General features: G+C 42.4%; 1 protein-coding gene and 5 long non-coding RNA genes across 6 annotated transcripts; all 6 read right to left on the bottom strand.

Annotated features, from left to right (window-relative positions):
* Nucleotides 1-3,347: 3,347 nt before the first annotated feature.
* LOC129714844 (uncharacterized) lies at nt 3,348-5,064 on the bottom strand. Its single transcript, XR_008726416.1, has 4 exons — nt 5,037-5,064; nt 4,840-4,866; nt 3,541-3,567; nt 3,348-3,374 (listed from the first exon to the last, which is right to left on the bottom strand). It is a non-coding gene; the product is annotated as an uncharacterized LOC129714844 (long non-coding RNA).
* Nucleotides 5,065-15,127: 10,063 nt separating this feature from the next.
* Nucleotides 15,128-19,828, bottom strand: LOC129714845 (uncharacterized). Its single transcript, XR_008726417.1, has 3 exons — nt 19,801-19,828; nt 17,057-17,092; nt 15,128-15,159 (listed from the first exon to the last, which is right to left on the bottom strand). It is a non-coding gene; the product is annotated as an uncharacterized LOC129714845 (long non-coding RNA).
* A 44,166-nt stretch (nt 19,829-63,994) lies between these two features.
* On the bottom strand, nt 63,995-104,939 carry LOC129714822 (tax1-binding protein 1 homolog B-like). The gene is made up of 26 exons (XM_055664664.1): nt 104,936-104,939; nt 104,863-104,889; nt 103,556-103,582; nt 102,579-102,614; nt 102,352-102,378; nt 100,815-100,841; nt 100,064-100,087; nt 95,282-95,308; nt 91,970-91,996; nt 90,442-90,465; nt 86,404-86,430; nt 85,222-85,257; nt 82,738-82,764; nt 81,686-81,712; nt 79,020-79,043; nt 78,003-78,035; nt 77,533-77,559; nt 74,946-74,981; nt 74,372-74,398; nt 72,028-72,054; nt 70,770-70,793; nt 69,953-69,979; nt 67,668-67,694; nt 66,714-66,740; nt 65,259-65,285; nt 63,995-64,728 (listed from the first exon to the last, which is right to left on the bottom strand). The coding sequence occupies exons 1-26, from the start codon at nt 104,937-104,939 to the stop codon at nt 64,625-64,627; spliced, it is 777 nt and encodes a 258-aa protein (XP_055520639.1). The 3' UTR covers nt 63,995-64,624.
* Nucleotides 104,940-105,101: 162 nt separating this feature from the next.
* Nucleotides 105,102-114,001, bottom strand: LOC129714841 (uncharacterized). Its single transcript, XR_008726413.1, has 3 exons — nt 113,974-114,001; nt 111,819-111,854; nt 105,102-105,128 (listed from the first exon to the last, which is right to left on the bottom strand). It is a non-coding gene; the product is annotated as an uncharacterized LOC129714841 (long non-coding RNA).
* A 2,570-nt stretch (nt 114,002-116,571) lies between these two features.
* LOC129714840 (uncharacterized) lies at nt 116,572-121,765 on the bottom strand. The gene is made up of 4 exons (XR_008726412.1): nt 121,727-121,765; nt 120,209-120,235; nt 119,193-119,228; nt 116,572-116,598 (listed from the first exon to the last, which is right to left on the bottom strand). It is a non-coding gene; the product is annotated as an uncharacterized LOC129714840 (long non-coding RNA).
* A 2,018-nt stretch (nt 121,766-123,783) lies between these two features.
* LOC129714839 (uncharacterized) lies at nt 123,784-129,105 on the bottom strand. The gene is made up of 6 exons (XR_008726411.1): nt 128,802-129,105; nt 127,563-127,589; nt 127,419-127,445; nt 125,971-125,997; nt 124,052-124,087; nt 123,784-123,811 (listed from the first exon to the last, which is right to left on the bottom strand). It is a non-coding gene; the product is annotated as an uncharacterized LOC129714839 (long non-coding RNA).
* Between the last annotated feature and the right edge of the window lie 15,074 nt (nt 129,106-144,179).

Genomic DNA, 144,179 nt, shown 5'->3' with positions numbered 1-144,179 from the left:
ATTAATGGGATATGTACGAACTCACACCATTAAGGACACGACTTTCGGTTCGATCTTGAGAACCTGCACCAATTATCCTCGTTACATCTCCCCGGCCCCACGTCCTCTCCAAAACACTGTCTAGACCATTGGTGTTTCACCAATCTTTCCTTCAACATTTTGTTGACCATATCAGACACAATATCTCTCAATCTTGCAATGGCGTTTCCTCACTTGTTTCTTGCAGAGATCTCCGCAATCTGTCCAGTTCTGTAAGGCGAAATAAGAAGTTAAGAAAATCAAAGGAGAAATAATTTCGGACAACTACTTTGGACAAAAACATCACAGTGGCCTCAAATGTGAGTCACAGTTACATGACCCACTTTTCCAAGACGCGGCATCATGGAAACGAGCCTCCAACTGGCTAAGCATTGTAATGCTCCATATTGTGCTGTCTCTAATGGAGAAAGGACAATGTTCTCAGCGTTTCGCATTGGCTGAATTTCAGAGGCGGCTCGTTGTCGATAAACTGCGGAATTTAGGTGCCTGCAAAATAACTTAAAGAACCTAAACTGCTACATCTGCATACTTTCGCAATGGTCTCACTAATCCGCGGAGTCCATATACTTCCTGCTAATGTCGTCGCGATGTTATCAATTATTTCTTAATTAAAAACATATATATATTTGTATTTTTATTAGAAGCGGTGTACAGTAGTATAAACCGCGGCATATGACAAAATACAGTTCGTGTACCTGTACAACTTCTATTTTTAATTTAACAAGGAAGAGGTAGAACAAGAGAGAAAGAGCGAGAAAAAGAAAGAGTGAAGGAAATAATGATGTGTAAACCCCTAGACTACCAGGTGTGCAGTCCAGGGGTGAACACGTGATAGCCTATAGAAAAATAAAGACAAAAACCCAAAACATAAAAAAAAGAGAAAAGAAAAAAAAGGGAAAAGAAAAAAAAGAAAAAAAAGAGAAAAGAAAAAAAAGTAAAAAAGGGGGAAGGAGAATTCACCTCTATTCCGCTGAATTGGGAGATTCCACTTTGCCAATTCAATGAGAAATAAATATCTCATTTTCGATGCGTTTTACATACTATAATCGGAAATAGATATCGGCGTGCGGTAAAACCTGGTCCTGAAATCCCAAGTGCATTTTCGAACACATTTTGAATGTTCGGACGACCTTGAAAATAGCGTTTGGTCCGGCTGCCTTGTTGCAATTTAATTTCCAGCCTGAATCGGTGTTTGCGATAAATTATGGTCGTATCATTGGAGAGCCTCCATGCTCCCAGGAGCAGAATTTACGTCGAAAGAGAAACAGGTTAAACGTATTAAAACACTTTGCCTTTGTCTTTCCTCTCCAGACTCTCCTCTGCAAAAAAAAAAAAAAAAACAGCGGAATCAGAAATAGTAGTTTATCTTTCCACTCCGGAATCCGACCGGTTATTCATCCATAATTCGCCTTATTTCGTTTTCAACCTTCAGGCCTATTTCCTCAATTTTACTACACCAAGCAGTAGGTTGCAGATGTTTACTGAGAGATACATAGAAAATAGGTGCAGGAGGAGGCCATTCGGTCCTTCGAGCCAGCACCGCCATTCATTGTGGTCATGGCTGATCATCCCCTATCAATAACCCGTGCCTGCCTTCTCCCCATATCCCCTGACTCCACTAGCCCCTGGAGCTCTATCCAACTCTCTCTTAAATCCATCCAGTAACGTGGCCTCCACTGCCCTCTGTGGACAAATTCCACAAGTTCCACAAATTCACAGTGAAAAAGTTTTTTCTCACCTCAGTCTTAAATGACCTCCCCTTTGTTCTAAGACTGTGTGGCCCCTGGTTGTGGACTCGCCCAACATTGGGAACATTTTTCCTGCATGTAACTTGTCCAGTCCTTTTATAATTGTATATGTTTCTATAAGATCCCCCGTTGATCTGCATTCAACCAGCACAAATCCTCCCATTCTATTATTTTATTATTTAAAAAGCCGATCGTCTACTTGCACTAATGAATCTGACAACATACCGAATTGTATATTAGGAAGAACTTTTCAATATTTTGCCTTCCACTACTCCTTTACATATCTGGCAATGCATTGACATCATTTTTGTTCGGCCATTACCGGAGGCTTAAAAGGACTGTTCAAAACTTTCCTTTGAGCACGGGATGAACTTCTAACTACATAGCCACAGTTACATCAACCCCAAGTTCCCACCGTATCCACCAACTCCCATCATTATTAGTGCTCAGCATATTATTCACGATGTGTACTTTACAATTTTATGTACATTTGGCTGAAATTCATTTTTCTGCTATATATGTTCTTCTAGACCCATGTTCCGCTCAATATAGTGAAAATCCCATTAAATTAGTTTAGGTTAATTTAGTTTAGAGATACAGAGCGGATACAGGCGCTTCGGCGCACCGAGACCTCACCGACCAGCGATCCCCGCACATTTACACTATGCCACACACACTTGGGACATTTTACACTTATACCAAGCCAATCTACCTACAAACCTGTCCGTTACACCCCAGCGGTATTAACATTGACTTCTCCAACTTCAGATAGCCCATGCTCTCTCTCTCCATCGCCTTCCCCTTCCCCTTTCTCCTTCCCCTTCCCCTTCCCCTTTCTCCTTCTCCTTCTCCTTCCCCTATAAACATATAACCATATAACAATTACAGCACGGAAACAGGCCATCTCGGCCCTACAAGTCCGTGCCGAACAAATTGTTTTTCCCCTTAGTCCCACCTGCCTGCACTCATACCATAACCCTCCATTCCCTTCTGATCCATATGCCTATCCAATTTATTTTTAAATGATACCAATGAACCTGCCTCCACCACTTCCACTGGAAGCTCATTCCACACCGCTACCACACCGCTACCCTATCTCCTTCCCCAGTTCTCCCACTAGTCTTACTGTCTCCGACTACATTCTATCTTTGTCCCGCCCCTTCCCCTGACATTAGTCTGATGAAGGGTCTCGCCTATTCCTTCTCTCCAGAGATGCTGCCTCACCCGCTGAGTTACTCCAGCATTTTCTGTCTATCTTCGATTTAAACCAGCATCTGCAGTCCTTTCTTACACATTAAGTGTGATTTTCTTAGCTGCCTCAACTACTTCCTCCGGCAGCTCGATCCGTACACACATGACCCTTTGTGCGAAAACGTTGCTTCTCAGGTTCCTATTAAATCTTTCCCTTCTCATCTTAAAGTTAATTCGTCGAGATGCCGCATTTAGATTTTCTCGCGTAACTGTACACGGCTTTATTTGGATTTACTAATTTAAAAACCTGTTGCCTTGCGTTAGTCAGGGTAAGGTCATCAACGGAAAAAGCGACATTTAGACACTAACGTGTTCTTAGACGAATCTCTTGAAGATCTGGATAAAACAATCAAATTTTTGTGAGATCTACGTGATCACATTTACAGCAGGGAACGCCTAAACATCCGAAAAGACATCAATGTTTTAACGAATAATACACTGACGGTAATAAAACATACGTATGATGTGAAAAACAAATAACATGTTACTACTAATGGATCACCTGTTTTGAGGGATCTCACCCTTTGATCTGAAAGATAAAATTAAAAAACTGAAGGAACGAGCTTTGGCCTAAGATATTCGAATTGAAATATTGACCTATTCTTTCCACAGCTGCTGTATGCCCGGCTGAGTATTTTCAGTATTTTCTGTTTTCATAAGAGACAGGAGCAGAATTAGGCCATTCGGCACCGTCTAATCCGCGATTCAATCATGGTTGATCTATTTCTCCATCCTAACCCCATTTTACAAACTTCTCCCCATAACCCTTGACACTCGTATTAATCAAAGCCCATCAGGTTTTATTCCATCAGGAAAGAGTCTGTTACATAGAAACATAGAAACATAGAAAATAGTTGCAGGAGTAGGCCATTCGGCCCTTCGAGCCTGCACCGCCATTCAATATGATCATGGCTGATCTTCCAATTCAGTATCCTGTCCCTGCCTTCTCTCCACAGTATCCTGTCCCTGCCTCTGCCTTCTCTGCCTTCGATCCCTTTAGCCACAAGGGCCACATCTAACTCCCTCTTAAATATAGCCAATGAAATGGTCTCAACTACCTTCTGTGGCAGAGAATTCCACAAATTCACCACACTATTGTGTGAAAAATGTTGGCAATTACATTCTTGCTTGATGCAGCACAGCAGAATATGTAAACATAGTAAATAACGGGGGGGGGGGGGGGGGGGGGGGGGGGGGGGGGGGGAGTTCAGTGTGTATCTATATCCCTGCCTCAACAACCCCCCTCTGGCAGCTCGTTCCATACACCCACCACCATTTGCGTGAAAAAGTTACCTCTCAGATTCCTATTAGATCTTTTCCCCTTCACCTCAAACCTCTTGTCAAATATTATATGATAATTTCCTTCTTGGGCCAGCTTATGGTGGCAACCTAGGATATTTCCTCCGTTGTTCAGCCTATTTTGATGATAATCATGCTGACTTTGGAACTGAAATAAAAAGGCGTAATAACTCTCGTGTCAAATATACGGGAATGGCGTTTGAATGGCAGTATGATTTGAAAGATGAAAACGAATATTTTATAAATACTGGTTATCAATGTCAAGAGTAAATATTGATGTCTTGTCACACATACGGAAATGGATAGAGTAAATTCTTTCATGAGTTATCAAACAATAATTAGAATTGGTCTTGGAGATTCACTTGCATTCAGCACACAAATTAAAGTTCGATGTATATAAAACTAGAACAAGGCACGTGCATTTTAAAATAATAACCATTATCTTTCATTTAAAAACAATAAATATATATATTCATGAAGTCAGCCTGTTCATCCAACTCACCATCCGTTTTGCACTGTACGGCCAGCTCTACAATGACAGTAAAGACAGAAACATCGATAACTCCCCTAAAATAAGCAAACCGAACCGAATATGCTTACAGGCCTAACATAATTCATTATGTTTTGCGCGACATTTCTCACATTATTCCATATTGGACACATCCATATACCTGGTTATTCCTACATGCATATGCTCACCTGCATCTTTCAGGTGCAATTTTTTTTCTGCACAAAAATGTTGTTAACAATGTGAGTCCACTAGCTGACTATTTTTGAATGTTAGCATAACTTTTTTAACTGAAATATGAAGACAGTGAATAAAATAGGTTCTACACAGTCGATTATGTTTATAACACTATTATTACTTTCAGAGATGGCAACTTCAGTGGATTGTATAATTTATAATCATGAACGATTACATAGACACTCGACAATATACACTAGGTGCAGTGTAGGCCATTTGGCACTTCGAGCCAGCACCGCCATTCAATGCGATCATGGCTGATCATCCCCAATCAGTACCCCGTTCCTGCCTTCTCCCCATTTCCCCTGACTCCACAATTCTTAAGAGCCCTATCTAGCTCTCTCTTGAAAGCATCTAGAGAACCTACCTCCACCGCCCTCTGAGGCAGAGAATTCCACAGACTCGCCACTCTCTGTGAGAAAAAGTGTTTCCTCGTCTCCGTTCTAAATGGCTCACTCCTTATTCTTAAACAGTGGCCCCTGGTTCCGGACTCCCACAACATCGGGAACATGTTTCCTGCCTCTAGCGTGTCCAAGCCCTTAACAATCTTATATGTTTCAATGAGATGCCCTCTCATCCTTCTAAACTCCAGAGTGTACAAGCCCAGCTGCTCCATTCTCTTAGCATATGATAGTCCCGCCATCCCGGGAATTAACACTGTAAACCTACGCTGCATTCCCTCAATAGCGAGAATGTCCTTCCGCAAATTAGGGGACCAAAACTGCACACAATACTCAAGGTTTGGTCTCACTAGGGCTCTGTACAACTGCAGAATGACTTCTTTGCTCCTATATTCGATTCCTCTTTTGTATAAAGGCCAACATGTCATTCGCTTTCTTCACTGCCTGCTGTACCTGCATGCTTACTTTCATAGACTGATGTACAAGGACCCCCAGATCCTGTTGTACCTCCCCTTTTCCCAACTTGACGCCGTTTAGATAGTAATCTGCCTTCATGTTTTTGCTACCAAAGTGGATAACCTCACATTTATCTGCATTAAACTTCCTCCGCCATGCATCTGCCCACTCCCCCTACCTGTCCAAGCCACCCTGCATTCTCATAGTATCTCAGATGTTAATTGGTATAAATTTATTTAGGGCAATCTCGCACGTTGCGCATTAGATCATCATTGTAGATAACTGAAGCGAATGTGTGGGAGTTTCTATAATCAACAAAAGATGTGTTAAACAGATAACGAAACATTGTGTAAGGGAGCGAGTGTGTGTATGCACGTACGTGAGTGTGTTTTGGTTTGAGAGAGAAAGATACGGAGTGGGTGGGGTGGGAGAGCGGTTATACCTTCATTTTCTATTCCAATCTACCGGGAAGTAGCAAGGCAGGGGAAACTAACCACCCAACGGTATAAACATTGAATTCGTCAATTGTTGGTAACTTCTGCAAACACTTTCCCTCCTTCACTAAATTCCTTTAACTAGCTTCACAGGCAACCTTGTATCTTTCTTTGGCTCACACCTCTGGCCATGAACTTCCTCGCCTGAGGTCAGTTGTCACCGGCCGTGATTTGTTATGCTTCTTTTGACCCCCCCCCCCCCCCCCCCCCCCCCCCCCCCCCCCCCCCCCCCCCCCCCCCCCCCCCCCCCCCCCCCCCCCCCCCCCCCCCCCCCCCCCTGCAATCAGTCTGAAGAAAGAAGGATCCCGACCCAAAACGTCACCTGTTCATATTCTCCAGAGATGCTGAATTACTCCAGCATTTTGTGTTTATCTACGGGAACCGAACAAATCAACACACATTGGTCATATAGACTCGGCTTGTACTCGCTGGAATTTAGAAGATTGAGGGGGGATCTTATAGAAACTTACAACATTCTTAAACGGTTGGACAGGCTAGATGCAGGAAGATTGTTCCCGATGTTGGGGAAGTCCAGAACAAGGGGTCACAGTTTAAGGATAAGGGGGAAGTCTTTTGGGACCGAGACGAGAAAAACATTTTTCACACAGAGTGTGGCGAATCTCTGGAATTCTCTGCCACAGAAGGTAGTTGAGGTCAGTTCATTGGCTATATTTAAGAGGGAGTTAGATGTGACCCTTGTGGCTAAGGGGATTAGGGGGCATGGAGAGAAGGCAGGTACGGGATACTGAGTTGGATCCAATCCAATACAATCCAACTTTATTTGTTAAGCATTTTAAAACAGCCAATGTTGACCAAAGTGCTGTACAGAAGAATATACAGACACCATAACAGCTCACACGAGGCGCAAAAATTACATATGAAATACAACAATAAATTAAAAGACATAAAACATGAGTAAAAATAATAGCCACGGAATAAAAGCAATCAAAAAATAAGAAATTACATCTAGTAAATAAATAAAGTCGACATCTTACTGGGTATCAAAGGCCACGGAGAAGAGATGGGTTTTAAGAAGTGATTTAAAACAGACAGAGAAGAGGCCTGTTTAATGTGGAGAGGCAGATCGTTCCATAATTTGGGTGCCGACACAGCAAAGGCACGGTCCCCTCTGAGTTTCAGCTTAGTTTTAGGCGCACTCAGGAGCAGCTGATTATCTGATCAGCCATGATCATATTGAATGGCGGTGCAGGCGCGAATGGCCTGCACCTATTTTCCATGTTTCTATGTTTCTATATCAGTTTTAGTAAATAGGTAGGTATTTTCAAAATCAATTACGCGCCTCTGAATGCCAATGAGAAATTCACATTGTTACAAGTAGTTCCTTGATGGTCGAAACTAGCGGTAGCCTGTTACTATACATTACCGATTGTTAAAAATAAATAAAATGCTGGAACGAAGTGAGAATTGTCTGACATACCCATCGATAATGCACAACATAGACAGTGTTATTTCATGTCGTCTATGATTAACATCTCAAATATATTATCGTGCGTATTTTCGATTTTTTTCCATCACCAGGAATTTATCACTTATGTTGTGCAGTGTCCGCGTGCCTAGCATTGTTTTCAAATTGTTGAAATATCCCAATTGTTGCATTTATTTATTAAAAAATATTTTTTCTCACCCATCTGCTCTAACGCCGAACTCAGTGCTTGGTTTTCTGCAATTAAAAATGAAAAATTATTGAATAATAACTTAAAACAATTTATTAATGTATACATTTCGTTAAACCTTTTCTATCTTACAGATTTAAGGTGTATTGAAGCAACTGACATTATTAAGAAAGAGCAGTTTATCTTTAGTCACGTCAGTAAAACCTTTAAAAGTCTTAGGTAGATTTCACGACTGGTTGATCAGAAACTAAGTCCAGAGCTTTGGATTCACCGAGATGTAAGTTCATAATGACTATACAAGGGGTTGATATCAACAACAAAGCAGGCGCCAGTTTTGCACACTTGATGTCTGATCGACAAGTGATGGAATGGTTACTTCCGATCTCGCAAACGATTGGTGGCGTGGTGCATTTCAAATAAAGCATTCAGATATAATACAGCAATATCCAAAAATGTGTTTTTTTCCTTTTACGACCACGATTCCCCTTTTAATACGGGAACATCCTCTGAATTTATAGACACGTCCTGAATGAACTTTTAAGACCTTAACTATATCGGTTTCAATAGTATTTAACAAATCCGTTACATGCCCGTCCTGGGCTGCCAATTCTATCATCACTATCACCCTTCAATATTTATTAATATGGTAAAAATGGCTAATTTTCACGATGCGTAAAATCGCCCTGCGTTAACCAGATATCCGAGCACTTATTGTCCATTACGAAGTGGTCATTCATCAGTCTGAGGTCAAAAATAAATATAGAAACATAGAGACATAGAAACATAGAAAATAGGTGCAGGAGTAGGCCATACGGCCCTTCGAGCCTAAACCGCCATTCAATATGATCATGGATGGGACTAAGGGGAAAAAAAGTTGTTCGGCACGGACTTGTAGGGCCGAGATGGCCTGTTTCCGTGCTGTAATTGTTATATGGTTATATGGTTATATGGTTATATGGTTATATGATCATCCAACTCAGTACCCCGTACCTGCCTTCTCTTCATACCCCCTGATCTCCTTAGCCACAAGGACCACATCTAACTCCCTCTTAAAAATAGCCAATGAGCTGGCCTCAACTACCCTCTGTGGCAAACAATTCCAGAGATTCACCACTCTCTCTGTGAAAAATGTTTTTCTCATCTCGGTCCTAAAAAACTTCCCCTTATCCTTAAACTGTGACCCCTTGTTCTGGACTTCCCCAAAATCGGGAACAATCTTCCTGCATCTAGCCTGTCCAACCCCTTAAGAATTTTGTGAGTTTCTATAAGACCCCCCCTCAATCTTCTAAATTCTAGCGAGTCCAAGCCGAGTCTAGCCAGTCTTTCGTCATACGAAAGTCCTGACATCCCAGGAATATGCAAGGTTCCAGGCACTGATAATTATAGTTGAGCCAGGTACATGGTTTTTTTTACAGCAAGTCAAAGGCTCGGCCTGTGCTTACCGAGATGGGCATTGTTTATTTAAAATTATAGTTTTACATGTATATGATGGGATTCAAAATCATATGTCTGCTCTCGGCTCTGATAGTTGACGTCAGCTACTTTACACGAATCTACGTAGTCGACTATGGATCGAAACACGTCATCTAATGATAGATAATCGATAATCACATTAATGTTCCTATTAATGTAAATGTGAAACAAAACGACCTTCTCATTAAATATGTCATGATCAATTTCGTGCAATCGGAGTGGGATGTCTACTTGGGTTAATAGTTTTACGTTGGAATGAAATGACCAGGCGCTCAAAACTGGGGCATTTATTCGGTGAAGACATTATTACTGAAACTTTCCCCCAAGAATTGCGGCTAAAATCAGAACATTTCCATACCCTTGAATTTATCTTCAGCAATTAGCTCTAGAATCAGAGAAAATTCAAAATGTTATGGAAAAACGATAAAGGGATAGGAAACATTTTGAATCTCAAGTGCATCAGAAGGGATCCAACAGTGGAACATTCATACTCGACTTCGAGTGAACACCGAAGCGGAACAGTTCAAATTGTGAAGCATTAAGATGCACCCCGTGTCGGAAGAAAAACATTGGTAGTTGCTTACCAAATTTTCGCGTAATCTTTTGCGTTTCTAGAATGAAATATATTGATGATCACATTACGGCTCTCTCCTTTTGTTTGAGAACGAAAGTAAGTACTTGGATTATTTCATTAGTAATGCAACTTCAAGATTGTTTCATCTCGAATGCATCGAGGGCACGAACATATGTTATCATATCCACTTAAACATAATCACAAAAGTGGCGAATAAACCAGCTTTCTAGCACATGGAAGAGTCGAAGCAATATTAAGAAATGTATTTTGCGCCGGGCCACAAACATCAAGCAGGACACGTCCCACCCTGCCAATCACCTTTTCACTCTGCTACCCTCAGGGAGGCGCACCGGTAGACATTTTTGGAATGAAAAGCCAAACCGTGCTTTAAAATAGAAACATAGAAACATGGAAAACAGATGCAGGTTACAATATGAGCTTTCAAGCTACCAAGAAGAAATGTCTCCAGATATGTGCATTTAAAATATTCTCAGATATTTTTAATATTCAACAAGCTAATGTGGGCGATGAAATTGTGGGGTGGCAATCTGATCTAAACATACAAAACATACAAAGTGTTCATTCAACCTATCAGGCAACATCTATTGGAAAAGAAGTGTTCACATTTCAGGCTGATGAATCTCCATCGGAACTGGGAAGGAGGATCATCCACAAAAATATCCGCCAGCTCCAATAAGGTTCAACACAAGACACGCTTCCCACTTATCTCACCTTGCAGCAGCGTTTGCACTCTCTGCGCCGGATGAGAAGAGCTCACCTCCCCCATCCCGTCCTAACCACTTTCTGCAGGGGCACCATAGAGGGCATTCTAACCAGCTGCATCTCTGTCTGGTTTGGGGACTGTAAAGCCACCGTGCAGAGAGTGGTGAGGACGGCTGAAAAAATAATCGGGACTTCTCTCCCCTCAATCGGGTACATTGCGAGCAAAGGTTGCTTGTCTAAGGCCAGCAGTATTATAAAGGACCCCACACATCCCCATCATGGACTGTTCACTCTGCTGCCCTCGGGCAAAAGATATCGTAGCATAAGGAGCACAACGTCAAGGTTTTGCAACAGCTTCTTCCCACGAGTCATCAGACTCTTGAATGCCATGTAATAGGCCGCAACCATTATCTATTTTATCTTTTTATCCATTTTGTCTTTTTATCCATTTTATCCTTCCGTTTAATTTTGTGTTGCACGGGGAGCCAAATGCAACGGAATTTCGTTTAGAATTGCATATATCGATGTATTTCTAAATGCCAATAAAGTGTTGATTTGATTTTGATATGATGTTTTTTGGCTTTCAACATTTCGAAGGGAATGTTTCTTCTGTGTCCATCTGGTCTGCACTCCCTTCTTTACAAACCACTCCTTATTATCGGGCACTTTGCTGTCCCGTGCGACCGCTACAGATGCAAAATAATTCACTTCTTCTCTTCCCACCAACCAGCGACCCAAATAGTCTCATCATACGATGCTCTTCTGTTTTGGTACTTCCTCCAATGTGGAGTACTGCATTCAGAGCTCGCAATTTTCGCTTTGCAGTGGAGAAACCAAACGAAAAATCAGGCACCACCTTAAGTTCTACAGGGGAGTCGTTTGGGTTGATGTTGCTGCCAATTTAATTTTCCATCGCACTCTCATGCTGACATGTCGGCCTGTAATGTGATGAATCCAAACGTACGGTTAAGCGAAAGGCACGCGATCGTCCATCTGGGAATGCCGTAGCTTTTAAGCCGCGCTCTCGAATTTTTTAACTTCACGAAACTCAATTTAAATGTTCTACATCTACCAATCTTATTTCAAGTGATTTAGTATTTGAGCGGAAGGTACACAAAAAAGCTGGAGAAACTCAGCGGGTGCAGCAGCATCTATGGAGCGAAGGAAATAGGCAACGTTTCGGGCCGAAACCCGTCTTCAGACTGATCGGGGGCGGGGGTGGGCGGGGACAAGAAAGGAAAAAGGAGGAGGAGCCCGAAGGCTGGGGGATGGGAGGAGACAGCAGGGGGACTGAGGAAGGGGAGGAGACAGCAAGGACTAACACAATTGGGAGAATTCGATGTTCATGCCCCCAGGATGCAGACTCCCCAAACGGAATATGAGGTGCTGTTCCTCCAATTTCCGGTGCTGCTCGCTGTGTCCACGGAGGAGACCCAGGACAGAGAGATCTGAGACGGAGTGGGAGGGGGAGTTGAAGTGCTGAGCCACCGGGAGGTCAGCTTGGTTATTGCGGACCGAGCGGAGGTGTTCGGCGAAACGATCGCCCAACCTCCGCTTGGTCTCACCGATATAGATCTGCTGACATCTAGAGCAGCGGGCGCAATAGATGAGGTTGGAAGAGATGCAGGTAAACCTCTGTCGCACCTGGAACGATTGCTTGGGTCCTTGAACGGAGTCGAGGGGGGAGGTAAAGGGACAAGTGTTGCATCTCTTGCGGTTGCAAGGGAAAGTGCCCGGGGAGGGGGTGGTGCGAGAGGGAAGGGAAGAATTGACAAGGGAGTTATGGATGGATGGAGCGGTCTTTGCGGAAGGCAGATATGGGGGGAGATGGGAAGATGTGGCGAGTGGTGGGGTCACGTTGGAGGTGGCGAAACTGACGGAGGATTACTTTTTTATGCGACGGCTGGTGGGGTGAAAGGTGAGGACTAGGGGGACTCGGCCCTTGATATTTGATAGTATTTGAGCGGGTTCTTTTTGCGAAAAGTAATTCATCTGCTTATTCATTTTAACTTTCTACGACATGGCCTGTCGAACACATTCCACATGCTTACCAATTGCAACGCACGCCGCCTCGTTTTTGTATTATCGCCTCGTAACTGATATCACTATCGCTTTGTCTGCAAGACAACTACAACAGGCTGGTGAGGCTGGCCTCATTCTCTCACGGACATTGCCATTGGCCCATCCATCCCTTCCCCAACGTTCTCTGCAACCAAACATAAAGTCCCTGTCCCACTTCGGAAACCTGAACGGAAACCTCTGGAGACTTTGCGCCCCACCCAAGGTTTCCGTGCGGTTCCCGGAGGTTCCCGGAGGTTTTCGTCAGTCTCCCTACCTGCTTCCACTACCTGCAACCTCCGGCAACCACCTGCAACCTCCGGGAACCGCACGGAAACCTTGGGTGGGGCGCAAAGTCTCCAGAGGTTTCCGGTCAGGTTTCCTAAGTGGGACAGGGGTCGTTTCTCCAAAGGGGTCTCGATCTGAAAAAGAAAATCCGGTTCTCTTTCCCCCTTTTATTGATTAGCTTTCTTAATATTTCCAATATGCTTTGTTTTTTTTTAAACATTTTAAATGAGCACAATTCCTTTAACTAAGCATCACCCCGTTTTCCCGATGCCATTTGGTGAAAATAGTTTTTCTTCGATTGCACAAGTCTTACATATTGGAACGGTATGCTATAATATTTTCTTTCGCAATTATTATAGATCTGCAGCATGAACACATCCTCCTAAGTGGACGTTGCTTACCTTTAAGTTGGAATATTAATTTCACTAGATAAAGAAGTGGGGACAATTGGTGAAAACTAAGAATCCCATATTTTGACTATCAAAGTATTGAAGCGAAACGATTCTGTAGAAATGATACAATGCTTTTTATAGTTCACTCTTCTCTGAATTTACGCTTCAATCAACATAAACATAATAATAATAATAATACATTTTATTTATGGGCGCCTTTCATGAGTCTCAAGGACACCTTACACAATTTAGCAAATAGAGTAAAAACATGTAAGCGGAATGAAATAAATAGTAAAGACATCACCAGTACACAAATTAAAGACAGAATTCAATCTAAAGACAAAAATCAAAAACACAATATGAAGAGAGAGCAGCGGCAGCTTCCGACATATACGATGATTTGTTCCCAGTTAATGGAATGGCCAATTTGAAGCGATGTGTAATTCCATCAGATGATGGGTATGTTGCGTTGTGGCCACGTCGAATAAGAATTCTGTACACACTCGTTTGATTGACTTAATTGATTGATAGGCATCGCAGGGCAACAGGCTTTTCCCCACACACTGAATCCACGCCGACTATCGACCACTAGCTCAATGTTATCCCACATCTGCATCCACCCATTGCTCACTCGAGGACATTTAGAGAACCGTAAGTTGCTCGTCTTTGGTGAGTGGGGGGGAAACCGGTGTAGAAACATAGAAACATAGAAAATAGGTGCAGGATTAGGCCATTCGGCCTTTCGAGCCTGCAGCGACATTCATTATGATCATGGCTGATCATCCAACTCAGTATCATGTACCTACCTTCTCTCCATGCCCCCTGTTCTCTTTAGCCACAAAGGCCACATCTAACTATAGCCAATGCACTGGCCTCAACTACCCTCAGTGGCAGAGAATTCCAGAGATTCACCACTCTCTGTGTGAAAAATGTTTTTCTCATCTCGGTCCTAAAAGATTTCCCCCTTATCCTTAAACTGTCACCCCTTGTTCTGGACTTCCCCAACATCGGGAACAATATTACTGCATCTAGCCTGTCCAACGCCCTTAAGATCCTGAGGTAACCCACGCGGTGACATGGAGAAAGTGCAAACACAAATAGCAGGCGAGGTCAGGATCAAGCGCTGGTATTTGGCGCTGTGAGGCAGCAGCTCTTCCAGCTGCGCCATTGAGCCCCATAAACATATTTTCTCTTTAGATTGTTTTCAGATCTGACGGAAGATGATCAATGGGAAATGATAACATGGCTGCTGCTTGCGTTATAGAATTGTCCGTTTCTATTTCTGATTTCTAGCCTCTGTAGTAATTTGGTGTTGAACTCTTCTCAGGCCAACCTCTGAGCAGGTTGCGTTTGCATGTCTGAGGTTAAGTGCACTTTGCAATTGTCTTTCTTTTATTATGTCCTCGTTAGAACCTTTTCCCTTTTCTCACCAGGCGTTTGAATATTACAATCTGTTTTTAGATTTCTCATTAATCTATTAATTGGCTTCACTACTAAATTGCGCAACTTGCTCAAATCTTCTTTGGAACTATTTGGAAGACTGAAAAAATACTTTACTCAGCGTGATCCGTAGGTTTTCATCATCTGAACAAGAACGTGGCAAGAACATATGCATATTTTAAAGGCAGTGTGAAATTCAATCAGCGCGCAAAATTCAACAGACTTCCTTTGTAAAATACTGGAGCAGTTGATCACTTTTATAACCATATAACAATATAACAATTACAGCACGGAAACAGGCCATCTCGGCCCTACAAGTCCGTGCCGAACAAATCTTTCCCCCTTAGTCCCACCTGCCTGCACTCATACCATAACCCTCCATTCCCTTCTCATCCATATGCCCATCCAATTTATTTTTAAATGATACCAATGAACCTGCCTCCACCACTTCCACTGGAAGCTCATTCCACACCGCTACCACTCTCTGAGTAAAGAAGTTCCCCCTCATATTACCCCTAAACTTCTGTCCGTTAATTCTGAAGTCATGTCCTCTTGTTTGAATCTTCCCTATTCTCAAATGGAAAAGCTTGTCCACATCAACTCTGTGATATTAACAAAAGCTGATGGAAACATAGAAAATAGGTCTAGGAGTAGGCCTTTCGGTCCCTCGAGCCTGCGCCGTCATTCAATATGATCATTCAACTCAGTATCCTGTACCTGCCTTCTCTCCATACCCCCTGATCCCTTTAGCCACAAGGGGCACATCTAACTCAATTTTAAATATAGCCAATGAACTGGCCTCGACTACCTTCTGTGGAAGAGAATTCCACAGAGAATTCACCTCTCTCTGTGTGAAAAATGTTTTTCTCATCTCGGTCCAAAAAGATTTCCCCCTTATCCTTAAACTGTGACCCCTTGTTCTGGATCTCCCCAACATCGGGACCAATCTTCCTGCATCTAGCATGTCCAACCCCTTAAGCATTTTGTAAGTTTCTATAAGATCCCCCCTCAATCTTCTAAATTCTAGCGAGTACAAGCCGAGTCTTTCCAGTCTTTCTTCATATGAAAGTCCTGACATCACATGAATCAGTCTGGTGAACCTTCTCTGTACTCCCTCTATGGCAAGAATGTCTTACCTCAGATTGGGAGACCAAAACTGTACGCAATACTCCAGGTGTGCTCTCACCAAGACCCTGTACAACTGCAGTAGAACCTCCCTGCTCCTATACTCAAATCATTTTGCTATGAATGAATGAATGCTATGAAATGTTTTATATTTCAATTGTACAGTGGAACGTCGATTACACAATGGTAATCACAACTATTGTAAGAACAGTTAACCCCACGACTGCCCAAACTAGTCTGTACCTCCGGTCCACAAGATCTAACAATAGATTCAAATTGCTACAAATGAATATCACATGAAGTGAACTGGATGGATATTGGGTGAAACCAATTTGGAGAGCCAATAAGATTGATGTTATTTATTGAATATTGTGAGCGGGATTGGGCCGTTTATCTGAGGGAGGATGTGCTGGCGTTGGCGAGCGCCCAGAGAATGATTCTGGGAATGATTGGGTTAAAGTGTGAGGAGCATTTGGTGGCTCTGAGTCTGTACCCGTTGACGTTTAGAACGACTTATTGGAATTTACTGAACAAAGAAAGAGCTGAATGAGTGGTTGTTAAGAGGATGTTTCCGCTAGTGGGGGAGTCCAGGGCTAGTTTAGAAATTTCTAGGGTCTTTCTGAAGGTACGATTTTTATTCTGAGGGCACAGCTGGAGAATAAAAGGACGTGCCTGTCAGGTTCTTGATTAGTATTGGCGTTAGTAATGGTTACGGGGAGATGGTAGGAAAATTGCTTGATGGAAAAAAATAGATCAGTCATGATCGAATGACGGGGCAGACTCGACGTGCCAAATGGCCTAATTCTGCTCCTATGCCATATGATCATATGATTAATTAACATAAACGTGGTTAATATGTGGCAGCTCGAGGAAATACAAAAACAAATTAGAATGCATAACATTGTCCCATCGTTACCTTTGACTCCCAGGTTATCTAAATCTTCGTCAATATCTAGCAAGGAAAATATAATCGTAGGTATTTCGATGCATTGAAAATGAAAAAAATGTCACATTTTCATTAATAGATACATTTCGTCTTCTGGCGGGGGAAAACGGAAACTTCAAAGTAGTTTTCATTGCACATGGTAAATTCCAACATGTCTGTCAGAAGGCGTCTAGCTTTAATTTGCCATGCACCAGCTCTGACGAAGATGAATACTGCATATAAATGGATCGCAATATGCAGCTCTAAATTGGGATAAAGTTGAGCAAGCAGTTTTTATTGTTCTTGTTTCATCTCCAAAGTGCCCCCAAAACCAAAATGAGCTTGCCTCAGAGCATGTGCACAATGACGGTTCGCCTTTCCAAAAATTATGACGTTAGCAACATGAGCCATTTCCAACATGCGACAGCCGAGTTACCGGGGCAGACATTTACCTTGGGTGGCAGATATAATTTGAAGAGCAACGCTCAATTTTTCGAAGTTCGCCTTTGTTATGATTGATATCAAACACAAATTATTATTGATAAATTTCATTGACACTTTGTTGATTGATTCTTTATTATCACATGTGGCATGTCACAGTGAAATTCCTCGTTTTGCAAACCATGCAAAGAAAATACAAAGGATTGCCACGTAAAGGGCGTCGATAAAGTTACAAAATGCTCAACGGTCCCCTTTTGTTCTCGTCCCCCGCCCAAGCCTGTGCTCTCGTTTTTCATGTTAGACAACTGACAATAGACAATAGGTGCAGGAGTAGGCCATTCGGCCCTTCCAGCCAGCACCGCCATTAAATGTTATCATGGCTGATCATCCCCAATCAGTACCCGGTTCCTGTCTTCTCCCCATATCCCCTGGTTGCGCTATCTTTAAGAGCCCTATCTAGCTCTCTCTTGAAAGCATTCAGAGAACCTGCCTCCATCGCCCTCTGAGGCAGAGAATTCCACAGACTCACAACTCTCTTTAAGAAAAAGTGTTTCCTCGTCTCCGTTCTAATTGGCTTTCCCCTTATTCTTAAACTGTGGACCCTGTTTCTGGACTCCCCCAACATCGGGTACATGTTTCCTGCCTCTAGCGTGTCCAAATCCTTAACAATCTTATATAAACCATATAAACCATATAACAATTACAGCACGGAAACAGGCCATCTCGACCCTTCTAGTCCGTGCCGAACACATAACCTCCCCTAGTCCCATATACCTGCGCTCAGACCATAACCCTCCATTCCTTTCCCATCCATATAACTATCCAATTTATTTTTAAATGATAAAAACGAACCTGCCTCCACCACCTTCACTGGAAGCTCATTCCACACAGCTACCACTCTCTGAGTAAAGATATGTTTCAATAGGATCCCTCTCATCCTTCTAAACTCCCGAGTGTACAAACCCAGCCGCTCAATTCGCTCAGTATATGACAGCCACGCCATCCCGGGAATTAACCTTGTAAAGCTACGCTGCACTCCCTCAATAGCAAGAATGTCCTTCCTCAATTTAGAGGACCAAAACTGCACACATTACTCCAGGTGTGGTCTCACTAGGGCCCTATACAACTGCAGAAGGACCTCTTTGCTCCTATACTCGACTCCTCCTGTTATAAAGGCCAACATGCCATTCGCTTTCTTCACTGCCTGCTGTAACTGCATGCTTTCTTTACTGATGAACAAGAACCCCGAGATCCCGGTGTACTTCCTCTTTTCCCAATTTGACGCCATTTAGATAGTAATCTGCCTTCCTGTTTTTTTTATACCAAAGTGGATAACCTCACATTTATCCGCATTAAACTCCATCTGCCATGCATTTGCTCACTCCCCCAACCTGTCCAAGTCACCGTGCATTCTCATAGCATCCTCCTCACAGTTCACACTGTCACCCAGATTTGTGTAATCTGCAAATTTGCTAATGTTACTTTGAATCGCTTCATCCACATCATTGATGTATATTGTAAATAGCTGCGGTCCCAGCCCCGAGGCTTGCGGCACCCCATTAGTCACTGCCTGCCATTCTGAAATGGACTCTTTGTTTCCTCTCTGCCAACCACTTCTCTATCCATGTCAGCGCCCTCCCCCCAATACCATGCGCCATAATTTTTCCCACTAATCTCCTATGTGGGACCATATCAAATGCTTTCCAAAAGTATGCAGACTTCGAAAACGCAGACTTCGATGTAGGCAGACTCCAATAACGAAAATTGCGAAAGGGCAGCAAACTTTCGATTAAATATTTGGTGGTTCCAGTTTTAATTGTTCAGGAAGTGCATGAATATTAAACCATAACAGAGACGAAGGTAGACACACAATGCTGGAGTAACTCAGCGGGGCAAGCAACATCTCTGGAGAGAAGGAATGGATTACGTTTCGGGTCGAGACCCTTCTTCGAAGGTCACCCATTCCTTCTCTCCAGAGATGCTGAATGTCCCGCTGAGTTACTCCACATGTTATGTCTACCTTCGATTTAAACCAGCATTTGCCGTTAGATCCTACACAGAGACGAAGGTCGCTGGTTGTGCAGTAATATGGAGACCCTAACCCTGGCCCTTATCAAACTGTCCTGGGGAAATTCAACCCAACCTATCGCATTATCATCCCATCAGTCAGCAATGCAACAAAACGCATCCCGAACACACCTGTGGGACTGCATTTGTATAACGACATGCCACCAATGACGCCCGCATTCGTGGTTGCAAAATAAAGAGAGATGCCTCAAATAATTCCCGCTTACTGAAAATGTCATTCCTTTTCTTCATTTCTGAAAACAAAGTTTTTAACCAAACAACAGATTGTTTTAAAAGATGTCTTCCAAATTACGTTTTTCTTATTTATATGTAAGATTTCAATGTAGGTAGGCTAAATTTGAACACACAGACAACCCTGACAAATGCATTTAGTTGTCACATTTGTTGAACATTTATTTGGTTCTTATTCGTTGAACGTTTGCAATGGCAGCAATGTCAACCAGCGAGTCTGGGGAAGAACAGTGGGGATTGGACGGCGCTGGTTATGATCACCTTTGTCCGTAGCTTAATTTTCTATCAACCTGCGGACAATAGTGTTGATCTGTGGGTGGGGGCGCCGTCGAGTATGGCTGCCCATTCTGCAGCTGTCCGTCCTTTCACCCTTTTTTTATTTTAAAAGGTTTTGTTTTGGAGGTCTAGTCTTTTTGTGTGTATGTGTGTGTGTGTGTGTGTGTGTGTGTGTGGGGGGGGGGGGGGGGGTGGAAACTGTTTTTTTTTGTGTGTGTGTCGGTCCCTACCTGTTCGGAGGTGCGGCTTTCCACCGAGACGCACCTTCGCCCCTTCCTCGCGGCCTGCCACCGGGACTAGAGCGGCGTTTCCTGCCGTGACCGGCCAGTACTTCAGCTTCGGCGGCGGCGCAGCGCTGAAATACCAGCGCGGAGCGGGCGATGACTTGCCGAGGGTCGCCGTGTGGTAAGCTCCGGACGTGCTGTGATCGCAGGCTCCGACATCGCGGAGCTGTCGTTGCGGGCGTCCATCCGCGGGTTTGAACACCGCGGAGCCTGGGATCTCTCGCCGAGATCGCAGTTAATCTGGTAGCAAGCGGCCGTTCCAGACACTCCAAGCCGCGGAAGAGAGTTCTCCCGACGCCGGAACTCCATCCTCGGGCGAGAGGGCCTGATGTATCGGGTCGCGCTTGCGGCGATTGCAGGGGCCTCAGATAGGCCCCGAGCAACGGGGTGAACAGGAGGAAGAGGACTGGACTTTGCTGCCTTCCCTTACAGTGGGAACCATTATAGGGCGATGTTTTATGTTTAATGTTAAATTCTTCTTTAATGTTGTGTCTTAAATTGATTCAATTAAAAAACCCAATGTTGTTTCATTTATTATGATATATCTGTGGAATTCTCTGCCACAGAAGGTAGTTGAGACTAGTTCATTGGCTATATTAGAGGGAGTTAGATGTGGCCCTTGTGGCTAAAGGGATGGAGAGTAGGCAGGTACAGGATACTGAGTTGGTTGATCAGCCATGATCATATTGAATGGCGGTGCAGGCTCGAAGGGCCGAATAGCCTACTCCGGCACCTATTTTCTATGTTTCTATATTGAGCAATTGAACCATATAACCATATAACCATATAACAATTACAGCACGGAAACAGGCCATCTCGGCCCTACAAGTCCGTGCCGAACAATTTTTTTCCCCTTAGTCCCACCAGCCTGCACTCATACCATAACCCTCCATTCCCTTCTCATCCATATGCCTATCCAATTTATTTTTAAATGATACCAATGAACCTGCCTCCACCACTTCCACTGGAAGCTCATTCCACACCGCTACCACTCTCTGAGTAAAGAAGTTCCCCCTCATATTACCCCTAAACTTCTGTCCCTTAATTCTGAAGTCATGTCCTCTTGTTTGAATCTTCCGTATTCTCAAAGGGAAAAGCTTGTCCACATCAACTCTGTCTATCCCTCTCATCATTTTAAAGACCTCTATCAGGTCCCCGAATTAGCCACTATATATTTCGATAGAAGAAATATTAGTGCAAAGTTTTGTACATTCTGCATGTGACTTGGTGGTCAAACTCGCACAGCAGTATGAACTGGGATACGAATTTCAAGTCGGACGGGTTTGTGGCATTTGGCACCATGGAAAGTTCTAAAGCCAAATTTCTGAAAATATTTCTGAAGAAGATAGTTTTCGGGGGATATCGGCGATAGCGGTGACTTAAGTTAGGAATGAATAGGAGATCGGTAGAAACTAAACGCTTTGATTGCGGGACAGCTTGGTAATGTATTCAACTAAGTATAAATGTACTAACAAAATTAATTAACTTCTTCGATTTTCACGACAGAGAGAAAACTACGTCAGAGAGAATCTGGTATTTCATAAAAATATTTCACTGCTTTGTATCACTTCATTTGAATGTAATAGTTTCAAATGTATATCATTTAGTAATGTTATTTTCCACATTGCATCAGTGCTTCTTTCCTAAATTCGACTGTTTCAGAACTAGAAGGAGAAGGTCAAAACAGCGGTCAGTGGTTGCACATTTTCCCGTAAATTGTGTTACAATTATGTTGATACCGGTAAACATGGACTTGGATTTGCGTGAGTGTAGCCGTGAAACACAAATAGCGGTGTAACTTCGGGACTTTAAGAAGTAATTATCAACATGTTCCTAAATTCCTGTCACTGGACAGATTAATCTGCTTGCTATCATTATCAATTGAAATTAACTGACTGCATGATTATTTTAACCGTATAACCATATAACCATATAACAATTACAGCACGGAAACAGGCCATCTCGGCCCTACAAGTCCGTGCCGAACAAATATTTTCCCCTTAGTCCCACCTGCCTGCACTCATACCATAACCCTCCATTCCCTTCTCATCCATATGCCTATCCAATTTATTTTTAAATGATACCAATGAACCTGCCTCCACCACTTCCACTGGGAGCTCATTCCACACCGCTACCACTCTCTGCGTAAAGAAGTCCCCCCTCATATTACCCCTAAACTTCTGTCCCTTAATTCTGAAGTCATGTCCTCTTGTTTGAATCTTCCCTATTCTCAAAGGGAAAAGCTTGTCCACATCAGCTCTGTCTACCCCTCTCATCATTTTAAAGACCTCTATCAAGTCCCCCCTTAACCTTCTGCGCTCCAGAGAATAAAGACCTAACTTATTCAACCTATCTCTGTAACTTAGTTGTTGAAACCCAGGCAACATTCTAGTAAATCTCCTCTGTACTCTCTCTATTTTGTTGACATCCTTCCTATAATTAGGCGACCAAAACTGTACACCATACTCCAGAATTGGCCTCACCAATGCCTTGTACAATTTTAACATTACATCCCAACTTCTATACTCAATGCTCTCATTTATAAAGGCCAGCACACCAAACGCTTTCTTTACCACCCTATCTACATGAGATTCCACTTTCAGGGAACTGTGCACAGTTATTCCCAGATCCCTCTGTTCACCTACATTCTTCAATTCCCTACCATTTACCATGTACGTCCTATTTTGATTTGTCCTGCCAAGATGTAGCACCTCACACTTATCAGCATTAAACTCCATCTGCCATCTTTCAGCCCACTCTTCCAACTGGCATAAATCTCTCTGTAGACTTTGAAACTCTACTTCAATACCCGCAACCCCACCTATCTTAGTATCATCTGCATACTTACTAATCCAAGTTACCACACCATCATCAAGATTTTCGGTGGGCGGCGCGACTCTGGTCTGCAGTCTGTCCGCGTTTTATTATTTTCTGTCTGTGTTTTTATGTAGTTTTTTTTTTTGTTGTGGGTTGTGTGTGTGTGTGGGGGGGGGGGGGGGGGGGGGGGGGCGGGGGGGGGGGGGTGGGGGGTGGGAGGGGGGGGGGGGGGGGAAACTTTTTAAATCTCTCCCTGCACGGGAGACCCGACCTTTTCTCGTCGGGTTTCCGTTGTCGTTGGGGCCGCAACGAGGAGCGGCCTCCAACAGGAAGAGACCGGGGACTCTGGTGCTACGACTCACCGTCGCCGGCGCGGGGCTGGCCGAGTCCGGAGCGGGTGGAGCGGTGGAGGAGCGCTGCTGCTGCTGCTGCTGCTGCTGCGGCCGACCGGAGAGTCGGAGGCTCCAACGGCAGGTCTGTGGACGGCGGCACCGGGAGCCCGCGGCTCCCTGGAGGGAGACCGCTTTTCAGGGCTCTCGCAACGGCGACTTCCCCCGCCCGAGTTGCGGGGTTGAAGAGCTCCTGGAGCGGGGCCTGACATCACTGCCCCGCGCGGCTTGGAATGGCCGCGGGACTCTGCGAGCGCACGCCGGGGGCTCCAACACCAAGACCCGGTGTGCGACCTCGCACCACCCGACGTGGCTTTAATGGCCGCGGGACAATCGCCATCGCCAGCCGGGGGCTTTGACTTTGACTCTGACATGGGGGGGGGGAGTGCAGTGGAGAGATAAGTTTATTTGGCCTTCCATCACAGCGATGTGATGGATGTTTATGTAAATTATGTTGTGTCTTGGGTCTATGTGTTTGTAATGTATGGCTGCAGAAACGGCATTTCGTTTGGACCTCAAGGGGTCCAAATGACAATTAAATGTATCTTGTATCTTGTATCTTGTATCATTGATGTACATGACAAACAACAGTGGACCCAACACAGATCCCTGTGGCAACCCACTCGTCACTGGCCTCCAACCTGACAAACAACCATCCACCATTACTCTCTGGCATCTCCCATTCAGCCACTGTTGAATCCATCTTGCTACTCCACCATTAATACCCAACCATTGAACCTTCTTAACCAACCTTCCATGAGGAACCTTGTCAAAGGCCTTACTGAAGTCCATATACACAACATCCACTGCGTTACCCTCATCAATTTCCCGTGTAACATCTTCAAAAAATTCAAGAAGATTAGTTAAACAAGACCTTCCAGGCACAAATCCATGTTGACTGTTCCTAATCAGACCCTGTTTATCCAGATGCTTATATATATTATCTCTAAGTATTCTTTCCATTAATTTGCCCACCACTGACGTCAAACTAACAGGTCTATAATTGCTAGGTTTACTCTTAGACCCCTTTTTAAACAATGGAACAACATGCGCAGTACGCCAATCCTCCGGCACTATTCCCGTTTCTAATGACATTTGAAATATTTCTGCCATAGCCCCTGCTATTTCTACACTAACTTCCCTCAATGTCCTAGGGAATATCCTGTCCGGACCTGGAGACTTATCCACTTTTATATTTCTCAAAAGTGTCAGTACTTCCTCTTCTTTGATCCTCATAGTTTCCATAGCTACTCTACTTGTTTCCCTTACCTCACATAATTCAATATCCTTCTCCTTGGTGAATACCGAAGAAAAGAAACTGTTCAATATCTCCCCCATCTCTTTTGGCTCTGCAGATAGTTGTCCACTCTGACTCTCTAATGGACCAATTTTATCCCTCGTTATCCTTTTGCGATTAATATAGCGGTAGAAACCCTTCGGATTTACTTTTACCTTACTTGCCAAAGCAACCTCATATCTTCTTTTAGCTTTTCTAATTTATTTCTTAAGATTCTTTTTACATTCTTTATACTCCTCAAGCACCTCATTTACTCCATGCTGCCTATAATTATTGTAGATCTCCCTCTTTTTCCGAACCAAGTGTCCAATTTCCCTTGAAAACCATGGCTCTTTACAATTTTTACGATTTCCTTTCAACCGAACAGGGACATAAAGATTCTGTACTCTTAAAATTTCACCTTTAAATGTACTCCATTTCTCTTCCACATCTTTCCCATAAAACAAACTGTCCCAATTTACTCATTTTAAATCCTTTCGCATCTCCTCAAAGTTAGCCTTTCTCCAATCAAAAATCTCAACCCTAGGTCCAGTTTTGTCCCTCTCCATAATTATATTGAAACTAATGGTATTGTGATCACTGGACCCGAATTGTTCCCCTACGCATACCTCTGCCACCTGACCCATCTCATTTCCTAACAGGAGGTCCAGTACCGCCCCTTCTCTAGTAGGTACTTCTATGTATTGTTGCAAAAAACTATCCTGCACACATTTTACAAACTCCAAACCATCCAGCCCATTTACAGAATGTGTTTCCCAGTCTATGGAAAGATGTCCAATTTCCCTTGAAAACTAGGGCTCTTTCCAATTTTTACTGTTTCCTTTCAACCGAACAGGAACATAAAGATTCTGTACTCTTAAAATTTCCCCTTTAAATGTCCTCCATTTCTCTTCTACATCTTTCCCATAAAACAAAATGTCCCAGTTCACTCCTTTTAAATAATCTCGCATCGCATCAAAGTTAGCCTTTCTCCAATCAAAAATCTCAACCCTAGGTCCAGTTCTGACCCTCTCCATAATTATATTGAAGTAGGGTGTCGGTGGATTGCTATTATAACGCTATTTAAAATTCTACTTCATTATCAGCGAATCATTTAGGGATAAAGGTACTGAACGATGGTTTAGATTTTGGAATGCGCGGATTTATGTCCTTCTTTGAAGATTAAACATTGACTCAAAGACACAGTTTACCCAGTCGTTGCCGCAGTAATTCATACTCTGAAACAGGTTGGTTGAACAAGAGAAAATACGTGAAAATCAAATTATTCAAATATACCAGGCTTTATTTATTTTCAGAGGTCAATTTTAGTTTACATTTATTAGGCTGAAGAAAGCGGCACTGCTCAATATGTCCTTGAAATAAAGATAGTCTTCATTACATCCGAGGATAATTTCAAATTAATTCAGAGCGATATATAATAAAATTAAGAACATCGCAACACGTACTTTGTAATATTTTAATCTTACCCTCTTGAGTTGCGAAACCTGATGGCATATGAAGGGGAAGATGTTATGCCATCATTGACAACATCCATTGATCATCAATAGTCTGCATACATCCCTCCCATTCACTGAGATTGCAGCCATCATTTACTACAGCGATGTTCCAAATAAGTATTATCGTGAAATTTTGCATTACATTTCGAACTTCGCAATTTGATTTTAGTTCGCATATGAGAGCGTCCCAGGGAGGGAGGGCCAGCATTTTTACGAGTGAAGTCTCTGCGGTGCAGGTACAATTATTTCGCTTCAACATAATTAAACTCCGATATTTAGGCGCAAGGACAATGAAGACACTGCGATATCTTTTGAAGTCAAAATTGCGTTTTTCGTGGAGAGAAACGCAAATGTGACGTTATTCTTATACAGTTATTGTCTACGTCAAAGTCTCGCGTTGAGAAGTTACATAGAAACATAGTAACATAGAAAATAGGTGCAGGAGGAGGCCATTCGGCTACTTGCAACCACCTGCAACCTCTGGCAACCACATTCAACTAGCATCGCAACCGGCTTCGATTAAGAAATTACCGATTTTTAAAACGGCAACCTATTTTTAGTCGCGGCTGGTTTTGAATTTTTTTAAATGATCGCCGGAACATAGAAGAAGCGGAAACCACTTTCGACCATTAGGGAGACTGACAAAAACCTCCGGGAACCGCACGGAAACCTTGGTTGGGGCGCAAAGTCTCCAGAGGCTTCCGTTCAGGTTTCCTAAGTGGGACAGGGGCATCAATGCATGAAGAGACGAAGATTGTAACAAGCACCCAGGCGACAGCTACATGGTCTGCTATTACGGCATACAGGATTTCGATTACTTTGGGAAACAACCAGATATCAAAATTGTAGGTTGAAACTGTAATTCAGCATCAGTGTCATTTTCGGTTTTAGTCCTGCAGATTTGGGTTGCAACTTTCATTACATAATTTTCCACGTATTGAATTGATTAATTGGATCAGGTATAATATGCAAACCTAATAGAGTCACAGCGTGAAAACAGCCTTAACCATATAACCATATATCAATTCAGCACGGAAACAGGCCATCTCGGCCCTACAAGTCCATGCCGAACAAATTTTTTCCCCTTAGTCCCACCTGCCTGCACTCATACCATAACCCTCCATTCCCTTCTCATCCATATGCCTATCCAATTTATTTTTAAATGATACCAATGAACCTGCCTCCACCACTTCCACTGGGAGCTCATTCTACACCGCTACCACTCTCTGCGTAAAGAAGTTCCCCCTCATATTACCCCTAAACTTCTGTCCCTTAATTCTGAAGTCATGTCCTCTTGTTTGAATCTTCCTTATTCTCAAAGGGAAAAGCTTGTCCACATCAACTCTGTCTATCCCTCTCATCATTCTAAAGACCTCTATCAGGTCCCCCCTTAACCTTCTGCGCTCCAGAGAATAAAGACCTAACTTATTCAACCTATCTCTGTAACTTAGTTGTTGAAACGCAGGCAACATTCTAGTAAATCTCCTCTGTACTCTCTCTATTTTGTTGACATCCTTCCTATAATTGGGCGACCAAAATTGTACACCATACTCCAGATTTGGTCTCACCAATGCCTTGTACAATTTTAACATTACATCCCAGCTTCTATACTCAATGCTCTGATTTATAAAGGCTAGCATACCAAAAGCTTTCTTTACCACCCTATCTATATGAGATTCCACCTTCAAGGAACTATGCACGGTTATACCCAGATCCCTCTGTTCAACTGTATTCTTCAATTCCCTACCATTTACCATGTACATCCTATTTTGATTTGTCCTGCCAAGGTGTAGCACCTCACATTTATCAGCATTAAATTCCATCTGCCATCTTTCAGCCCATTTTTCCTTCTCCCAACTTGCCCATCGCAACCAACATGTCCCAGCTACACCAGTCGCAACTACTTGCGCTTTGGTCCATATCTATCCAAGAATGTCCTATCCACGTCCCTGTCTAACTATGTCTTTAATGCACAGGGCGTTTATCGAGCGGAGGCAATTTCTTAACAGAAGTATTTCTGAAGTCACCAGACGAAACACACAGTTACTTACTGAACTTACTTATTGCAACATGAACGCAATCCTTACCGATGTTTGGTGCTTGTCTCTTCACTTTTACGCCTTTGAAAGTAGAAACAAATTCTTTAGTCGTGGCACTTGCGAATCAGAGCATGCTGAAAACATTTGTTTGAGGAGTATGTAAAGCTTTCCATTAAGGCAAGCAGACAGAAAAATAGTGTGGGATGTTTTGTAGGTCTCTGCGCTAACTATCTAAATATATGGCACATGGCATATGTGGTCGATGGATGTACATAGCCCGAACATTTACAGTATAGCAGTGGGATGTATTTTAATGAATGAAGAGTACGCATATGAATGATGGGGCAAGTCATAGGGCAAAATGCCCTGTCTCTGCTCCTATTTCTCATGTGGAAGTTCACTTAAATAATAGAACAATGGTTTTGTGTTCTCAACCATAATTTACAACCGCTAGCAAGACAAATTACATATTTCTCCAATTAACGACAATGACTTTGACATGCATTTTTCTTCACCTGCTTGTTCAGATTTTGCCAGTTCTGCAAATAGAAACGAAATCCTACATGTATTACTCATTTATTTATATTTGCCTTCCGCCTGTAACCTCTAGAAGAATCTTGAATAGTTTGTAATATATCTCGTTATGATCACGTCATTTATTTGTTCATACGATTTCACATGTAACGATCAGACATATATCTCAACGTTTTGAAGAGCTAAGCTGGTTTAGAAACATAGAAAACATAGACAATAGGTGCAGGAGTAGGCCAACCGTACGTTGAACTTTGGGCGATACAGAAAGCGGGTTCCCATTCAAAGGAAAGGACGTTCGAGAATGGGCATAATAAAGGGTCGAATACAGCCATTTAAGGGGCACAACACAAAATTACCTGGAGTGTGATGGTCCTTTTACAATTTCAGCAAAATATGGATGGCGTGTAAAAGTCAGGCAGAAACTCTACCCCGGCTGAGAAGGATTTAATTTCATTTGTTGCTATATTTAGTTCAAATGACGAAAAGCAGACATCTGACGGATGCTGGGCCGTGTCATTATTGAATCATGTATGCAGAGCTATCGTTCACGAGATTGAAATGCATTTACCCATAGTTTCTTTCGTTGAGAACTCTGTCTGATAATAAGTAATACATAGTTTACCACGTGCTTTTAATTCTATTTTCACGATTGTATTTTAGCACAAAGGATGATCCACAATGATAGTAGAAGGATATTTGACTATGAACAGTTTGCGCCAATTAGCGAGCTCGGCTGGCTGAGCTGCTATCGTGAAGGATGTCGATTTCATTGCCAAACGATATCGTGCTATGTTGGCCATTGGAGGCCTGGCGTCTGCACTGTTGAACAGTATTCTGCTTGGTGGACAGGTAAAGGAGAGGGCAATGATGAAAGAGCAGACCATAGAACAAGCATAGCATAGCACAGGAACAAACCCGTCGTCTCCCAATGTCTGAGCAGAATATGATACAAATTTATCTCATCTGCATCACTCATTCCTCTCCCAACCTCGCAGCTAGTTAAACCAACATATGCAACTTCTTCCAGTTCTTAACATCGGTTTGATCTATCTGCTTCCTTTTCCGCAGATACTGTCTGATCTGATGAGCATTTCAACATGTTTTCTTTTATTTCCGATTTCCAACAGAGCTTCCGTTTTCACCTTTCACTCGATAACTGAAAAAATCGCAAGAAGCGCAAGACCAGGGAAGCATTATAGAAACATAGAAAATAGGTGCAGGAGTAGGCCATTCGGCCCTTCGAGCCTGCACCGTCATTCAATATGAACATGGTTGGTCATCCAACTCAGTATCCCATACCTGCCTTCTCTCCATACCCCCTGATCCCTTTAGCCACAAGGGCCACATCTAACTCCCTCTTAAATATAGCCATTGAACTAGCCTCAACTACATTCCGTGGCAGAGAATTCCAGAGATTCACCACTCTCTGTGTGAAAATGTTTTTCTCATCTCAGTCCTAAAAGATTTTCCCTTTATCCTTAAACCGTGACCCCTTGTTCTGGACTTCCCCATCATCGGGAACAATCTTCCTGCATCTAGCCTGTCCAACCCCTTAAGAATTTTGTAAGTTTCTATAAGATCCCCCATCATTCTTCTGAATTCCAGTGTGTACAAGCCGAGTCTATCCAGTCTTTCTTCATATGAAAGTCCTGCCATCCCAGGAATCAGTCTGGTGAACCTTCTCTGTACTCTCTCTATGGCAAGAATGTATTTCCGCAGATTAGGAGACCAAAACTGTACGCAATACTCCAGGTGTGGTCTCACCAAGGCCCTGTACAACTGCAGTAGAACCTCCCTGCTCCTATACTCAAATTCCATGAATGCTAACATACCATTCGCTTTCTTCACTGCCTGCTGACCTGCATGCCTACATTTGACTGGTGTACCATGACACCCTGGTCTCGTTGCATCTCCCCTTTTCCCAATCGGCCGCCATTCAGATAATATGTGTTTGTATGCCTGTGGTGGTGGTGGTGGTGTTGGAATTCACAATCACGCAGTGATGTTTGACGTGTAACCTTATCTACATTATCAGCATCGTCTTTCGCCACGATGCATTGATAGGATTAGTCCTATGGCGAGAATCAATTTGTACACGCTAGTTTAAAGGAATGTGGGATAATCGCGCAAATGTTAAGACTCTTGACATAGTATATGTAGAATTGTTACCTGCCTCGGCGAGAACGAGATATTACAGCTTAAAAATAAGGAATCAACCAGTCCGGACAGAAATGTGAGAAAAAAACGTAATCTCAAGGCAGTCTGTGGAACACATTACCCAAGAGCAATGTGGCGTCGACGTAGCTGAGGATATCCAAAGCCAGATTTGTCACGTTTTTCGACATTAAGGAAGCCAAGAGGCACGGTGTTAATAAAGAGAATCGGCACTCAGGGATGATAGTAAATGGATGTGTGGGTGGCGCGAGGGTCCATCATATTGGCATTTCAAAGTGCCCTTTTTTTTCTGATGAGTTCTGAAAAGGCTAGTCCGTTTTTTTACGAATTAGTAACGAAAGTCAGAAACCTCTATAATGGAGATAGAATGCAACGAACGCTGCCCATTTCCGAAGTAGACACCTTTCTCTTGGAGGCTGGAGAGTTGTTCTGTTGATAAACAAACACAAATACCGAATAATTTTGAAAATGGATATATCGCTTTCTGAACTCACAAGAAATATATTAAACGCCGAGTGCAATGAATTAAAACGGTTAAAGACTGCTCAATCAGTACAATTACATTTGAACAATTGAAATTGTAATGGAAAACGGCATTTCGTGCTAAATCTTAACTCACTCGTAGAACAACGGAACATTGTTAATTCAAAAATGTTCGGCATGAAGATTTACACGATATTTCATCACGGTTAAATTAAAAAAAATATCTGTGTTGATCACCTTTCTTAGTTACGGGTTCCATGGTGTTTTCAAATTCTATATGCAACATTAAGAATTCAAGCATTTATTTCTGTGGCGAATTTATTTCGTTTCCATATTGGCAATTGCAAGTACCATATAATAACCATATAACCATATAACAATTACAGCACGGAAACAGGCCATCTCGACCCTTCTAGTCCGTGCCGAACACATAATCTCCCCTAGTCCCATATACCTGCGCTCAGACCATAACCCTCCATTCCCTTCCCATCCATATAACTATCCAATTTATTTTTAAATGATAAAAACGAACCTGCCTCCACCACCTTCACTGGAAGCTCATTCCACACAGCTACCACTCTCTGAGTAAAGAAGTTCCCCCTCATGTTACCCCTAAACTTCAGTTCCTTAATTCTCAAGTCATGTCCCCTTGTTTGAATCTTCCCTACTCTCAGTGGGAAAAGCTTTTCACGTCAACACTGTCGCATCCCTCTCATCAAGTACAGATCAGGTGCATGTTTTTCAGTCACGATTTTTTTTTTAAATATTGGATGACAAGGGACATGGGGTAACTTATTACTACTGGACTCTTCTATTTAACAAGTGCAAACTGTGAGCATAACGTCATGGACTATCTGATGTTGCCCGGATAGCACAACTGAAGCAGGCCAATAGAAGGCCATTGATTTTCGTTGATTGAAACATCAATGTATTTGGGAATTTCCGTGTTGCTTTAGCCATGTTAAGGGCCTATCCCACGAGCATGCGACCTGCAATGTGGCTGATTCGGGATCTCATTTCACAAAGGGTGGAATTCATTGTTGCCTAATTACCACTATTCTGAAAATGACTCCGTGCATGAGAAAACTCACGAGCTCAAAGGGAGAACGCACGGACTCAGTACAGAAAGCACCCGTAGTCAAGATCAAAAAGCTCTGGCGCTGTAAGTCAGCTCTAGCGCTGCGCCACTGTGCCGCCCATAACAATGGAGTTAAGATAGGCATCAGGGCGTGAATGGTTTCGAGCAAAGCGCAAGGTTGTGGAGTAACCCTCTCGATCAGGCAGCATCTGTAGAGGGAATGGACAACCGATGTTTGGGGGCGGGTCCCTCTTCAGAATGCCTTAGATATGGACTTTGCTCCATATCTCACCAACGCTCCGGAGTTCATTGCTTCAAGACCATATCAGAAATAAACAACACTTCGCATTCCATTGATATCAAACTTCATCTTTTCCTGGATATTTATTGCAGAATGGAGTTATAGTATGTGTAGGAATCAACTGCAGGTGCATGTTAAACCGAAGATAGATACAAAAAGCTGGAGTAACTCAGCGGGTCAGACTCTCAGTCTGAAGCAAGGCCCTGATCCTAAACATCACCAATTCCTTTTCTCTAGACACTGTCTGACGCGCTGAATTACTCCAGCTTTTTGTGTCTACCTTGAGATTATTAGTATGATAACACATTGCTGATTTTAACGCCGGTGCAAGATGAAAGGTTAAAAATGCTCATTTATTTTCTACACCACATTCCCATTATTATCAGCTTGTTTTCAGTAAATAATTACCTCTTGTAGAAACGGATTGAGACATTGTTTTAGGCTTGCAAGTGGAAACTTGACTTGAAATGTTGATAGCAATCGGTAATCCGCCTGTGTCGATGCATTCATCAACGCGTGCTTCCATTTCAAATTCATAACCTGCGGGAAAGAAAAGTGAGTTATTATTTCTTGTTAATGTTTTATAACAGTGGATGTGTGTCTACATGTGCCAAAGGACATTATATCCGACATTTTTCACAAGGCAAAAAAACGAGCACCTGATTGGAATGAGTGGAGAAATCACGTTTGATTTTTTTTAAAGTAGTAAGACCAAGGAGCTCATTGTAGACTTCAGAAGGTCTAGGGGCGGCACGCACACCCCCATCCATATTCACGGGACGGTGGAACGTGTCTCCAGCTTCAGGTTTCTGGGGGTCAACATCTCCGATGACCCACAATACCTCAACAGTGGTCAAGAAGGCTCACCAGCGTCTCTTCTTCCCGAGGAGACTAAAGAAGGTCCACCTGTCTCCTCAGATTCTGGTGAACTTCTACCGCTGCACCATCGAGAGCATCCTTACCAACTGTGTCACAGTATGGTATGGCAACTGCTCTGTCTCCGACCGGAAAGCACTGCAGAGGGTGGTGAAAACTGCCCAACGCATCACCGGTTCCTCACTCCCTTCCATTGGGTCTGTCCAACGCAAGCGATGTCTGCGAAGGGCGCTCAGCATCGTCTGCTCTCACCCCAGCCAAAGTCTGTTTACCCTCCTCCCATCCGGGAGGCGCTACAGGTCTCTCCGTTGCCGGACCAGCAGGTCCAGGAACAGCTTCTTCCCTGCAGCTGTTACATTACTTAACTCTGCACCTCGATGATTGAATCTGAATCTGAATCTGAATCTAAACGCACAATCTAGTATTTTTCCACCGACACCGTCCCTTTAATACTCGGCGATTTCAATCTTCAGCCAGTTCTTGGTTTGCAATGTGCACAATTATACAAGATAGTGATTATTAGATCTGCCATCCTCTGCAATTTGTATTTCCCATGGTCAACAGCAATGAACATCAAGACACAACTGAACTTGAAGCCAATTCACGATTACCGGTTCACGTTCTGCAACAAATGATAGCGGAGCACATACACCAAGCCTCTTCTATTATTCCCATTGTCCCAATTTCAGTGCAATTAAAGTTTAGCTCAATGCATTTACATCACCCAGCCATGTATCCAAGGATTCAAAATACTTGCTATGAAAAGAACACTTTAGGATTTTACTTGTGAATATCCTGTTTAGAATTTCCTTAAACACATTGAAACCTGGCTTTATGTCAACGCAACTCCGATGTCAGTAGTCGATTACTTTAATCTTGTGCTCTCCGTATTACGATCCACAGTTAGACTGAAGGACATACATGTCGATATGGGAAAGTCTCGGGCTCTAAAAAACGTATATATTTGCAGATGTTTGTGATAATAACGTTATCAAAGTGAATATAATTATTGTCATTGAAGGCGTAAACCACCATTTAGTACATGAGGATCATTTGAGATATTCATATTTGAGCGGCAAGTAAGCATACCTCCTCCGCTCCCCCCCTTCCCAGTTCTCCCACAGCCCACTGTCTCCGCCTCTTCCTTTCTTCTTCCCGCACCCCCACCCCCACATCAGTCTGAAGAAGGGTCTCGACCCGAAACGTCACCCATTCCTTCACTCCCTAGATACTGCCTCACCCGCTGAGTTTCTCCAGCATTTTTGTCTACCTTCGATTTTTCCAGCATCTGCAGTTCTTTCTTAAACATACCTTCTAGTGCAACCTGAATACAAAAGAGGGGAGTAATCCGTATTCTCACGATTTTTACTCTGAACTATTGTAAGGAGAAAAAAACACACACACGCGCATTCCAGTGGAATGAATCGTGAGATAAGGAATTTGTGGCGCATTAACATTTTCCAAATATATAACAATGGACAGTAACAATCAAGAGCATTCTGCTGACTGTATCATTTTGTGGTTGCTAACCACCGTCATTTCGATTGTGTTGCAATTGGAATTGCCACATAAATGCTGACACGTTAGTCTCTCCCCGGTTCACTTCTAAATATTCATTCCTTGCGTTATCGATGCCGGATTATTTCCTTAAAAGTGTTCCACACTTCTTTCCAAATGATTTACCTTTAATAGCAAGCGCAGTTTACTTGTGAAATTACTTTTGATGTGAACACCATTTTAAGATCAAAGTCTAATGGAGATACAGCTTAAACGACACAAATAATTGCTTTCATACCTATTGTCGATGTTTGCTTTTTCTATCATTGATATCGCTGGTATTTCTCTCGTGACCAAAGTCCATTCACACAAATATTCCCAATTGTTTCAGCGCGGCAAGGTTATAGTAAAGCATTGTTAAAGGTAGTTTTCAGATAAAACTAAAAGCGTTGTCAAGGGCATTCTGATGTCAAAATATTTTCCGTAACGGACAAATTGTTAAACTGTTGCATTTACTAACAATTAGCCATTTTTTCCATATCCACCGGACAAACATCGAGATAATACTTCTAACAATTTAACCCTTCTTTGGAGAAGCATTTTGTCCTCAGTTTACCAGAGATATTTCGTCCCGAACAAAGCTTCAACTGGGCGGTGTCCCTTAGATACATAGAATACATAGAAAATAGGTGCAGGGGGAGGCCATTCGGCCCTTCGAGCCAGCACCGCCATTCATTGTGATCATGGCTGATCGTCCCTATCAATAACCAGTGCCTGCCTTCTCCCCATATCCATTGACTCCATTAGCCCCTATCTAACTCTCTCTTAAATCCATCCAGTGATTTGGCCTCCTTTATCTTGCACGTGAGACTGACTGTAAATAGACCTTTTGAAAATGGACGGCAGCCACCAGCTATGTTAGTATACAACCAAATGGCAGTATGCAGCTAACCTGATGAGTCGTTTGGTGTAATAACATCGTCGCTATATTGGCAGACATTTCGACGATCTTGACTCTTTATTCATAATACGATTCAAAATGTTTCAGTTGCATAAGTTATAAACAGCAAAGTTTTATATTTGTTTTTAGTGGTATGCACATGTCCTTTATACACATATTCTGGTTATATTTGTGACTGCTGAAATGTATCAGACGTGGTCATTTGCAGCTTTCGATATATTTATTTTTTCTGTGAAACATGAGAGGTAGGCTTATTTTACGCGAAAGCCAGCGCAAACCTATTTCTGTTCAAAACGACCACTTACAGTAGAGAGTTGAAACATGCAGTAAATATTTACTCGTAGTTATGCTAGTCTTCAGTACATCCCGTCTTAATACGAATAAAGTACATGACAGGAAGGATGCATCGAAGGTAAATCAAATCGAATCTATCTGGTATGCTCAGCCTATGGGTCCCCATCTGACTTTAGCGTCGAAAGCTACAACAGATTCACACTCTGGTATCGGTAACTTCATTGAATTCGGTAATTTCATTGAAACTTCATTTTCAAAAGGTCTATTTACAGTCAGTCTCACGTTCAAGATAATGGACACCACCCAGTTGAAACGCGGGCGTGATTTCGGATTCCTTGCTCTCATCCCATTTATAAAGTCCACCACCATTCCTAAAACGCCTAGTTTATTTTGAAGCTCCCGAGATTACGACAACCGTAATGCCACCCAACGTGTCCAGGAACAAACAACTGACATGGAAGTGGTCGTGATTGATCAATCTGTGCATTTATTTTGCTTGCACATGGTAACCCAATCTGTTCTTACCTTTAGAAGGAGGTGAGGATACGAAGCATCGATTAGGTCCTCCTCATAGGTCATTGTATTTCTGACAGCCGTGTTTATGCATTGCAATGTGATCCGTCATGGACTCGTTCGAGGTCAGAAAATGGCGTGTCTGACGTCCACTCGGTCGCTGGGTTGTTCAGGGGCGGGGTTCAGTATTTGGTGACGGTATTTGCACGCGGTATGCACCTGGCCTATCAGCTTTCTGCCAGTCCGGCGTAAGATTTGTGACCTCGTTCATAGCGTTATATGCATGTAAATGAAACATTGTCTTTGCTTTATGTTAACGAGTAATAATATTCTGGTGAATGTATGTCAAATAAATGTTTTCATAAATGTATTAATTTTATTCAGATTTTTTGGTGATTATCCCTCTTGTGTTGTTTGAGACATTATTTCCAATTTAAGACTATTTAAAACAGGGCCCGCCTGTGGGCCGCATGAGGTCTAACCCAGCCTGTGTACCATCTGAAGGCAGATACAAATGCTGGGGCAACTCAGCGGGTCAGGCAGCATCCATGGAGAAAATGAATTGTTGACATAGAAGCATAGAAACATAGAAAATAGGTGCAGGGGTAGACCATTCGGCCCTTCGAGCCTGCACCGCCATTCAATATGATCATGGCTGATTATCCAACTCAGTATCCTGTACCTGCCTTCTATCCATCGATCCCTTTAGCCACAAGGGCCACATCTAACTCCATCTTAAATATAGCCAATGAACTGGCCTCAACTACATTCTGTGGCAGAGAATTCCACAGATTCACCACTCTCCGTGTAACATTTCGTTTCTCATTTCTCATCTCAGTCCTAAAAGATTTTCCCCTTTATCCTTAAACTGTGACCCCCTTGTTCTGGATTTCCACAACATCGGGAACAATCTTTTCGCATCTAGCCTGTCCAACCGCTTAAGAATTTTGTAAGTTTCTATAAGGTCCCCCCTCAATCTTCTAAATTCTAGCGAGTACAAGCCGAGTCTTTCTTCATATGAAAGTCCTGGCATCCCAGGAATCAGTCTGGCGAACCTTCTCTGTACTCCCTCTACGGCAAGGATGTCCTTCCTCAGATTAGAAGACCAATACTGTGCGCAATACTCCAGACGTTTCGGGACGAGACATTTCTTCAGACAGCGTCAAGGGATAGGGAAACGAGAGATATAGACGGTGATATGAAGAGATATAGAACACACAAATGAAAGACATATAAAAACAAATTAACGATGATAAAAGGATGATAACGCTGTGGCCCAAGTGCAGCGAGTTAAAACAAATGAGCCTGAAACAGACGGGGTTGAAGCCAACGGCTTGGGTGGGGAGGGACAAAGAAAGAGGGGATGCATGGATGGTTTTACGGCATGTCTCTCAGCCGTCAATGTCGACTCCATTCGCCAGGCCACAGACACGTTTTGTCCCGACCGTAATCACGCGGGTGCAGAAGGTTTGTTTATATTTCAACTTAATAAAAAACATTATCGCTTTCATTGTGGTTCTCTAGCAGACACATTTATGCTTCTGGTTCATGGTTAGTTCAGATTGTGAGCAATATTGAATTATGCGCTGTGATGTTAGATAACGCGACTTGCTAGGTTGATTTTTCACTGGTTAACTGCTGAGCTTAGCTCGAAGAAATGTCGCCATTATCGTTTGAACTATACACGGGGCACAGGGTCACTGCTAAGGCCAAATTGATCGCAAATCATTCATACCACTGAGAAGATGACACTGAGTTTTTTTTTAATGCAATGTTTAGATTCTTAGAGTGGTGAATCACGGGCATACTCGCAGCGTTTTATTGGGTGGATTTTTAGACCAAGAGAACATATGCGAATGTCGCTATATTTACAAGAATGATTTGATTAATGGCTAAGAATATCAGGGGGTAGAGAGAAGAACCTACGAATATACTATGTGGATGATCAGCCATGATATATGGCACATGGTACGCAGGCTCAAAGGGCCGATATGGCCTATGCTACACCTACCTTTCTATTGTTTCTATGGTCATGTTTCACACGAGCAAATACTCGCAGCAGTTTTATTGGAACATTTTTAGACCAATTTTATGAAAGATATGCACTGCCGCACTCGAATGGTTTGGCCTTAATGTAACAATATTCCAAGGTAGTCGAACCTTGGAATATGCTATGTGGCATATATGCTATATGGCACATGCTACGCGTACTTTTATTGAGGTGGTCATCTAGAGCAAATATTCTGAAGCAGTATTTTCGAACATTGCAGACAATTTTATGAAAGTTACACACTGCACACTCGAGGTGGCCTTGATAGCCAGATGTTGATGGGGAGAATATTACGTTCCTTGGATGAAATGGAAAGCTTTCTGTGCTTGTGGAGCTGTGGACATGATTTCCAGGTCTAAATACGTTGGCCATTCTGGAAGGCTTCGTAGCTACATTGGATGAGGTTTGATTGTGATATCTAATGTTATCTTCGTCGAGCTTGCAGTGTTAACGATATCTCTGAGGTTGCCCTGGGAGGTTCCCGTTTCCCTCACATCCTAACACCGTGCTGTTACGAAGTATAAAATGGTCCACCTGTAAACCGACGTGATTTGGAAGATTTACGAAGGTGGGTGTTACCTTAATGAGTGAAAGAATACGTTTCACAGAATAAGCGGAGGAACCCGACTGACGAGGTTAAGTTGAGAGGTGCCATCGGCTCGAAAAGACAATTCTCCTCTTTTATCTCACTAGTCACTGCCTACCATTCTGTGTGGGACCCGTTAATCCCTCCTCTTTGTTTCCTGTCTGCCGACCAATTTTCTATCCATGTCAGCACATTACCTCCAACACCATGTGCTCCAATTCTGCCCATTAATCTGCCAATTTCCAACTGAGCCTCGAGCTTGTCCACTTTATTTCTAATACTTCACGGATTATAAACAGCACTTTTGACCGGCATTCACCTCCCCTCTCACACCGGTCACTATTGGCCACGACCTTACTCTCTTATCCCTCCTCGAACGTTCCTTCCCATTAATTAGGGAGTCTTTTGTAACTTTTCTTGCACTCCCTTCCACTTTAACTCCATCTTTATACTCCCAATTTGTCAACCCCCCCCCCCCAATTGTTAGTTTAAACCCACACGTGTAGCACGAGCAAACCTGCCTACCAGAACGTTGACCCCCCTCGAGTTAAGGTTTGTACAAGTCCTTTGTACAAGTCACCCCTACCCCAGAAGAGACCTTAACAGTGGCCTGTAAAGCTAAATCCTTGTTCCCTGCACCAACCCGCCAGCCACACATTCAGGTCCCCTATCCCCCTATTCCTGCACTCACTAGCGCGAGGTACTGGAAGCAATGCACATAAACCACCCTAGAAGTCCTGCTTTTAAGTTTTCTTTCTAACTATCTAAACTCGGGATGCAGAACCTCCCTCCTCTTCTTCCCGGCGTCGTTTGTGCCCACGTGCACAACTACTGCTCGAGGTGTTCTGAAGTCGGTTACTGACATCGTGAACCCCGGCACCAGGGAGGCAACAGACCATCCTCGCATCTCGTCTGCCGCGACAGAATCTCCCGTCCGCACCTCGGACAATGGAGTCACCCACCACTATAGCTCTGCCCGACGTCGGTCTCACCAATCGAGTCTCAACGCTGGGATTGCAGCCACCGACCTGTCCTTCGCTCGGACTGGAAGCGTTGTCGGCCCCGACAGCTCCCATAAGGGTGGACCTGTTATAATTTGGCACAGACATTGGGGTCTCCTTCACTCCACGGTTACTCCCCTTTCTCCCACTCACCCACCTTCGCTCTTCCGGTTTCCTTGGCGAGACAACCTCAGTTCAGGTCCTGTCCAGGAAGCTCACGTTTTCCCGGATGATCCTGAGGTCATCAAGTTGCTTATTCAGTGCCCCAACACGGTCTCTCGGGAGCTGAGCCTAGACGCACTTACCACAGGTGTAGCAGCCAGAGGCACCATCAGTGTCCCTGACCTCCCGCATCCCACCTCCTCCAAGAATCACACTGAATCATCTCACCCATCATGTCTTCACGGCTTTAGCGTGTCAACGCAGATGATTAAGTGAGGGTGACAAGGACTCATTGGGAATTGGGAATGCACCTGGAAATATTTCAATTATCTGAATTATAAGTAGTAGAAATGTATGGACGGAAATTGAATGTGTTGGTATAGCAACGCCCCGGGGAAATGTGTTTTATTTTTAATGCGTTTCTTCAGAAGCAATGGACGTCAATGCAAATGACAATATGTACTCACTGCCTCCCATTAACCTGGATCACTAACAATTTTACTATGAGAAATGTAACATTCAAATGTTTTCTCGTTTGTCCAATGGAATTTAATGACCCCCCCTCATCGTGTATTTAGATCGCCTTCTGATTTAGGTCTCTGAGCAATGGATTAAAAACAATTCTCTGCATTCCCATTGCGCGGATTCGAGAACGCAATTCCTTGCTTAGTTTTTCTGTCACCTGACCGGATTCTATAAATACAGAAGGAATCTTTTTTATTCAAATTGAATCGAGCACAACTGCTTTCACAATGCTTTTACGTGAATGCTCCTCTATACATTAACCCCCTGCTCAAAAAAAATGGCCCGTTATTATTTGAACAAGGCAATGAATTCTGCAGTGACGTAATTCATTAATTTACGTATTATGAACAAATTAATCGAATTAATTAAATAACTTCATAATTTCTTGCTTTGTTCATAATTGATTCTTCAATTATACTGACATTGATTGATAGTATAGCAATATTTATAGACCATCTAATGGAAATTGATAGCTTACAAGTTTCACTGACTGCAAATGCCAATCCAAACTATTGATTAAATTAATCGTTTTTAACCATATAACCATATAACAATTACAGCACAGAAACAGGCCATCTCGGCCCTACAAGTCCATGCCGAACAATTTTTTTCCCCTTAGTCCCACCTGCCTGCACTCGTACCCTAACCCTCCATTCCCTTCTCATCCATATGCCTATCCAATTTATTTTTAAATGATACCAATGAACCTGCCTCCACCACTTCCACTGGGAGCTCATTCCACACCGCCACCACTCTCTGCGTAAAGAAGTTCCCCCTCATATTACCCCTAAACTTCTGTCCCTTAATTCTGAAGTCATGTCCTCTTGTTTGAATCTTCCCTATTCTCAAAGGGAAAAGCTTGTCCACATCAACTCTGTCTATCCCTCTCATCATTTTAAAGACCTCTATCAGGTCCCCCCTTAACCTTCTGCGCTCCAAAGAATAAAGCCCTAACTTGTTCAACCTTTCTCTGTAACTTAGTTGCTGAAACCCAGGCAACATTCTAGTAAATCTCCTCTGTACTCTCTCTATTTTGTTGACATCCTTCCTATAATTTGGCGACCAAAATTGTACACCATACTCCAGATTTGGCCTCACCGCGACCAATGCCTTGTACAATTTTAACATTACATCCCAGCTTCTATACTCAATGCTCTGATTTATAAAGGCTAGCATACCAAAAGCTTTCTTTACCACCCTATCTATATGAGATTCCACCTTCAAGGAACTATGCACGGTTATACCCAGATCCCTCTGTTCAACTGTATTCTTCAATTCCCTACCATTTACCATGTACGTCCTATTTTGATTTGTCCTGCCAAGGTGTAGCACCTCACATTTATCAGCATTAAACTCCATCTGCCATCTTTCAGCCCATTTTTCCAAATGGCCTAAATCACTCTGTAGACTTTGGAAATCCTCTTCATTATCCACAACACCCCCTATCTTGGTATCATCTGCACTACATCATCATTTTGTGAGTTGATTTCTCATTTTGAACCTAAATTGTAATCTCCTTTTCTGACTAATTACATAATGATACTTAATCTTCCTCGATTGCCATCTGTACAGATTTCAAACGTACATGCAGAACAAATTGCTTGATGTTTACGTTAATGTTTGACTTCACACTGGCCATGCAAATCCCAGAGGGTTAATGTGGCTTATATACAGGATTTCAACGATGAAAAGGTTCCGGTGTGCTGGGAACCCAGACGCAGAAATGAGAGACCCCACCCATACTTTCGTTACTTTCGTGTTAACGTCCAGTGGTTAATGTTCCATACAAAAGCGACGCATTGCTCAGATTAATGAGTATTTTAATTGACACAAGCATAGATAGATTTAAGCAACTTCATATTCTCATTTCATGCATCGTACACGACAGAGCGCACGGCAGATACAGATTTTTGATAAACCACAATGACATTAATCAAATGGGTAAGAAATTAGTAGTTTTGGGCCTTCATGCGCCGCTCAGTTTTGAACAATAAAATCGTTGCACAAGGATTCTGTCGCAAAGAAAGGCCGCTGAGAAATTGACACCGACATGTGTACGTATTTAGGGGAGGACCAAAGGGACAATGCTGAGCAAATAAGAAAAAGTACCCATGTCCTAACCTGTTTACTGTTTACTGACTTTACCGAGAAGGTCCTACATTTGACTCGTAAGAAGTCGTCGCAACAAGTTGTGAGCACGGCATCATTTATGCAAGCGAACGTTAAGTTACGCCCAAGGAATCTGTGAATGAAGTCCGGATTGGAGATGATTCATTTTATTAAATATTTGTTCGGGAGTGAAGGAATCTTTCGTTTTTACCTCTTACAATGTAAGGCGTTATTTTGATCATAAGGGACAGTCTTATGCAGAGGTGCCTCTACCACATTTAAGCCACTGGTGTGAACTATTAAATGTGAAAAACGGGACCATTGAGCGATGTAGTCACTGCATATTTCTGATTACCTAACGTGACTCAAGGCATTTCATAAGCCCGTAACAATCTTATATGTTTCAATTAGATCCCATCTCATCCTTCTAAACTCTAGTGTGTACAATCCCAGCCGCTCCATTCTCTCAGCATATGACAGTCCCGCCATCCCGGGAATTAACCTTGTAAACCAACGCTGCACTCCCTCAATAGCAAGAATGTCCTTCCTCAAATTAGGTATGCCTTCATCAGAAAACAATAAAAACAAGGCAATTGAATGCGCTCTTCAGTGTAAGCATTGCTTCAGTAAGCATGTGCGAATCTGTGGGTCAATAACATATCTGAAAAAACTATTTAGTTCTATTCCGTTTCGAAATTCATATTTTATCGTTTGGAACATGAATGGTCGGACAAATACAAATTTAAGTGTGACATACTTGGAAGTAGTAATAAACGTCGAGGTGCAATGTTTCAACGTATGTCCAATAATCGTGGCGTTTCTAACGGCATATCTGGGTATGTTTAAGACACTTGATGATGACTGGACCCGGGCCAGTCACCAATTCTCTCGATGCTTTAAAGAGAGAGTTAGATCGAGCTCTTACAGATAGCGGGGTCAATGGGTGTGGGGAGAAGGCAGGAACGGGGTACCGATTATGGATGATCAGCCATGATCACAGTGAATGGTGGTGCTGGTTCGAGGACAGAATGGCCTGCTCCTGCAACCATTGTCTATTATCTATTGTCTATTGTCATCTTACCATGTGCATTATATATTGGTTAAAGTGTCGATGGCCACTGTGTCATATAAAATTTGCATAATTCTGATTTCTGCATATTTTACGTGGTTATTGCATGGTCGAACGAATTAATATTTTCCGTCTGATATCCAGTTAGTAATATCAAATACTGCCCTTGTGTAAAGCGAAGCACTGCATTGATTGAGTTGAAATAGTTTTCAATTGAAATTAACTTCACTGAACATTCACATTGAATACTGACTTGCAGATCGTTCATTTGCCGTGATTAGCCAACCTTTCATGAGGATATCGAATGGATTTGGTTGCGTGCATAAATGTCAATTGTAATTATTAATACCAGTGAGTACGAAATCTGTGCCGACATTAGCTGTGAAATCTTAATATTCAAATACATGCCAATAAGTGCAAGAGAATAGCAAGCAGTTCTGGTGTGGATTACCAACATGATCAACCGCGAGAAATGTTCAAACTGCTATTATAGAGACGTTATTGCAAAAATGGTTTAGTTGTGATAATTCATCTATATTTTCCACTGCAATGTTGAACAATCCCCCAGAACACGAATTAGCAGATAACTATGTTAATTGCAGATTTAGCACACAAAAAACCTCCAACTTATTCCAATCAAGCCTAATGCCGTTGGAATAATGGTGGAAAGGTAAATGATTCTGTTCTTTCGACGAACTTTTCAGCTGTGTCTAGTTCCTTGTGTTTTCGTTTAGTTCTGAAACATAAAGATTTGAAGGAAGATGTATTATTTTACAACTAGCTTTTCGCAAATGTATTTTTAACTCGAACGCAATAAAATACAACCACATAACCAAGATACAGCAAAACGTACGATCGGTTAACCACGTGCAACTGCTTTACCTATTGTTTGATGGGAGAGGGGTTTTGTAGTGCAGCTGCATAGTTCCTTGCTGGGGCCGTCACGGGTGTGGTATAGAAGGGTTTCGGTATATTTTCCTTCATCAGATAGGGCATTGACTATAGAAGTCGATATGTTATGTTACAGTTGTACAGTATTGAGATTGATAAATTGATTGTAATCAAAATAAATAACATGTTGGTGTCATCTACAATTGGTATTGTTATGGATAAAGGTTTATTTTTGCCACGCGCACACAGATGCAGTGAAAGGCTTTTATTTGCACGCTATCTAATCAGAGTAGATAATGCATAATGTGGATATATGTGAGGTAATCAAAAAAACGAAGGAGCTGATCGTGGACTTTAGTAGGGCACATCATCCGAGGACGTACACTCCATTAAGGATAAATTGGGATCCTGTGGTTAGGGTGAACTGTTTTAAATATCTGGGAGTCCACATCTCCGAGGATATGACATGGGCATCACACGCCGCAGCACTCGTGAGTAAGGCAAGGCAGCGCCTTTACCACCTCAGGCAATTGCGGAAATTCAGAGTGTCTCCGAGGATCCAGAACAAGGGGTCATAGTTTAAGGATAAGGGGGAAATCTTTTAGGATCGAGATGAAGAAAACATTTTTCACACAGAGAGTGCTGAATCTCTGGAATTCTCTGCCGCAGAAGGTAGTTGAGGCCAGTTCATTGGCTATCTTTAAGAGGGAGTTAGAAGTGGCCCTTGTGGATAAAGGGATCAGGGGGTATAGAGAGAAGGCAGGAACATGATACTGAGCTGGATGATCAGCCATGATCATATTGAATGGCGGTGCAGGCTCGAAGGGCCGAATGGCCTACTCCTGCACCTATTTTCTATGTCTCTATGTTTCTATGATCCTCCAGTGCTTCTACGCAGCGGCGGTGGAAAGCATCTTGTCCGGGAACATTACCATCTGGTTTGGGAATTGCTCTGCCAAGGACAAGAAGGCTCTGCAGAGAGTAGAGCGTTCGGCCGAACGCACTATGGGAACTTCACTCACCCCCCTGCAGGAACTATACATCAGGAGGTGCAACTCCAGAGCTAACAATATCATGAGAGACCCCTTCCACCCCTGCAATGGACTGCTCCAGCTGCTACGGTCAGGCAAACGCCTCCGTTGCCATGCGGTGAGAACGGAGAGGTTGAGAAGGAGTTTCTTCCCAGAGGCCATTCGGACTGTAAACGCCTTTCTCACCAGGGACTAACTCTACTGAACGTTTTTCCTTCCATTATTTATTATGTAAAAGTATATGTGTGTTATGATTGTGTTTATAGTTTGTTTGGTTGTTTGGTTGTTTGTCTTTTTGCACAAAAGTCCGCGAGCATTGCCACTTTCGTTTCACTGCACATCTCGTATGTGTATGTGACAAATAAACTTGACTGGACTTGACTTGACTTGGTTATCCACTTTGGTGGCAAGAACAGGAAGGCAGATTATTATCTGAGTGGTGTCAAATTAGGAAAAGGGGAGGTGCCCCGACACCTGCGTGTGCTTCTACGTCAGTAACTGAAAGTAAGCATGCAAATACAGCAGGCAGTGAAGGAAACTAATGACATGTTGGCTTTCCTGCGAGAGGATTTGAGTTTAGGAGCAAGTAGTTACTGCAGTTGTACAGGGCCCCGGTGAGGCCGCACCTGGAGTATTGTGTGCAATTATGGTCTCCTAATTTGAGGAAGAATGTTATTCCTATTGAGGGAGTGCAGCGTCGCTTAATCGCTGGGATGGCGGGACTGACAGATGATCAAGTTCAAGTTCAAGTTCAAGTGAGTTTATTGTCATGTATCCCTGTATAGGACAATGAAATTCTTGCTTTGCTTCAGCACACAGAATATAGTAGGCATTTACTACAAAACAGATAAGTGTGTCCATATACCATAATATAAATATATACACGCATGAATAAATAAACGGATAAAGTGCAAATAACAGATACTGGGTTATTGATAATCAGAGTTTTGTCCGAGTCTGGTTTAATGGGTGGCTGTGGGGAAGTAGCTATTCCTGAACCTGGTTGTTGCAGTCTTCAGGCTCCTGTACCTTCTACCTTCTAGGAGTGTGTGGCCAGGATGGTGTGGGTCTTTGATGATACTGCCAGCCTTTTTGTATATTTTCTATATTTTTGTATAGTTTCTATATTTTTATGTTGAAAGAATATATTTTTATGATGAAAGAATAGATCGACTCGGCTTGTATTCACTGGTATTTCGAAGGATGAGAGGGGATCTTATAGAAACGTAGAACATTCTTAAAGGATTGGACAGGTTAGATGCAGGAAAAAATGTTCCCGGTGTTGTAGGAGTCCAGAACCAGGAGTCACGGTTTAAGAATAAGGGGTAGGCCATTTCGGACTGAGATGAGGAAATACTTCACCCAGAGAGTTCTGAATCCATGGATTTATCTACAACAGAACGGAATAGAGGCCAATTCACTGGATGTTTTCAAGAGAATTAGATTTAGCTCTTAGGGCTAAAGGAACCCTAATATGGGGGGAAAGAAAACAAGAACTGGGTAGTGATTTTAAATGATCAGCCATCATATTGAATGGCGGTGCTAGCTAGAAGGACAAATGGCCTAATCTTGCACTTATTTTTCTATGTTTCTATATTTTTATGTTTCTATGCATGACTGCAATTAAGCCATACACACGCACAATAGGTAGAGTATAGATTTACTGATAGATTTACGTTGCAAATAGTGAAGTGATCCTATTGGATGATATTAGATGCGCTTCTGGGCCAGACGCGGAAAGAGCCAATAACTCTGCCAGCATATTGACAAAACCATATAAAGGATAGGGTGACATTGAATGGCATGGCAGAACAGAAATACCAACAGCATAATAAATAATTCATAACTTCATAAGTTTATAAGTGATTGGAGCAGAATTAGTCCACTCGGTCCATGAGGTCGAGTCTGCCATTCAATCGCGGCTGATGTCTATTTTCCTCTTAACCCCATTCTCATGCATTCTGCCCACACCCCCTAACACCGGTTCTAATCTAGAATCTATCACTCCCTGCCTTAGTAATATCCATTGACTTGACCTCCACTGCATCCTGTGACAGAGAAGTCCACAGGTTTACCACCCTCCGACTAACTAAATTTCTCCTCGTCTCCTTCCTAAAGGAGGGTCGGGGGAGGTAGGTTCTCTGGATGCTTTCAAGAGAGAGCTAGATAGGGCTCTTAGAAATAGCGGAGTCAGGGGATATGGGGAGAAGGCAGGAACGCGGTACTGATTGGGAATGATCAGCCATGATCACATTAAATGGTGGTGCTGGCACGATGGGTCAAATGGCCTACCCCTGCACCTATTGTCTAGGGTCTATGGTCTATGGAACGTCCTGTAATTCTGAGTATACGACTTCTGGTCTTAGTCCCACTCGTGGACATATATTCTCTCCAGGCCTCTATCCGAGTGAACTTACTATCCGGAAAGCTGATAGGGCCGATGGTCTGAATAACCTCATTGTGTCAAACCATACGTTTCTCGATGATTCCGTAACGCCTTGAAACATTTCGAGTATTATTACTGGAAAGGTACTTTTAAGGATAAGGGGGAAATCTTTTAGGACCGAGATGAGGAAAACATTTTTCACACAGAGAGTGGCGAATCTCTGGAATTCTCTGCCACAGAAGGTAGTTGAGGCCAGTTCATTGGCTATATTTAAGAGATGTGGCCCTTGTGGTTAAAGGGATCAGGGGGTGTGGAAGGCAGGTACAGGATACTGAGTTGGATGATCAGCCATGATCATATTGAATGGCGGTGCAGGGTCAAAGGGCCGAATGGCCTACTCCTGCACCTACTGTCTATGTTTCTATGAAAGTGTTTCATGAATACAGCATTCTAAATACACACCACCATTCAGTCCAAAAGGAAGTAAATCAAATTAACCTGTCAACCAATGGTATACATGGTTTTAAGCACAAACTCCAATGTTATATAATTGAGTACAGGCCAATTAAACTACCCATGCTGCTGTTCCGAGGGTGCAAATTTCAAAATGTTAATTCGCAGAATTTACCATATTTTGAAGTGTAATCTCAACGATGTTCAGAGGACTGGAAGTGTGGGAACAAATAACCGCATTTTAAAAATCTAATTTATTTATTTTTTAACTTGTCTTTGGAGATAGAATATAATTGCAGCTGGAAAACGAACCAGTCTTACTTTTTGTATCCTCACCTTTTCCTGAAAAAGAGGTTATAATCAGTTCGCATTAAGTCAAAGGGATTCAATAGACAATAGAAAATAGACATTAGGTGCAGGACCTTCGAGCGAGCACCGCCATTCAATGTGACCATGGCTGATCATCTCCAATCAGTAATAAAACTAAAAGAAAAGATGTATAACACAGCAAAAAATAGTCGGAAGTCAGAGGATTGGGAAACTTTCATCGGACAACGAGGAAACAAAGCGGGCAATACGGGCCGAAAAGATGAAGTACGAAGGGAAGCTGGCCAGGATTATAAAGAAGGACAGGAAACGCTTAATTAGATATGTTAAGGGAAAACGAGTAGCAAAGTCAAATGTGGGTCCCTTGAAGGCAGACACGGGTGAAATTATTAAGGGTAACAAGGAACTGGCAGAAGAGTTGAACAGGTACTTCGGATCTGTCTTCACTAAGGAAGACACAAACAATCTCCCAGAAGCACTGGAGGACAGAGGATCTTTCTAATCAGATTGATACCTGGGATGGCGGGACTGTCAAATGAGGAAAGATTGAAAAGACTAGGCTTGTATTTACTGGACTTTAGAAGAATGAGCGGGTATCTTATAGAAACATATACAATTATAAAAGGACCGGACAAGCTAGATGCAAGAAAAATGTTCCCAATGTTGGGCGAGCCCAGAACCAGGAGCCACAGTCTTGGAATGAAGGGGAGGTCATTTAAGACTGAGGTGAACAAAACCTTTTTCACCCAGACAATTGTGATTTTGTGGAATTCCCTGCCACAGAGGGCAGTGGAGGCCAAATCACTGGATGGGTTTCAGAGAGAGTGAGATAGAGCTCGAGGGGATAGCGGAATCAAGGGATATGGGGAGAAGGCAGACACGGGTCGTTGATTGGGGACGATCAGCCATGATCGCAATGAATGGCGGTGCTGGCTCGAAGTGCCGAATGGCCTCCTCCTGCATCTGTTTTCTATGTTTCTCTGTTTCTAGTACCCCGTTCCTTCCTTCTCCTCATAGCCCCTGACTCCACTATTTTTAAGAGCCCTATCTAGCTCTCTCTTGAAAGTATCCAGAGAATTCCACAGACTCACAAATCTGTGAGAAAAAATGTTTCCTCATCTCCGTTCTTAATGGCTTACCCCTTATTCTCAAACTGAGGCCCCTGGTTCTGGACTCCACCAACATCGGGAACATGTTTCCTGCCTCTAGCGTGTCCAAACCCTTAATAATCTTTTACGTTTCATTAAGATGCCCTCTCATCCTTCTAAACCCCACAATGTACAAGCACAGCCGCTCCATTCTCTCAGCATATGACAGTTCCGCCATCCCGGGAATAACCTTGTAAACCTACGCTGCACTCCCTCAATTCCGTGCTCGACGCTGTTTTATGGCTGTATATTTATTTATATAAATGTCAGGTTAGAGTCGTGTTTCTATTTTTTCTGTGAATTGCGACGGATGTAAACGCATCCGTCAACTACGTGATATAACGTAATCGGAAGTATGTGATGGAGTAATTAACATAATCTATAGCACTAAAAATGAGTATCGAGTGCATCTATGATCGCCATCTTATTATATTTTACTGGGTCACATCTTGCATACCTCGATCGGGAATTTGATGGAAGTGTTTGATTACATCTGACGGCGGATCAGATGTCTCTCGACTCCATGTTTACGCATTGCAACGCACAAAACTGAGGCACTTGCCAATATTTGTGTCTGCCTTCTCCGCTGCCGAATTCACCGTTATGTCCAATGATGCAGGAGGACGGGCTGAGGACAGTAGTTTGCCTCAGCCTGCATCCCATGCCAATTTCTTTTTTACTGTCTAGATATATCGTAAATTATTCTCAGCATTCACCGGCAGGAAGTTGACGCATGAAAAATGTTAATGGACCTACGGGGGATTTCGAAGTCTCACTTCAAGTGACAATGATATTACATCACAGCGAATGCAGGAAGGGACAGTCTGATTGCGTTTAGTGGTATTCATTACTTCCGGAAGTAAATTAATTGATGTGTGTTATCAATTACGTATTCAATTCCAGGAAAAAAAAAGTTTCTATGCGAAATCTAATAAACGGATCTATCTTACTTTGCATGACTTCATCTTGATCTGAAAAATAGAGTTTTCAGATTAGATAGTTTTGGGGCAGATCTTTAAAAAAATATCATTCCTGAATTTACAATGGCATTGCTACCCTATTTATTGCCATTGTTGCCTTTACCCCTTTGTGCGCATACACCAGAAATTGTAAACGTAGAAGATTTCCCAATTATCACCTATATCAAACATAGAAACATAGAAAATAGGTGCACGAGTAGGCCATTCGGCCCTTCGAGGCTGCACCGCCATTCAATATGATCATGGCTGATCATCCAACTCAGTATCCTGTACCTGCCTTCTCTTCATACCCCTGATCCCTTTAGCCACAAGGGCCACATCTAACTCCCTCTTAAACATAGCCAATGAACTGGACTCAACTACATTCTGTGGCAGAGAATTCCAGAGATTCACCACTCTCTGTGTAAAAAATATTTTTCTCATCTCGGTCCTAAAAGATTTCCCCTTTATCCTTAAACTGTGACCCCGTGTTTTGGACATCACCAACATCGGGAACAATCTTCCTGCATCTAGCCTGTCCAAACCTTTAAGACTTTTGTACGTTTCTATAATACCCCCCCCTCAATCTTCTAAATTCTAGCGAGCACAAGCGGAGTCTATCCAGTCTTTCTTCATATGAAAGTCCTGACATCCCAGGAATCAGTCTGGTGAATCTTCTCTGTACTCCCTCTATGGCAATAATGTCCTTCCTCAGATATCAATGGTGAGATCGAGCAAACATTTTGAGCTCGTAACCTTTGCCAACTGCTATCCCACTTTGTCCCGCTACCCGCAGACTTCCCTTGAAATAGACAGATGCAATACTGAGAGCGCTGCTGTGCCAGTCACCTGTCGAAGATGTGTGCACACGTTCGATCTTCCTGTGCATAAAACCTTCCCATGGATGAGCGCAACGCTGGTATTCGGAAATGTTGGATTTTGGCAGAATGGACCACCTCCGGAGCAGAAGGCTGCACCCTGGCAGGCACGGCGAACGCGTGCGGTTGCTGGCAACTGGCAGCGACCATTCTGAGTGTTTGCAGACCGTCTGATCCACTGTTCAACTCTTGGTCGGTGCGATAAAAATTGGCGCCTGCAAAGCCCAATGCAAATTGTATCTTTGGGAACAAATAAACCCTTGGGGGTCACGTGTCTCAAAGTGGCGATTTGCTGACTATCCCTGACATTTTCTGCTTTTGTTTGCAACCAGTTGGAATAATAATGTTCTCTGTGGAACTGGCTGTATGATTTCCAAATCATATTCACTATACCCACACCCTTCAAACACCCCGTCGCCGCTCTCATCCATACATTCAGTTTCATCGCACCTTTAGGCCATTTTCAGACGTTTCACCCCTCATTTGATAGGATGGCGGGTCACATTACAAAAAGGCTCTCATTATCAGCCAAAGTTAATTTATACTACTCAACTCCTACATCATTAGTTGTGAAGTATGTTGGGACATCTTTATTTGGAGTTATTCTGGCAATTTCTAAATTAGGCTCCGCTGTGATGTATCACTATTGTACTTAAGAGAGATTTCGTTGCGGGCCTTGCACTTCAACTGAAAAGTAAAAAACAAAAGGGCCGAACGTTTTATCTTTCTAATCGTATCGTAGTGTTTTCCTAAAATGAGTACTGACATAGGTGACACGCGAATGCTAACATTGCAACACTGCGTTCTCCAACACGTAAACACGTAATCAGTAAACAAGACTTGATACCTACTGCAAATTTCACGAAGATAATTCAGCTCTAAAGATAAATACGCCGGAGGTGAATGACATCGAGAGATTTTTCATATAATTTGTGACATGTTTTTGTTCTTTGTCCAAGACAGAAGGTAAATCGTTTAATAGTTGATAAGTTTTTATATGCAAGGGGATTGTACAGAACCTTGGAAGGGTCACACCATAATAGGATGCTATTTGGGTTGTCGAATTCGCACTATCTCGACACTAGTAATATACAGATAGTTCCATTCAGTCGCCGTTTTTCCGTTACCCTGAGAACTATGGAGTATTGTGTGCAGTTTTGGTCCCCTAATTTTGGGGAAGGACAGTCTTGCTATTGAGGGAGTGCAGCATAGGTTTAGAAGGTTAATTCCCGGGATGGCGGGACTTTCATATGCTGAGAGAATGGAGCGGCTGGGCTTGTACACTCTGGAGTTTAGAAGGATGAGAGGTGATCTTATTGAACCATATCAAACTGTTAAGGGTTTGGACACGCTAGAGGCAGGACACATGTTCCCGATGTTGGGGGAGTCCAGAACCAGGGGCCACAGTTTAGGAATAAGGGGCAAGCCAATAAGAACGGAGACTAGGAAACACTTTTTCTCACAGAGCGTTGCGAGTGTGTGGAATTCTCTGCCTCAGATGGCGGTGGAGGCCGGTTCTCTGGGGAAGCAAAATGTAATTCCAAGAAATGCAACATTCTTTTAAAATTATTTTTAAACACTTATTTATTATTTTTACTAATAAGTAATTTTTTTTTACTAATAAATAATAATTTTTTAACCGGAGGAGATGCAATGGAATTTCGTTGCACAGTGTTGTGCAATGACAATAAACGTATGCATTCATTCACTTTCAAGAGAGAGCTGGATAGGGCTCTTAAAGATAGCGGAGTCAGGGGACATGGGGAGAAGACAGGAACGGGGTACTGATTGGGGATGATCAGCCATGACCATATTGAATGGCGGTGCTGGCTCGAAGGGCCGAATGGCCTACTCCTGCACCTATTGTCTGTTGTCTGTTGTCTATTGTCCAACCGGGGTTCAATCATTGTCCGGTTTGATATTCATGAATCTATTATGAACTGTATTGGAACCCACACATCCTAGTATCAACGGTTATCTCGTAAATGTGATTGAAATAAATGATACATTATGCTCTCTCTACAACCATTTTCTGCGTCCCCCAGAAAGAATACAGCGCTGCTTAGATTTATAATTGCAAAAAACTTCCACGTAATTCGCAGATCATTGCGTGTGGAAGCCAGCACACAGTTCTTAATCGACAAATAATTTCAGTGCCCTTCTCAATGCAAAAGCTACCATTGGGAATATAATATAACTATGGTGACGTACGTTACCTGACTCCTTTTCACGCAATTTTTCCTCTGATGAAAAATGAAATGTTAATTTTTCAACGTGGTTTTGCAATTTGTACAGGCACAGGAACGAAATATCCAATTGTTTGCAAAATGATCAAAACATTCAATTGAATTTGCTTTTCTAAGAACTTCTTCAATGTGGAAACTAAGACCTGTACGTTTGATTTCCGTACGATAATCTCGTATAGAGGGAGCACATAGAGGGAGTACAGAGAAGGTTCACCAGACTGATTCCTGGGATGTCAGGACTTTCATATGAAGAAAGACTGGATAGACTCGGTTTGTACTCACTAGAATTTAGATGATGGAGGGGGTACCTTTTAGAAACTTACAAAATTCTCAAGGGGTTGGACCGCCTAGATGCAGGAAGATTGTTCCAGATGTTGGGGAAGTCCAGAACAAGGGGTCACCGTTTATGGATAGAGGGGAAATCTTTTAGGACTGAGATGAGAAAAGCATTTTTTATACAGAGAGTGGTGAATCTTTGGAATTCTCTGCCACAGAATGTATGTGAAGCCAGTTCATTGGATATATTTAAGAGGGAGTTAGATATGGCCCTTGTGGCTAAAGGGATCAGGGGGTATGGAGAGAAGGCAGGTACAGGATACTGAGTTGGATGATCAGCCATGATCATATTGAATGGCGGTGCAGGCTCGAAGTGCCGAATAGTCTACTCCTGCACCTATTTTCTATGTTTCTATGAAGGATAATAATTTTGAGAGAAGGATACTGGAAGTGAAATATAGACATTTCTTTCTAACGACTTCAAATTGAGTATGTGAATATTTTATACAAATTAATATCCAATTGTGAATTGTGCTTTGTCAGTGCCTAACTAAATGATGTACGCTGACATTCGCATTGTACACGAGTGTTTGGATAACTCAGTCAATATTAGTTTCGTCATATTTCTTTGAAAACAAAAAAATTTAGAAATTATATTTTAATTTGTGAATTCCTTCACTTGAAACGCAATTTCCCAACTAATGCAAGACCAATATTGACCAACACCATGAGCACGGCCGTTATTTGTGGCATGAAACATAAATATTTGGTGAATTAAATTTAAGAATTAACCTAGTTCTTCGCGGATGTCTTCCATCTCCTTAAGATCTGAAAAAAATTCCACGACCTGAATACGGCTATTTCTGATTCATTAAATTCGATTGCGTTTTCTCAGGGTTAATATTGCAACAAATGCTTTCAGTGCCATATCATAATAACTCTTATATATCATTTGCTTGATGAATATTTTCGGAACGATGATAAAAGCTGACTCGGATAATTAACCAGAGAGCAATAAATAAAGGTTTAGAATATCAGGAAGTCCTTATTTGGTGTTTTTATTCATATTTTTGTTTTGAGGGACAGCGTGACAACAGGGCATTCGCACCCACCGAGTCAGCACCTATCATAGATCGCACGTACACTAGTTCCATGTTATCCCCCCATCGCAAATTACGGAAGCTCATTAACTTCCTAACCTGCACGACTTTGGAATGAGGAACGAAACTGGAGCACCCGGAGAAAATCCACGCGGTCCCGCCGAGAACGAACAAACTCGGTAGAGACAACACCCGTAGTCACATTCGAACCAGGGTCTCTGGCGTTGTGAAAGGCTGCAACTCAACCGCTGCGCTACCCATTTTTGTTGGGAATTTGAAATAGTCTCAAAGCGAGGAAATGCCAAAATATTGACCGGGAGATTTCATGCAATAACGTGCTTACGGGGAAATCAGCCTCGCAATTAACACAACAACGAGAGAAAGAGTAGGCTGATAGTTGAACAACATTGTTTCTATATGACATCGAATCCCACGCCACGTTATATATGATTATGGAAAATCAACGCTGAACATGCAGTTTAAATCTATTGGCAACTATTGTGCTGAATTTGGTCAAATGAGCTGTTTGGAAATCCTCTGCCTATCGACAGACATATGCCAACGCTAGATGGAAGGCTTGGAGGACTTGTTTGAAAAAGAAAAGCCCAATCAAATAATCATGCAGTCAGTTAATTTCAATTGATAATGATAGCAAGCAGATTAATCTGTCCAGTGACAGGAATTTAGGAACAGGTTGATAATTACTTCTTAAAGTCCCGAAGTTACACCGCTATTTGTTTTTCACGGCTGCACTCACGCAAATCCAAGTCCATGTTTACCGGTATCAACATATTTGTAACACAATTTACGGGAAAATGTGCAACCACTGACCGCTGTTTTGACCTTCTCCTTCTAGTTCTGAAACAGTTGAATTTAGGAAAGAAGCGCTGATGCAATGTGGAAAATAACATTACTAAATGATATACATTTGAAACTATTACATTCAAATGAAGTGGTACAAAGCAGTGAAATATTTTTATGAAATACCAGATTCTCTCTGACGTAGTTTTCTCTCTGTCGTGAAAATCGAAGAAGTTAATTAATATTGTTAGTACATTTAAACTTAGTTGAATACATTACCAAGCTGTCCCGCAATCAAAGCGTTTAGCTTCTACCGATCTCCTATTCATTCGTAACTTAAGTCACCGTTATCGCTGATATCCCCCGAAAACTATCTTCTTCAGAAATATTTTCAGAAATTTGGCTTTAGAACTTTCCATGGTGCCAAATGCCAGAAACCCGTCCGACTTGAAATTCGTATCCCATTTCATACTGCTGTGCGAGATTGACCACCAAGTCACATGCAGAATGTACAAAACTTTGCACTAATATTTCTTCTATCGAAATATATAATGGCTAATTCGATCGCGGTAGTATTTATACTGAAGACATGAGAGCAATGCATAGGGTGCAGGCAACATGATTTGAAACGTTAGAGAGTGAAAGGCAACGGAATATATAGTAACAAGCGGCATAGAAACATAGAAAATAGCAGGCCATTCGGCCCTTCGATCCTGCACCGCCATTCAATATGATCATGGCTGATCATCCAAACCTGCCTTCTCTCCATACCCCCTGATCCCTTTAGCCACAAGGGCCACATCTAACTCCCTCTTAAATATAGCCAATGAACTGGCCTCAACTACCTTCTGTGGCAGAGAATTCCAGAGATTCACCACTCCCTCTTTGAAAAATGTTTTTCTCATTTCGGTCCTAAAATACTTCCCCCTTATCCTTAAACTGTGACCCCTTGATCTGGACTTCCCCAACATCGGGAACAATCTTCCTGCATCTAGCCTGTCAAACCCCTTAAGAATTTTGTAAGTTTCTATAAGATCCCCCCTCAATCTTCTAAATTCTAGCGAGTACAAGCCGAGTCTATCCAGTCTTTCTTCATATGAAAGTCCTGACATCCCAGGAATCAGTCTCTGTACTCCCTCTATGGCAAGCATGTCTTTCCTCAGATTAGGAGACCAAATCTGTACGCAATACTCCGTGTGATCTTACCAAGACCCTGTTCAACTGCAGTAGAACCTCCCTACTCCTGCATGAATCGTTTCTTCTGACAATAAACTAAATCACATTCACGTGACGTGGATACGTCATTTTAGAAGTCAATAATGTTATCTAATTCACGAAAACTAAAATTCAACCTAAATTTCTTGTGGTAGCAATTAATGTGTACACTGTTGCAGCACTTCATCCGATATTATCCTACTTGCAATAGTTTGCTGGGACTGCATTGAAACTTTAACTATACAAGTGATGCCATTGAATGCTGCCTTACCCATGTCGCGAACAGCTTTCCTCAGCTTTTCCATTTCTGCAAAAATGAAGTTGTGTTATTGCAATGCATTAGCACGCTACCCATTTCTAACTACAGCCCGTGGGTTTTAACCTTCCTGGGAAATTATGCCAATCGACCCAGCTTCTCCTTGTAATTGAAACCTCCAGACACGGTAGCATTCCCGTAAATCTGCTTTGTATCTTTTCCAGTTTACTGACATCCTTCGCATAAAATGGTGACTAGTACTGTGTGCCTTACGGACGGTTTACACAGTTGTGACGGCGTCTCAGCTGCCTATCTGTGCTGCGACCTTCAGGAACCATTGCATCTACATCCAATCTTTATTGCTCAGAGCAGTGGTTCCCAACCTTTTTCAGTTCATGGCCCCAGGTTGGGAATCACTGGCTTGGAGCACAGGAGGATAAAGGGTAATTATGTAGAGGCCTACACGGCCGTGAGAGGAATAGATGTTTTGAATGCAGTCTTTTACACAGTAAAGAATCGAGCAACGTATGTGTTGAAGTTGAGGGGGGGAAAGATTTAGTAGAAACCCGAGAATCAATCTCTTTACACAGTGAGTGGTAGTTGTATGGAACGAGCTGCAGGAGGAAGTAATTGAGGCCGGTACGTAATTGAGATCGATTAGGAAACATTTAGACAGGTACAATAATATGATAGGTTTAGAGCGATATGTGCCAAACGCAGTCAGTTAGGACTAGGGTAGAGCGGCTTGTTGGTCGGCGTGGGGAATTAGAGCCGAAGGGCCTGTATCCATCTGTTTGTCTGTATGACTCCATGTCTTTATTTGCCGTGTACGTCCTGCAGTAGTTTGTCTTTCCAAAACCCAACACTTCCGATTCATCTGAATTAAATTCCATCTGCCAGTCGTTGGCCCTTTGGCCCAGTTGATGAAAAGCCCGTTGTAATCGTAGTTTAATCCTATTCAGTATCCATCATAGCACCGACGTCCATGCAATATTGAAACTCACTAATCATGATACTGACATTCACTTCCAAAATGTCACGGTCAATACCGAACACCAGTGCACTCAGTACCGATCTTGTGTCCCATCAGTCGTAAAGCGTCGATCGCCAGTTTGTCAAGCAACCGTTTACCACCACACCTTGTCTTCTCCCTTCAAGTCAATTTTGTATTCCGTTAGATTTGCCACCTTGGAGCCCACTTGATCGAACCTTCCAGACTAATCTATCATGTGCTTCCCCTGGTCACTTGTTCAATCCTAATGCTCAGCTCTTCTAAATTGCCAAATCTGATTTCCCACATGCAGACCCTATCCTATCCTTCCCATTCCAAATGCGTGGGAAGTAGACCAACACTCAAATCAAAAACATGTTTAAAAAAAAAAAATCATGCGTTTCTACGGCATAATTTGCTGTGCGCTTACCTGTTTCTTAGTCGCGTTGATTTTCGAGGAAGGACAGAAAGAGCAACCATATTAATTACAGTAATGATGAAGGTCAATCAATGGAATAACATGAATTCATCTATAGTAGGTATGTTGCAAAGCCTACCTGAAGCGTCGCTGAAAATCTGTCCCAGCCGTGTGCGCGATTTTGGCGCCGTTTAGAGGGGGGCGGGTTTAAAACGCGATTTTTCACTAGGCTGTTCAAATCGAGGTTTTTCAGTCTAGTTAATTATTAACGAAAGATCGCTGGAAGATTCCGTAGCTGGAGCTATTTTTAGTTTTAAGGGCTTTCTATACTTGTTATTAGTAGGTTAAAAATTAACCTCTAAGCCCCCGACCGCCGGCAACCGACCGGATCTCATACAGGGAACAACAGAAGGTAGGCTGTTTATTTTTACATTAAAAAGGGCTTCTTAAGATCCCTTTATACAAAGTTTAAAGTTGCGAGTAGCTACTTGTGGGCCCATTATATCCCGCAGTATTTTTCTGAGCATTTGGGGCACAAATCCACCGCAATGTGAACGTTCTAAACCAGTACGTTCACAGGATCCCACTAGAAAGCTGATTTAAATGGACTTTAATTTACAGCAATTGAGCACTAAATTCCTTCCATTTGGCCTATAAATTAATGTAAATGAGACATAAAAATCATGTTTTTTTGTGAATTATTTGTGAATATTATTTGGACACTTAGGCTATTTAAACATGTTAATCATTTATTAAGAAATGGATAGATGTTTAGATCTAGTAATTGAAGTCTGAAATTAACTGCAATTGGGTAACTAACTTGCTTTAATTTCAGGTCATCCAAGTAAGATTATTTTATATTTGTTTCAGAATGCTTCAATCTATGATAACTGAAAATTTCATTCAGTTCTCTTAATTTTTAAGTAAGTTATGGGCTTTTGACTGTCCACGATCACAGCTTTTTTGTTATGTCCATAGAAAATCAATAGGGAACAAGGTGCTAATTTCCGAGTATGAAAATGGCCATAACTTTTCAAATACTTGAGATATGAAAGTGAATTAGGTGTCAAATTAAAGGTGTTTTTATGCTTTATCTGACGGGATAAATTGCATACTTGATTTTTAAAATCTCAAAATTTTGTAACATTGCTATCTATAGTCTTCCGTTATTAATTAGAACAATTGAAATGTATATCAATCTACCCGTTTAGAAGTTGGAAGCGTTTGTACCTTTTGCTCGGAGGAACAATGGGACAAGACGGCTCACGTTCAGAACTTCGCAGCTCTTGCCAATGTCAAGGTAAATTCTGAGCTGAATAATGTGGGTTCAGCAATCTATCTCCTCTCTGAATTTAAACAAAGCAATGGATGCGATTTTGGTTCCAAAGATTGGGAAATGGTATTGGGTTTGTTCCCGTATCGTGTTGACAGGCCCGCATTTCTTTCGGCAGAGGTGGTGCCGACCCGTGGATCGATCATTGTTCGAATATGTTTTTAAATTACGTAGCAACATAGCTATCGAATATTGCTCGCAAAAGCGATGTTGATGTCACCAAAGGTATACTGATTTTAGATTTTGAATCTGTATCACCAAGTAGACTGGAGATCAAGACTATATTCTGCACCATGTTTTCATTTATTCTTCTTGCACTATAGGTTGCGCTCACGTGTAGTTGATTGTAATCATGCATGTCGTGATATTGGTGTTAGTTTATTAGAATACCTCGCCATACGTGATAGAATAACCCAATACCGAAACCAGGAAGAAGATACCCTTCGTAGCCTGTCCCACGAGCATGCGACTCCATGCTTCAAGCGCGACCTAAAGGGCCTGTCCCACGAGCATGCGACTCCATGCGGCAAGCGCGGCCTAACCAGAAGCTGGGGCCGCGGAGGTCGTGTGAGTGACATGAAGTTCGAGCGTATTCCGCGGCGTCGAGGCGGCTGTGGGCCGGCGGGCCGGCAGGCCGTTGCCGCGCCGAAGTCTTCAACAAGGTCAGTTTTTCGGAGCCCCGCGCGATGTCGGGACCAGCTCCACACAACTCCATACGGCCCCGGCGATCAAAGTGGGACCGGCCCCGCGAGCTCAAGCGACCACGTTAGGTCGCGCTTGCCGCATGGAGTCGCTTAGGTCGCGCTTGCCGCATGGAGTCGCATGCTCGTGGGACAGGCCCTTACCTCTGTGGATAGGCATTGCTTGAGGACAATGTGATTGATCAGCCGAATTTTCAGTGTACTTTATTTCGAGTTTTAACTAATAGTCTGTACAGGTGTTGCACTAACTCTATGTAGGATAAGACTCTATTGTGAGGAACTTTCTTTTTCAAATTATTTGTCATTGTAGTTACACTTGAGCCGTTGGACCGGCGACACCGTTCGGTCGAAATGATAATTTGTTGTTATTCATGAATGTCCAGAAATGTAATACTATAATCCTTTCTTAAAACCACACTGGCATGAGGGATATGCTGCAGCAACAATTAATTATGCATGGTAGAAAACTGTTTTCTTACTGAAGGTCCATGGAATCCATGCCGAGATCTGAGCTGTTGGAAATGTTATTAATCTATTCCACTTGGTTCCGTTGGAATGGCAGGGAAGGAAATTGGGTAATCAAACTGAAAATCGAATTTCGACTCCAACCTATCTTGATAGACTCTTTTGTTCGTTGTTTTCTTTTCCACTGTCAATAATGTTGTTATATTCATTTAGTAAGATAATGTGTTAATTGACAGGTTTTGTTATTCATGTCTGAGATCAGAAAGAGTAATGTTTTGGGGTCTGAATTGTTAGCCAAGTTTGACCACTTCAGGCGCCCTCAATATATTTATGCCCCTGTCCCACTTAGGAAACCTGAACGGAAACCTCTGGAGAATTTGCGCCCCACCCAAAGTTTCCGTGCGGGTCCCGGAGGTTGCAGGTGGTTGCCGGTGGTTGCAGATAGTGGAACCAGGTCGGGAGACTGACACAAACCTCCGGGAACCTCGGGGTACCGCACAGAAAACGTGGGTGGGGCGCAAAGTTTCCAGAGGTTTCCGTTCAGGTTTCTTAAGTGGGACAGGGGCATAACCGTACCCTAAAATTGTATTGAAACCTTTGCCACCTCTGTCGTGACATTCGGAAAAGTCAGGTCAACTATAAGCAACAAGAATTACAAGACATTGGCGAATCGTGCTATTCTATGGAATGTCCCGACATTGCTGCGTAAATAAGTTGTGTTATCTCCCAATTCCCAAATGTAATTGAACACAATATTTAGAGAGGATTCTTGATGCTGGTTTATATTCATAGGATAAATTATTCGTCAAAATTACTGCGATATTTGATCGGGGATGGTACATGGAGACGTAAACGCGGCAACGTGAGCCTGGGGCGCTGCACTGGCAGCAGCCTCTCCCTACAGCCTGTCTGTTATTTCTGTCTTTTTTATTATTTTTAGTTAGTCCAAAGTTTTGTGTTGGGGGAAACTTTTACTTTTCTATGTGGGGGAGGGGGGCAGGGTAAGGGGGAAACCGTTTCTCAGTCTCTTCCTGGCGGGGACGCGACTATTTCTCCGAGTCGCGTCCTCGCCCCCCACCTCGCGGCCTACCAGCTGGATCGGAGCGGCCTTTCCTGCCGGGGACCGGGAACCGGACCAGGGCTGCTACAGCGGCGGCGCAGCGCTGGATTCACCGCGGAGCGGGCGATGCCTACCTGGGTCGCCGTTTGGAGCTCCGGAGCGTTGGGCCGTTGCTCCAACATCGTGGAGCTCTGGTGCGGAGAGCTTCCAACGCGGGCGGCACTGACCGCCATCGTGGAGTCTTGGGACACCTTGCAGAAGGCCTACAGCAGCAATCTCCACCCGGCGCGGCCTACGGGCATTGGAAGCCGCAGACTCCGGTAGGAGGGGGCCGACTCTGTGTCCACGCCGCTGAGGACGTCCCGCAGCCCCGACGTCGGACTTACAACACCACGGCGGGGACATCGGGCCGCCCGTAGCGGCAACTGCGGAGGGCACGGGGAGGCCCTGACCACTGGGAACAATGGAAGAAGAAGACTGACGTTGGTGCCTTCTCACACAGTGGGGAACTTTGATTCTGCGGTGTGGGGATGTTTTATGTCAAACCCTATAGTGTGTTGTGTCCTGTTGATTTTTATTGTATGGCTGTATGGAAATTCATTTCACTGTGCCATCAGGCACATATGTCAATTAAATCTATCTTGAATCTTGAATCTTGAATCTGAATTGATTGTTTGCGGAGCTTTTTACATTCATCCAATGAGGCGTATTGGCATTACATGTCTTGATAAAACACATGTAAGATTAGCTAAGAATGAATTAAAAGGTCCGTTACTGCAAGAGTCAATCATATAAGTGTGAAATTGGATAAGGAAATAAACTAGGCGTTCTATGATTGGCAGATTTTCTTTCCCAATAGGCACCGGTGAATGGAGGGATGTTGTCGTTAAATCTGGCAGTTTAGCAACCATGTAGAACAGCCCAGTAGATTTGTTTTTAAATCAAATGCCCTTGCTGAGCCTTTACTTCATGTTGCCTCAGAACTACTATGTGGCTCTGGAATGCAGGTCAATTAGGGTAACCACATCGCCTGAGATGTTTTTTTCCACCATTCATATGTTATGCATTTCTTGCACAAACATATTTGATGGATCTAACAATTGCGCAATAAATCCCTTACCATTTTCTTGCAGAGTGGTTTTCAGCGCTAAAATTTCTGAAAGCAGAAATTAATCGGATTCCAGCGTAAAACGCATTTTTTTAACCACTGGTGTAAAAGTATGTTCATCAGTAGTGAACTTAAATGTGAATACGATGATATATTTTTTATTCAACATGTCGACAAACCCTTGTGTCTTTCCCACTGTTGTCATTACAAAGTACATGAGGATACTGCTCAAGGAACCCCTATGACGTACTCATCCAGGACAAGGGGTCACAGCTTAAGGATAAAGGGGAAATCCTTTAAAACCGAGATGAGAAGAACCTTTTTCACACAGAGAGTGGTGAATCTCTGGAACTCTCTGCCACAGAGGATAGTTGAGGCCAGTTCATTGGCTATATTTAAGAGGGAGTTAGATGTGGCCCTTGTGGCTAAGGGGATCAGGGGGTATGGAGAGAAGGCAGGTACGGGATACTGAGTTGGATGATCAGCCATGATCATATTGAATGGCGGTGCAGGCTCGAAGGGCCGAATGGCCTACTCCTGCACCTAATTTCTATGTTTCTATGTTTCTATGTACTGACCTGCCTCTTTTGCGCGGGCTTGTTTTTCTGGAAGGAAAATAAATACGTTTGCAAAGCATATAGTCAATCGGATATTTTTGTCACCGAGCGAAAGGGAAATGTTCATTGTTTTGGTTATTACCTAATTCCTATGCAGTTGCAGTATGTCGTGGACGCTGCCCAGTCCAGCACGCAAACCAGCCTCAGCTCCGTCAACTCAATTTCCATTTCACACTGCCTCGGGAAAGCAGCCAAAAATACTCAGGAACGAATAAACAAACCGATCATTCTCTCCGCTCCTTTCTCCCGTCGGGTAGAAAATACAAAAGCTTGAAAGCACATACGACCAGATTCAACAACGACATAACCCTGTCCCACTTAGGAAACCTGAACGGAAATTTCTGGAGACTTTGCGCCCCACCAAGGTTTCCGTGCGGTTCCCGGAGGTTCCCGGAGGTTTTTGTCAGTCTCCCTAATGGTCGAAAGTGGGTTTCGCTTCTTCTATGTTGTGGTCTTACCTCCCACTACCTGCAACCTCCGGCAACCACCTGCAACCTCCGGCAACCACCTTCAACTACCATCGCAACCGGCTTCGACTAGTAAATTACCGATTTTTAAAACGGCAACCTAATTTTAGTCGCGGCCGGTTTTGAATATTTTGAAATCATCGCACGAATTCGTAGATCAGCATTGAATTCAATGGCATAGAATATCGAGTGTCGCCAGACTCCACTACAGCCGTCAAGATCAATTTCATTCACATTTTGGTCAATCTCATTTCCACATTCTTACGATAGCGTACAAACACTCTATTCACTGTATCATCGCACCGTTTGACTACATTTCGTTCTTACATGTTTATTTGTAGTGGCGGTTATATCCCCCTTTGTAGTGTAGGCGTGGTGGTGTAATTGCAGGATGTGCAGGTGTTGTGAATATTAGTCTTTTGATTATTTCAGTTAATAGCAAATCGAAAAATGATGCAATGATCCAAATAAATCAATGTACATCTCTCGTAGTTGAGGACAGTAGTTGAGGGCAGTTATTTTAATTTAACTAAAGATGAACGGCTTTAAGTACAACGTCAATAACGATAGCAATGACAATACCAGATTGATAATGTCACCTCTTAATTCAACAGTTTCGAGCAGATCGCAAAGTGGTTGTTTTTTAGATATGCCCTGAAAGTGTTCAGCAAACATTAAACTCAACTGCAATACCTTTACCACAAAGACTCAAATGCATTATTCGTCTCATTATTGTCTTCAGTAGGGCAAGTAGAAACCAAAAACACACTGAGAACTTGTCAGCTACAAAACGTGTATAAGATTGAAAATATGTTCTCTTTCTGGGTGTAGTGTTGTGATTAGAGACGATACATTATTGTTAAGTTACGACAACGCCAGCGGTTCGATTGTCAGATCACATCTACTTTATCACAATTCTGATGCACTTGATGATAATATCATTACTCACTGCAGAGCTCGCGGTAGTCATCAATCTCTGTGAAATACAGAGACGGGGAGGATAAAGATGTTGCGAGTAAACCCTCTAATATTACTGGACATCAAATTATTCGACAAAGGCAAGAAACAAGATCGAAGGATTTTGGTCAGCTTTCCATGACATGTTTTTTGGAGTAGCTGAGACATACATAATTAAAGGAGGCAATGTGGTCAGTGTAAAGCCACTTATGAAACCTGAACTGAAACCTCTGGAGACTTTGTGCCCCACCCAAGGTTTCCGTGCGGTTCCCGGTGGTTTTTGTCTGTCTCCCTACCTGCTTCCACTACCTGCAACCTCCGACAACCACCTGCAACCTCTGGGAACCGCACGGAAACCTTGGGTGGGGCACAAAGTCTCCAGAGGTTTCCGTTCAGGTTTCCTAAGTGGGACAGGAGCATGACTTGGTGGAGGTACCAGCGATTGTGCCCATTGATTCATTTATGTTCGCCGGAGGTTTTCCCTGTTTACAGTACTGTTTGATACAATTAGACCCAGAGCATGAAAACAGGCCATTCGGCCCAATTTGCCCACGCCGCCCAAGATGCCATATCTACAATAGTCTCACTTTTCTTCCGTTGACCCATATCCTTCTAAATCTTTCCTGCCCATGTACCTTTTCAAATGTTTCTTTAATGTTCAGATAGGTCCTACGCCAACTCTTTGGATTCTACTGGATTTTCTGGCAGTGCACTTCACCGAAGCGTTGAGATACTTTTGCACACATTTCCTGATTTCCAGGTGTCACAAATAAAAGTTTACACGTTTGCACAATTTTCATTTACTTATCACGCCACACCAACTGTTTTCATCAGTAGAATTGCCTATAAAAACCGACCGTTCGTTCACCTGGTTTAAAGGTTTACTGGCACATAGCGAGAAAAAAAGGATCTATGTAGTTTTGATTTATAAGTTATTGCCGCTCACCTTTTTCCTTTTCCTTCAGTTTTTCTTCTGAAAGATGAACGGTCAACTACGATTTAATGACAATGGAACGATGTAGCAACTGAGTTCTTCGTTGGCAACTTGAACACATAAAACGTGAGTAAAAATTACGGTCTACAAACGAATGGAGGGCTTGTCTGAGGCAGATCACACCACCATGACAACCACAGTATAGGTCGTCTATCCGCTCATCTGAATATATGAACAGGGAAGGCACTGCCCTCGCGTGGTCGCATTAGAGATGTGTTTCTTCCCCACGAGATGTCAGAACTAAGATATACTTAGCATGTAATTGTGTCTGGTGTCATTGTATTCATAATAATAATAATAAATGTTATTTTGTGGGCGCCTTTCAAGAGTCTCAAGGACACCTTACAAAAATTTAGCAGGTAGAGGAAAAACATGTAAGGGAAATGAAATAAATAGTAGAGACATGACTAGTACATAAAGTAAAGACATAATTCAATACAAAACACAATATGAGGCAATTAATGCACAGATGAAAAGGGAGGGGGACGTGGGGCTAAGGATAGGCAGAGGTGAAGAGATGGGTCTTGAGGCGGGACTGGAAGATGGTAAGGGACACGGAATTGCGGATCAGTTGGGGCAGGGAGTTCCAGAGCCTAGGAGCTGCCCTGGAGAAGGCTCTATCCGCAAAACTGCGGAGGCTGGACTTGTGGATGGAGAGGAGACCGGCTGATGTGGATCTGAGGGACCGTGAGGGTTGGTAGGGGAGAGGAGGTCAGTGAGATATGGGGGGGGGGGGAGCAGATGGGGGAGGGCTTGGAGGGTGAGGATAAGGATTTTATAGGGGATCCGGGGGGGGAGGGGAAGCAGTGAAGTTGTTTGAGGACTGGAGTGATGTGATGCCATGATTTGGTGTGGGGGATGAGTCGGGCGGCTGCGTTCTGGACCAGTTGGAGTCGGTTGATGTAGGTGGAGCTCAGGATTTTGTAGTCCAGTCGGGAGGATCCGGATGAGTGGCAGCGGGAGATGTGAGAGAGGGTCTGAGTTTGGCGATGTTGCGGAGAGGACATGGAGTGATGTGATGCCATGAGACCAACATTTGGTGTGGGTTTGAATTAGTCGGGCGGCTGCGTTCTGGGACCAGTTGGAGTCGGTTGATGTAGGTGGAGCTGATGCCAAGGAGAAGTGAGTTGCAGTAGTCCAGTCGGGAGGAGATGAAGGCACGGATGAGTCTTTCAGCAGCGGGAGGTGTGAGAGAGGGTCTGAGTTTGGCGATGTTGCGGAGATGGCAGAAGGAGGTTTTAATGACATGGCGGATGTGAGGCTCAAGGGAGAGGGTGGAATCAAAGATCACGCCAAGGTTGCGGGCCTGGGGAGATGGGGAGGCGGATAAACAATGTTTTCGCTGCATCTCGGTTCTTGTGAGAATAATTCATCAAGACCAACATATTATCATGTTCATTTAGAGCAGCGTCTTAAACTTCAATTATCAGCATTGCGATTGTGCTATTTATTCTTGATGTCTCAAATAAGGGGAGGCTATACAGGAGGAAACTTAAATGTTTTTAATGATAGCATCTACAATATTTAGTTTACAATATTAATAATAATGTAGGCAACGAGAATATAAAGTGATAGTTGAAGATACTTAATCCTCTGACCCCACATTATAAATAAATCTACCATATCAAACTAGTAGTTAGCAATTCGCTCGTGCAAGTTCCATATCCTTGTGATTGAGGCAGTGCAACGTAGGTTCACGAGATTGATCCCTGGGATGGCGGGACTGTCATATGAGGAAAGATTGAAAAGACTAGGCTTGTATTCACTGGAGTTTTGAAGGATGAGGGGGAATCTTATAGAAACGTATACAATTATAAAATGACTGGACAAGCTAGATGCAGGAAAAATGTTCCCAATGTCGGGCGAATCCAGAACCAGGGGCCACAGTCTTAGAAGAAAGGGGAGGTCATTTTAGACTGAGGTGAGAAAAAACGTTTTCACCCAGAGAGTTGTCAATTTATGAAATTCCCTGCCACAGAGGGCAGTGGAGGCCGAGTCACTGGATGGATTTAAGAGAGTTGGATAGAGCTCTAGGGACTAGTGGAGTCAAGGGATATGGGGAGAAGGCAGGCACGGGTTTATTGGTAGGGGACGATAAGCCATGATCACAATGAATGGCGGTGCTGGCTGGAAGGGCCGAATGGCCTCCTCCTGCACCTATTTTCTATGTTTCTATGTTTCTATGTTTCTATGTTTCTATGTTTCTATGTTTCTATGTTTCTATATGTATTGCTCACCGCATTGCTCCAGAGCTGATCTTGTATCTAGCCAATACATATTGCAACAGTGTTGTTTTAATCATAACTATATCAATCATAAATTATATACTCTTAATGCTTGAATGTAATATGAGGTAATTCAAAAGGGACACGTACAGCACGTTATCGGCGAGAACATTGATCAGTAACAGGGAACCGGCCGCATTTTTAAAACTGTTGCAGCTGGTGGTGTTTTAGTGACACAGATCTCCAGGTAAAAGTGGAACAGCGAACGCATAATGTCAAACCGAGCACACCATGAAAAAAAAATGTTGTCCCAACGCCAATCTCCAACATTTCAAAGTCATATGTGGATATGCGCATTTGTAGTTTTACGTTGCCATGGCATTGCAGTCTTCTTGCACCAGAATGTATTTGGGTAGGCTCATATGTGTTCATGCATCTTATAACCATCAACAATCGCACATTCGAACAAGTTTCCATTTCCCCTACTCTGAATTATATGTGTATCAACCAGAAACTCTTTTTTTTTAACGGCAGCCCCAACAATTGGTGTTCCGTTCCATATTTGGCAAAACTGCAATTGACCGGCAGAGAGATAGATATTCCTGAAAGTATTTCGACGCGACATTAAAATAACACGTGAGTTTGAAAAACATTCCTGCATTGATTCCACTTGTGCATCCTAAACTTTACTTGGAGGGGAAGAGTGAACTCGCCTTGTGTGGTAGAATTAAGACAATCGTTGTGAACAGGAAACATATAAGAACATCGGAATATTGCATATTTTGTGTAATGTAATATATACTTAGTGAAACGTGTGTATGTTTTTCACCTTCATCCAACGTTGCAATGTCTCCTGCGTAAAATAAAAAAAAAATGATCAACAAAATGTTGTATAAAGTTATGCTATACAATGCAGAAATAGGGGGTTTGGAATTAAGAAATAGTCGGACATGTGCCGTCTCCATTCGTCGCCAAGTACAGCTTATCGATCATTGATTGGTTGTCAAGGATGACAGTGTGAATCAAACGGTTCCATTTACTTATTGTTCACGTTTGCTATTTACCAAGAAACCTCTATGGTAATGGAATAACGATTACATCCCACTCTCTGATCCCATATGAAAGGATTCCTGCATTCCAGATATTAGAAATCAACCATGGATATATAAACATAGAAAATAGGTGCAGGAGTAAGCCATTCGGCCCTTCGAGCCTGCACCGCCATTCAATATGATCAAGGCTGATCATCCAACTCAGTATCCTGTACCTGCCTTCTCTCCATACCCCCTGATTCCTTTAGCCACAAGGGCCATATCTAACTCCCTCTTAAATATAGCCAAATAACTGGCCTCAACTACCTTCTGTGGCAGAGAGTTCCACTGATTCACCACTCTCTGTGTGAAAAACGTTTTTCTCATCTCGGTCCTAAAAGACTTCCCCCTTATCCTTAAACTGTGACCCCTTATTCTGGACATCCCAAACGTTGGGAACAATCTTCCTGCATCTGGCCTGTCCAACCCCTTAAGAATTTTGTAAGTTTCTCTAAGATCCCCACTCAAACTTCTAAATTCTAGCGAGTGCAAGCCGAGTCTATCCAGTCTTTCTTCATATGAAAGTCCTGCCATCCCTGGAATCAGTCTGGTGAACCTTCTCTGTACTCCCTCTATGGCAAGAATGTCTTTCCTCAGATTAGGAGACCAAAACTGTACGCAATACTCCAATCCAATATTTTATCAATCCCAGTGGGGGGCTGAGTGAGATAGGAATGGGAGATAAGACGAGTTTAATATTACACTACACTGGAAATAGAAGCACGGTCAACATACAATGGGACCTTATTTATGCGCGTAGATATCGTTCTGAAGCATCTGTTACCTGTCACCACGTAACAGATATATAGTTTGTGTTCCGCCCATTTGTTATTCTCGGGGTAGCAAACTGGAGGCTAATCTAGGGATTGGAAATGGTCATTCTCCCCAATTCATCAGTGGAAGACGAAATGTGTTTCATCCAGATTAATTGCATGCTCCGGTGATGAAATTGTAAGAGCTTGCTTCTTATAGATGGCAGAATAAGGTATTACTTACTACTTTTGTCGCGAGACCTTTTAAGCTCTGGAGGTGTAGAAAGGAATCGAATGAAAACGACAGTTCATCTACTCTCCTTTAACGAAGGAACCAAACAAGAAATTTATCCCTGATTGTTTGTGTTTGAACTCAGTGCATAGAATTTCATCAGCGAAACATTGGTTCTGATCTTATGTACCTGATGCGTGCATCACCAGAAAAAAAGGAATACATCCCAGCTATAATTTGTGGTACAGTCGTTACTGACAATATATTAAATTTATTTGATTCAATATATCCCTTTTTTACGTTGCCATTGACATTAAAAGAGCACCACTTTACGCGATGTGGAATCTTACACGGCGCAACTTGATCGACGGCAACATAAACAAGCTGTGCGCTTGTTCGGAAATTGCCAATTAAAGGGGCTGTCCCACGAGCATGCGACCTGCATGCGGCAAGCGCGACCTAAAGGGCCTGTCCCACGAGCATGCGACCTGCATGCCGCAAGCGCGACCAAACCGGAAGCGGAGGCCGAGTGAGTGACATGAAGTTCGAGCGAAGTCCGCGGGAAGTTCGCGCGTGACGTACGGCGTCGAGGCGGAATTTTTGATCACGGCCAGTTTTTCGGAGCCCCGCGTGATGCCGGGACCAGCTCCGCACAACTCCATACGGCTCCGGCGATCGAAGTGGGACCGGCCCCGCGAGGCCGTACGGCTCAAGCGACCACGTTAGGCCGTTCTTCCCGCATGGAGTTGCATGCTCGTGGGACAGGCCCTTTAGGTCGCGCTTGCCGCGTGGTGTCGCATGCTCGTGAGGCCAGGCCCTTTAGTATTGTCTCTTGAGCTGAAGAGACTTCCCGTGTCCACTTGTAGGTGGCCATGGAGTAGCTAGGAATTAAACATTTACCCCCAAACCCTGCACCTTATCTTGGACTGATTCTAAACGGATTCAAAATTGCAAACAGCCTTGAATCCTTCTGAACGACGCACATAATTATAGAAAGAACCCGACAACTAATCATCGTTGAAAACGTGAACTTCATTGAAAATTAAGATATTCAAAAAGTTAATGCCAACAACAACGATTACAATGCTCTATCATTTAAAGAGAAAATATTTTTTTTCATAGGTTATTTTAGAACCTCGCGATTGTTCCTCTCTAATATATTATCCTTATTTAAAATTAATCAAGGCAGAAGTTGTGCAAATAATTTCCATTGATTATTGTTCGAGAACCCATCAGTTGCGTCATTCATAAGTATCATTAAGCATGTGAGTATTGGATTATGTCCTGAAAAAGGACCAGTTCAATGTGCTCAACAACTGCGAGGTTTTTCGCTTGCCATAAACAATCCCACAAATAGCCCGAGAATGTGAAATACTAATAAATTAAGCTACTTCGACGGCAGTTTGAGAGAAACGGCATTATGTTGAGTGGGGATGTCGGCTGCTTCGGATTGCTGAGGTAGGTTGGCGGCTACTTCGATGGCTAGTTTGAGAGTACTCTACATATTCCTCTCGCTCTACTTTTTCTACTGAAAAGTAACTTGTACTTCTCTCTACCCCATTTAACATATCAAAAGGATTTGTGTATAGGAGCAGGGAGGTTCTACTGCAGTTGTACAGGGTCTTGGTGAGACCACCCCTGGAGTATTGAGTACAGTTTTGGTCTCCTAATCTGAGGAAAGACATTCTTGCCGTAGAGGGAGTGCAGAGAAGGTTCACCAAACTGATTCCTGGGATGTTAGGACTTTCATGTGAAGAAAGACTGGATAGACTCGGATTGTACTCGCTAGAATTTAGAAGATTGAGGAGGGATCTTATAGAAACTTACAAAATTCTTAAGGGGTTGGACAGACTAGATGCACGAAGATTGTTCCCGATGTTGGGGATGTCGAGAATAAGGGGTCAGCGTTTATGGATAAGGGGGAAGTCTTTTAGGACCGAGATGAGAAAAACATTTTTTCACACAGAGAATGGTGAATCTCTGGAATTCTCTGGTACAGAAGGTAGTTGAGGCCAGTTCATTGGCTATATTTTAGAGGGAGTCAGATGTAGCCCTTGTGGCTAAAGGGATCAGGGGTTATGGAGAGAAGGCAGGTAGAGGATACTGAGTTGGATAATCAGCCATGATCATATTGAATGGCGGTGCAGGCTCGAAGGGCCGAAAGGCCTACTCCTGCACCTATTTTCTATGTTTCTATGTTTCCACGTTAACGAATGGTATCAGGCAGAAAGTTTGATTGCTTTTCTTTCTGCAGATGCTTCAGCACATGGTGAGTTTATTCAGCACTTTTCGTTTTATCCGGATTTCAGGCATTTGCAAATGTTTGCAACTTAGCTGATCTTATATCAGTGCTCACCGAATTGTGCACGAGTTGCTCTCGTTTCTAAACAACAATAAAATAACGACACATGTTAGTTAATGTTATAGATATACAATATCAGAGCAGAATTTTGATTAAATAACGAAAAACAACCCAATAGAGAATGGTCTATTTGCCACAATTCAGCTTGTAGTGATATGAATCATAATTTAATTTATGTTCAATTCTATTATACAATGTATATCGCAGCCAGCTGTGGGATATATGAGAACATCTTTCGGAAGTCGGCATATGTCAAGGCACCGTCATCTCGTTTTCGTAAACCATGACAAATAGAGGTTCTGACTCTTCTCGAATGTTCCTTTCACGGCATATTCATGGAAAGAAAACATGCACAACTGCGGGCTTTACGTGTGACAAAATTAATATGTCAATCGGGTGCTCCATCTGTGATTGTACCAATGATCTGGACATGTTCAGATGTTCTTTCCTCAATGCCCGACGAGCTGGGCAGATAACTGATTAAAAATAATACTCATGTAAGAACACTACCAAGAGCTGTTTATTAAAATTATTAGCGAATCAAATAATGTTGGATTGTTTTTCTGACCTCCATCAATTAGAAGTTTCTCCAATCGTTTAATTTCTGGAATTGTTTAAAAAGAGACGTTAATTGAGCAGAGAACGACAGAAAGCGCAAATAGAGAGAGGGCGATGGATAGTTAGGCAGTGATAGATGATAGATAGATAGATAGATAGATAGATAGATAGATAGATAGATAGATAGATAGATAGATAGATAGATAGATAGATAGATAGAGCGATAGATAGATAGATAGATAGATAGATAGATAGACAGACAGACAGATAGATAGATAGATAGATAGATAGATAGATAGATAGATAGATAGATAGATAGATAGATAGACAGATAGATAGATAGATAGATAGATAGATAGATAGATAGATAGATAGATAGATAGATAGATAGATAGATAGATAGATAGATAGATAGATAGATAGATAGATAGATAGATAGATAGATAGGTAGACAGACAGACAGATAGATAGATAGATAGATAGATAGATAGATAGATAGATAGATAGATAGATAGATAGATAGATAGATAGATAGATAGATAGATAGATAGATAGATAGATAGATATAGATAGATAGATAGATAGATAGATAGATAGATATATAGAGAGAGAGATAGATAGATAGATAGATAGATAGATAGATAGATAGATAGATAGATAGATAGATAGATAGATAGATAGATAGATAGATAGATAGATAGATAGATAGATAGATAGATAGATAGATAGAGAGAGAGAGAGAGGGAGGAAGGGATGAAATCTGCTAAATGCATGTAGCATATATCTCTTTAAATATTTATGTTTAGTTCATTTTTCTTTCATACGCGCTGCTTTTAATTTCACATCCCGAAAGAGCACTTTCATCGCTATTACATTCCACATAAAAGCCTGTGCAATCAATGTCGTATTGGTACATTCCCAGGTGCTTTCTTCAATACTTTTAACGTCAGGTGGATGCTGCAACGGAGAGATTGCAGTGTGTTGTGGCGCCGTCTGGTGGCTAGGCCTGTTATAGTTCGAAACCTCGTTAGTAGAACTGGAACGGGCGCGTGACTGCTTTTGGCGTGAATATGACGTCATGCGTACGCGGCTGTGCCGAACTGCAACTGCAAGGACCCAGTTAGTGCTCACTCCCAGCCCGCGAGTGCCTGACGCTGTATCTGCCAACAAAACCCACTTCATTCTCAACGTGTGTCTCGCCATATTGGTGACCCCGACTTTCACGATGGTCACAGCCACCAACCTACCTCGGCAATCCGAAGCAGCCGGCATCCCGGCCCACCAGAATGCCGTTTCTCTCAAACTGCCCGCGTGTCGGACATCGCAGCCCCATCGCAGGTGTGGTTCCAGCAGGCTGAGGCCCAGTTCCATATTCGACACATTGCGCGTAAGAGTTACCGGGTTTTTGATGCATTGTCGCGGTCCGCCGTCAATGCCGTTCATAGAATAGGGAACGAGAGAGAGAGAGAGGGGGGGGGGGGGGGGCAGAGAGAGAAAGTGCGGGGGGGGAGAGACGGGGCAGAGAGAGAGAGAGAGCGAGGGAGAGAGCGAGGGAGAGGGAGACGGAGAGAGAGAGAGAGAGAGAGAGAGAGAGAGAGGGGCAGAGAGAGGGAGAGAGAGAGAGATAGAGAGGGCTGAGAGAGACAATAGACAATAGCTGCGGCAGTAGGCCATTCGGCGGCGTGGGCAGCGGGAGCCGCCCTCGCCCCTGTTGGTGCGGTTACGGGAGAAGGTGGGCACTCTCCCTCCTGTTCCAACGTCTCGTCATGGGATGGTGCCTTCGCACGTCGCATTTGGATCTCAAGGACTTCCTGCGTCGGGATGCTCACCGGACGTCGCCGCAACGACCTTACGAGGCCCCTTTTCAGGTGCTGCAGCGTGGAATTTCGACTTTTGTGCTGGACATGTGGGGCCGGCGAGAGACTGTGTCGGTGGATCGCCTTAAGCCGGCCCATTTGGACATTCCTCAGCTCGTACAGGTGGCCCTGCCTCGTCGGCGGGGACGTCCGCCGTCCCGGCCGCTCCTGTCTTCGCTTTTGACGGTTGTGTCTCCACCCTCGGACAACGTGTGTACGAGGTCCGGTCGCTTCGTTCGTCTGCCTGTTCGTTTTCGTTTCTCCGTTTCTGAGGGGGAGGGGGGAGGGGGGGCATGTGGCGCCATCTGGTGGTTAGGCCTGTTATAGGTCGAACCCTCGTTGGTACAACTGGAACGGGCACGTAATTGCGCTTGGCGGCAAGATGACGACATGTGTCACGAGTCTCGCCATAATATTCTCATAGTTTTAATCTTATACTTCGAAAAATGTAACAAGACAATGACATTAACCCCGCCCCGTGTCGCGATTTCACTTTTGTGTGATTTGTCCGCTGGTATACTTACGTTTTGCTCAAAATACACGTTTGTATTAGTTCTAAAGATCTTCCATGAATCATGCCATTACAAAATGGCTGAACCCTCAGCAGCTTTGATCAAGCAATGTCCGCTGTAAGTGAAGAGAAAATGCCTCTTTGACAGTGCGGGACCTGGGCCAGGACTTGTATTCCTTGTCAGACACCCAAGGACTGCATTTGTGATTGTAAACCGTTTATGTAATTACCTGCTTCTTTGTCTCGCAGTTCTTCTTCTAAAATACACAAGGAACAATTCGATACATTTTAGGCAACTGTATGTATACTTGAACCTTTTCATAATTTCACAATGTTCCATAATGATTGCCGCGCCTTCATTCTTCGATTTTCTTTCAGGTTAAGTTATGCGGAAATTGAGCCGAATTACATTCCACACATCGATAAGGATAAATGTTGTGTACTTGAAAATATGTTGATTGTATTATAAACACTGAAGATTTCTGCTTGAACATGCCATCATGGACTACAAAATATACGTTACTATGTTAAGGAAAAAGTTACGGATCTTATATATCATTGTAATTACAAGTTATTAACTGGAACGGTGATAATTATTTATTTGAAACGTGATATTTACTCATGTTCATTCTCAGTAACTTTCATTAAATAAGTTCCCATTTTTAAATTAACATGTACGTCGAAAGTTAGTTTTGCTCACCATATTGCTCCCTGGATATTCTTCCCTCTATAGCTGAAATAGTTGTTGAGAAAATCATTCACTAACAACCGAGAACATGATCTGTAAATAGCATACGATTGATAGCACATGCAACACATAACAGTACAGCATAGGAATAGGACCCTCAGCCCATGGCATCGGTACCGGACATGATTACAAGACCATGTAATATTATCTGCCGGAACATGCTCCACATCCATCCATACCCTGCATATTCATGTCCTGTGTAAAAGTCTCTTTAAAGCTGATACACAACATCTTACATTTAGTTGCAATATATATATATAGCTTAACATAAGCTTAACATAAACTGAATGAGAGGCACAGTGTAGAGTTCAGGGAAATGGCGAATAGACAGCAGTAACGGAAGTGCATGGAGTTGTTGGAAGGATTCCACGCCATTTGTCGCATATGCAATGCTGTACCCAGGATGGTGTGGTATATTTCGGAGGGGTATTCTATTGTTGGATCGGTATCAGTTATGGATCCAATTTAATATATTAGACTTGCAAATCAGGTCCATATTATATTTACATATTATGAATTGAAGTGAGTTTTGTTTGCCTGCCACGTCCTCAAGTATCAATTTGACACGAGGTACTTGATTATTAATATTTTCACAGTTGTCTGTGGCCTTCGCTCAAAGCAAATTGTCCGACAATCCCCCTGTGGATAAATATGGTGTTCATTTCGCGTTTGCTTCCCTCATTTCGTTCCACATTAATTTGTTCAATGTTAATATTACGGTTAATAAAAATAGTGGCTATCGTTTTTGTGCAGCGAACCCAAGGTGATTTACGGTGGAATATAGTAAAAGTGTACCTAAATGCTGCAATTCGCCCAAATCTGAGGCAATTTCGAGTGGAATTTCGCCGAAATGTGGGGAAATTTGGAAAGTGAAACTTTTTTTTCGGTGTGTATTAAAAAAATAAGAGCGTGGAGAATATGATTTCCTCCTGAAAGCATTTAAAAATCCTACAAAGCTAAACACTTTACCTTCATCTGTCACGCCTGGTTCTTCTATAAATACAAATTTGGGATAGAGAAGAATATTACACTTACATCATCATATCTTTTTTGGATCAGAGATTGTTTAATTTAAATGCCCTTTTCGCGATTTATCTGAATTTAGGTACACTTTTACATTGTAGGACGAATAAAACATAAATAAGGGAAATTGTAAAATAACAACACAGAGACACCAAACATTTCCTTCACTGATATTACGCGTGTCGTATAGAAAACGAATCTCCCTTATTATGGTGTTCAGATGGAACTCATAATTTCATTCATAGAAACATAGAAAATATGTGCAGGAGTAGGCCATTCTGCCCTTCGAGCCTGCACCGCCATTTAATATGGTCATGGCTGATCATCCAACTCAGTATCATATAGCTGCCTTCTCGCCATTCCCCCTGATCCCTTTAGCCACAAAGGCCACATATAACTCCCGCTTAAATATAGCCAATGAACTGGCATCTCAACTAACCTTCTGTGGCAGAGAGTTCCAGAGGTTCACCACTCTCTGTGTGAAAAATATTGTTCTCATCTCGGTCCTAAAGTACTTCCCTCTTATCCTTAAACAATGTCCCCTTGTTCTGGACTTCCCCAACATCGGGAACAATCTTCCTGCATCTAGCCTGTCCAACCCCTTAAGAATCTTGTAAGTTTCTATAAGAGCCCCCCTCAATCTTCTAAATTCTAGCGAGTACAAGCCGAGTCTATCCAGTCTTTCTTCATATGAAAGTCCTGACATCCCAGGAATCAGCCTGGTGAACCTTCTCTGTACTCCCTCTATGGCAAGAATGTCTTTCCTCAGACATTCACTCTTCATCCACCTGTCTTTGCTCGTCGCTTTATAATCTCCGTTATTGGATATGTTAGTTTTCCTTTGTGGACTGATTTTCACGGCAATTCTACGTTTAAGGCTCCTTATGCATAGCTTGCTATAGTTTCTTAGGGACGGTAAATGGCTTCTCCCTGCCGGTTACTGTGAAATATATAATAACTCAACTGGAACGATGCAAATGGCAATTTCCAAATGGCATTTCGTGAAGCATGGACAAACTCGGCACGTTTGCAAAATGAATACCTACGGTATTATTTGAAAGATAATTACGCTGATTAAATGTTGTATACGTGAGACCCTAACACGTATGACAAATTGACTAACAACAGTCGTGCCATATGGATGGTTTTCTTGCCTGAAGTACCATTGAGCCGTCACAAGAATACACCGCTTAACTGGAAATGCGATTGTGTTCAACACACGTCGGCAGTCCTCTTTCGTAGAAACGGCGAATCAGATGAAGTCAATACTTTCAAATGAAGTAAATTATTTGTTTGTGCATGTCTACGGCTGCAGTTCCAGCTATACAAATGTAAACATATTTTTGTCCAAAATGTAACGTTTCTTGCTTTGTATTTTTTAATTCTCGGAATTGCACCTTGTTCTTTTGCGAGAGGAGGTTATATGTCATCCTCGTAACTTACGAACAATATAAATAATGTTTCTGCTTTGTTTTGTAGAGAGTTTGTCTAATATTATCTGCTGAGTGATGCATTTTCAGTGTTTTTTTACAGTTTCATACGTGTTGGTCTTGACATCTTTGTAGAGAATGGAAGTCAAGTACTCTAATGGATTGATTGGTTGAATTAATGGCATGGCATTATGTGAGCAACCCTATTAATGCAGATATTCCTTAGTGGGAAAATAAATGTTTACAGTGTTTCAGAGCCAACTTTGAAAACGCCTCCTGCATTTTAGAGTTTAGAGGTTAACGTTTTTCGGCTCAAGTAGCACACTATAATGCCTTGGAATATATTGCCGCCATTAACGTGATACGTTTATATAGAAACATAGAAAAATAGAAAATAGGTGCAGGAGGAGGCCATTCGGCCCTTCCAGCCAGCACCACCATTCATTGTGATCATGGTTGATCATCCCCTATCAATAACCCGTGCCTGCCTTCTCCCCATATCCCTTGACTCCACTCGCCCCTAGAGCTCTATCTAACTCTCTCTTAAATCCATCCAGTGACTTGGCCTCCACTGCCTTCTGTGGCAGGGAATTCCATAAATTCACAACGCTCTGGGTGAAATAGTTTTTTCTCACCTCAGTCTTAAATCACCTTCCCTTTATTTTAAGACTATGGCCCCTGGTTCTGGACTCGCCCACCATTGGGAACATTTTTCCTGCATCTAGCTTGTCCAGTCCTTTTATGATTTTTATATGTTTCTATAAGACGTCTCTCCTCACATTCCAGTTCCGATAATCTGCAGAGGTCTAGGAAGGCAGCTTGTCAACGTATCAACAATATCAGTTCAGGATTGGCAATGGTGTGTATGTGGTCGTTGGCAGATGTTTGCAGATGCCGAAAGATGAATATTAAACCCAATCTAACAGAGGTGCAACGTTAGCATGTCGGAAAGCAGAACTGCATTCCATTCTGGGCAGCTAAGCGAATAATCTGTGAGATGTGTCATCTTTGTATTCAATGTAAACATTGTTCCAGAGAAGTCAAAATATAATTGGTTCCGAATACTGCTCGAGTTAAGCAATGTTATTTGTAGCATCTATTCAAAGAATACATTTTAAATAATAGCCTGTTCTCAGACATAGGGGAGATCGCTTGAGAATTGCGACATGGGCTCATACTTACTACATTTGTCACGCAGTCTTCTAAGTTCTAAGGAGCGCAGAATGTAAGAAATAGAGACACAATCAACTACGAGGAATCTAGTGTAATGTATGGAGGTCGATAAGTATGTTTTTTTTTTAGCATGTCGAAAGGAACGGAGAGGTGCCAGGGAATGCTTCCATCTTCGAGAGAGCGGGGGTCTGTTATTTGTGATATGCTTATTCCTCGTAACATTGATACTTGTACTTTGAGATTCAGCTTGGAAACACTATTTATATTTGCGCTAGTTATCGCGGGAGAACAATCTCACCAATGGCGAGAGGAAAATGAGTGGTGTAGACCTATCATCATTTTGACCAACGCGATCACTCCTCGCCCTCGCAGTCAATAGACGTTTATGAATCGGAGTCTAATAATTACTATGGTTACTATTTTTGAAGATCCAACTTAACTATATATATATATATCTTATAGGGGTGTCGGAGAAGGCAGCAAATAAACTGATCTAGATTAAAATATACTATTGTTCCTTCCGTTTTGGGAAAGAGGTAATCAGTGAATATTTCTCTTGAAGATCGGAATTTATAACGTTACACCAAAACACTCGGTAAACGTAGAAACATAGAAACATAGAAAATAGGTGCAGGAGTAGGCCATTCGGTCCTTCGAGCCTGCACCGCCATTCAATATGATCATGGCTGATCGTCCTGTACCTGCCTTCTCTCCATACCCCCTGATCCCTTTAGCCACAAGGGCCACAACTACTCCCTCTTAAATTAGCCAATGAACTGTGGCCTCAACTACCTTCTGTGGCAGAGAATTCCAAAGATTCACCACTCTCTGTGTGAAAAATGTTGTTCTCATCTCGGCCCTAAAAGACTTCCCCCTTATTCTTAAACTGTGACCCCTTGTTCTGGAGTGTTCAGACTATGTGAAAGTGTTCAACCATGTGAAGGACGGGTGGTCAACTGAATGTATCTGTACTGCATCCTAGCTGCTGTGACTTTAGCATCTATAGGATCTATAGAAAAACATTATGCCCGTGATATGTAACATGAAAGGTTACAACTCACCGTATTGCGAACGCGTTGCTCTTGCAACTAACCAAATGGAAATATTAAAACGTCACATTTATTTTCAGATCATAACAAAATGTTCATCGAACAATTAAGAGTGAGGATTATACATTGATATTGAACCGTTCGACACTTGATTGTTAATTATCTCGGGGTAAAATAATACAGATGCTGGAAATAGCTGATGTAGACCGAAATACACAGCAGGTAACCGCATGTGTGGAAGGGGAACAGAGTGGAAGTTCCAGGTCGACGCCCGATAAGAGGGACTAAAGTTTGGGAATGAACTACGAAGTTTAAGGCGGAATCTGCCCACTTCGGAACTTGCAGCATTCGACTACGAAGCACCCATTTTAACAATGGCATCGCACCCGATGACAAGGGAGTTTCTGCTGTTGCTTTGTGAACCACATCCATCAGGCAAAGACTGATAGACAGTTCGTATACCCTGTCAGACTACCGTCTGAATCACTCGCTGCGCTGAACATTGAAGAATTAAGTTCCAGACAGTCCCCGACACTATTTCTCCTGGTAGTCCTCTCTCCACAACTCCCAGCTATAACATATTTTATTCCAATATGTGTTCTTCCATTCTGTAAACCTCGATACAAAGTGACTGGAAGAATGTTTTCCGCGTGATGGCAAAGGAGATTAGTTTAAATTGGCATAATGTTCGGCACGGACATTTTGAGCCTGACCGCCCGCCTGTACCTGTGCTATGCTCTGGGGGTATTTTCAATGGGGCAATGTTTCCATTAACTGCAGGAAACACAGTTTTTTCTCTTTCTGCTTTCCGCTGTTAAGGACCCAGAATCTGTTCGTCCGTAACAAATCTTGTGATCAATGGAAGCTGACTTCGTTCCAAAAGTGTCTCCTTAATTATGGCTTAAGAACGGAAAAAAAAACGTATACTTAAATTCTGGAAAAAGGCACCCACACCAACGCTCAAAATGTGGATTTCAAATATGTCTGAAATGTTACATCTCGAAGATATGAGATTCGTCCTATCAGGCAAATCAGAGCAATTCTTAAAGATTTGGTCTCCCTTTATCGACTTATTACAAGCATATGGTGCAATTCAACCTTAGATATTAACTGTTTCAGAACCGGGTGCGTACAAGATACGAAGCAGGTATACCCCTTTCAATTTTTCTTCTTTTTTCTCTTCTCTATCCTTTTTTTCATGTTTCATCTCTCCCTTTTGTTTTCTCTCTCAGGCTTTATATCTTTATGGTCTCTTTCTATTCCTTCATGAACTATCAATATCACTATTGTATTTAATATTCTCTCTCTCTCTCTCTCTTTCTTGCTTTTGTTACTCTTTTTAATTACTAAATTTAAAACAAGACGTTGTACATGAAATGTATGATGCTATTCATGTTTTATATTATAGTACATTGCTTCTAATAAAAACATCTTGTGCTTCTCATAATTTAGCATGCTATACTCTATATTCGCTATAGATTCCTATATATTGGAGACACTAATGAATTAGCTCAGAACAGTGTTAGAATAATGCAGCGAGCAAGGTATAGGCGACAATTCGGGTCGGGGCCTCTCCTCAGATTAGAATCCAACGATATATCAGAAGATATACTTGATTCGCAGACGATGTCAGCGCATCAGGCAGACTTGGCGGTCGAATTCCAGAACAAGGGATCACACAGTTTAAGGATAAGGGGGGATCTTTTAGGACCGAAATGAGAAAACCATTTTTCAAACAGAGAGTGGTGAATCTCTGGAATTCTCTGCCACAGAAGGTAGTTCAGGCCAGTTCATTGGCTATATTTAAGAGGGAGTTAATTGTGGCCCTTGTGGCTAAAGGGATCAGGGGGTATGGAGAGAAGGCAGGTATAGGAGACTGAGTTGGATGATCAGCCATGATCATATTGAATGGCGGTGCAGGCTCGAAGGGCCGAATGGTCTACTCCTGCACCTATTTTCTATGTTTCTATGTTTCTACGAATTGCGATCCGAAACGCCACGTGGTTTGCTGAAAAACGACCTGACCCGCTGAGTTACTTCGACACTTTGTGTTGTGCGCAGCATTTCAGCATTGTGCGTTTAATTGTTTCACCAATGTTCTTTTCAGAAGAAAAACAAAACAATTGTTGGAATAAAATCAGTAGGAAGGCATCTCTGGGAAGGGAAATAATTAACGTTTCAGGTTGGAGACCCATTGGAAGATTTGAAAATCAAATAGAAAAATAGGCGGTCCTAGGTGTTAGGTAGAACGGGAAAAGTTGCAGAGTGAATACACGGTCACAAGAAGATAGACGAGATAATATAGGTGTTTGGAAATGCACAGCCAGACTCTAATTATATGCATTACGGCACTGCCAAAAGAAACACCCAAGTGAAACACGTGTGCATTAATAATTATAGTTATGGTAGGCTTTAATATGACGGAATGATAAAGGAAATACATGAGATTTTCATTGGCTCAAATAACCCACATCATTTCATATTCCCTTTTCTTGCCTGCATCACTCAGTAGTTTTTCCAGTCTTTTTATTTCTGGAACGAAACAAAGTGTTTTTCATTTATTTTATTAACTTATTTTAAAATGGTGTTACTTGATTTCTGCATATCGCGAACAAATATCAATTTAGTGTAGTTTAGCTTAGAGACATCGCGATGGAAACAGGTCCTTCCGCCCAGCGATACGGCGCCGACCAGCGGACTATCACGCGCACTACTCACTAAAGGCCAATTTGCAGAAGAGAATTAACCTGCAAACATGCACTTTGTTTGGAATGTGGGAGGAAACCAGAGCGCTCGGTGAAAACCTACGTGGTCACCGGGAAACTGTACACATTCCGTACGGACAGCAACCACAGTCAGGATCGAGCCCAGATATATGTAGCTGTACAGCAGAAACTCTACCCCAGCGCCAATAGAATTCTTCATTCTATTCCCACGTTGGAATTTGGTGTGAATGCGCAATACGAGCTCGATAGCATCCCAGTTGAAATTGCCAGGACTCACACAATTGGCACTAATCTGAAACTGCCGTCAATATTGGTAAATGAGCCAGCTCTGTTCGTTCCCCGTTTCAAAAAAAAAAAATCTGCAGTAACGCAGTGGGTCATCAGCATGGATAACTTGGATCATTAACGTTACGGGTTCGGGACACCTCCTCAGACTGTATCGTCTGTGTTTCCTACCGTGATGCTGGTGGTTTTGTCTTCCATTCTAGTGTTTGATAACATAGTGTGCGGCGCATCATTGGCAACATTTGAAGTTGATTTGCCCAACAACGATAGTTCTCTCGACGGAATATGAAATGATATGGGTTATTTGAGCCAATGAAAACTTCGTAGCACAGCATGTTGCAAGGGCATTAACACCGCTTAATAAAATCAAAAGATCATAAGTGACAGAAGTAGAATTAGGCCAGTCGGCCCATCAAGTATATACCATTCAATCATGGCTGATATATCTCTCCCTCCTAACCCCATATTTCTGCCTTCTCCCTCTAACCCCTGACACCCCATACGAATCAATAATCTACCCATCTCTGCCTTAAATGCATCCACTAAGTTTGCCTCCACAGCTTTCTGTGGCAAATAATTCCACAGATTCACCACCCTGTGACTAAAGAGCTCACTTAATGAGTGTTATCCTCTAACAATCTTCATTTCACGAGATCTTTCTGGTTACCTGTGTCTTTGTCTTTCGACTGGTCGTCTGTAAGTCATCACATTCCAATTAACATTGCATTCACTTCAACTTAAAACGGCTTGGAAATATATTATTTTATCCCATTCATTTGTTTTTTCTTGTTTTGAGGCTTAATTAGTAAAAAAAACAACCCAGAACGTTATACTTTTCACCGAACATTCACTAATCAGTCAGATGATGAAAGAATATTATAGCCCTAATACGTATATCATTAGTTGTTTTAAGTTTCAGAATATAGTAATATTAGAATATAGTATAGGGCTCTGGTGAGACCACATCTGGACTATTGTGTACAGTTTTGGTCTCCTAATTTGAGGAAGGACATGCTTGTGATTGAGGCAGTGCAGCGTAGGTTCACGAGATTGATCCCTGGGATGGCGGGAATGTCATATGAGGAAAGATTGAAAAGACTAGGCTTGTATTCACTGGAGTTTAGAAGGATGAGGGGGGGGGGGGGTCTTATAGAAACATACACAATTATAAAAGGACTGGACAAGCAAGATGCAGGAACAATGTTCCCAATGTTGGGCGAGTCCAGAACCAGGGGCCACACAGTCTTAGAATAACGGGGAGGTCATTTAAGACTGAGGTGAGAAAACACTTTTTCACCCAGAGAGTTATGAATGTATGGAAAACCCTGCCACAGAGGGCAGTGGAGGCCAGGCCACTGGATGGATTTAAGAGAGAGTTAGATAGAGCTCTAGGGGCTAGTGGTGTTAAGGGATATGGGGAGAAAGCAGGCAGGGGTTATTGATAGGGGACGATTAGCCACGATCACAATGAATGGCGGTGCTGGATCGAAGAACCGAATGGCCTCCTCCTGCACCTATTGTCTATGTTTCTATGTCTATGTTTCTATATACGTATTAGGGCTATAATTTGCAAGACAGAGGAGCATTTTTTTACGCAGCCGCTTCTATCTTGTTAATTAAACAAGATCTGGAACTTTAATTTATTTGCATTTTCCAGTGGAGAGGCAGCGACATATATCGCAAAAATGGTTATGCTACGGAGAACTAGGGTTGTTTGCCAGTCCAACTAATGTTGGAGAAATCGCAGAAAATGCGAGGGGATAAATGTTTGGTTGCATAACCCGTTCTTATCGCCGACTCACCTTTCCTAGCCGACGGACCCAATGGAATAACGGAAGAGCAAATCATATCACACATGAGTACAAACATACCACACGAGGACACAACGGGTGATACAAAAATGGAATGGAATTTGAGTGCGGAATAACGTATTACAGCTGCAGAGTAAGGGCAGAGAGAATGTTTAAGGGGTAACAGGGTAGATTGGGAGGTCACACGTCCATCGTCTATATATGAGGGGTGCGCTCAAGAATCTGATGAAGTTATTCTACAATGAGGTGTAACGTGCTTTCAAGATGGGAGAGGGGACACAAAGAATGACCAGGGGGTGAGCGGGCATTGATTATGTTCACTCTTTTCCAGAGGCAGTGGGAAGCAAAGATCGAGTCGATAAGTGGGCGATGGGGTGTGCAGTTAGTTTGCGTGCAGGACTGGGTTTTATCCACAGCTCTCTGCAAGTTCCCAAAGTGACGAGCAAAATCCATTCCCTCCCTCACACCGTCTGCTCCTTCCCACCTCAGATGCGGTCTGAATCGGTTAAACTTTCCAGCGTCTGCGCTGCAGGCCAGGAATAGAAACATAGAAACATAGAAATTAGGTGCAGGAGTAGGCCATTCGGCACTTCGAGCCTGCACCGCCATTCCATATGATCATGGCTGATCATCCAAATCAGTATCCCGTACCTGCCTTCTCTCCATACCCTCTGATCCCCTTAGCCACAAGGGCCACATCTAACTCCCTCTTAAATATAGCCAATGAACTGGCCTCAACTACCTCTGTGGCAGAGAGTTCCAGAGATTCACCACTCTCTGTGTGAAAAAGTTCTTCTCATCTCGGTTTTAAAGGATTTCCCCCTTATCCTTAAGCTGTGACCCCTTGTCCTGGACTTCCCCAACATCGGGAACAATCTTCCTGCATCTAGCCTGTCCAACGCCTTAAGAATTTTGTAAGTTTCTATAAGATCCCCTATCAACCTTCTAAATTCTAGAGAGTATAAACCAAGTCTATCCAATCTTTCTTCATAAGACAGTCCTGACATCCCAGGAATCAGTCTGGGTGAACCGTCTCTGCACTCCCTCTATGGCAATAATGTCCTTCCTCAGATTTGGAGACCAAAACTGTACGCAATACTCCAGGTGTGGTCTCACCAAGACCATGTGCAACTGCAGTAGAACCTCTCTGCTCCTATACTCAAATCCTTTTGCAATGAAAGCTAACATACCATTCGCTTTCTTTACTGCCTGCTGCACCTGCATGCCTACCTTCAATGAATGGTGTACCATGACACCCAGGTCTCGCTGCATCTCCCCCTTTCCCAATCGGCCACCATTTAGATAATAGTCTGCTTTCCTGTTTTTGCCACCAAAATGGATAACCTCACATTTATCCACATTATACTGCATCTGCCAAACATTTGCCCACTCACCCAGCCTATCCAAGTCACCCTGCAGTCTCCTAGCATCCTCCTCACAGCTAACACTGCCCCCCCCAGCTTAGTGTCATCCGCAAACTTGGAGATATTGCCTTCAATTCCCTCATCCAGATCATTAATATATATTGTAAATAGCTGGGGTCCCAGTACTGAGCCCTGGGGTACCCCACTAGTCACTGCCTGCCATTGTGAAAAGGACCCGTTTACTCCTACTCTTTGCTTCCTGTTTGCCAGCCAGTTCTCTATCCACATCAATACTGAACCCCCAATGCCTTGTGCTTTAAGTTTGTATACTAATCTCTTATGTGGGACCTTGTCGAAAGCCTTCTGGAAGTCCAGATACACCACATCCATGGTTCTCCCCTATCCACGCTACTGGTTACATCCTCGAAAAATTCTATAAGATTCATCAGACATGATTTACCTTTCGTAAATCCATGCTGACTTTGTCCAATGATTTCACCACTTTCCAAATGTGCTGCTATCCCATCTTTAATAACTGACTCTAGCAGTTTCCCCACTACCGATGTTAGACTAACTGGTCTGTAATTCCCCATTTTCTCTCTCCTTCCCTTCTTAAAAAGTGGGGTTACGTTTGCTACCCGGGAACTACTCCAGAATCTAAAGAGTTTTGAAAGATTATTACTAATGATCCACTATTTCTGGAGCTACTTCCTTAAGTACTCTGGGATGCAGCCTATCTGGCCCTGGGGATTTATCGGCCTTTAATCCATTCAATTTACCCAACACCACTTCCCGGCTAACCTGGATTTCACTCAATTCCTCCAACTCCTTTGACCCGCGGTCCCCTGCTATTTCCGGCAAATTATTTATGTCTTCCTTAGTGAAGACGGAACCAAAGTAGTTATTCAATTGGTCCGCCATATCCTTGTTCCCCATGATCAACTCACCTGTTTCTGACTGCAAGGGACCTACATTTGTTTTAACTAATCTCTTTCTTTTCACATATCTATAAAAACTTTTGCAGTCAGTTTTTATGTTCCCTGCCAGTTTTCTTTCATAATCTATTTTTCCTTTCCTAATTAATCCCTTTGTCCTCCTCTGCTGGTCTTTGAATTATCCCAGTCCTCCGATATGCTGCTTTTTCTGGCTAATTTGTACGCATCATCCTTCGCTTTGATACTATCCCTGATTTCCCTTGAGTTGGAGAGTCGGAAAGAGAGAATGAAAGAGAGAGGGAAGAGATAAATAAATAAATAAATACATTAATAAATAGATAAATAAAGATTTAAACGATGTTTTGCTGACATCGAGACTCCAGTTGCTATCTTGTCATCATGCTTCTAAAGTCTGTATCGCCTTTTTTTTAATGATTTATTCTACATGGGGAAACCACTCCAGCATTTTCAATGAGTGGAATCATTTGGGAAGAGAATGTTAACGGAGATTTTAATGGAAGGATATTGGGGTGTGCAGTTTTTAAATGGAAATTAATGCCATCCCACGTGCTTCATAAAAGCGTCTTTATTTTACCTTCGAATGATGTTCCCGATTCCTCTGCAAATGATAATTGAACATAGACAAATTTGTTTGCATTCTGCACTTTATTTTCAGCAACTGAAGCATACTTGGCATAGAAACATAGACACATAGAAAATAGGGGCAGGAGTAGGCGATTCGGCCCTTCGAACCTGCACAGCCATTCAATATGATCATGGCTGATCATCCAACTCAGTATCATGTACCTGCCTGCTCTACATACTCCCTGATTCCTTTAGCCACAAGGGCCACATCTAACTCCCTCTTAAATATAGCCACTGAATTGGCCCCAACTACCTTCTGTGGCAGAGAATTCCAGATATTCACCATTCTCTTTGTGACATTTTTTTTCCACTATCGGTCCTAAAAGATTTCCCCCTTATCCATAAACTGTGACCCCCTTGTTCTGGGCTTCCCCAACATCGGGGACAATAGAGACATAGAAACATAGAAAATAGGTGCAGGAGTAGGCCATTCGGCCCTTCGAGCCAGCACCGCCATTCAATATGATTATGGCTGATCATCCAACTCAGTATCCTGTACCTGCCTTCTCTCCATCTTCCTGCATCTAGCTTGTCCAACCCCTTAAGAATGTTGTAAGTTTCTATAAGATCCCCCCTCAATCTTCTAAATTCCAGCGAGTACAAGCCGAGTCTATCCAGTCTTTCTTCATATGAAAGTACTGCCATCCCAGGAATGAGTCTGGTGAACCTTCTCTGTACTCCCTCTATGGCAAGAATGTCCTTCCTCAGATTAGGAGACCAAAACTGTACGCAATACTACAGGTGTGGTCTCACCAAGACACTGTACACCCTCGTTTGCATCAGTGGAGGATAGTGAGACGTGGATGTGGTTCATTTTAAAAAGATAGAGCTACAGAATATCCTATTACGTCTTCAACTGAGAATGACTACTGTATCAGCACCCGAAGCATACGTGGTATCATTGGAGGACGGGAGAAGTGGCTGCGGTTCATTCTAAAAAGATAGAGGTATATCCTCTTAGCTCTTCAACTGAATCTGTTCAGAGAAAATTCACGTTATATTAACTGGTGGCGTTTTCTGGTTAATATTTGTTTCTGGTTAAGCTATAACATTGTAAACGTCAGTTATATTCGACAAAGGAATGTTGTTCGAACAATTTCGTCACTCAGTGAACTATAATAATTTGGTTTATCAAAGCCAAATAGAAAGTGTTGTACATTATTGCACAATGTTCCGGTCCTTGCCTTCGAATAGGCCTCGTTCATTATCGACATTGCCAATGGAGATTCCAAATGCATGCGATGCCAGAACAAACCGGTTACTTGGATGCCATTATAAATTTGGACGATCGATCTTACCCTCGTTTGCAACAGCAAGACAAAAAGCAGGAACACTCGGGAAAAAGGCCATGTCGATTGATAGAAAGCCCGAATTCGCTGATCATGCGCGGTTGTTTCCGTGCTTTCCTATTGACATTAGCTCCATATTTTCATTATTAACATTGACAGTGAATGAATGTTAAAGATCGAAATACTCACTACGTTTGTCTCGAGGTCTTCGAAGTTCTGATGGAGTACAGCACGGTTCAGCATTTCAACAAAACTGAGAATTAACTATTTCAGGGAATGTACAAGGCCACACAACGTTGGACTGAAACAATTCCTCCCGGGCTGTTGCTGCAGAACAGCAAGACACGCAAAAATGAAACCTTCCCTTCCATTCTCTCTCTATTAGAAACATAGAAACATAGAAATTAGGTGCAGGAGTAGGCCATTCGGCCCTTCGAGCCTGCACCGCCATTCAATATGATCATGGCTGATCATCCAACTCAGTATCCCGTACCTGCCTTCTCTCCATACCCCTTGATCCCCTTAGCCACAAGGGCCACATCTAACCCCCTCTTAAATATAGCCAATGAACTGGCCTCAACTACCCTCTGTGGCAGAGAGTTCCAGAGATTCACCACTCTCTGCGTGAAAAAAGTTCTTCTCATCTCGGTTTTAAAGAATTTCCCCTTTATCCTTAAGCTGTGACCCCTTGTCCTGGACTTCCCTAACATCGGGAACAATCTTCCTGCATCTAGCCTGTCCAACCCCTTAAGAATTTTGTAAGTTTCTATAAGATCCCCTCTCAATCTTCTAAATTCTAGAGAGTATAAACCAAGTCTATCCAGTCTTTCTTCATAAGACAGTCCTGACATTCCAGGAATCAGTCTGGTGAACCGTCTCTGCACTCCCTCTATGGCAATAATGTCCTTCCTCAGATTTGGAGACCAAAACTGTACGCAATACTCCAGGTGTGGTCTCACCAAGACCCTGTACAACTGCAGTAGAACCTCTCTGCTCCTATACTCAAATCATTTTGCAATGAAAGCTAACATACCATTCGCTTTCTTTACTGCCTGCTGCACCTGCATGCCTACCTTCAATGACTGGTGTACCATGACACCCAGGTCTCGTTGCATCTCCCCCTTTCCCAATCGGCCACCATTTAGATAATAGTCTGCTTTTCCTATTTTTGCCACCAAAATGGATAACCTCACATTTATCCACATTATACTGCATCTGCCAAACATTTGCCCACTCATCCAGCCTATCCAAGTCACCCTGCAGTCTCCTAGCATCCTCCTCACAGCTAACACTGCCCCCCAGCTTAGTGTCATCCGCAAACTTGGAGATATTGCCTTCAATTCCCTCATCCAGATCATTAATATATATTGTAAATAGCTGGGGTCCCAGTACTGAGCCTTTGGGTACCCCACTAGTCACTGCCTGCCATTGTGAAAAGGACCCGTTTACTCCTACTCTTTGCTTCCTGTTTGCCAGCCAGTTCTCTATCCACATCAATACTGAACCCCCAATGCCTTGTGCTTTAAGTTTGTATACTAATTTCTTATGTGGGACCTTGTCGAAAGCCTTCTGGAAGTCCAGATACACCACATCCACTGGTTCTCCCCCTATCCACGCTACTAGTTACATCCTCGAAAAATTCTATAAGATTCGTCAGACATGATTTACCTTTCGTAAATCCATGCTGACTTTGTCCAATGATTTCACCACTTTCCAAATGTGCTGCTATCCCATCTTTAATAACTGACTCTAGCAGTTTCCCCACTACCGATGTTAGACTAACTGGTCTGTAATTCCCCATTTTCTCTCTCCCTCCCTTCTTAAAAAGTGGGGTTACGTTTGCTACCCGCCAATCTTCAGGAACTACTCCACAATCTAAAGAGTTTTGAAAGATTATTACTAATTCATCCACTATATCTGGAGCTACTTCCTTAAGTACTCTGGGATGCAGCCTATCTGGCCCTGGGGATTTATCGGCCTTTAATCCATTCAATTTACCCAACACCACTTCCCGGCTAACCTGGATTTCACTCAATTCCTCCAACTCCTTTGACCCGCGGTCCCCTGCTATTTCCGGCAAATTATTTATGTCTTCCTTAGTGAAGACGGAACCAAAGTAGTTATTCAATTGGTCCGCCATATCCTTGTTCCCCATGATCAACTCCCCTGTTTCTGACTGCAAGGGACCTACATTTGTTTTAACTAATCTCTTTATTTTCTTGGTCTATTTCTCTTTTTATTTTGTCCATCTCTTGTCCTCTCTCTCTCTCTCTCTCTCTCTCTCTCTCTCTCTCTCTCTCTCTCTCTCTCTCTCTCTCCTCTCTCTCTCTCTCTCTCTCTCTCTCTCTCTCTCTCTCTCTCTCTCTCTCTCTCTCTCTCTCTCTCTCTCTCTCTCTCTCTCTCTCTCTCTCTCTCTCTCTCTCTCTCTCTCTCTCTCTCTCTCTCTCTCTCTCTCTCTCTCTCTCTCTCTCCCTTATCCACCAAAATGTTTTGATCAAGATTTAAAAGCACAATTCCTAATGTTGTGATCAGATAATTACAATCACAATTTTCAAAGTATGTTTCAGCAACGAACGGTTATCGGGGATCCAAGCAACCACAAATGATGGTTTACAAATCAAAACCCACAACATACGGGGGTACCTCAATGCCCCTGTCCCACTTAGGAAACATGAACGGAAACCTCTGGAGACTTTGCGCCCCACCCAAGGTTTCCGTGTGGTTCCCGGAGGTTGCAGGTGGTTGCCGGAGGTTGCAGGTAGTGGAAGCAGGTAGGGAGACTGACAAAAACCTCCGGGAACCGCACGGAAACCTTGGGTGGGGCGCAAAGTCTCCAGAGGTTTCCGTTCAGATTTCCGAAGTAGGACAGGGACATTACAGATTCAGGCAGTGATTCGGCTGGTCATGCAGGCATCATCATTGATCAAAACAAATATATTCAAACCTCGACACGGAGTAACTCAGCGAGACAGGCACCAGCTCTCGAGATAAAGAATAGGTGACGTTTCGTGTCGAAAGCCTTCTTCAGGCAGAAAGTCACCGCAAAGGGAACGATACATATAGACGATGATGTAGGGAGATATACAGTAGAACACGTGAATGAAATACATATAATTCGTTTATTTTGTGTTGTTGCTTCAAGCAGTCCGCATGCATATTATTATCATTATTATATGCTCAGCTATTATAAAGGAATTTGAATGGCATCGTCTATTCACATATATCGCTGGAGTTGGCGTGGTGAATGTACTTCCAATACAGCACACTCCACAACCGAATGCATAGTATCTATTCCCTGGCCTCAACGACAATTAGAAAAAGGTTGGCAGATTCTTGTTGGCCCTTGTGACAGAAATGTTGCAGAACAATACGAGCTCTGGGTAATACATTTTGATGGCGCATACCTTCTAATATGCACGTAAATCTACGCCTACGGTAATGGAAACTTTAGGATTATTTCCTCACTTATGTTTGCTTATCATTGCAGAAATAGTCATTTACCTCCGTCCTTCTCTTTTCCTTGATCGTCTGAATGATTGAACGCGCAGCCAGTTAACACATGCATTTATTAGATTGACCGCAAGGTCTTATATTTGATAGTTGCAAACTTCGTTCGGGAGAAAACGATGCAATGTATTTGTTTATTCCAAAACAAACGAAAATTACAGACAAGTGTGCGATTCGATTTCGAAATGACGTTCAACTAGTCATGGTTTCATATAAAATTCACAAAAGTACCTAATTATGTTTAAAATGGTCAGAAATATGCGCATCCTCATTTCTGCCAGAGCTATATATTTAACAATTATACAACCGGATGTTATTTTGTTTCACTAAATAGATAATGTGATTTTTATTAACGTGAGTGGATCAGTTACGTCAGTTAGGTATCCTCGATGCATATCGAGATGTCTCTCTGAGGTCATCCCCTTTTCTTCCGTTTGGCCGACATCCCTCTAAATTGTTCCTATCTATCGACATGTTTAAATTGATTTTAAATGTTGTAATTGTACCATCCTCTATAGATTGCTATGGTAGTTTATTCCTATTTTCAAAGTGCAGGAAATGTTTTTCGTGTTCATTTGAAATCTTCCTCCCCTCGCCTTTAAGGCGTACTGGAGTCAAAAGGAATTCCAGATTCAACCCGTGCCTTCTAATTGCAGTCTCGCCCACTTTGGGGAAGTGGCTGTGACCATCTATGTTATACACACCGTTTAATGCATTTGCACATGTGTGAAACGTCCTCACTCGCCTTACTACACTCCAATGAAATCAACTGTATTTCGAAATGTTTGAAAAAGGGTATCGACCTGAAACGACACCTATTCCCTTTCTCCAGAGATGCTGTCTGACCCGCTGACTTACTCCAGCGTTTTCTATCTATCGTCGGTGTAAACACAGTTCCTTCCTACACATGTATTATATTCACCCTCTATTTAGAGCTCAGAATCTACAGTGCCGGTAACACATAGAAACATAGAAAATAGGTGCAGGGGTAGGGCATTCGGCCCTTACGAGCCTGCACCGCCATTCAATATGATCATGGCTGATCATCCAACTCAGTATCCTGTATCCGCCTTCTCTCCATACCCCCTGATCCCTTTAGCCACAAGGGCCACATCTAGCTCCCTCTTAAATATAGCCAATGAACTGGCCTCAACTACCTTCTGTGGCAGAGAGTTCCAGAGGTTCACCACTCTCTGTGTGAAAAATATTTTTCTCATCTTGGTCCTAAAGGATTTCCCCTTCATCCTTAAACTATGACCCCTTGTCCTGGACTTCCCCAACATCGGGGACAATCTTCCTGCATCTAGCCTGTCCAACCCCTTAAGAATATAATAAGCTTCTATAAGGTCCCCCCTCAATCTTATAAATTCTAGCGAGTACAAGCCGAGACTATCCAGTATTTCTTCATATGAAAGTCCTGACATCCCAGGAATCAGTCTGGTGAACCATCGCTGTACTCCCTCTATGGCAAAAATGTCTTTCCTCAAATTTGGAGACCAAAACTGTACACAATACTCCAGGCGTGGTCTCGCCAATACCCAGTACAACTGCAGTATATACTCAAATAGAATATGCACACACCTTCGTGAATCTGCTCTTCACTCTTTCCAGTTTAAACGCCAAGTGCAACAGTGATGTACACATGTTGACTGTGACCAAACTAAGTCGAAGAAGAAATGTATTTGTTGGAAAGTTGCGTTAGAGGGCTTGAGCTCCAGGGAGAAGTTGAGTAGGCTGGACTCTATGCCTTAGGATGATGGTTGATCCTATAGAGATGTATAAAACCATGAGAGGAATACATCGGGTAGATGCACAGAGTATCTTGCTCAGAGTAGACGAATCGAGGACCAGAGGACATAGGTTTAAGTTGAAGGTGGAAAGATTTAATAGGAATCTGAGGGGAAACGTTTTTCACACAAAGGGTGGTGGGCGTATGGAACAGGTTGCCAGAGGAGGTATTTGAGGCTGGGTCAATCCCAAACGGTTAAGTAACAGTTAGACGTGTACATATATAGGACAGGTTTGGAGGGGAAGTGGTACTGGTGTAGCTGGGACATGTTGGCCTGTATGGGCAAGTTGGCCGAAGGGCCTCTTTCACGCTTTCACTAAATGTCTTTATGATTCTAAGAGGATTATGTTCCGAAACCGTACTGGAGCTTGTGGGAATGTGCGGCTGAGGATATAAATGGCTTCCAAAGTTGCCCAACGTAAAGTTAGTCGTTTGTTTGAATGCGTCCCAGCGCATATAGCCATATAACCATATAATAATTACAGCACGGAAACAGGCCATCTCGACCCTTCTAGTCCGTGCCGAACACATAATCTCCCCTAGTCCCATATACCTGCGCTCAGACCATAACCATCCATTCCCTCCCCATCCATATAACTATCCAATTTATTTTTAAATGATAAAAACTAATCTGCCTCCACCACCTTCACTGGAAGCTCATTCCACACAGCTACCACTCTCTGAGTAAAGAAGTTCCCCCTCATGTTACCCCTAAACTTCAGTCCCTTAATTCTCAAGTCATGTCCCCTTGTTTGAATCTTCCCTACTCTCAGTGGGAAAAGCCTTTCCACGTCAACTCTGTCTATCCCTCTCATCATTTTAAAATCTCTATCAAGTCCCCCCTTAACCTTCTGCGCTCCAAAGAATAAAGGCCTAACTTGTTCAACCTTTCTCTGTAACTTAGTTGCTGAAACCCCAGGCAACATTCTAGTAAATCTCCTTTGTACTCTCTCTATTTTGTTGACATCCTTCCTATAATTAGGCGACCAAAATTGTACACCATACTCCAGAATTGGCCTCACCAGTGCCTTGTACAATTTTAACATTACATCCCAAATATGCATCCAGAAGATGCATATTTTTCACACTGAAGACTGGCTCAGCCACTGGCACCTAGAAATAGACTGGATGAGAACCAAGAATAGGTTGGTGACTACTGGAGAGAGAGTTGACGGCACGGAAAGACGGTACCTGGGAAAGGCTGGGTTAGCACCCCAGTCTGTATCTTTCATGAGAAAGCCACCGAATAAAGGTACGGAAAGGCCCAATGAACCACCATGGCCTAAAAATCCATGGCGAGAATGAAATGCTCGGAGAAGGGGAAAGAGGTGCAACGCATTGGCCTTGAACCTGGTGAGACGCAGGAGGAGCCCGGCCATGAATTACCCCACAAAGTCCAGTCCCTCCACGCACAAGAATCTCCCAACCCGTGCAGAGTAGTTATTAAGATGGCTGAACCGTGGGCGATTGCTGCCGGGATGGGTCTGCTGGGCGAGGGTGTCTGATGTTGTGAGACCCGAAACACCTGACGACCCAAGAACACATGCGTCCCATCGCATCTAGAAGATGTATATTTTTCACAATGTTCTCAACTCAGACTTATGTAGGTTTACCAGTTTGCAGAATGTGCTCACAATGAAGGAATGCAAGGAACCTAAGAACTGCTTTGCTATCCAAATTGTTCGCGAGATACTTACGTCTCTAGAAGTTGGGAAACATTTTGTTACCGCATGCCAATTTAATATGGTAAAAAATCGAATACAACACAAGGCAGGTTGCCTTGCAAATATGTATTCGATAGTTTTACAATGAGAATATTGTCGAGATTCATCCATGCAACATATAGTATGCACGTTTGACCAACTAGAGCGGGTGTATGAAATTGGCTGGAAGAAGTAAAGATGACCTGCATGACCGTTTACCCCACTTTTTCAACTAGACCAAACGTTTTGGAAGCACTGATAGAAACATAGAAACATAGAAAATAGGTGCAGGAGCAGGCCATTCGGCCCTTCGAGCCTGCACCGCCATTTAATATGATCATGGCTAATCATCCACTCAGTATCCTGCACCTCTCCATACCCCCTGATCCCTTTAGCCACAAGGGCCACATCTAACTCCCTCTTAAATAGACAGTGAAGTGGCCTCGACTACCTTCTGTGGCAGAGAATTCCACAGATTCACCACTCTCTGTGTGATTTATTTTCTCATCTCGGTCCTAAAAGATTCCCCCCTTATCCTTAAACTGTGATCCCTTGTTCTGGACTTCCCCAACATCGGGAACAATCTTCCTGCATCTAGCCTTAAGAATTTTGTAAGTTTCTATAAGATCCCCCCTCAATCTTCCAAATTCTAGCGAGTGCAAGCCGAGTCGATCCAGTCTTTCTTCATATGAAAGTCCTGACATCCCAGGAATCAGACTGGTGAACCTTCTCTGTACTCCCTCTATGGCAAGAATGTCTTTGTTAAAGTTCAAACGACCGTATTAGTATAAATATTAAAATGATCTATTTAAACTTGATCAAAATGCAAAAACGTCCTTGCATCTTCAGTTTCCAAACGGAGCTTTGCTCAGTTCTGCTTGGTGTACTTCAAATGATAGGCTCGGCCTCCGATGCATCAACGTTCTGTGCATTCTTTCATTTCGACTTCCCGTCATCAACTCAAAGGCTCGGTCACTTTCGCTAACGTTTTCCGCACACAACCTTTCAGACTCATTGCTGACAAACGTTGCTCCGATATCCTTTCAGATAGGAGAAAGGATGGAAAAATATTCCTTGATTTGTTTTAGTAGGATCAGTATGTGTTCATTCTATATTTGTTTTTGAATGGCTTTTGAATGGAACTTATATTCAACTGAACTTTGACTATTTGACAGCTGAACGATAAGTGGAAGTACGCTTTGCTCAATCTAAAACGAAAGCAGTAACACAACATGTGTTTTTGAATCTGTCTAATATAGCCAAACATGTAAGGTACGTTTTTACCTTCCTCAGATCGTCGTGTTCCAACTTCAAGTGAAAAGGGTAGGTTAATATCAGTACCATTATTCATTTTCGTCGTATCATCTTATTCAAGTTCGTAAGCAGGATTGAATCAAATGTCATCGGAATGGGAGGGGGAGTTGAAGTGCTGAGCCACCGGGAGATCAGGTATGTTATTGCGGACCGAGCGGTGGCGTTGGGCGAAACGATCGCCAAGCCTACGCTTGGTCTCACCGATGTAGATCTGCCGACACCTAGAACAGCAAATGCAATAGATGAGATTGGAGGAGGCGCAGGTGAACCTCTGTCGCACCTGGAACGACTGCTTGGGTCCTTGAATGGAGTCGAGGGCAGAGAGAAAGCGACAAGTGTAGCATTTTTTGTTGCGGCTGCAAGGGAAAGCGCCCGGGGAGGGGGTGGTACGGGTGGGAAGGGAAGAATTGAGCAGAGATGTGTCGATTGGTGGGGTCACGTTGGAGGTGGCGAAACTGACGGAGGACTATTTGTTTTGTGTGACGGCTAGTAGGGTGGAAGGTGAGGACTAGGGGGACTCTGCCCTTGTTACGAGTGGGGGGATGAGGACAGAGAGCAGTGTTACGGGGTATTGAAGAAAGCCTGGCGAGAGCCTCGTCGATAGTGGGAGAGAGGAACAAAGCAGGCACATTGTAATATCCGTCTCAAGGATGACGATAAAATTTCCATTTCATGGAACGAATCATCGTTGCGTTATGTAGTTGGGCATTTAGATACATACCGCATTTTTCACGAAGTCTTTTAATTTCTAGAACGATTGAAGAAATTCAACATAATGGGAAACAATGACATTCAGTCACATTTTCGTGTTTAAGAGGTGCATTCAGTTAATTGTCTTCAAATGTGTGAAGGTGACTCATTAGAATGGTAGGGATTGTACCAAATCCTGGTTTACAATTAAAATTAATTTAGATGCGGCCAAAGGCAACACTTGTGCCAAATATTCTAATTACAATGCCAGACTTATGGTGAAGTTCGTGGCTCTCGTTTGTAGTTTACTACAATCGGAGAGTGGGTAAATTGCTTCAGGAAAAAAAACAGAACCATTTTTCGAAAAAATGTTGGACATTAAAGGATTAAGATATGAATTTTTGAAAAGGCAAAAGATTTATGACATAAAGTCTCAACACCGCGTATTTCAGCAGCGAAGTACAGAATGTATGTTATCCTTTAAGGGCCTGTCCCACGAACATGCGAATACACGCGGCAAGCGCGACCGCGCGGAGGTCGAGTGATCCCGTACGAGTTGACGTGAAGTTCGAGCGAAGTCCGCGGGAAGTTCGCGCTAGGCGTACGTCGTCAAGACGCTGCGTACGACGCCAAGACGCTGCGGGCCGGCAGGCCGTTGCCGCGCGGAATCTTTGGACAGTGTCAGTTTTTCGGAGCCCCGCGCGATGTCAGGCCCAGCTCCGCACAACTTCATGCGGCTGCGGCGATCGAAGTGGGACCGGCCCATTGTGACATTGTTTCCCATTGTGTACAATTTTGGTGCCCAATTATAGGAAGGATGTCAACAAAAATAGAGAGAGTACAGAGGAGATTTACTAGAATGTTGCCTGGGTTTCAACAAATAAGTTACAGAGATAGGTTGAATAAGTTAGGACTTTATTCTCTGGAGCGCAGAAGGTTAAGGGGGGGACCTGATAGAGGTCTTTAAAATGATGAGAGGGATAGACAGAGTTGATGTGGACAAGCTTTTCCCTTTGAGAATAGGGAAGATTCAAACAAGAGGACATGACTTCAGAATTAAGGGACAGAAGTTTAGGGGTAATATGAGGGGGAACTTCTTTACGCAGAGAGTGGTGGCGGTGTGGAATGAGCTCCCAGTGGAAGTGGTGGAGGCAGGTTCATTAGTATCATTTAAAAATAAATTGGATAGGCATATGGATGAGAAGGGAATGGAGGGTTATGGTACGAATGCAGGCAGGTGGGACTAAGGGGAAAAAATTTGTTCGGCATGGACTTGTAGGGCCGAGATGGCCTGTTTCCGTGCTGTAATTGTTATATGGTTATATGGTTATATGGCTCCGCGAGGCCATACGGCTCAAGCGACCACCTTCGGTCGCGCTTGCCGCATACAGTCGCATGCTGTGGGACAGGCCCGTAAGATATTCGCTCTGGCATTGACACCAACCCTGGACATGTAACAAATAAAAAATATATGTCTTATCTTAAAGTAACAACGGACTAAAAATCGGCATATTTTTTTACACTTTAGAAATTGTGAAAAATACCAAATATGCGGTACGGTATTTTACCTTCGTTCTTTAAAGTAAGTAATTCAGCTGCGCGAAAATAACCACGAATCAGATAAATATTTGGTTACTGGAATTACGATTTGTTAATAAGTAGATGTATTACAATGTATTAGAGTTTTTGGAACAATCGAGGAGCATTTCGTTTCCTCTTGAAGATTAACACCATTAACATAAAGCCTACATTTAACTTTCCTCCAGCAGTTTATAATTTGTGAATATATCCTTACCAACATCTTTCTGGATGATTGTCAGTTTCTCAAGCTCTGAAAGATAAAACACCACATTGACCTTTACGTCGATACCAATATCGATCCATTTACATTTGTAGCAATAACCTCGCAATCTATTTTAGTTCCTGCAATTGTCCAAGAAATTCCTTTAAATTTATTTTATTACTACACTGTACCAAGGCGAACTCAAGATAATTCTTCGAGCAGCATGTCTTTGAGTGTAGGGAAGAAGACTGAACACGTGAAGTAAATGCACGTGGTCACAGAGAGAACGTAATATAAATATAGAAACATAGAAAATAGGTGCAGGAGGAGGCCATTCGGCCCTTCGAGCCAGCACCGCCATTCATTGTGATCATGGCTGATCGTCCCCTATCAATAACCCGTGCCTGCCTTCTCCCCATATCCCTTGACTCCACTAGCTCCTAGAGCCATATCTAACTCTCTCTTAAATCCATCCAGTGACTTGGCCTCCACTGCCCGCTGTGGCAGTACATTCCATAAATTCACAACTCTCTGGGTGAAAACGTTTTTGCTCACCTCAGTCTTAAATGATCTCCCCTTTATTCTAAGACTGTGGCTTCTGGACTCGCCCAACATTGGGAACATTTTTTCCTGCATCTAGCTTGTCCAGTCCTTTTATAATGTTATGTTTCTATAAGATACTTCTTCTAAACTCAATTGAATACAAGCCTAGTCTTTTCAATCTTTCCTCATATGACAGTCCCGCCTTCCCAGGAATCAATCTCGTGAACCTACGCTGCACTGCCTCAATCACAAGGATGTCCTTCCTCAAATTCCGCACACAGACTTTACGGCCGGATCAAACCAGTCTATTTGGTAGATCGTGATAGCCAAAAATACAACCGCAATACTATCCGTTAGTAGAAAGCAGGTGTACAATAGGACATCATATAAAATATATGGACTTGTTTTTTTTTTGTTTCAGAGAGTCCAGGCATTACAAATATTACCTGTCTTGGCTTCACGTATCAATGACTCTGCATGATCAATCAAACAAAATAAGGTTAATTTGAATTAGTAGTTTAAAATACATGTTTCAGAATGGCAGGTATATGTTAACCGAGTTTTAAACCTTGAATCTCACTTTATTGTTCAGGTATTCAGTCCGAGTGTACATTTGACAGCTGGGTTTAATTATTACAGCTGCTGATGTCCTGAGTGTGAAACAAACCGTTTTCTAATTCGTGATGTGGCACTTAAGTGTATCTGAAAACGAATACGCATCTCGACATGCAATTGAAACTGGTTGACACTAAATAAAACGCAATTGACTCTGGCAGACACTAAATGCTGGATTAACTCGGCGGAACATGCAGCATCTCTGGAGAGAAGGAATGGGTGACGTTTCGGGTCGAGAGCCTTCTTCAGACTGTAATCTGGGATAGTAAGACTGGTGGGAGAACTGTGAATGGGGTGGGGATGGAGAGAGAAGAAAAGCAAAGGCTATTGAAGTTAGGTAAGTCAATGTTCATACCGACCCAAGCGAAATTGGAGGTGCTGTTCCTACAATTTGCGCTGGGCCTCACTCTGACAATGGAGGAGGCCCAGGATAGAAAGGTCAGATTGGGAATGAGAGGGGAAGTTAAAGTACTGAGCAACCGGGAGATCAGGTAGGTTTAGGTGGATTGAGCGGAGGTGTTCGGCGAAACGATCGCCGAGCCTGAGCTTGGTCTCGCCGACGTATAGGAGTTGACACGTGGAACGGCGGATACGGTAGATGAGGTTGGAGGAGGTGCAAATGAACCTCTGTCGCACCTGAAAAGACTGTCGTGGTCCTTGGATGGAGTCGAGGGGGGAGGTTAAAAGACAGGTGTTTTATCTCGTGCGGTTGCAGGGGAAAGCACCTGGGGAGAGTGTGGTTTGGGTAGGAAGGGACGAGTTGACCAGGGATCTTCTCATTATGACCTAGGCTGTCTAGTAGTTGACATATCCACCCTGGAATTAAGACGTTACGTTATGTCAACTACTAGACAGCCTAGGTTTAACATGAGAAGATAACATTTAACGAAGGTAAAGGAGAATCGACATATCGAGCCAATTGACTTTGAGGTAGGCTAGAGATGCCGAAAATGGAATTTGATAGGTTCTCACACAAATGACAGGTGTAAGATATAAAATGCCCTGGCCTGAAGTTAAGTGGAAAGTTTGCTATTGTTTTGGTCCTTTTATTTTAGTTTGTATATATTTATTTCCCCAAAACATGTTATTGTAGTTTTTTAAATAGTTTATATTCTGATCTATTCGCCACGTTACTCACCGTCGTCCTTTGCATGCGTGTCAATATCTACACAAATGATGAACGTATGACTATTAATACTATTATATTCTACACATAATTATTTAGAAATTATCCGATCGAGGTAGCCAAAATGTATCTAGATTTATGGTAGGACAGAATAACTGGCTTTCTTTAAATGGAATAGTCTCAAAACAACGATACTGAAATTAAGTTGAAAGCAGAATAAATGTGAAATAATGGCATATTAATGACTTCACCTTTATCTTTTTGTTTCACCTTTCGCTCTGTTAAGCAATTATACAAACAATTATTGAATCGTAGACATTTTAATAATTATGAATAAATTACTTGTTTAGTTTAGAGATACAGTTAATTAAGTTAAGTTTAGAGATACAGCGCTGAAACCGGCCCTTCGGCCAACCACCTTCAACTAGCATCGCAACCGGCTTCGACCGATTTTTAAAACGGCAACCTATTTTTAGTCGCGGCCGGTTCTGATTTTTTTGAAATAATCGGCGGAATATAGAAGAAACGGAAACCACTTTCGACCATTAGGGAGACTGACAAAAACCTCCGGGAACCTTGGGTGGGGCGCAAAGTCTCCAGAGGTTTCCGTTCAGATTTCCTAAGTGGGACAGGGGCATTACTTTCCAGTCACAGCAGCTGAAATTCAAAATGACACAGTGCTAAATAGGTATACGAACAAACTTTGTGTGGATGGTCAGAAATAGAACCATGTTCTAATGAACTAAAATGTTTCACAATTGACAACACGAACTGTCATGTGAGCAAAGGTGTTTTAACTGGGGTTACAAGGTAGTAGTATCCAATTGTGTAAGACACAGATTACTAAAATAACTCCATAGTGAACACACAGGTATTGTGGAATTGAAGTCTACAGCCAAACTTGCATGTATTGGCCAGGATTGGAGAATGACTTAGAAGCAAGTGGTAGAAGTAGGCCTGCCCAAACCCCTTTGCAAACATGGTCTTGGCATACCAGACCTTTTCAGGGGGTTCGTGTGGATTTTTGTGAACACGGGAATAAAAATGTTCTTGTTTTGGTAGATAGCCACTCAAAGTGGATTGGTACAAACACAACAACATAAAGAAAATAGACGCTTTGCGGTCTACCTTTGCGTGTCATGCCGGTATTGGACAATGACTTAGAAGCAAGTGGTAGAAGTAGGCCTGCCTAAACCCCTTTGCAAACATGGTCTTGGCATACCAGACCTTTTCAGGGGGTTCGTGTGGATTTTTGTGAACACGGGAATAAAAATGTTCTTGTTTTGGTAGATAGCCACTCAAAGTGGATTGGTACAAACACAACAACATAAAGAACAATAGACGCTTTGCGGTCTACCTTTGCGTGTCATGCATTTGCGTGTCATGCATTTGCGTGCCATGCGCTGTAAGTACAAAATACACCGCGGGGCTTGTATTCACAGAGGCCCAGGGAGCCGTTGCTAAGGATTCTGGGAGTTAAGGATTCTGGGAGTTAAGGGTACAGTATTTATTAGTATTTATTAGTAAAGTTTAAAGGAAAGTTTTGTGTTTTTTAATATTTAATATAGTTAAATTGGGAGTAAGATATGTCAGTGGAGATTGGCCCCGTGGTTTGCTCAGCCTGCAACATGTGGGAGATCAGGGATACGGTCGGTGTCCCTGGTGACTACGTTTGCAGGAAGTGTGTCCAGCTGCAGCTCCTGGCAGACCGCATTGAACGATTGGAAATGCGGCTGGATTCATACTGGAGCATCCACGATGCTGAGAAAGTCGTGGGTGACACGTTCAGCCGGTTGGGCACACCGCAGGTAAAAGGTAAGAGGACAGAAGGGGAACGGGTGGCAAAGCAGTAGGCAGGTAGTACAGGAGTCTCCTACGGTCATCTCCCTCCTAAACAGATATACCATTTTGGATATTGTTGTGGGAGATTGCTCATCAGGGGAATGCAGCAGCAGCCAAGTTCATTGCACCATGGGTGGCTCTGCGGCACATGAGGGGGGGAAATAGAGTGGAACGGCAATAGTAATAGGGATTCTATTGTCAGGGGAATAGATAGGCGTTTCTGCGGCCGCAAACGAGACTCCAGGATGGTATGTTGCCTCCCTGGTGCAAGGGTCAGGGATGTCACTGAACGGCTGCAGAACATTCTGGAGGGGGAGGGTGAACAGCCAGTTTTCGTGGTGCATATTGGCACCAACGATATAGGTAAAAAAAGGGACGAGGTCCTACATGATGAATGTAGGGAGCTAGGAGATAAGGTTAAAAGTAGGACCACAAAGGTAATAATCTCTGGATTACTACCAGTACCACGGGCCAGTCAGAGCAGAAATAGGAGGATATTGCAGACGAATACATGGCTTGAAAAATGGTGCAAGGGGAGGGATTCAATTTTTTAGGGCATTGGAACCAGTTCTGGGGGAGGTGGGACCAGTACATACAGGACGGTCTGCACCTGGGCTGGAATGGAAGCAATGTCCTTGGGGGAGTGTTTGCTCGTGCTGTCGGGGAGGATTTAAACTAATGTGGCAGGGGGATGGGTACAAGAGCAGAGAGGCAGGGGGTGTAAAATGAGAGTAGAAGCAAGAGGTGGCAAGGTGAAAAGTAAAAGTGGCAGGCAGACAAAACCAGGGCAAAAATCAAAAAGGGCCACTTCTCAACATAATTGTAAAAGGGGTAAGAGAGTTGTAAAAACAAGCCTGAAGGCTTTGTGTCTCAATGCAAGGAGTATTCGTAATAAGGTGGATGAGTTGAACGTGCAGATAACCATTAATGATTATGATATAGTTGGGATCACGGAGCCATGGCTCCAGGGTGACCAAGGCTGGGAGCTGAACATCCCGGGATATTCAATATTCAGGAGGGATAGAGAGAAAGGGAAATGAGGTGGGCTAGCGTTACTGATTAGAGAGGAGATTAATGCAATGGAAAGGAAGGACATTAGTTTGGAGGATGTGGAATCGGTATGGGTAGAGCTGCGAAACACTAAGGGGCAGAAAACGCTGGTGGGTGTTGTGTACAGGCCACCTAACAGTAGTAGTGAAGTTGGAGATGGTATCAAACATGAAATTAGAAATGCGTGCGACAAAGGCAAATCAGTTATAATGGGTGACTTCAATCTACATATGGATTGGGTGAATCAAATTGGCAGGGGTGCTGAGGAAGAGGATTTCTTGGAATGTATGCGGGATAGTTATCTAAATCAACATGTAGATGGAACCAACGAGAGAGCAGGCTATATTAGACTGGGTATTGAGTAATGAGGAAGGGTTAGTTAGCAGTCTTGTTGTGCGTGGCCCCTTGGGCAAGAGTGACCATAATATGATTGAGTTCTTCATTAGGATGGAGGGTGACATTGTTAATTCAGAAACAATGGTTCTGAACTTAAAGAAATGTAACTTTGAGGGTATGAGACGTAAATTGGCCAAGATTGACTGGCAATTAATTCTAAAAGGGTTGACGGTGGATATGCAATGGAAGTCATTTAATCAAAAATTGTTCATCCCAGTTTGGCAAAAGAATAAATCAGCGAAGGTAGTGCATCCGTGGATAGCAAGGGAAATCAGGGATAGTATCAAAGCGAAGGATGATACGTACAAATTAGCCAGAAAAAGCAGCATACCGGAGGACTGGGAGAAATTCAGGGACCAGCAGAGGAGGACAAAGGGCTTAATTAGGAAAGGAAAACGGATTTATTAAAGAAAACTGACAGGGAACATAAAAACTGACTGCAAACGTTTTTATAGATATGTGAAAAGAAAGAGATTAGTTAAAACAAATGTAGGTCCCTTGCAGTCAGAAACAGGTGAGTTGATCATGGGGAACAAGGATATGACGGACCAATTGAATAACTACTTTGGTTCCGTCTTCACAAAGGAAGACATAAATAATCTGCCGGAAATAGCAGGGGACCGCGGGTCAAAGGAGTTGGAGGAATTGAGTGAAATCCAGGTTAGTCGGGAAGTGGTGTTAGGTAACTTGAATGGATTAAAGCCCGATAAATCCCCAGGGCCAGAAAGGCTGCATCCCAGAGTACTTAAGGATGTAGCTCCAGAAATAGTGGATGCATTAGTAATAATCTTTCAAAACTCTTTAGATTCTGGAGTAGTTCCAGAGGATTGGCGGGTAGCCACTTTATTAAGAAGAGAGGGAGAGAGAAAACGGGGAATTACAGACCAGTTAGTCTAACATCGGTAGTGGGGAAACAGCTAGAGTCAGTTATTAAAGATGGGATAGCAGCACATTTGGAAAGTGGTGAAATCATTGGACAAATCAGCATGGATTTAGGAAAGGTAAATCATGTCTGACGAATCTTATAGAATTTTTCGAGGATGTAACCAGTAGCGTGGATAGGGGAGAACCAGTGGATGTGGTGTATCTGGACTTCCAGAAGGATTTCGCCAAGGTCCCACATAAGAGATTAGTATACAAACTTAAAGCACACGGCATTGGGGGTTCAGTATCGAAATCCTTTAAAACCGAGATGAGAAGAACTTTTTTCACACAGAGAGTAGTGAATCTCTGGAACGCTCTGCCACAGAGGGTAGTTGAGGCCAGTTCATTGGCTATATTTAAGAGGGAGTTAGATGTGGCCCTTGTGGCTAAGGGGATCAGAGGGTATGGAGAGAAGGCAGCTACGGGATACTGAGTTAGATGATCAGCCATGATCATATTGAATGGCGGTTCAGGCTCGAAGGGCCGAATGGCCTACTCCTGCACCTAATTTCTATTACCTGAATAACTTGTCTCTGGGACCGGCCCCCAACTTCATGCTGCACTGTTCCAAACTTTTATGAAGCTAAATGATATCAGGCATACCTTAGTGCTAACTTACCATCCGGCGTCTAACGGCGCAGTCGAATGATCAGTCAAGATAATCAAAGGAGCTCTCAAGAAACAAGTTCTTGAAGGGAATTCAAAATTCAGAATGTTGCAGCGGCCAGCTAGTTTCTCACTGAAATATCGTACCACGGGGTATATGCCAGCTGAATTTCTCTTGAAAATGAGGCTCAGAACTAGACTGAGTTTGATTCTACCTCTCGTAAGGTTGAACGCAAATAATCTGACCAGAAACGTCATTATGGTGAAAATCAAAAACAACGTGGATTCAATACACATGATCAGGTTCGTGTTCTCAGCTCCCCTTACAAAGCAAACAAATGGAGGTGGGAACAGTAGTTGAACTGTGTGGTATCTGCAGGTACTTGGTGGAAATTGGAGGACGCGTTAGAAGTGTGCACATAAACAATATGATTCCAGTAAGGGATGAACAAGAACAAAGCATAAACGAAGCAGATGTCAGACTTTGGTATTATTCCAAGTTCAGATGTAACATCAGAATCTCCAAAGAAAGTAAAGACAAAGGTAAATTATCCTGAACTTTACTGTCCTTTGGAATCACAACACGACATTCCCCTCAAACCACTCAGGAGATCAGAAAGAGTGCGTAAACCAGTCGTCAAATTAAATTAATAGAATTATTATTGTTAATTATGTTCTTAATTTAAAATTATTTTACTTTCTAAGGGGAAAGCAGTGTAGTGTATATAATGGTAACTGCAACTTTTAAAAACACTCGAATTGTGTGATTTGTGCCATATGATATATTCCATATCTTTTCAGTCTCGTAAATATTATGCCCGGTGTAATTTTGTAAAATATAGAAGTCCATCACTGGCAACAGGGTGTACTGAAAACCTGTGCTTGTTTCTATCTACATGCTGAAGCAGTAATATTTTACAGAAATATTCTGCTGTTATGAAGTGATTCTGCAGTGATTTTATTTTACAGGATATCAATAATTTTCAATAAATTTCAAAGGGCTTTTTGTGAACTATTTATAACATTTCGCAACGTTGGAAATATTTACGATAATTTATTGAGAAAGCATTTTCAAGTATAAGAACATACCACAAGATAAATTACAGGCATTCTTTAACATTTTACCATTTCAGGTGCATAACCTTCTATTGACCATATAACAATTACAGCACGGAAACAGGCCATCTCGACCCTTCTAGTCCGTGCCGAACACGTATTCTCCCCTAGTCCCATATACCTGCGCTCAGACCATAACCCTCCATTCCTTTCCCGTCCATATAGCTATCCAATTTAATTTTAAATGATAAAAACGAACCTGCCTCCACCACTTCAACTGGAAGCTCTTTCCACACAGCTACCACTCTCTGAGTAAAGATGTCCCCCCTCATGTTACCCCTAAACCTCTGTCCCTTAATTCTCAAGTCATGTCCCCCTGTTTGAATCTTCCCTACTCTCAGTGGGAAAAGCTTATCCACGTCAACGCTGTCTATCCCTCTCATAATTTTAAAGACCTCTATCAAGTCCCCCCTTAACCTTCTGCGCTCCAAAGAATAAAGCCCTAATTTGTTCAACCTTTCTCTGTAACTTAGTTGCTGAAACCCAGGCAACATTCTAGTAAATCTCATCTGTACTCTCTCTATTTTGTTGACGTCCTTCCTATAATTTGGCGACCAAAATTGTACACCATACTCCAGAATTGGCCTCACCAATGCCTTGTACAATTTTAACATTACATCCCAACTTCTATACTTAATGCTCTGATTTATAAAGGCCAGCACACCAAAAGCTTTCTTTACCACCCTATCTATATGAGATTCCACTTTCAGGGAACTGTGGACAGTTATTCCCAGATCCCTCTGTTCACCTGCATTTTTCAATTCCCTACCATTTACCATGTACGTCCTATTTTGATTTGTCCTGCCAAGATGTAGCACCTCACACTTATCAGCATTAAACTCCATCTGCCATCTTTCAGCCCACTCTTCCAACTGGCATAAATCTCTCTGTAGACTTTAAAAATCTATTTCATTATCCACAACCCACCTACCGTAGTATCTTCTGCATACTTACTAATTCAATTCACCACACCATCATCCAGATCATTGGTGTATTACTATTGAAAAATAGTTTCTCCTGATCTATATCCTTACCACATTCCTGGAGTTGGGCAGTCAGGGTTTCTAACTCTGAAAACAGAAATAAACAGCATATAAATGTATTTTTCATGTCCATTACTGCCTCAGAATTTGAGCTTCAACGCAAACACCGACGTACTTGTGAACGAAATCATTCTCACATATTTAATCAGAGAAGCTTGGAGATTGTGTGTGATTATTTTATATGTCCCATGCATTGAGCGCGTACTGTCCTCGTACGTATTGGAGAAAGCGAAGAATAATTAGTAATAAACATGCAAACTCGCTGTATACCACAAACTTCACAAAAGGGAGTGTTCTGATTCACCCTCCCCCCCCCCCCCCCCCCCCCGCAACATGACGAATGAAGTAAGTTGTACATGACACAGGGGTGCTATGAAACACACAGCCAGTGCAGCACCTACTACCGAAGATAACAACCGAAAATGTTATCGGGGTACAGAATGGAATGGAATGGAATGCTATTTATTGTCATTCAAATCTAGGTATGAACGAAATTACATTTACTACAGTTTTTTACATTACAAAAAAACCCAAGACCCACACTTAACACAGTTTGTAGAAACATCCATCACAGTGAGTCTCCAACACATCCTCACTGTGATGGAAGGCAAAGTCTTATCTCGTCTCTTTATTCTAGCCTAGTCGCGGTCCAGCTGCAGCGTCTAGGCGAACTGGGGCTCCGAAGTTAAAGCCCCCGGCGGGCGATGGTAAGTCCTGTGGCCATTTAGCCACGCCGGGCGATGTTAGGCCCCGGCTCCATGTCCTTTAAACCCCGCGGTTCAAGCAGACCAACACGCTTGGAAATGGAACTTAATTAGTGATTGAGCGTGAGGCAAAATTACCTAAAATGCTCAAATGGTTTAATTCGGGTTTTATAACATATAACATATAACAATTACAGCACGGAAACAGGCCATCTCGGCCCTACAAGTCCATGCCGAACAAATTTTTTTCCCCTTAGTCCCACCTGCCTGCACTCGTACCATAACCTTCCATTCCCTTCTCATCCATATGCCTATCCAATTTATTTTTAAATGATACCATTGAACCTGCCTCCACCACTTCCACTGGGAGCTCATTCCACACCGCAACCACTCTCTGCGTAAAGAAGTTCCCCCTCATATTACCCCTAAACTTCTGTCCCTTAATTCTGAAGTCATGTCCTCTTGTTTGAATCTTCCCTATTCTCAAAGGGAAAAGCTTGTCCACATCAACTCTGTCTATCCCTCTCATCATTTTAAAGACCTCTATCAGGTCCCCCTTTAACCTTCTGCGCTCCAGAGAATAAAGACCTAACTTATTCAACCTATCTCTGTAACTTAGTTGTTGAAACCCAGGCAACATTCTAGTAAATCTCCTCTGTACTCTCTCTATTTTGTTGACATCCTTCCTATAATTGGGCGACCAAAATTGTACACCATACTCCAGATTTGGTCTCACCAATGCCTTGTACAATTTTAACATTACATCCCAGCTTCTATACTCAATGCTCTGATTTATAAAGGCTAGCATACCAAAAGCTTTCTTTACCACCCTATCTATATGAGATTCCACCTTCAAGGAACTATGCACGATTATTCCCAGATCCCTCTGTTCAACTGTATTCTTCAATTCCCTACCAGTTACCATGTACGTCCTATTTTGATTTGTCCTGCCAAGGTGTAGCACCTCACATTTATCAGCATTAAATTCCATCTGCCATCTTTCAGCCCAGTTAGTTCTTAGTTCTTGGGGTTTTGTTCTTTGAGCTCTTCGGCACGAGATCAGGATGTGATGCTCATTTATATAGAAATGACCAGGTCCAACATTATTTGGCCAATAATGGATTGGTGCAAACCTTTGCTCTTTACTCATCATGTTCAGTCGAGAGATACGTCTCTTGGTCAAACATCAGATTAATTCGTGACAATCCCAACCTGGGAAATGTTTCATTGAACTTTTTACGTTCATTACTGAGAGGAACTGACGACAAAAAAAAACACCGTGAGCATTTCAACCTGCCTGTGGTTATTTACGTCTTCTCTGATGCAATTAGATATTTCAAATCCAAAAATGAATATGTAAATATTTCAAATCCAAAAATGAATATGTAAATATTTCAAATTTACATTTGTAAAAGTTTCAGCGAACTAGTTTGAGTTCTCACCTGCCGTCTTTGTTTTCAGTTTCAGTGCTGCACCAGAGAGCATCGCAAATTAATGTCAGTATTATAATAATGCTGTTAGAACGAAATGGAAATGCAACCAAATCGTCTATTCGAGAAGAAACCATTTAACATTGCTGTGAAATAATTCAACCATGTTAATATAGTTGAATATAATGCATATTTATAGCTACGATTTGTAAAATGCAAGGTGCGTTAAGTGTGCGGAATTCTTGATCGACAGTGGCTTCCATTTTCTCTACATCTCTGGTCCACAAATTGGAACAAAATATATAATTAGGGTTTCTTCCCAGAGGCCATTAGGACTGTAAACTCCTATCTCACCAGGGACTAGCTTTACTGTACCACTCTACTGCTTTTTTTTTTAAATTGCTGTTTTGTTCCCCTTTTTCCTTCCGCCCACAATATGTAAAAGAATATGTGATTCAGTATTCCATTCTGTTTGTAGTTTGTTTGATTGTTTGTTTGTTTGTATTTTTGCACAACGTCCGCGAGCATTTGCCACTTTTCATTTCACTGCATATCTCGTATGTGTATGTGACGAATAAACTTGACTTGACTTGATTATCCTAGAAATTGCGTAGATACGTTTTCTACAAACATAGCAAGAAGTGGAAAGAATGCTGTAAGTTAAATTCGGATAGGTTGGAATTACACTCTCTGGACTATACAAAGTCAACAGTATATTTATATATAGTTTTGCAGGATACAGATAGGATACACAGAATGATATTTCGCCGAATGGAACGATCATGAACCGAAGCCCGTATATTTAATGTAATGGGTAAAACGCTTTGACGGGAGGTGCGAACATTTTTCCGGGTACAGGGAAAACGCAATGCTTACGATGGGGAGGGCTACAATTAAGTATGGAGGAAATAAAGAGTGTAGTGTCCATGTCCGAGCATCCACTAAGCCAACAGCACAGTAGACAAGCTGGTTATGGTGGCATATCTGCCTCAATGTCCCAGTCATATCAATTGAGAGATTGGAGGCTGTGGTATGAGCATATACAGTGTTTGGCACATCGTAAATCATGTTCCACGGTGCAATTCTCGACACTACACCTTTGGTGCAGTATGATGTCATACATTTGGGGGAGGGGTAGATTCACATGATTCACATGATGTTGTCTGATATGGGGCTTGGGTGCGACTGCATAGTTTGAGTATGTTTTGATTGGAGCAGAGCTGGTTGAGTATAACCTGACTGTGAAATGCAATGTTATACGGGGCATACACAGGAATGAACTCGTCAAATTTGTCCTCAGCCGAGATTGTGCGGAGTGGAATATAAGAGATTTACGAGAGACTTATCTCATCCACACCGTGTCTGCTATATGGATTATGGTGGTCTATTTAATTTCACAACTATTAAAATTGTTTGGTGATTAGCTGAGAAGTCATGACGTAGAAAGCTACTTTCAAGATTCAAGATCAAGATTCTTGATGGTTATGGAGAGAAGGCAGGTGAATGGGGTTGGGAGGGATGATAGATCAGCCATGATTGAATGGAGACTCATGGAGAACGAATACTATGGGCCGAATGGCCTAACTCTATTCTTGTTCCTTATGACCTTATAACCTTAGGACTTGATATAGAAAGTGCTGAATATTCGGATTGGCAAGGTTCAGGAGGTGGTACACGATGTGTTTGTTTTGACACAGCACGACGCTAATCTCCTCAAATGTGGTAAAATAAAAATAACTGGAAAAAAAACCTAATTTATGCCTCCGTGCAATATGTTTGTTTGGCGTCCAAACGCCGACAACAAATCTAAATGCAAATATAATTCACGATAGTTGTGCTATTATCTATACTGACCCCACATTCGGCAAAGTTCAAAATGTCTGCTTACTTCTATATGCCCATTGTAATTGTGGGGAGATTATGTGTTCGGCACGGACTAGAAGGGTCGAGATGGACTGTTTCCGTGCTGTAATTGTTATATGGTTATATGGTTATATGGTAATACTCACCGCAGCTGGAATCTGAGAAGCAAAGTTAAACCAAAAGAAGGTTTATCAGTGGTTGGCGTGGTTTTAAGACTCAACGTTTGGATAAGCTGACACAGCCACGGTGAATTCTTCAAAAAGACGAAAAGCCTTTATTTGCAAATATTTTAGCTTGGAACATTCAGAGACGACATCCCCTGCTCGCTCTCTAATTGCTCTTCGATTCATAAAACCAGATAGCTTTTATTACAGTTTCAGCCTTATCTTCGGCTACTTTGGCATGCATGCTCATGTAACTTTAATCTCTCAGTATGTCCTTGCCCTTTAGCTTTAATCTCTCAGCTACCATGCTGTTCTAGCTAAAGCAAAAATTAAAAAAATACGAAGTAACTTGTTTTAGTGCCTTGATGTTTGATCACATAAAAATAGCTGACATCTGCGGGCTATAATAAATGTTTTAAACATATTGGCAAAAGTAAGAAGTATTTTTTTTAATTCTTCTATCTAACTTCTATATAATCTTCTATATGATATAATAGATTCTACAAGAGTGTACTGAATTGGCCTCCGTTGAAAAAGGAACGGCCATATAAGATATTATCGTAGGAGTAATTGCGAGGTTTACCTGTTTCCTTCTCACGCAGTTTATCCTCTGCACAAATATAAAAAGGTGTTTGGTTCTTAGATACGTTTCACAAATGCATTTTCTATTTCAGCAGCTGGGTAAAATTCTGGTCAGGCTGTATGCAAAATACGCATAAAATCCATGCCATGGACATTCCAGGGAATGGGGAATTCGAGGGACATCTGTTCACTAAAGAACACAACGTGTTGGAGTAAATGAAGAATCATTTCGGTAGAACATGGATTTCTGGAGAACATGGACCCTTCCCCAGATGTGAACGGAAACGTCGCCTATATGTTCTCCAGAGATGCTGCTTGACCGGCGGAGTAACGCTAGTAATTTGTATCTGTGTATAAACCAGCACCTGCCATTTCATGTTTCACATCTGTTCACTTCCCGCTTCCAAAGCATTGAATAGACAAATGTAGCCCCTTAGCTCACACTTGGAGAGTTTTCTGACGGTATCGATGTTGCATTTAATTATTGCGCGGGTGCTGCGTATTTCATTCTGTATATATCGCTACTCTGCTCTGAACAGCTTATTATCTCATGTGTGTGAATGGACGAATAGTAGAATATATTCTCAATTACTCTTTCTTCGTCGATAACTGCAGATACAAAAATCAATAGCGCCTATTCCTAAGCTGCTGCTTTCTTTTTATTTAATTTTCATATCGTGCAAATATTGAGAAGTAGGAAGTAGAAGCATTGAGTAGATGCTGCTGCACCCGCTGAGTTTCTCCAGCATTCGCTCCATAGATGCTGCTGCACCCGCTGAGTTTCTCCAGCATTCGCTCCATAGATGCTGCTGCACCCGCTGAGTTTCTCCAGCATTCGCTCCATAGATGCTGCTGCACCCGCTGAGTTTCTCCAGCATTTTTGTGCACCTTCGATTTTTCCAGCAGCAGTCTGAAGAACGGTTTCGGCCCTAAACGTCGCCTATTTCCTGCGCTCCATAGATGCTGCTGCACCCGCTGAGTTTCTCCAGCATTTTTGTGTACCTGAGAAGTATGAAGTGTTTGCTCAAGGTACTGTTATTGTCCCTTGTCTACACCTGATCAGAATAGCAGGCATTGTAATTCCATTGCAATAAAGGACTGCAACTCAAAGCGCGTGCATTTGACAAGATTTACCGCTATGGTGTTATATCCTGCGTTTATGAAGTTTGGTAACAACAAGACTGAAACACCACAACAAGAATATAACTTGAAGTCTGCCCCAAATCAGTCCGGTGAGCCTCAGACGGCGGAACCTTGTATCCATGGAAATACAGATATTATTTGAAGATTTCCACTAAACCAAGAGAGGGGTTATGTTTTTACCAGGCTCCCCCCTTCCTCAGACCCCGCCTCTATCTTTCCTGAGAAATATACTCTTCATTGTTTGATGCGCCCAACGCACCACTCGATTCTGTGACAGGATAGTTATGTGCAATAATCGCAATTTTACATATTTAAAAAGGACGCCCTTTCGCTCAAACTAAACTGTAAATAACAACGCCAGCAACAGCAAAGAGATCTACATATTCAATTAAAGTTTCATTATCTGATATTTACATGATATTTGACAGCACTGAAATTTAACAAACAAGTCAATGCCGTGGTAAAAGCTAGCTTCTTTCAGCTTCGGACGATAGCTAAAATAAATCAATTCCTCCACTTTGATGACCTCGAAAAGATCATCCACACATACATCTCTTCCCGCCTAGATTACTGCAACTCTCTTTACACTACCATCAGCCAATCTTCCCCGTCCCGCCTGCAACTGGTCCAAAACGCCGCAGCGAGACTCCTGACGGGCACCCGAAAAAGGGACCACATCACCCCGATCCTGGCCTCTCTCCACTGGCTCCCTGTGCGGTTCCGTATACATTTCAAGACCCCCCTCTATGTCTACAAAGCCCTCAATGGGCTTGCCCCCTCCTACATTAAAAGTCTTCTCACCCACCACTCCACCTCCAGGTCCCTCAGATCGGCCAACTTGGGGCTGCTGAATATCCCGCGGTCTCGGCATAAGTTCAGGGGCGACCGCGCCTTTGCGGTTGCAGCTCCTAGACTGTGGAACAGCATCCCCACTTCCCATCAGAACTTCCCACTCCATCGACTCCTTTAAGTCAAGACTAAAAACCTATCAATACTCCCAAGCCTTTCCTGACGTCCACTGAGCGAGGGCTATATGTATATATGTATGTAGTTTGTTTGTTTATACTATTCTTATAACAAATGTAAAGCACTTTGGCCAACGAGAGTTTTTTTTTAAATGTGCTATATAAATAATTGTGACTTGACTTGACTTGACTTATTCGTCCTGTGGATATGCATTTCATTTTGGCTGCGTTCTTCTTCACATGTCAACACAATTGTGTAGTGATTCTCTATTCTCTTTGACACAAAGTATATTACCTCATATCCAGAATTCGAATTGTGTCACGCATTATTATTCCCGCACGCCCATGTTCTGCTTGTAGGAATTAGATTAATAATTGTTCATTTACAACTGCCACGTCTATGTCCTTGTATGTGTACAGGATGATATGAGGCGTACTGGTGACAGCTAAGTAGGAAATGCTCAGTGGTAAATAAAATGCTCTACACAACATTGGGTCACAATAATTGAATTACCTAGATCTTGAAGTGCCTTTTTCATTTTTTTGGCTTCTACGGAAATTGAAGTAAATCACTTGAGTTACAAGGCATCTACTGGCATGCAAACGTTTCTGAATGCTCATCGTATTTTTAGAGTACATTTGACAGGTTTTGGGTATTGCAATTTACACAAAGCCGTTTATCGCCCCTATTGTCTTTAGAAATAGTTAATTAATTCATTAATGGACTTCTTTAGTTACAGTTGCTAAAATGGAATCAACCATAAATTACAAGAAAACAAGTTACAAGAAAAGGCGCTGGTGGTGAATGGGGTGAAAATAATAAATAAACCGGTAGCTTTTTTTGGATTTGTTTAAACGCATTTTGTGAGGATATTTGTGCATTCCCAGTCATTTAAAAGTCAAGAGCGGACCGATGAAACCGAGGGAGCATGAGACTGCACTGTTAGAAACATAGAAATGTAGAAAATAGGTGCATGAGCAGGCCATTTGGCCCATCGAGCCTGCACCGCCATTCAATATGATCATGGCTGATCATCCGACTCAGTATCCTGTTCCTGCCTTCTCTCCATGCCACCTGATCCCTTCAGCCACAAGCGCCACATCTAACTCCCTCTTAAATATAGCCAATGGATTGGCCTCCACTACATTCTGTGGCAGAGAATTCCACAGATTCACCACACTCTGTGTAAAAAATATTTTTTCTCATCTCGGTCCTAAAATAATTCCCCTTTATCCTTAAGCTGTGACCCCTTGTTCTGGACTTCCCGAACATCGGGAACATTCTTCCTGCATCTAGCCTGTCCAACCCCTTAAGAATTGTGTAAGTTTCTATAAGTATCGTAAAACTATTATCTGATTAGACATTTTAAGAACATTAGTATTGACATTTCCCTGACAGTAAATTAGACCTATAACCGTTTTGAAATATTGAATCTATACCATTTCAGCCCAACCATTTTGTTTTGATATTTTTCGTTGCCAATGGCAGCAACAATGTCCGGTACGGAATAGTCCTCTACCATATTTTACCTTCATCCTTTCTGGTCGATTCTTCCTCTGCGAATGAATTGTCGACATACTTAATTTATAAAACGAATTTTCTACATCATAAAAAACGTTACTGCACAATATACTATAGTAATTATTTAGTTTAGAGACCTGGAGAACCATGAAGACCATGGACATATTTCATAATATTTACAGCACACAATGTTACATAAAATTACATAACATAAATATAAACTCCACAGTTACATAAAAGCTAAATAAAATTCCAAGAAATAACCTAATGGGACGTGGATAAGCTTTTCCCATTGAGAGTGGGAAAGATTCAAACAAGAGTGCATGACTTGAGAATTAAGGGACAGAAGCTTAGGGGTAACATGAGGGGGAACATCTTTATTCAGAGTGGTAGCTGTGTGGAATGAGCTTCCAGTGGAAGTGGTGGAAGCAGGTTCGATTTTATCATTTTAAATTAAATTGGGTAGGTATACGGACGGGAAAGGAATGGAGGGTTATGGTCTGAGTGCAGGTAGACGGGACTAGGGGAAAATAAGTGTTCGGCACGGACTTGAAGGGCCGAGGTGGCCTGTTTCCCGTGCTGTAATTGTTATATGGTTAATGGTTATATGGGACGCCGGCAGTATTCATTAACAATGCAATCTGTCAATATAAGCAATGGGATATAATTGCATATAGGTAGTACAGACAGTAACACAAATATTTTTTCTAACACAACATATAATGGACCTGATGATCAACAGCGAAGGACGAATCTAGATTTTTTGAAAACGTATTACGCCAGCATTTAATAAATTCAAAATTGATTTGATTATAACCTGAACTTCTCCACTACCGAAATAGTTCAACCCGCGCGATCATCAAGACTATTTATTTTTGTCTTCAAATCATGTTCAGCGTTTCTGGGTTCACTGCTTTTCGAGAAAAATAGCCATAAGGATGCACGATTCTCCGGGGAAAACAAATTCGAGCCCGTTCAATCTCGAATGTTATATATTTACAAATCACTAAAGGAATTGCACCATCTCTTCAATACTTTCAGAAGAGCGCATTAAATTCCAGAATAATTTCGTCATGACCATTGTGTACCGTAAACATAGTGTTATACTTTCATCGTTGCTGGATGAAAGCATGGAGGTCTCTATGGTAAAGTGTAATTGCAATATTGTTATTATATGTGGTGCAGTAGTTAGAAAGCGTGGATCACCACCACGTTTTCATTGAAAATGAGATAAACTCAATACACGCATGCTTCCGCCATGGTCCATATTTTACTGGTGCTAATTACAATTTTAATGTATATTACTAAAATTGTCACCTTTACGATTTGTAAACGAATTATAAAATCCCTCAGTAAAATATTCAGTATCTAAATCCTACACGTGTTTCATCATTATTTCGTTATCGAAATTTAGAATGTGTTCAGGAGCAGAGAAAATGCGCCTTAGAAGAGCAATGCAAAACAATCTTTATTGATACTTATGTTGAGCTAATTTGTATTTTATTTCGTTGGATTAATTTCTTTACCTGCTTCAGTCAGCTGCTTTCTCAATTTTTTCAGTTCTGAAGAGCAAGTAAACGATCCAATTTAACTGCACGCAGTCAAAGAATAGTTGATTAAAAATAGGAGCACACAGATCAGGTCAGTGCGCGAGTGTTGATCCGAGGGGATAGAGGTTCGTGCTTCGAAAATTGTCCTTACTTTCCACCCCTGGAGTATTGCGTACAGTTTTGGTCTCCTAATCTGAGGAAATACATTCTTGCCAAAGAGGGAGTACAGCGAAGGTTCACCAGACTGATTCCTGGGATGTCAGGACTTTCATACGAAGAAAGACTGGATAGACTTTGTGTATACTCGCTTTAGAGTTTAGGAGATTGAGGAGGGGATCTTATAGAAACTTACAAATTTCTTAAGGGGTTGGGCAGGCTAGATGCAGGAAGATTGTTCCCGATGTTGGGGAAGTCCAGAACAAGGGGTCACAGTTTAAGGGTAAGGGGGAAATCTTTTAGAACCGAGATGTGAAAAACATTTTTCACACAGAGAGTGGTGAATCTGTGGTATTCTCTGCCACAGTATGTAGTTGAGGCCAGTTCATTGGCTATATTTAAGAGACAGTTAGATGCGGCGCTTGTGGCTAAAGGTATCAGGGGGTATGGAGAGAAGGCAGGTACAGGATACTGAGTTGGATGATCAGCCATGATCATATTGAATGGCGGTGCAGGCTCGAAGGGCCGAATGGCCTACTCCTGCACCTATTTTATATGTGTCTCTGTTTCTATGTAAATGTGTAAGTAACATTATATTACTGTCGCTCTGATTGCCGAAATCTGCTATTTTGAAGAGCAATGCATTTTTCCGCAAGTACCCCAAATTAATACTTTTATTATTATTTTTAGACATCATATGGATATGGTTTGAAACATTAAAGGGTAACGCTTTTTCTAATATTGACCAGAAAAGCAAATAACGTAAATGTTGCTTATCCACAAGCCTTCAACTGTATTAAAACCAATGTCCAGCTTACAAGGTGAGAAAACATTCTTGAAAGGTAGCAAATTAAGTATCACCCATCATTTGAATTAACTGCATTACAAATATTAGATATCATATTAACTGCATTACAGATATAGATAGCGGACGAATATATTATAAAATGAATTCCGTTTATTGCGCACAATACGAGCTGATGCCAATATATATTTACCTTCTTCTTTGCCTGAGTTACAAAAAAACGCAGTACAAAGTGCATGAAAATTGTCTTGAACACTTTGTGTGGTACATATATTTTTAATCGCGAGCATGCGATCAATTTCTAACCTGAAATTGTAGCCGGAAACTGAAAGTACACCTGAACGGCTGGAACTTTTCCTTTAAATTCCGCTGAATATCAATATCCATTGACTGATAAGTAGATTTCACATTTAGGGATATCAACAATTTGGGACACATTGCCGTCCTTTTGGTTTGATCGATTCTCCCTGCACGGGTGAGTGTTTCTTGGCTGAACGCATTACAATTATTATGAATTGTTATGATCTCTTACGTAGTAATGCCCCTGTCCCACTTAGGAAACCTGAACGGAAACCTCTGGAGACTTTGCGCGCTACCCAAGGTTTCCGTGCGGTTCTCGTAGGGTTTTGTCAGTCTCTCTACCTGCTTCCACTACCTGCAACCTCCGGCAACCATCTGCAACCTCCGGGAACCGCACGGAAACCTTGGGTGGGGCACAAAGGCTCCAGAGGTATTCTTCGTCACGTTGACCTAAGCGATTACGTGGAAGATATGTAACAGTGTTCAACTCCACAGTTGTATGCCACAATCCGGACATCTGACAGGTGTCGATGACTTGGCATATGAATGCAAGGAATCGATTTTCACCTTGAATTTAGCTTAATTAATGTTTAGGTTTTTACTTAATTTAGATATTGGGCTGTGAATCCTGATGGAAGGTCATTTTCAGGGTCGTTGTCTTGATGAGTTCATGTCTAACTAAATATCATATCGTACAACAGATAAGAACTACAGTATTATTTTAATATCTTACTATTTTGCCTATTTCAAGTCTGTTTAATGAATTGGCGTACCTGTTTCCTGACGACGGAGTAGTTCCTCTACAATATAAGAGGCACAGTTTTACATGTTATATTTTCAATAACATTTCAGAATAGCATGGATCAGTTATTGCGCAATGCACAAAAGGGTTTTAGTTGTGATCTTTAGACTTAGTTATTTAGTGAGATTGCATCTATTTGGAAATGCGGTAGGAACTTAGATTAATCGATAAAACAATGGGAATTGCTTTTACGTAAATAACCAAGGCAATAAAATACACGGGAAATCAGTGTTCTTACCAACGTTCAGTCGAATCGCTTCTATCTTCTTACGTTCTAGGAAATATATCACTCGTTATCGATTAGGTCAATAATAACGTTAAAAGTGCCAATCAAATGTGTGTTTGTCCCTGGAGAAAAAGTGTACCTCTTGCAACTTTTACGATGCGTTAAATATTGAATATTAAAAAATAAGACTGAAAACGATCGGGAAATGATCTTATTTCAGCCGTGGAATTCTCAAGCGAGGTTCAGTGCTATGGCCTGGGGCGAGGAGTAACAGAACGCAGCTGATCAGGCCTCAGCAGGCAGACACCTCATGCCTTTGTCTGAAGTCCTTTGCAAATATGTTCGATTGATCAATAGTTAAATAATTTGAATATTTCAGCTAAAGAAAACATCTCACTTTTTTTTTAAAGGACGGGCATTATATGTTGGTAGATTAAACCATTATGTGAAATATAATGCACATGTATTTATATTTAACTGTAGTCGAGTAACCTTAATCAACAAAATGTGGCCTGGCCGCGGAGAAGCTGGGGAAGAGAATAGTTTCCGTGCATTCAGCTTTCGGACTTGGACCTTAGAAAAAAAATCAACCGGCAGGGATACTGACCGCATGCGTCAACATTTGTTCTCGCACTTGGTTTGAAATTCAATTGTGTTCGGTGCGATGCTGAATGTCTTGTCCATTCTGATGCGCAGTGCAGTTCATCAACAATTCGCCACAGAACAGCCGCTTATCATTCAGCCCAATGACATTGTAAGAATCATTTTAATTGCATAGGAAAGTGCAAGATGACAGGCACCAGGAATAGCTCACCCGGTCCCTCAATGCTTCCTCGCAATCCACTATGTTCCATATAACCATATAACAATTACAGCACGGAAACAGGCCATCTCGACCCTTCTCGTCCATGCCGAACACATTATCTCTCCTAGTCCCATATACCTGCGCTCAGACCATAAGCCCTCCATTCCCTTCCCATCCATATAACTATCCAATTTATTTTTAAATGATAAAAACGAACCTGCCTCCACCACCTTCACTGGAAGCTCATTCCACACAGCTACCACTCTCTGAGTAAAGAAGTCCCCCCTCATGTTACCTCTAAACTTCAGTCCCTTAATTCTCAAGTCATGTCCCCTTGTTTGAATCTTCCCTACTCTCAGTGGGAAAAGCTTTTCCACGTCAACTCTGTCTATCCCTCTCATCATTTTAAAAACCTCTATCAAGTCCCCCCTTAACCTTCTGCGCTCCAAAGAATAAAGCCCTAACTTGTTCAACCTTTCTCTGTAACTTAGTTGCTGAAACCCAGGCAACATTCTAGTAAATCTCCTCTGTACTCTCTCTATTGTGTTGACATCCTTCCTATAATTAGGCGACCAAAATGGCACACCATACTCCAGAATTGGCCTTTTCATGACGGGTCCTTCATTGTATTGTATTGTATTCAATTTATTGTCATTATCTCATATTAGAGAGAACGCAATGGATTTTCCTTACAGTCAAGTAACATAAAAATAAATAATAAATAAATAAAACATATAAAAAACACACAAACACAGAAGCCCACGACACAACATAACCCCACAGTGGCACCAAAGTTGAGGAAAGAACCAAAGTCCAGCCAGCCTCCCCACCGATCTTCCCAGATGTTCACCCTTGGTCGGGGCCCCCCGAGCACCCGCAGTCACCGCCACGGGCGTCCCGATGCTCAGGCCCACACGCCAGGATGATGGAACACCGACGCCAAACCCCGACGGAGAACATCCTCAGCGGCCCTTCATAAAACCGTTAGTAGAAGTCAGGAGGTTGCCTCCATGGTGTCTGATGTCTGACACAAACACAATGGTGACATTTCTTCATATCATTTGTTATATATTTATACCAGCCACAGAAACGATAGTTGTAAATTGGTGAAAAAGAATTGTGTTACCCTCTTGTGTTTCACGGATCTGTTCTTCTGCAAAATTTAAAAATTGAAACAACTCGCATTAAGCAACAACGACTGAGTTGAACTGCCATACTGTTCTTATCTTTGTTATTCGGTTATTCCAATCTCCTGCAGTTGAGCACAACATAACTTAACTAACTTAAGTTGTGGCTGTAATGTTATATGTTATATATGTTAAGTTGTGGTATTGTCTCTTCTTTTCCCTCGTATCCGCTTTTCGATATTTGCTTTAAATGTAGTCCATCTGACCAGGCGCAAGGTTGGCATGGTACAAAAATAAAACATCTTCTGACAATACTTTTATTAGAATGCCACCACAGGCTAGCCCATATCAGAATATTGGAAGCCTCGCTGTTGCAAAGAATATGGGCGATTTAATACTGCGCCGGTCGAACACCAGGTGGCGCCACCAGCAATGGCTGCCTCACCAACAGTCTGTCTGTCCTTTCTTATGGTTTTGTTATTTTAATAAAATGCTAAATTATCTTTTAGTGTACCTTGGTTGGTTTTTAATAGGGTGCGGGGGGGGGGGGGGGGTGCGGGGGGCGGGGGCGGGGGCGGGGAGATTGGGGGAAACCTTTTTGCAATCTCTTACTTCGACGGAGATGCGATTATTTTCCGTATCGGATCTCCGTCCCCACTGCGGCCTAGCATCGTGCAGTTGGCGACCTTTCCTCGAGACTGACCCGGCGCTCCAAGCCGCGGGAGTCTGTGGGACTTTAACATCGCGGAGCTTGCGATCCCATTACCGGGGATCGAATCTCCAACAGCGGGGCCTGTGGACTTTAAGATCGTGAAGCCCGCGGCCTCTGGTAAGAAGACGCCGATTCGGGAGCTCCATCCCGCGGAGAGAGATTCAACCGCCCCGGCACGGAAGTTTCGATCACCGCGAGGGGGCTTCGATCTTCCGCTGCGGGGGGCTGTGATCGCCACGATTGCGGATGGTTTGACTGCCCCGAACGCGGGAGAACAAGAGAAAGAATATTGAGCTTTAGTTCCTTCCATCACAGTGAAAATGTGGAATCCACTGAGAAGGACGTTTGTGTAAACTTTTATTTTTTGGGGGCTGTGTGTTTTGTTCCTTTTCGCTGAGTATGGTTGTATGGTAACTCCAATTTCGCTGTAGCTTAACTGGTACATGTGACAATAAACTGATTTTGAAACCATGAACTCGAGAAATGAACAATTGCAATACCCAGGTGACCGATTACAAAAAGCGGCATCGATAGGTATGTTACCCTGAAAGGCTGGGGAGTGGGAAATTTGACATTGTCTAAATTGGCTTATCTGCCTCCAACATTTTTAATAACTTTCAAATGAGGTGTTGATTGAGTCGCAATAATATGTACATTTGTTGTTTCAGCAGGCCTGTTTCGGCAATTTTCAAGATGAATCAGCGAAAAATCGCGTGGTATGTTGTTGTCACTCACCATCACTCTTTACATGTTTCTGAAGTTCTGAGGTGAAAATGCCAACAAATACATTTTGGTCAAATTTTAGCTTGCAAAAATGTGAACGTTATAGATCCAAATTAGCATTTAAATAGTATTTAAAACTGTATTGGTGTTAATTACCATCCTCTTTGACTTGCAAATCAGTCTCTTTTGGGATAAAATGTCGACGTTAGTACGTATTCTGAACATTTTCCTTTACATTGAAGAACAAAATGAAAGGATTTAGAGGTGGATGGTACAAATATACCAGAGTTCACTCCAGTTAAATTAGGCAGGTTTTCCAAGGGTAAAACAAGAGTGGTGCTTGACAATGCATATAATTAGTTCAGCACTCTTCTCACTATTTCTCATATCCAGTTTAGTCAAGACAGATTTAACTTTTTATTCATTAATTACTGAACATAGTTCTACGCAGTCAATTGGAGTGGCAGAATGTTGTTTCTCTATCACATGGGTTCCCAACCTGGGGTAAAAATTAACCCCAGGCGGTAAGTTTCGTCTATCCAGTGTCGATTCTGGATTTTGTACATATTTTTTCTCATTGGCTGACCGTGTTTGGTTCTGGTATACCGGTATCTGTTCATCATTAGTTTCTCATAAATAAATGAAATAACAATGTTATGTGCTATTACGGTTGCCAGGGTAAACCGGACGGAAAATGTTGTGAGCCTCTGCTCTACCAGGGCACATTTTTGAAGAATCCATTGAAATGTTAGTTCTTGGAAAATACAGCGAGGAATGTAAAATTTGTTAATATGGGACGCAAAACGGATATCAACCATGGTCTGCCAATAGTAATAGATGTTGGCATAGTATTAGATGACATATATATATATATATATCTACATCGACAGTGACGTGGAAGAAATTCTGGATGAATACGTTAACCCGATAAATGTAGATTTTCTGCATATAATGCGAATATATAGTCTCTGAATTCAAAATTCAGTTTTTGTTTCGTTTCTGACACATTATTTTTATTTGCGAAGAGAGCGACCATTAGTAGGCGCTTTGACGATGTGGGATTATACAACTAGTTCTCATTTATTAGACTCCATCAAAAAGTTCATATACTGAAGGTTTGTCATTTTTTACGGCAATGATATTCCACTTCAGGCAAGTTGTAGATGAATTCAAAGATTTGCGATTTCGTCGTTTAATTTCCTAACGGCATGGAATGACGCGTTGCCGCCCATTGTTCTGATGCTATCTCTCAAATCAATCTCCCATTTAATTAGTCCTGTGTTTTCTCTGTATTCAATTCCCTCTCAGATGCATATTAATTCTCCACAGATATCCCGAGGTTTCACGTAAATTGGGTTTAAATTTCCGCAGCCATCAGGAGGAGAAATCCCTTACTTGCTGACTTCAGCGCAGATTTAATAGTTTCGAGTTCTGAAATTACAAAACAACCAATTTCATTGCTTCTATTTTGAATTCAATACCGGTGCTCGTAAAATTTAATTAACTGATAAAATGATATGTTTCCCCATATATGTTTCTACTATAATTCGGATAACACGACAATCACAATGCATGCATATAGCCGAGGAGAAATGTTCCGTCAGTTCTTATTAGACGTTGTGCCAATGACATTTTTCTTCCGGTTACGCAACGTTATCTGCATGTCCGATTTCAGGTGTTTCCGTATCGGTTGCGCTGCGTATACTGCACTTCTGGATTGGATGATTGAAATATATATCATGAAACATAGAAACATAGAAAATAGGTGCAGGAGGAAGCCATTTGGCCCTTCGAGCCAGCACCGCCATTCATTGTGATCATGGCTGATCGTCCCCTTTCAATAACCCGTGCCTGCCTTCTCCCCATAATCCCTTGACTCCACTAGCCCCTAGAGCTCTATCTAACTCTCTCTTAAATCTATCCAGCGATTTGGCCTCCACCGCCCTCTGTGGCAGGGAATTCCATAAATTCCCAACTCCCTGGGTGAAAAGGTTTTTTCTCACCTCAGTCTTAAATGACCTCCCCTTTATTCTAAGACTGTGGGCCCTGGCTCTGGACTTTACCAACATTGGGAACATTTTTCCTGCATTTAGCTTGTCCTGTCCTTTTATAATTTTATATGTTTCTATAAGATACCCCCTCATCCTTCTAAACTCCAGTGAATACAAGTCTAGTCTTTTCAATCTTTCCTCATATGACAGTCCCGCCATCCCTGAGATCAATCTCGTGAACCTACGCTGCACTGCCTCAATCGCAAGGATGTCCTTCCTCAAATTAGGGGACCGAAACTGTACACAATAATCCAGATGTGGTCTCACCAGAGCCCTATACAACTGCAGAAGAAGTTGAAATCCCAAAGAGGACAATTTGTATATTTGAATAATATTTTTCTTGGGGGAAAAATCTGCGGAAAAATGCTATAGTTGTTTGTGCTGAATTATTGTCCCTGGTGCACCTCTGTAGATCGCGAGCCAACATCTATCAGTCGAATTAATAAAAATCACTATAATGGTCATTGTCTGGGATGTGTTCTCGTGCCTTGCGAACCGAAGGCAGAAACGCAACGGGGTACTGATTTTAGATGGTCAGCCATGAACACATTGAATGGCGGTGCTGGCTCGAAGGGCTGACTGGCCTCCTCCTGCACCTATTGTCTATTGTCTGTTGTCTATTGTCTCACGTTGTCGGAAATTACATTTTATAAGTTTTCCAAGTCATTTTATATTTACGTGCCTGATTTGGCGGCATAAAGTTCTTTCTCTGAAAATATGTAAGCAGACAGTTAAACGACGCGCGGAGGAAGTCTTAGTTTGAAATTATATTGATCTTTGATTTGTTTTTGATTTCTTACCGCATTCCTGCACGGATCTACCTGGAAGAAAACATCAAAAATGCAGTACATTTTTAAAAAGGAAAAGTACTTTTGCGCGCTCGTGTTAATGAATTGTTACTCTGAGAACATTTGTTGCAATTGCGAGGAATTAACACAGAAATGCATTTTCATGCCCTTACTTCCCCCTGTCCCACCTCATCCAATTCCTATGGTCGAGGTACTTTGGCCTGGTAAATTTCCGACATATTTAGTTAAATTTCGGCCCATTGAAATTCAAACTATCACATTAGCTTCTTCCTGATGCTGATTGTGATCGATACTAACATGTTTTTTTTGTTGGGAGAATTTGCATTGATGTAACCTGAGGAATCCAATGTTGTTTTATTTCAACGAGCCTGCTCAAAACAAACTGAACGTTATTATGTATTTGCATTTCCATTCTGATCCCATTGATTCCAGTACTTCACGTTTTGCATGAATTTCAATTGTGGTTTCTTATTTACGGGAATATATAAATATATAAGTATCAGTGCTGCAACGTTACAGTCATGCTGAATACCACAGGAAAAGAAAATGTTTGGATGAAATTGTGATCATCGGATAACATAGCTTACTATTCTGTCGACGAAGTTCTTCAAGTTCTAAAGAAAAGATCCCGCGCATTAATTAAAATGAATTTAAGTAATGTAAAATTATATTAAGTTAGCTTTTGTTGCACACTTCTTCATGTAGCAGCAGTGACTGTTGCAGCCCCCACCGCCCGCCGTGGTAATGATGCATGAACTGTTCACGACTCACACTTTGTAAACAATGAAAATCCGTAGAATTCCTATTGGTTTTTAATTCACATTTAAGTGTATTTTCGACTGAGGTTAAAGTGATTGCAGTATCATTTCACGCCTTCTACCTCTTGCACGCTACTATACTATGAAGAAGGGTTTCGGCCTGAAACGTTGCCTATCTCCTTCGTTCCATAGATGCTGCTGCACCCGCTGAGTTTCTCCAGCATTTTTTGTGTACCCTCTACTATACTATTTGCCTCTTTGCTACATTGAACTAATGAGGATCTGCACCCCCACCCCCCAAGGTCCCCTTAACCGATAGTCAACACTGGTGTATCAACGAACAACTTGATAATTGTTATTTTATTTGAGTTCTGCTCCTTATTAAATCGTTTTACAGATTATTAATGCTTTGATTGTCTTCATCAAATCCCGTCACTTTTATATTTAAAACACAACAATCAAGTTGTGACAAAACGTATCACAATTTCTCTCATTCGCTGTCTTCATTATTTTATTTTTATGGCATCCTCTTTGGTGTTGTTTCTATCAGGAATATCCCGCTTATTTTTGATCCGTCCTATAACAATTTATCACGCGACAAAATATTTGTCAAACACATCAAGTTTGGCCGGATAACTTGTACCTTTATCTTTCAGACGCAGCAGTTGCACTGTGAACATGAAAATAAATGATATATTAAATATAATACAATGGTTCTCTTTCAGTCCATTACACCTGGCTTGAGACCATCTTGTTGAAATGTACTCCCACAAGTTCAACATTAGCCATAAATATGTCACATTTTATTGGAGTCACTTACCTATGTCTCTTTGAATAGCTGACAGCTTATCTTCGTCTGAAATATATGATCGATCAATCATTCTCACCCGGCTCTGCTTTGCAGGTAGTCACATTATGAACGTCAAGATAACATTCGCAGCGATAAAATTAAGGCATATGCAGAATGATTTTTGATATGGACTTAAAGAGTTCAAATTGAGACGTGAATAATCCTGAAAGGCAATATTTTACCGTGAACTGGGGACTCTTCATTAAGAGAACGGGTAATGAAATCTACCGAACGATCTCCGGACCTCAATAGCGGACGTTCGCTGATGCCTGCTGTTAGTTGTGTGAGAGTTCCGAGATAATGTACTGAAGGCGGGTTAAACGGGTTTCTTTATGCTGGAAAAAAATACGCGCAGTTTTTTATTTGATCAGGGAATGATTCGAGCCTAATAAGTAATTTTAGTGATTGCATATTAAGCGGATTATGTTTCCGACTATTGAGATGTGTATTAACTCCTCGTAAGCAAACCAGTTACTCGTAATTACGGTAAGCGATTTATTGATATGGGGGCAAATACATGTGGGTAAATGGCATGCAGTGACAAAGGTGAAAGGGTGAGCAGATAGTCTGTTTGAGGACGGATATCATTCTTGATGATCTGGTACTTGAAGCTTCCAGGATGGCGATATGTTGTGGAGTAATGTCGAGTCAATGGGATTTTTACGCAGAAGGAGCAACTTTGCGAAGAGGGATTTATTGTGCATTTTATCACATGGCGTGTAAATTTGTACAAAGCGTACATACAACACTATATTTGGGTACAGTGTTTTTGAGCTGTTTATGCCAACTTCGAATGTCGCTAAATATCACTGGTTAACGAAGATATTCGGAACTGAGTGGCGAATAAAGGGGAGGCCATTTAAGACTGAGGTGAGAAAAAACGTTTTCACCCAGAGAGTTGTGAATTTACGGAATTCCATGCCACAGAGAGCAGTGGAGGCCAAGTCACTGGACGGATTTAAGAGAGAGTTAGATAGAGCTCTAGGGGCTAGTGGAGTCAAGGGATATGGGGAGAAGGCAGGCACGGGTTGTGGGACGATCAGCTATGATCACAATGAATGGCGTTGCTGGCTCGAAGGGCCGAATGGCCTCCTCCTGCACCTATTGTCTATGTTTCTATGAATCGTTAAAGATACTGAAAGGCACTGGCGATGCTGGTATATACCAGAGATAGAAAGTATATACAAAGTGCTCAAATAACTCAGCGGGTCAGCGCTGTACTACAGCAACTCTACCATTGCGCCACTGTGCCGCTCAAAATGTGACAACATTATCTTCAAGTTGTTTGACCTAACTTTCCTCTATTTCTTTCAATGATAGTTTCATCTGTGTACAGTTCCGCTGTTGCTCATTCTGGCCAATCTATAACGTGCTGCTTTGATCAAAGAGTTGTACTCTTTCGTCTTGCTAGCATGATTGTGAACGGAAACGGCTATATCTAAATAGCAGTGTTTGTTGTTGTATTCTGTTTTATATTGCTGTACAAGATACAGAAATAAGTATTGTGGACAATATAGCTCTTCGGTGACTTCTACTGTTATATGTCATGAGAAATGTTGCAAATGGTCTACCAAAATGATTTCAGATCTATATTTATCTATGGATGAATCCATTTGCTTCTCGGTTACTGAACCAACGTGGCAGACATTGGTAGATTCAGTCATTGATAGCATTCATGACCTCAGAGTAATTAACAGGTGCCTATTTGTTTCAGATTGTAGATCAAATTGGAGGAAGACACTGTAGAATGGATTGGAAAATAAACACGTGGAAATCAATTCACCTGTTGCGCAGTTTTCTTTCAAATCTGAAAGAGAAAGTTCTCTTACATCAGTTGTTCGGGTTTTTAAAAACACGTTTCCACATACATTTACTTCTCAAATCAAAGGTTAATTTGTCTCAATATAAGCTTGTGCTGATAATTAAAACATGTCAAATAACAGTTAACCCTTGACTTTCTAATCATCGTCTGCACTCACATAATTATGATTGCAATAGATAAATCAGCATATTCTTGAAGAGCCCGTTGAACATATCCCATGGCTTTTGTATAGAGCTGCATCTACAACAGCTTTTCCTTATTGCATACTCTATAAGAATATAGAAGCCGACTATCCCGAATATCAAATAAATACAGCCACAGTAAGCATTCGCAGCAGCCAAATTTCCGCATTCAAGTCTCTCTGATATATCTCCCAAGTACCAGCCCACCCCGCTTAGATGCTCCTGCCAAATATCACTACAGGGAAAAAAATACAGCGACCAACCAACCCCCCAGCACGGTTTTGAGATATGGGATGAATGCGGATCCCACGTGATCAATAACACAAATAGCAACAGAGATCGGGGACGACGCTAGCTCATCGATATAAAATTCATCACATATCTTCATTTGAAAATAGACAAATGTTGTCTGTAAAGGCTGTAAACTTAAATGAAATGACCATTCAGAATTTGATAGGAAGTAACTGCAGTTGCTCGTTAACACCGAAGATAGACTCAAAGTGTTGGAGTAACACAGCGGGTCAGGCAGCATCTCTGGAGAAATGAAATAGGTGGCGTTTCGGGTCGAGATACTGTAAGGGGCTGCAGATGCTGGTATATATTGAAGACCGACCCACAATTCCGGGGTACCTCAGCAGGCAGCATCCCAGGAGAAAATAAATGTGTGGCGTTTCCGGTCCTGAACTTCCTACACATTTGGAATTTTTAGTTGCCCCATTTACAATCGGTTTTCTGTTCACATGTTACGCTACTTTCCCAGACATATCTGACATTATAAATAACTAGCATTGTTTTGCGAAAGGGAGATGTTGCCTGACGAGCCTGTTAGAATTCTTTGAGGAAGTAAATAGCAGGATAGACAAAGAAGAGTGAATGGATGTGGTTTACCTGGATTTTCAGCAAACCTTTGAGTAGGTGCCGCACGTGAGGCTGCTGAATAAGAGGAAAGCGGAAGATATGAGAAGGAAGGTGCAAGCACGGATAGCATGTTGGCTGGGTGGCAGAAGGCAAAGAATGGCAATAAAGGGAACCTTTTGCCTACTTTCTGCCAAGGACTATTGGGGTTCCACAGGGAGGGCAGTGCTGGGGACATTACGAGGTATATCAATTATTGGTGTTCCGCAAGGGGCAGTGCTGGGGACATTACAAGGTATATCAATTATTTAGATGTGGGAACGGAAGGCTTTGTGGCTAAATTTGCAGATGACACAAAGATATTTGGAGGTGCAGATAGCTAAGAGAAAGTAAGGACTCTTCAGGTGGACTTGGACAGGTTAGCAGAGTGGGCTGAGCAGTGTCAGATGGAATACAGCATAGCAAAGCGCGGAGTCGTGCATTTTGTCAATAGGAATAAAGGCGTCTAGCATTTTCTAAACAGGGAGAGAGAGTTCAGAAATCGGAAGTGCAAATGGACTTGTGAGCTGGTGCAGGATTCCTACAAAGTTAATGTGTTAGTTGAATCGGTAGTAAGGAAAGCGGATGCAATGCTGTAATTCCTTTCGAGAGTGCTGGTATAGAAAATCCCCTATGTCATACTAATGGTTTAATGGACATTGCTCAGACCGCATTTCCAGTATCGTGAGCAGTTGTGGGCCGCATATCTGAAAGAGGATGTGGTGGCGTTGGTGCTGGAGAGGTTAACTAAAATGATTCCAGGAATGATTGGGTTAACTGAAAGCAACGGGCCTGTACCCGTGGTAGTAAGTCGGATGAGGGGGAACCTCATGGAAACTAACTGAATAGTGAAAAACCCGGATAGACTGGATGTGTAGAGAAAGTTCCCACTAGTGGGCGAGTCTAGAATCAGAAGCCATAGCTCAGAACAGAACGTGGCTTTGGAAATGAGATTAGGTGGAATTGCTTGAGGCAGAGAGTGGAAAAAAAAGTGGAATTCACTTGCACAGACGGCCATGGATGCCAAGCAGTAAATCTTTTTAAAGCGGAGATTGAGATATTCTTGATTAGTAAGGGTGTGAAGGGTTATGGAGAGAATATATGAGGATTGGATTGAGGGAAAGTAGATCAGCCGTGATTAATTGGCGGAGTAGGCTAGATGGGCCGAATTACATAATTCTGCTCCTTGAACTTATTCACCTAAGGGCATTTTTTTTACATTCCCGTAAACAAGTAAGACTTCGCTAAAAGCCAGAAATTAGTTTGAAGTACTTATTTTATATCTTTGCGAGAAAACGTCGCCCCGAACCAATATTCTAGGAAAGATGATTAGGGAGGACCAGGCAAATTATGGGGATTGGGCAGGATATATCGGACGGCAGCTGAAATGACGGCAGCCGCCAACATTTGGAAGGGCGCGTACATTTGGGAGCGTTTCTGAATAAAAATAAAGAATGATTTTCTTTCATTGTTGAATTAAAATAATCTTGTTATATTGAGAGTTGATACATACCATTCGATTTCTGTAGTGCTTTAATTTCTGCAAATAAATACATACACATGCTGAGATAATAACACAGCAAATAGTTTGAATCAATTGATAGGAGACAGACAGACTTTGTTATCTGCTAAACGGAAGGCTTGGAGCGTTTTGGTTGCAAATTGGTTTCACAGTGAGTCGAAGAATGCTCCGACGAAATCAGTATCACGTTGCACTGAACGCTCCCAAATGTCCTTGGTCAGTGACTAGTGGGATACCGCAAGGCTCGGTGCTGGGACCGCAAGTTATTTATAATATACATCAATGATATGGATGAAGGGATTCAAAGTAACATTAGCAAAGTTGCAGATGACACAAAGCTGGGTGGCAGTGTGAACTGTGAGGAGGATGCTAACGCAATGCAGAGTGACTTGGACAGGTTGGGGGAGTGGGCAGCAGCATGGCAGATGCAGTTTAATGTTCATAAATGTGATGTTATCCACTTTGGTATAAAACACAGGAAGGCAGATCCCTATCTAAAAGGCGACAAGTTGGGAAAAGGGGAAGTACAACGAGATCTGTGGGTCCTTGTTCATCAGTCTATGAAAGTAAGCATGCAGGTACAGCAGGCAGTGAAGAAAGCGAATGGCATGTTGGCCTTATGACAAGAGGAGTTGAGCAGAGGAGCAAAGAGGTCCTTCTGCAGTTTTACAGAGCCCTAGTGAGAGCACACCTGGTGTATTGTTTACAGTTTTGGTCGACTAATTTGAGGAAGGACATTCATGATATTGAGGGGTGCCGCGTTGTTTTACAAGGTTAATTCCCGGGATGGCGGGACTGCCATATGCTGAGAGAATGGAGCGGCTGGGCTTGTACATTCTTGAATTTAGTGGAATGATAGGGGATATTATTTAAATATATACGACTGTTAAGGGTTTGGACACGCTAGAGGCAGGAAACATATTTCCGATGTTGGGGGAGTCCAGAACCAGGGGCCACAGTTTAACATAAGACGTAAGTCATTTGGAACGGAGACGAGGAACACGTTTTCTCACAGAGAGTGGTGAGTCTGTGGAATTCTCTGCCTCAGAGGGCGGTGGAGGCCGGTTCTCTGAATACTTTCAAGAGAGAGCTAGATAGGGTTCCTAAAGATAGCGGAGTAAGGGGATGTGGGGAGAAGGCGGGAATGGGGTACTGATCGGGGATGATCAGCTATTTTCACATTGAATAGCGGTGCTGGCTTCAAGGGCCGAATGACCTACTGCTGCACCTATTGTCTATTGTCTATTGTCCATAAGAACTCAAGCAGATCAGACGAGGGCATAAGCTATTGCAGATGCTGGAACATTGATGTAAATCATAGTGTTTATTCTAAACACATTCACTGTCTGTACGTTTGCTAAGGACTGGCAACATGCGTAATGTGCGCGCGACCGGGGACCTCGCCCGTGATCATACTCAAAGCCAGGGCTTAGGCGCGCCAAGGCATTAATATCGAGGAGCATCCTTTGAGTTGAAATGTGGTCCGTCGGATTAAGGGGCATAGCCTCATCTCATTGACGCTCCAAGCCTCAAACAGTCTCGCAATGGCTGAAAGGTCGCGGATCTTTTTTTTTATATCCGTGGCTGTTTGATACATTGAATAACTAGTACGGAAATATTGGAACACGAGTGAATATGAAACTTAATTTAAATGCATTTTTGAAACTCTTGGAACCAAAAACAAATTACATTATTAACAAAAACGACGCCCAGCTGCGTGCACGTGACAATGTACTGTTAAATTTCTCAGTGGATGGAAACTCAAACGATTTGTCTTGACTTTTGGAACTGCCTATATCAATCAATATGCTTATCTCTGTTTCGTTTTCAGCTGTAAAATCAGGGCAATCCTTTGCCATTGTTAGACCCGTTCCCTTACTTCGCCAATTTTTTTTTATGGCCATTGACTCAAATATTAAGAAAGAATAAAGCGAATGTTGGATGAAGGCTGCATCCCAATGAAGACAGCCACCCGTTATTCCGCTTCCGCTTCAATTGGAGAAAGTTGGGAATAATGTGTTCTGTTCATCTCTTCTGAGGTTCGTTGTGAAGCAAACATACTTGGAACAGCTTGTCATTTTTTTTTTCAGAATAAAACCAACTATTCGCGATAAAATGCTTATATGGATTTCTTTCTGATTGCTAAAGGACTTTTCCTTCAACCTGTTTTCGATGGGCATAAATAGTGTGGGGCCTAGCGGCCAAATTGGTCCACTGAGGTTAGTGGAAGAATGTGAAATTGTCACTGCATTCCAGTTTTTATCGAATATAGTTGCAACAAAAATTGGCAGAGATGAATGCTGGGTTGTCAAGACACCATTGCCATTTTAAGAAGTGCAGCAAATGATCTGGATTACAAATTAAATTCCACTGTTAAATTAAATTTAAAGATAGTGTTTGTTTACCGGCATCTTTCATACGTAGTAGCTTCTCTGTGAAAATTATCACATAATTAAGAAAGTAAGTAAACCATTTTTCCAAATCATTCGAAGGACCTCACACATATTGTGTGGGGCAGAACATTGCTAAAACAAACTACATTTAACGTCCTCATTGGCAGTTTTAAATTCCATGAAATAGTTCTAATTGACTCACCGATATCCGCTCGAATTGCCTCTAATTGCTCGAGTTCTGGAAATACATACGCTTGATCACATTGTCTATTTACAACAAGCATATGAATAGATGACACACAAAGACTAAACACATTCGCAATTTTAAGGACATCTCACTGAACATTTCTTTTTGCCATGTTATGGAATTACGTTTCGATTTCCTGCAGGTGATTCGGTTTCCACCTGCATCCCAAATATGAGCTCGCTATTGGGTCATTTGACGACATGTCCATCGGATAGATGAGTGACAAGAGAATTGGTGTTAATTTGTGCGGAGTGGGAATTAAGTGGATGAGGAAGATTTTTGGAATTGCTGTGAAACTCGGCATATATTAGAAGGGCCAAATGGAAATAACCTGAAATGATCTGACACACTGCAGAGATTAACTCCTCCAGCCCAGAGTTTTGTACTTAAATTCAGTCTGCTATTCTCATGGTACTGTAATCACTATTCAAACGCAAACTTGTTATTTTTGCTGATGGAGGTTGACAATAATGATCTCAGACGTCTATTGCGACTGTGCCCAAATTGCTTCTCATAGGAGAGAATAACGCGAACATTTATTAGCGTGAACTTGACATTTTTTCTAATTTCTACTGCGAAATTCAACCATTCAAAGTATTTTGATTTCTACGATGGAGTTGCGTGGCAAATTGGTTAATGCAATTTTCGTAAACTCTCGCTTTTATGGAGAACGGCTACAGAGCGTGACAAAATGTCACGTTTTGTTGCCGGTGATATGCATACAAATTCGAGGATCTTACCCGTTCTTGCTTCTTTTAGCTTCTCCTCTGTAAGAAAAATAACCCGTTAGTATTGAAAATAGAGGCGTAGTGTCAGATTCTTAAAACGGCTTTTTTTAATGTGAAGGAAAATGCACGCTGCTTGTTCTGGTCGGACTGTTCGCCGTATTGAACAAGTGCAGTATGTGCAGGTAGGAACTGCAGATGGTCGGGACCCTCCTTCATTCCTTTCTTCAAACAAATGCAGCCCTTGTGCACGGCAGAGGTGGGGTGGACTCGTCATGAAACAAGTGAAAAAAGAATTGCCAAAGTCCATTTGAGCATGACTAATTAACAGCAAATGTAAATTAAAGCGTTATATGCGACAAGTGGAGATCCAAAACTCGAAATTACATGTGAATACCGAAATTAAATTTGGAAAATTGACCTCTTGTATAAAATTAAGTTGTAAAATTAAGTAAAGGGGGTTGGCAACAACATCGAGAGTGCGTGTATCTTGATGCAATGGAATTATTGAAATGTGGGAAGATTCATCTTCTCGGTTGTGTTTTCAAAAACAAAATAACATTTGTGCAACTGCTTACCTCATTTCTACTCGACATGTCACATTACTCACCATCGGTTTTCAAATGCTCAGACATGTCTGTAATAATATTAGTAATAACAATAATATTAGTAACAACAATGCATCATTACTGTGGTGGTGTAGTTAGCTTTTTAAAACTCCAGGGGTTGCCTTTCATTGCGTAAGGGGGCGCTGCACAGCTAGCAGCCTCTGCCTGAAGGCTGTCCGTTTTCCCTCTCTTTTTTATATTGTAGTTTGTCTAAACAGTTTGTTTTGGGGATTCTTTAGTTTTTCTATGTGGGGGAGGGGTTAGGGTAAGGGGGGTCCGTTTCCCAGTCGCTTCCTGGCGATGATGCGACAATTTCTCCGAGTCGCCTCCTCGCCCCCCCCCCCCTCCTCGCGGCCTATGACTGGATCGGAGCGGCCTTTCCTACCGGAGACCGGTACCCAGTCCATCGATTCCTCCCATCCAATCCAGCGTCAAGGTTGGTTACATCCGAAAGGCTGGAAGAATCGGCAAGGATGACTGCGACGCTGGCCATTCCCTTTTCTCCTAGCTCAGATTTAAGAACCGATTCTTCGCTTCTTCGCCAATAATCTCACTCCTGAACCAATGACCACTTCATCGTCTTTTTCCCCTTCAGTCGAGGTTCATTCCATCACTATATGTTAATACAGTTTATACAACCATTGTTTTCCAATTCTGTATTTCTGCATTCGTCCTGATATTTATTGCTGTGTTCATCTTTCATGAATGTATGCTATTTACTCGAACAGAAATGTGTATTGCGCCGTGGTGACAATATACTCGTCTGAATCTAAACCTGAATCTGAATCCGAAACTGTTGTGCTTCTACCTTTTGATGATGACTGAGACAGTTCCAAGTTACTAGATGATCAGTTTAGAAATAAAAGCGTTCAACGCCGTCAGTAATTCCTCGAACGCATGCATGGGCAAATTCCTTCTCCAAAATTCATTAAATCGCCGTTTTCGCTGAACAGTCCGCGTTAACAATCTAATTTCAGCTTGTAATTCGTTAAATCGAGCGAGAATGTATTTGTTATTTCCCCTAGTAGGGCCATAGCCGTTTTTTAAAATGTACTTGATCAGACAAACGGGATTATTGCCCAAGCAACTGATCGAACTGATTGTACGCGATGTGATTACCCAGTCATTATCAATAACAAGTTCAACTTAATAGTAATCAACACCAAGTGGAGTAATACATGCTCCCTTATTACCTGTATCCTTTTTGTGGACAACAGATTCTGCAAATGCATTAAATAATTTCTTAATTAAAGATACCAACAGTGTTTATTATAATATTATTATATACATAGAAAATAAGTGCAGGAGAAGGCCATACGGCTCTTCGAGCCAGCACCGCCATTCATGTGACCACGGCTGATCGTCCTCAATCAATAACCCGTGCCTGATTCTCCTCGTATCCCTTGATTCCACAAGCCCCTAGGGCTCTATCTAACTGTCTTAAATCCATCCGGTGATTTGGCGCAAATATGCAGAGAAACATAATGGACTTTCTACCCGCCTTATACAGGTCAACAACAGAAAATGGAGGACATGTTACCAATTTTGATATGATTATATACGAAGGAAAGTATTCATTACATGATAACTCACCTGATTCCTTCAGAAGTTGTTTCAGTTTTTCTATTTCTGAAATCAAACAGTGGCACAAAGCAATGTTATAGCCCTACCAAATATAGTGGCACGGATTTTATTAAAAATACAAGCTTAGCAATCTAAACCTGCTGTGATTCCGGGAGCTTCTCTGATGAAGTAAGTAAGTACGTGCGTTTATTGGCCAAGTATTCACATACAATTAATTTGCCTTGGTGCTCCGCCCACAAGTAACAACATGACATACAGTGACAGTTACGAATGACTCAGAAAACACTAAACATTAATAATAATAAAACATTATTGATAAAGCACCATTGATAAAGCATGTGAACCAACAAAATACAAGCTCAAAGGGAGGCTACAGATTTTTGGCTGTTGAGTACAGCAACTATTCCTGGATACAAACTGTTTTTCTGTCTGGCTGTGGCAGCTTTGACAATCCTGAGTCGCCTTCCAGAGGGAAGTGATTCAAATAGTTTGTCGCCAGGGTGAGAGGGGTCAGAGATGATCTTTCCCGCTCGCTTCCTGGCCCTTGCAATGTACAGTTCATCAATGGAGGGAAGGTTGCAGCTAATAATCTTCTCTGCTTATCGAACGATTCGCTGCAGCCTCCAGGTGTCGTGCTTGGTGGCTGAGCCAAACCAGATCATGATGGATAAGGTGAGAACAGACTCTACGCTGGCCGTGTAGAATTGGACCACAATTGCCTGTGGCAGATTGTGCTTCCTCAGCTGTCGCTGGAAGTACATCCTCTGTTGTGCCTTTTTGACTGTGGAGTCGATGGTAGCCTCCCACTTAAGGTCCTTGGAGATGATGGTTCCCAGGAACTTAAAAGACTCCACAGATGTGACTGTGGTGTTGTTGATGGTGAATGGGGTGAGGGGAGGAGGGACTCTCCTAAAGTCTATAATCAGTTCCACTGTCTTAAGAGCATTGAGCTCTAGGTTGTTGCGATGGCACCAGGACGCCAGCTGTGACACTTCCTGTCTGTAGGCAGATTCCTCCCCATCCTGGACCAGTCCAATAAGGGTTGTATCGTCCGTAAACTTGAGAAACTTGACAGAGGTGTCTGTGGAGGTGCAGTCGTTGGTGTAGAGAGAGTAGAGGTGAGGAGCGAGTAAACAGCCTTGCGGTGCTCCTATGCTGAGTGTTTGCGGGTCCGAGATGTGCTTTTCCAGCCTCACATGCTACTTCCTGTCTGTCAGGAAGTTGGTGATCCACGGACAGAGGGGTTCAGGCACAGTCAACTCGGAAAGTTTGTAGTGTAGTAGCTCTGGCACAATGATGTTGACTGCAGAAGTAAAATCAACAAACGGGATCCTCGCATAGGTCCCCTGGCGGTCTAGGTGCTGTAGGATGAAGTGCAGGCCCAGGTTGACTGCACCATCCACAGATCTATTGGCCCGATATGCAAACTGCATAGGGCCCAGCAGGGAGTTTGTGATATTTTTCAGCTTGGCCAGCACAAGCCTTTGGCATGTCTTCATGACTACAGAGATCAGTGCGACAGGCCTGTCGTCATTAAGACACGTAATCCTTGCCTTTTTGGGTACAGGGACAATAGTGGAGACTTTGAAGCTGGCAGGGGCAGTACATGTTTGCAGGGACTGGTTAAAAATGTCTGTATAGATCGGTGCCAGCTGTTTGGCACAGGACTTAAGAGTGGAGGGGGAAAAATTGTCAGGTCCTGGAGATTTCCGGCTCTTTTGTCTCCTGAAAAGATTCTCCACCTCCTCTATTTTTATTGTTGATATTGGATAAGTTATGTTGTGCAGCACAGAGGGTGTGGATGATAGGGTGTGAAGTAGTGATTGGAGGTGGGTGGGTGTAAAAAGGCACAGTGTTTGCAGACTGAAGTCAGGCTGTGAGTGGGTGCGAAGTGTTGGTTGGGGGTGGGAAATGGTCCAGTCGTTTCATAATGGAGTCTTGCCTTAAGTAGGTGTGAAGTGGTGAATGGGAAGGAGAGGGTGCAGGGTCGATTCTTTGTAGACTGGGGTCTGTCTGTGTTGGTTGGGTGGGGGGGGGGGGGGGGGGGGGGGCAAAATGTTGTGAATTGCAAAGTAAATAAGGAGGAGTGGAATTGTGATTGCAGAGATTCATATTAATTAGGCAAACATTGGACCTTTTCTGGACCTGCCACTTCACAACCAGAAATTTGAAGTCATATAACATTGCCATTAGTGCACAGCATAACAATGCTACCGCACTTACCTTGTTCTTTTCTTCGCAAGTCGCTCACTGTAAAGGAGTGTTGTCACGTTTTACTAGAATGTTACCTGGGTTTCAGCAACTAAGTTACAGAGAAAGGTTGAACAA

The sequence above is a fragment of the Leucoraja erinacea genome, chromosome 42 (genome assembly GCF_028641065.1).
Source record: "Leucoraja erinacea ecotype New England chromosome 42, Leri_hhj_1, whole genome shotgun sequence".
NCBI lineage: Eukaryota > Metazoa > Chordata > Chondrichthyes > Rajiformes > Rajidae > Leucoraja > Leucoraja erinaceus.
This window is presented reverse-complemented; position numbering and strand designations above follow the sequence as displayed.

Excerpts from the sequence above, each read along its gene's own strand:
- LOC129714822 (XM_055664664.1), bottom strand. Across the intron at positions 91,997-95,281 it reads AGGAAAAGAGAAGGACGGAG|AACTTCGAAGACCTCGAGAC; the intron begins GTAAATGACTAT and ends GTACTCCATCAG. Across the intron at positions 72,055-74,371 it reads AGCAACTCGTGCACAATTCG|AGCTTAAAAGGTCTCGCGAC; the intron begins GTGAGCACTGAT and ends CTACACCTCCAG.